A 144,179-nucleotide genomic window follows, 5' to 3' on the forward strand; every position below is an offset into this window, starting at 1 on the left:
TCAAGTGGCAGGGATTGAAATTTTAGGTTGGGAGGCTAAGGAAAGGTTCCCCGGGGAAGTGACTTCAGCATTAACATTGAAAAAAGTGAGCTTATCTCCTACAATCCAGGAGTCATATTCCAAATACATGGTAAAAAATATGACCTGGGTAAGCACAGACCCATCTGATGAATCAAAAATAGAGGCTGTTTTCACCTCATCCTCAATTCACCATCATCCGTTCTCTGACCTTCTCCCACCTCCTCTAAAGCTAGGTACCCTCATTTTGTCAGGTTTCTTTGGTCGCAAGAAAAAGATTCCAATGAAGTTATCACATAATTCACAGAATGAAAGGGAAACCACGTCTACAGAGCAAGGCTCAGAAACAGACCAAGAACCAGAGCACTGGGGACCATTTCACTCTTGTCAAAGCCCTGCCTCTTGTAGAAATAAATTGAATCACTATTTCCCAGTCTGTATGGCATTCATCTTCATATCCACAGTCTACAGAGAGGCAATCTGTCTGGGCACATGGCCCTTTCTTGGCTCTACTGGCACACAACAAGGAAGCTCTAGGCAGGAGGAACAGCTTAAGCTTTTGTAGAGGCAGTACCTCTAGAAATAAAAATCCATCCAGAGTGTACACAACCCAGGCAGCTAATGTTCACTACAGTCCTGATTCCTCCCAGCTCTGTAGACTCTATATCAATATCTACTAGCATCTGGTTTAATTTTCTTAGACCAATTTTCTTTCTATTAGTATGTTTTACATACTTTTCTGTCCTAATGAACTGGTAAATATAATGAGTTATACATCAAATACCTACTCTTACAACGAATCCCACTGAGAGAAACTGACTTAGGTTGGGAAATACATTTTTCTTTTCGGGATTTCTTTAGCTGTGTGGCTGGGCTGGAAGCCTGCAGTTGGCTGAATGCCAGCTCCTCTGATTGACGGAGAGGAAACAGTAGCCATTGAAAGAGGAAGAGTAAGAAAATTGGCACTCGTTGTCTACTTAAAGCTAAAAATTAGAAAAATAAATTAATAAGAACTTTCAAAATGTGTACCTGATTTTTTTATTGACTAGAAAACTTCATTTCTTGAAACTTTGTGCAGTTTGTTTTTCATAGCAGTTTTCTGATCTCACTGACCTCTTCTTTCTCTGCAGTCGACTTTGTGCAAAGCCTTATCCGGTTCCCACAGGAGCTTATGCAGTAGTGGCATTTGCAGTAGGTGGTGACGGTATTTCTAAAAATTTCTGTCTGTGCTGGAAAATAAGACATCAGCATTGACATTTCCAATTTGAGAACAATTGTGCTTCATTAATTCTGTATTATAAATGCCACTTCTGGATTTGGTTTTCTTTGATATTTTTTCTGATCCATTCATTTCAATAATACTCTTTTCTACAGAACCATCTCATCTTTATTTTTGGTTGTTTATGCTGGTATCTTTCCACAGACCCTTTTTTATGATTGTATATTATTTAATTTATATGTAGAAAATATGAGTTGTGGCATTATACATTGTCTCTGCTTCAGGGTCACGGGCATGTGTTTTAGGTTTAAAAATGCTAATTTTTAATCCATTTATTCATAGTATTAGAATATAAAAGTGGTGAATCTAGGCTGAAATATAACTATTCTTGGGAAGTACATACATATTTCAATTTACTGATGTTGTAATCAAATAAGTAGTCTTTTTATTCAAACAAATGATTAGATAGAAATATTAAAATACAAAATATACAATTATAAATTGATTAATTTTGCCTCCCTAACTGGACAGAGTCTTTCTATTTGAAATTGATGTCCATAATCTTTGAGGGGATGGCAGGCATTGGGAATTCTTGAAGTACTAATGTGTTGACTTAGGAGATTCTGGAGGAAACTTTCTGTCCCTAATCATTTTTGTCCTTATTCTCTCCGGTAGCCGAGACTTGTGAGAGATTCTGACTCTTGTCCCTAGCAGTGTGGACTGCAAAATCACTCTCTAGCGATTTGTTAGACACCAAATATCTGAGCCTCACTCAGAATGTGGTGAATCATAATATCTGGGTCTTAGTTTATACATTAAAAAAATCTCAGATGAATCTTACGTTCACTAAAGTGTTGAAACTATTTACAAATAGTCCTCTTTTCCCATAACAATAGTATTTAAATGCCAAATTCAGGTATTTTCTTCCTATCTCTAAAACCTGTCCTGAAAGTAATCTTAAAAATAGCCAACACATTGAATAGTTGATTCAACATCAAGTCAATCTTGTTATTCCCTTCTTGCCCTTCGGTCTCTGCAGACAGTATCCATTATGCCTCATAACCTGCCTAGTAACCTTGTCTCTGGAAAGCTTGGACTCAACCATTCAATTCCTGAGACTGCATCGCTCCTTATGGCCTAGCTGCTAGATATCTTTCTGTCTTTAATTCTTCACCCATGCTCAGGTTAACTTTGTTGGAACAAGATACTTCAAGATTTGGCCAGAGTGCCATATATTATAGGAAGCACTCTTCAATCTCAGGCTGAGCAACTTGCTCCTCCTCTGAGCTCGCACCTGTTCATTCCACCAAATCAATTTTGTTCAGATTCTATTGCTTTGCCGGTTGGTTTTTAGAGTAGGCTTTCTCCCTGGACAATGTATGATCCTAGTGTGGGGATCTGGTATGAATTCTTGCTTTCTTGGAGCGTAGGGACTACCTGGCACCCAGTGAAAACATCACAAAGACTTGTTGCACTAAAAGGAATTGAGGCAACTGATTTCTGTGCCAGAGTCTAGTAATGAAGCAAGATCTGCTTCTTGCTGTGCTATTTTGCCATTTAATTCTAATCTGAGCTCTTTGATCATAACTTAACATATTGAAGAATAAGAGCTTCAGGAACATTTTGTTCTCTGACTAGATAATATTTCCTTTATATTTCAAAGAATTGAGACATCCCATTTTCTTTAGATATAATGAAAGTCCATGATATAAAATAAACTAATTATTGTGTGAAGTCTAATTTTCAATTTGAGTGAAAGAAAATGAGACTTAAAAAAAAATCTTATTCAAGCCTCTGGCATAACAATAGTAATTATTTTCTTTTCACTGATTAAGTTAGAGAGCACTGACATCTTTGGTCTGCAAATGAGCCTCAGGTGAGCACAATAGGTTTGAAAATAGTAATGTGATAATGGCTTTCAAAACAAACAGACATCTGAGTTTTCTTGAACTCTTCTAAGTTCGTTACTCTGGAAATTCTGCATTTGGCTTTAGCCTAAAATGTTATATGTAAATCACAAAAGACAAGTTGAAATTAATGCTGCATATTTTTCTTCTTTAAAACTTATCTATGCTTATATGTGTCATCAAAAACAGATATTGAAAGATAGTCCTATAACTAAACGTTAGCAATGAAAAGAATGTGATTGCAAAACCATGCTAATTACTTCTGTTTTTAAAACTACCAAGTGATTTATTAACTTACTAAGTATATTTTAATAATTAGATCTTCTAAAAATGTAAATTTAAATGTCTAATTTAGGGCAGTCTTTATATAATTCTGGTTGGAGTAAAACTAGTACAAAGTTGCAGAGAAAAATTTGGCAAAATGTTTAAAAAGACAAGTATACACACTCTTTTTTTTTTTTTTTTTTTTTTTGAGACAGAGTCTTGCTCTGTCGCCCAGGCTGGAGTGCAGTGGCGCCATCTCGGCTCACTGCAAGCTCCGCCTCCCGGGTTTACGCCATTCTCCTGCCTCAGCCTCCCGAGTAGCTGGGACTACAGGCGCCAGCCATCTCGCCCGGCTAATTTTTGTGTGTGTGTTTTTAGTAGAGACGGGGTTTCACTGTGTTAGCCAGGATGGTCTCGATCTCCTGACATCGTGATCCACCCGTCTCGGCCTCCCAAAGTGCTGGGATTACAGGCTTGAGCCACCGCGCCTGGCCTACACACTCTTATAAGTTCCTATCTATTGATTTATCCTAAAATTGTTCAATGATGGGAAAAGTTTTTCATAAATACATTTATTGCAGATTTTTAATAATTGTTTCAACAAGAAAAAAAAAAATGAAAAGTTCAACAGTTGAGTAAGATTACCACTCAGTGAAGGGTTTGTGGTTAGTATTAGATTTCTTTTAACATCTTTTCTATCTTTTTGAAAATAGTTATGATGAAACATTTATTTCTTTGGCAATCAAAAACAGGTAAAACAGCTTTACTATTTTATTTGAAAATATAATGAATTAACAGTTTACTGGAAGCAGATTTTAATGAGCAGTTCTACTAAGCACTAAAAATGTCCATAAATCACCATGTTAGGTGCTGTGTCTTGAGCAGTTGATTGATCTTTTAGAGTTAGCAGTTGTAGCAACAGCATAAACCAAATCAATAAAGGTTTACTGGACCTTATACCTAATACCAAGCTCTAGGTATTCATGAATCAGAAAAACCTACTCTTCCAAGAAATTACAACTCTGAGCTACCTCCTATTTGGCTTTGCATTGCACAATAAATCACACACACACATTCTAATTATATATATTCATCAACTCGAAGAATGATGGCTGTCAGTTTCATCCATACTTCTTATGAAAGGGTATGTGTGAGACATAATAGAGAAATATATCTAGTTATCACAACATTCTGTGAAAGGGAATAATTTTCTTTTTCCTGGCAATAACAAATGGATCATGTTCTATCTATGTCTCTCCGTCTCTATGTTTATCTGTGTATCAATCTACCTATCTACTCATAAGAATTCTTGAAAGGACTCTTATTAGAAACTTGTGCAAGTCCTTAGAATCTAGAAACGACATTCAAACAGAATTTCACATGCAATCCTGATGTCCATTTTCTCACTCCCTTCAAAAACAGCATCTTGTAATGTACGGGTTAAGAACATTATTTGTTTTCACTGAACCTATTAATTTGTCTTCTCCTTAGTACCCTTCAACTTGGGTGGTTCTTTCTCTACCCCTGGGGCACTGTTTCAGTGCTACTTACGGGTCACTGTAGTTTATTCAAACGTTAATTCTCCAGAATGATGTGCCCCTGGAAAACCATCCAGTAAGGAGAAGGACTGAGGTGGGACTCCTTCTCTTTTCCTTGCACCAGGTTATGCAGAGAGGTGCATGTTTCTTTATTTCCCTACTAAAGAGGTAAGTTAGTTATCAAGGAGAATGCTAAAGTATATTTAAGGTCAGAAATGTCCTCTAGTGTCCCCTTCCCACCCTCTAGTTTTGGATCTAGCATCCTTGGCTTTTCACTTCAACCTCTCCTCACTAAAATGCCATCTATTTCAAGTTCATCTGTGTCAATCTCTAGCACCTCTCTCCTAACATTGGTTGCCACTGGGAAGTAGCTCTTGGCCCAGACAAGTGATCAAAACTGCAGGCCCGGGAACTCAAATATTTATTTATTTTATTTGGCTGAGTCCATTTTCTAAAAAAAGAAGAAACCAACATTTCACAGTAAGAGAAATTTTAGATAAAAATCCAAGTATCTTGACTCTTGTAGAAAACCTAGAATCTCAGAAAATAATTCACCAGAGTGGAGTAGGAGCTGGATCCTGTTGATAGAGAAGTTGCTTTACTCACTTGTTTGCCCGTTCCCTCCTCCTATCCATCTACATTAAAGTTAGAACCATCCAGTTTGTACTGCTTGTACCATCCAGTTTGAGACCTTTGCCCAGGACTCCTCCTCCTATCCATCTACATTAAAGTTAGAACCATCCAGTTTGTACTGCTTGTACCATCCAGTTTGAGACCTTTGCCCAGGACTCCTCCTCCTATCCATCTACATTAAAGTTAGAACCATCCAGTTTGTACTGCTTGTACCATCCAGTTTGAGACCTTTGCCCAGGACTCCTCCTCCTATCCATCTACATTAAAGTTAGAACCATCCAGTTTGTACTGCTCCCTCTGCCTTCAGACCTGGCAGTCACAGTGAACTTTAGTCTAAGGCACAAGTTAAAGAAAACATTGGAAGGAAAAGCAGGAAGAAAGGAAGGCCAGTTTACCCCTAGTGAGTGAAACTACAAATACATGCATAAGCGCACACACACACACACACACACACACACACAATCTCCTAAGGGCTAAAATTCACATTCAAAAGCCTAAGTAACAAAAAAATTCAGCAAGCCCCATTATTTTCGTTTCTTTTGTTTTTCATTTTGTTGCCTCCTGAAATAATGAAGCTGCCGTATTTCCATTCCAGCCAAGCCTCCCTTAAGTTCTGTAGGTCTCCTCAGTCTCCCTCTCAACCTCAGGACTGGTGCTACAAGAAGATAACCGTTCAGCTACTTCCATTCTTTTATAATACGTGTAAAATATTTTTTTTTTTTTTTTTGAGACGGAGTCTCGCTCTGTCGCCCAGGCTGGAGTGCAGTGGCCGGATCTCAGCTCACTGCAAGCTCTGCCTCCCGGGTTTACGCCATTCTCTCGCCTCAGCCTCCCGAGTAGCTGGGACTACAGGCGCCCGCCATCTCGCCCGGCTAATTTTTTTTTGTATTTTTTTAGTAGAGACGGGGTTTCACCGTGTTAGCCAGGATGGTCTCGATCTCCTGACCTCGTGATCCGCCCGTCTCGGCCTCCCAAAGTGCTGGGATTACAGGCTTGAGCCACCGCGCCCGGCCAATATTTTTAATACCACACAAAATAAAGAATATAAAGTAAGGATAAAAGAACAGATTCGGATGTAAAATCCTATTTCTTCTCATTGTTGAATTGGTAGAAAATGTTATACCTAAGTTTTCCTCTTGTCAGGTCACACAAATGCTTTTTTAAGTGCTCCACCCTGCTCTTTCCTGAGGTTGATCTATGCTGGGATGTTATTAGGTCGGTGCAAAAGTCATTGCGGTTTTTGCCATTATTTTTAATTTAATCACATTACGTTCCACGGCAAAACAGCAATGACTTTTGCGCCAACCTAACAGCTTCTTATGCAAGGTCCTATAGATAACATGTGCTGTGGATGTGTTCTCAGGCTGTGTGTGCATTGTTGACACTTCCCTTTCAGCATCAGCCCTCTGCTATTGTTAGGGAGGTTTGTTTTCTCCCACAGCCTTGACAAAACTGATAGCTTGCAGCGTTCATTACTCATCTGGGAGGGCTCCAGGTCTGTGTTTTGCAAATCTGAGAGTTCAGCCATGTGTGTCCAGCACTTGTTTTTCTCTCTGTGGCCTGCACTGATGGGAAAGCAGGTTCCACAGTCTCTAGTGGAGAAGGGCAATGTCCTGCTGGGTACAATGGAGAGAGAAAAATATCATAGGGACTGTAGCTCCATATAAGGCCTTAATTTAACCTCTTCATTAGCCACCTCATGCTCACTATCAAGTGTGTTGCAAAGGAATGAGTCTTCCTGACCATGCTTTTGAAGTCATTTTTTTTTTAGAAAAACTGTTCCTTGCTAGTATAAGAATTACATTATCTTGATCTAAAATATTTTTTGAACCTGTTCAAAGAAAACTATGCTTTTGAACTGAACGCATTGTCCTTCTGGTTCCCCTTACAAACCTGAGAGACAATTTTCAGAAAGAAATAGAAAATGGGAGGCTAGGAAATAGGGCTGTATTGATATGAGGGCCAGGTAGTCGTAGGCAGGGATTTCAGAGGATCCAATGAGTAAGATGCTCTGTAACAGTGTTAAATGCTTAATCTTCCTGAAAACATTGAGGTCACAGGTACTCGAATCAATAGAAGTAGTGGTAGAGGGCAGCAAATAAGTTTCTTTATTGAAGAGGTGGTGTGGAAGCTCACTGGGTCACAGAGAGTGAAAGGGATGCTGGTGCATGGGAGCCTGAGGAGCAAGTGCTACAAGCTGTTAGCATTGTAATGACCCAGAAGCTAACAGCCCACAAAGAAGAAGCATGCGGAGACCTCAATGTCTTGGGTCCTAGCAAGAGAGTCAGAGATAAACTGTGAAACTGTATGGTAGCAGCAAAGACTGTAATCCTGTTATGAAGAAATCTAGGCCCCTATTCAACCTAGAGTGCAAAAACGTGACAGCCAGAAGACCTACATTTGGGAACACATAAAAGCCCTTTGGAAAAGCCACGGCATGGGCAGTGTTTGGTCCAGGTAGTGCTTTCCATGAGTCTGGTATCACGAGGATGGCCTGGTGTGATACAGAAGACTGACGCAGTTTTGAGGCTTCCTTTGTGCTATATTTTCAAGCTGGTAGAGCTTAGCGAAATGTAGCCTACCATAATAAAATAATAGCATAATTTAGCATCAGTGTAATGGAAAATGACCCCCTGTTTTATGTTTTGTCTAAACAAAAGGTTTACATTGATATTAATCCCTTAATTTTATTAGTTTGGAGTCTCCCTCTGGCTATTTCAGAACTTAATTTCTTTTCTCAGAGTTTTCCTCAATTGTATTTAGGAAAACCTCTTGTGTTTTCTTCTTAGAAACCAAGGACAATAAGGAACTTTCTGGAAATAATTGACTAAAGCCACCATGCTAGTTCCTCCATGAGTAAGCTGTTCAGCCAGGTAGAATGACATTCCTATGACTCCACTGAGCAAAGTATTTCTCTAGAGATAGCTACCTAGATGTTTCAGGCTGGCAAAGTTCTGTGATAAACTATGGTTGGATGGAGGGAATGACCCACTGCTTGACTCTGACTTAAATGTTCTCATCTAGACTCTAGAAAGTTCTAAGTGTGTATGTTTCCATTCCCTTGTCCAACGAATCCTGTAGTTTTATCCAATACCTTTTTTCCTATATGAGATCAGAACATGACTCTAGGGTTAAAAGAAAAACAACACAAAAATAAATCAGTCTGTTCTGCCTTGCAATCTCCTTTCTAGTGTACCTGAGCATAAAACAAGAAGAATAACAATGTCGTCGTCAACAAACACCTCTACTTTCCCTGACAAAAACATATATTAATTAAAGAAGACTAAAACAAAACCAAATACAAAAGAAAAACAGAGACCTTCTCCAGTATAGCATAGCAAAATCTTAAGGTGGAATAGGGTCTTCATTTTCTCAAATTCAAATAGCTTCTGCTTAGGCTCACTGAAGCTCACCTTGCTTACCTAAAGTAGCTCACTTAAACTCTGATTTCCTTCATACTGTTTGTACACTGAATTTATAAACTTAGTCTTCTTAGTCCGGTTTCCTTGATTTTGATTTCTTTTTTCCTGCTTTCCTTATCTCACTGCAACATTCCCCTGCTTGTTTGAAGTTTCTCCTTTATCAATTCCTATGTATTATTTTCCGTAACATATGCACTTGAGAACAACTTTAATACTTGAAGTCTCTTGTGTGCCTACGGATCAGAAAAAAATTCTTAGGTTATGAGTAATGGAAAAAATTCAAGATTTCTTACGGTGAAAAGAGAAAGGCTGGGAAAGACAGGCAAAATATGAAGAGTTCTAGAGTGTTTATTTTTCTCATAATAAAATTCACGTTAATAAAAATGTCTGGATTAACTGGCACTGCTTTTGTGAAACTTGATCTCCAACCAGCTTCTTACTGTTATAAAATATATTCAGGATTCAAAATCTAGAGGGAGAGCCTGAGCTTGCCTAATCCTCATTCAAATGCTTTCTACCTGACAGTGCCAGGGTGTGGAAACATTGGGACAGACTTGCCTTTTTTTTTTTTTCCATTGAGACAGAGTCTTGTTCTGTTGCCCAGGCTGGAGTGCAGTGACACAATCTCGGCTCCCTGCAACCTCTGCCTCCCGGGTTCAAGCCATTCCCCTGCCTCAGCCTCCTGAGTAGCCAGGACTACAGGCACATGCCACCATGCACAGCTAATTTTTTTGTATTTTTAATAGAGACGGGGCTTCACCATGTTAGACAGTTTGGCCTCAATCTCCTGACCTCGTGATCTGCTGCCGTCGAATCTTCCCTTTGAAATGGTCACTAGGCCAGGCATAGTGGCTCATACCTATAATTAAGGCACTTTGGAAAGCAGAAGCTAGAAGATCGCTTGAGGTCAGGAGTTTGAGACCAGCTGGTTAGCACAGTGAGACCCCCATCTCTACAAAATAACTTTTGTTTTGTTTTGTTTTGAGACGACGAATCTCCCTCTGTCGCCCATGCTGGAGTGCAGTGGCGCAGTCTTGGCTCACTGCAGCCTCTGCCTCCCAGGTTCAAGCAATTCTCCTGCCTCAGCCTCCCAAGTAACTGGGACTAGAGGTGCCCACCACCACGCCCAGCTAATTTTTGTAGTTTTAGTAGAGGCGGGGTTTCACCATATTGGCCAGGCTGATCTTGAACTCCTGACCTTGTGATCCATCTGCCTCAGCCTCCCAAAGTGCTGGGGACAGAGGTGTGAGCCACCGTGCCAGGCTTACAAAATAACTTTTTTAAAAAAATTGCTGAGTAAGGTGGCACATGTCTGTAGTCCCAGCTACTAGGGAGGCTGAAGTGGGTGCATTGCTTGAGCCCAGGCGTTTGAGGCTGCAGTGAGCTATAATCACACCACTATACGCCAGCCTGGGTGACAGAGCAAGACCTTGTCTCAAAAAAAAAAAAAAAAAAAAAAAAAAGAAAGAAAGAAAATGTCCATGGCCATTGCTTCCAAAGTCTATACATAAAAGGATTCCTTCAAGAGGAATATTGAGTAACAAGAAAGATTTGGTATTGAATGGCTAAAACCTGATAATTATTCACCAAAAATGTAATTTTAATTGTGCTGTATTGTGGAAAATATGATACAACTATCAAATATATTATTAAACATTTAAAAAATTTGATTCAATGTTCTGTCTTTAGCATCCAATGAAAGAAAGCTTGCATGATTATTATTAAAGGGAAATTTTAGTATAAACACCTATACATCTTAAACATTTCTCAGTTTTTATATAAACTTCATAATAACTATTTTCATAGTTATAATATTTTATCAGATAGATAAGATATAATTTGCTTATAATCCACTGCCTCAGCCCCGGCTCACAGTATCAAACACAGGCTAATATTTATTTATTTTATTGACATAGGTAATAATATAAAAACTATTTTTACTTAGATAGTCCTTTTCTTACTTTTAGATTATAAGATAATCTGCCACAAGAGAAATTACAGTGCTAAATGTCAGAAACATGTTAAACTTTGATCAGTATTGGTACATTACTTTCTAAATACATTCAACATTTCTAAGCTTGTTTTGAATAAGGCTGTGCAAAAATAAGGTAGATAAAATGGCTGAAACTTCAATTAAGGAACTAGATGTACTAAATGTGGCCATAGAGAGAGAGAAGCTGCTTGCCTTAAGTTCTACAGAGGGCACAACAAGCTTATACACACACACACCTATTACATTATAAAGATAAATAATCTGCCTCTGATACATGGTATACTTGTATGATAATCTTGGCAGAAATCCGGCCTTAATGCTCATAAGTAGTAACATGCTAGCACTTCATTACATATTATTGACTTTCGCTCATATTTGATGCAAAAACCTATTCCAAAACCATTTGCAACTGAATAAAGCATTCAATTTGCATGTTGGGAAAACCATAAAAAGTCACTGCATGAAATTAAGGAAACCTCTGAGTTTACGAGGCTGCTTATCACATTTAAAGTTGACAGTATGGTTCTTAGGAGGCAGCAGAATGATTATGGTAAAACACTGTAGGTAGTAAGAGAACTTAAATGCCAAAAATCATTTTACCCAGGAAAAGTGGTAGAGAGGGAGTAATGAAACTAAAGACTAGACCTAACACTTTGGGCTTTATTCTTTCAGAGCAATTTCTTTTTTTTTAAATGTACAGAAAAAGAAGTACTTAAAATAATTAATAGAATATTCTGTAAGTTATTCAATTATGCTAAAATTACTTTGAATGTCTCTTTGCAGTCTCACAGTATTTGGGTAGGTTCACATAGGATGAAGAAGAGAATTCTAAGTCAGAATGTTGAGTTAATTTTTCCTTTAAATACCAGAGCTTGTCTTTATGATTTATGAAGATGGAACAAGACTGTGGGATCTTTGAAAATAGAGTCAATGTCCTATTTATTCAATTCTTTTTTTCTTTTTTTTTTTTGACCCAGCTCTATTTATTTAAAAGACTGTTTCTCTACTGTTCTGCAGTACAGTATTCATTGTGAAGTCAGCATTCATACGTGTTTGTTACATTCTCTATTCTTTTCAACAGGTCAATCTGTCCATCTTTGCATCACTATCACACTATCTTTGATAGCTCTACAGGTCTTAATATCTGGTTAAATAAATTTTCCATACTTGTTTTTCTTTCTCAAAAATTTGTTTAACAGCTTTATTGAGATATAACTCAATACAATACATCTATTTAAATTATACAATTGAATTTATATGACATATAGTTATAGATATGTGCACCTATGACCACTCCTAGTTTTAGATCATCATCACATGAAGAAACCATGTACTTTTTAGTTATCAACCCCTGTATTCCCATCCTTTCTCTAGCCCTAAGCAACTCTAATCTACTTTCTGTCTCTATTCTGGACTTTCATATGAATGTAATTATATACTGGACTTTCACATGAGTGTATATAATTCAGTAATATAATATGATTATGTAATGTGTGATCTTCTGCAATTGGCTTCCTTCACTTTGCCTGGTTTCAAGGTTCATCCATATTGTACCATGTATCAGTACTTCTTTCCTTTTTATGGGAAAATGTATTACATTTATCATAGACTACATATTGATTATCCATTTATTCATTGATGGACATTTGAGATGTTTCCACCTATTGGCTATTAATACTGAATAATACTGTTATAAACATATGGGTACATATTTTCATTTGTAAATATAGGTTTCATTTCTCTTGGGTATATACCAAGGACTGGAATTGCTGGGTCATATGGTAGTTCTGTGTCTAATTGTTCACGGAATTGCCAGATGTTTTTCATCCCCATTTCCCAGCAACAATGTATAAGGGCTCAATTTCTTCATATCCTCACAAACACTTGTTATTATCTACTTTGATTCTAGCCATCCCAGTTCGTATGAAGTATTATCTCACTGTGGTCTTGATTTGCATTTCTTTGATGACTAATGCTGTTAAGCATCTTTTTATGTGCTTATTAGCCAGTTGTGTATATAAGCACATCTGTTTATATAGCACACTTTATAAAGCACACTTTCTGTGGAGAAATATCTATACAGATACTTTGCACTTTTTAAACTGTGTCTTTAATTATTGAGTTGTAGAGTTCTTTATATATTCTGGATATAAGTTTTCTATCATACAAAATTTGCAGATATTTTCTCCTATTATTTGGACTGTCTTTTCACTTTCCTGATAGTGCCTTTTGAAAAACAGAAGTTTTTAATTGTGAAAAAGTCCAATTTTTCTATGTTTTCTTTTGTTGATTATGCTTTCGGTGCCATATCTAAGAAACTTTTGCCAAATGTAAGATCATAAACATTTACCCATGCATCTTTTGTCTTTTTCATTCTTCACACAAATATTATTTCTTACACAATTAAAATATGCTTAATACATGCATATTAGAAATGTAATTACTAGAACTTCAAAGAGGATGAATGTTAAAAGTATGTTAATTGCCACTGTAGATTATTCAGGTTGTTTTCTCTGTTTAACTACTGCTATAGGAAAAAATATAAGGGTTCAGGTATATTGCTAGTATGCTTTGGTCTTCTTTACCAAACCTTCAATTAGATGAAAACAATGTCTATAACCCCCAAGCTAAAAGATTCAAAATAGTATTTTCAAAATGTGAAAGCTTAGTTTTGTTAACTTAATTTTCCTTAAAAGTATCACAATGAATTCATTGATTTTTCTAAAAAAAAAAAACTCATTCCTTAGACTGTTTTAACTTTTAAAATGTTTGCTAAAACCAGCATGTTTAATAAGAGCATGACTTATATAATGTATTTCATCCTTATTAGTGTATTATTCCTGGATTTCTCTTAAAAATAAAAGCAAAATTATTTAAGTTATAAACATGTTATAAACATATGTGTACTTTTTTTGTACATTGTCATTTTTATAATCTTATTTTCAGATTATATTAGGGTTTATTCATTTTGAGGTAAGAAGGCATAAAATATAAGAAAGTAAAAATTATAAAGAAGATGGGTGAACAGGTAATAGCTGACACCATGAAAGAAGGAATAATCAATAAATTATATAGACATATATTCTTAAGTAATTAAACTTATGAGAGTACTTTTTTCCTCTGGCCAATTTCATTTACATTTGGATAAATCTAACTGGAAAGCACAGTTCATGAATTTTACTGTACAGCAATGAGCAATTAGATTGCAAAAGATAGTAAACTCAGCATGTAGCCTATCCCATGTCAGAATCAGATTTAATGTTGAATGCTGCATTGAAAAAATGACAAATTCAAATAAATATTTATAAAGAAGGATTGACAGAATGTAAACATTCTAGAAAGTATTTCATAGAGGAAGAGTTGAAGAAATCAGAGTGTTGATATAACTAATAGATGACTTCAAGGAAACATAATGGCTCTTTTACATTTTTGAAGAATAGCCCAATAGAAGATTGAGTTATGTTCATAACTAGAGAGAATTTAGAGTTAATACATAAAAATGATAAAACGATGGTTTTTCCAACATAAAGATTTTTATGATCTTTTTCAAAGTTGTAGAGTGACTCAAGGAGCAGAAAGAAGACTCTGAACTCTTCCACACAGATAGTCTTACATAATGTGTGATGGTTCTGACCAGGAGGCATTTGTGTTTATTCCAACCGTAGGCCCTAGGATTCCATAACACGTTGTTGTTAGATCCTCTCTTAAAATGTCTGAAGATACTATTAAAATGAATTGCTTCAGTCACTATTTCTCTTAAAGTGAAACTGCATTACTGAAATATTTTTTTTTGGCCTATATGAGGCATAGTCCCATGACCAGCTGTTCGTAGAATGCATCTAACCCAGTCTTTGTCATTTACGGAGTTTGATAATACTTCTGAAGCAATTGAAGAGGTGAACAAAATGTTCTATATTCTCACTGCCATTGAAGCTTAAAATAGTTGGAATTTTATGAAGCACTCAGTTTTCTGACAAGAACCCACTGAAGAGTCTCCTTAATGCATCTTCATACTAGATAGCTGGAGACCTTGAATACCAAGGCTATGTATGAATCCCCTTGGAGAGACCATTTTAGTGTGGCGGGTACACTCCAAATTGAACCTGTACTTTTGTAGAGGGATTGCCAATTCTTCAACAATATTCTCTGTTATATGTAGCTTATAGGTGATTGTTTTTGCCTAAAGTAAAATCAAATGAATACGTGCATAACTTTTTTCTTTTTCTTCTCTTTCTTCTGTTTCCTCATTCTTTCCTTCTTTCTCCTTTTGTTAGTTAGTAATTTTTTTATTACCCTGGTAAGATTAAACCTGAGACCAAGAATTATTTTTACTTCAATAGTTGGGATAAATAAATGCATAAATAAACATAGACACATTTATTTTTGATACAGATGTCTAAAAATGGCAAGGATATAGACCGAAAAGGAGAAAAAAAACCCCAAACTCAAATTTATGGTCAACTCAAACTTTAGAAGACCAAATCTGATTTGTTCCTGAAAAATACCTAGTTAAGAGAGTGTTGAGATTTTATACTTCCAGGATAAGTATCTAGGATAGTTTTTTTATTTGCAAGGCAGTGGAAACAATATGTGAACATATCTATGAAAAATTAAAATTATGTATCTAATAATGAAGCTGGATAGCACTAAAGTTATAATATGTGCTTTTGAGTTAAACTACTGTATTTGATACCATGTTCCAACATTCTTTTATTTGTCTCAGTTTTCTCATCTGTAAACTGTAAGTAATAGTGGTACTCATTACATTGGATATTATGAGGACCAAACAAAATAATCAATTTATCTAAAACGAATAGCTTGTAAAACTCTTAGAAACATGTATGACACACAAAAATTGCTCACTACGTGTTAGTTATTATTTTCTATTATTTTAATGCAAAGAGTTACTAATATATATAATTTGCTTTTTCACTCTGAAAACTGTAAGGATAAAGTTAAATGCATTAATCACTCATCAGACTAATTTATGCTCAGGTTTCTGGAACACTAAGTTATTTCTCAGGCTTCTGAATATAGCTGCATGAGAAGAGACTCTGCAGTAGTTTGCTAGCGCTACCATTACAAAGTACCAGAGACTCAGTGGCTCAAACAACAAAAATTTGTCCAAGATCAAGCTATCAGCAAGTTTGGGTTCTTCTGAGGGCTTCATCCTTGGCTTAAAGATGCCTACCTTCTCCCTGTGTCTTCACATACCTTCCCTCTATATGTGTTTGTGTCTTGATCTCCTCTTCTTAAAGGACATTCATCATATTGGATTAAAATTCACCTGTACAAACTCTTTTTAAACTACCTCCCTCTTTAAACGTCCTGTCCCAAATGCAGCCAGATTCTGAGGTTCTGAAGGTTAGGACTTCAACATATGAACATGGGGGTTAACGGGGAACAATTCAGCCCATAGCAGTCTCCATGGGTGATGAGATGCTAGAGGTAAGTATGTTAGGATTGGAGTAGAATTAACCAAAACAGCATATTCAAGGTGTGGCCCAGGGAGCCCCATGAGAATGTCAGTTTGCTTAATGGCAGGAAGGCAGACTCTAAGGCAGAGCTCACGGGAGTTGTGGGGGCATGTTTAGCAAATTATGTACAGCTCTCATTTGTAGAGGTCTTGAGAAGACTCACCAAGAATAAACATCTAGATTGGCCATGGGCATTAACCCATTCTGCAGGCATTCATGAAGGATATGGGGATGCCAAGGCCTGAAATGAGTTATAAAGTGTAGAAAATTTCTGATTTTTTTAAAGCAATATACTTCAAAATAAATGGTGAGAGTCACAAACTTTGTTAAAGCTAAAGTGGAATACAGAGCCTAACTTAATAATTTGCATCATCACAAAGGGATTTGGATAAAAGTTTGATGAGTCAAATGTAACACTGAAGATATTGCAGGTTCAGTTCTATTCTAGATCACTGCAATAAACCAAATATCACAACAAAACAAATCACTTGAGCTTTTTTATTTTCTCATGCTTATGAAAGGTATGTTTATACTATACTGAAATCTAATAAGTATGTAATGACATTATGTCTAAAAAACAGTGTAGATTTCTTAATTAAAAATAATTTGTTACTAAAAATTCTAAGAATAGTCAGAGTCTTCAGTGAGTCATAACCATTTTTCTGGTGTAGGGTCTTGCTTTGATGTTGATGACTGATGACTGCTCGGGTGGTGTTTGCTGAAGGTTGGGGTGGCTGTGGCAATTTTTTTAAAAAACACAACAATAAGATTTGTAGCAGTGACTGAATCTTCCTTTCATGAAAGATTTCTCTCTAACATGCAGTACTGTTTGACAGAATCTTACCAACAGTAGAACTTCTTTTAAAACTAGAGTCAATCCTCTTAAGCTCTGTCACTGTCTTATCAACTAAATTGATGTAATATTCTCAATTCTTTGTTGTCATTTCAGCAACATTCACAGCATCTTTGCTAGAAGTAGATTGCATTTCCAGAAATCACTTTCTTTGCTCATCCATAAGAAATAACTCCTCATCTGTTAAAGTTTTATAAAGAGATTATAGCAATTCAGTTACGTTTCAGGCTTCACTTCCAATTCTAGTTCTTTCATGTTTTTCGCCACATCTGCAGTTACTTCCTGTACTGAAGTGTTGAACTCTTCCAGGTCATCCCATGAGGGTTGGAATCAGTTCCTTTCAAAATCCTGTTATTGCTGATATTTTGACCTCCTCCATGAAGCATGAATATTTTTGATGACATTTAGAATGATGAATTCTTTTCAGAAGGTTTTCAATTTACTTTGCTGAGATCCATCAGAGAAATTGTTATGGTAGTATGGCCTTACAAAATGTGTTTCTTATGTAATAAGACTTGAAAGTCGTAATTACTTCTGAATCCATGGGCTGAAGAATGGATGTTCTGTTAGCAGGCATAAAAATTAACATTAATCTCCTTGTACATCTCCATCAGAGCTCTTGGGTGATCAAGTACATCATCAATGATCAGTGACACTTTGAAAGGCATCTTTTATTGTGAGCAGTAGGTCTCAACATGCACTTAAAATATTCAGTAAGTCATGCTATAAACAGATACACTGCCATCTAGGCTTCATTGTTCCATTTATAGAGCACAGGCAGAACAGATTTAGCACAATTCTTTAGAGTCTTCAGATTTTCAGACTTGTAAAAGAACATTGGCTTAAAGTCACTGGATGCATTAGCCCCAAACAAGAGAGTCAGCCTGTCCTTTGAAGTATTGAAGCCAAGAATTGATGTATCTCTAGCAACGTCTTGGATGGCATTTTATTCCAACAGGAGCCCTTTTTGTGTACATTGAAACCTATTGTTTAGTGTAGTCCTTCTTCATCAGTTACCTTAGGTAGTTCTAGAAAACTTGCTGCAGCTTCTACGCCAGCACTTGCTGCTTCATCTTGCATTTCTATGTTATGGAGATGGCTTCTCTCCTTAAACCTCATTAACCGACCTTCGCTAGCTTCCAACTTTTTTCTGCAGCTTCCTCAACTTTTTCGGCATTTGTAGAATTTATAAGAGTGAGGCTCTTGCTCTAGATTAGCCTTGTTTAATCTTCCATCCAGATCATTAAAAATTTCTACACATCAGCAGTAAGACGGTTTCCCTTCATTATAATTTGTGTGTTCACTGGAGTATTTAAATTTTCTTCAATAACATTTCTTTTGTATTTACAATTTGGCTGACTGCTACAAGAGGCCTACCTTTTGGTCTGTCTTGGCTTTTGACATCCTCACTAAACTTAATTATTTCTAACTTTTGATTTAAAATGAGACGTGAAACTCTTCCTTTTACCTGAACATGTAGAGGCCATTGAAGGGTTGTTAACTGGCCTATTTTTAATATGATTGTGCCTCCGGGGATAAGGAGGCCCTAGGAGAGGAAGAAAGGAGGAAATGGCTGGTCAGTGGAGCTGTCAGAACACAACATTCATCAATTGAGGCTGTCATCTTATATGGGCATGGTTTGTGGTGCCGCAAAACAATTGCAATGGCATTATCAGTGATCACTGATCACAGCTCACCATAGCAGATATAATAATAATGAAAAAGTCTGAAATATTGTGAGAATTACCTGAATGTGACACAGAGACACAACATGGGCACATGCTGTTGGGAAACCGGCACCTGTCGACTTGCTCATCACAGGGTTGTCACAAACCTTCATTTTTTAAAAAATGCAGTTCTGTGAAACACAATTAAGTGAAGTGCAATGAAGCAATGTGTGCCTGTATTTGGTGTTTTAATCATATTCTCTAATGTTTTTCTTAAAATTCAGATGGTTTGGGAAATGCATCCTGAGGACACCAACATACAGCACACCAAAGCATCTGTTGTACCCCAAACTTAAAAAATAGTGCATCTCTTAGAGTGCCGTACAAGAGGGTAACATAATTTGAGAAAATAGAGTCTATTAAACCCCTCAGATAATTCACAGTGTACATTTTTGAGTTGCTACAGCTTTGTGCATCCCTCTTTCTGTTCCATAAAAAAAGGAACTGCTAGAAACTCGGCTCTTTTCCAAATTGCTATGGGTCCCATTTACTTTTGTTTTATGTGGAGCTACCCTGCAATACAAACACTACTTTTGTTCTGAAATAGAATTATTATGTTTTAGGTCACATTGGAAAACTTGTGCATGTCTGGGATAAGCACTGCCTTCTGATTTTCCCATGAAGGGATCTTTATCTTAAATAAATGGCCTGGCTCTTTCTTAAGCCATCTTAATTTGAAAGCACCAGAGGAATAGTAAGATTCAAAATCTTTATACTGCTGCACCTGTGTGTGTGTATATGTGTGGTTCTTATCAAAATAATATTGTTTATTCTTTTGCTTTGAGCTCTCTGACATTGGGAAGAAATCATCTCACTTCATATATTTCTGTCCAGGTTTCTATGATTAATTTTATGCTTCAAGAGAAAATTCCAAAGACCTGTAGTGTCAAAGATCACATTGAACAGCCTAGCTTTTGATGTTCTTTCTCTTTTTAAGAAATCACATACATGTCTCCGCATAGTCTAGTCAGTTCCAGAATTACGAATGATGATTAGCTCTTGTGACACTATCTTAACAAATTCTTTGATTTCATACTACTCTTTTCAACAAGTACTTATTAGATAACTATGTTATTTTCTGAAATATCCTAGGTAGTGACAGAAGTATGTAAAATAATCAGTCTTTAAATTCCTTACATTTTAAAAAGGTAGCAAGATATGCTAAATTGTAGAAACAAATAGTGTAATCATATGAAATGTACATAAAGAAAGACTAAATTTAATATACATTTAAATATCCAGATCAATGGACAAATAATGAGAAATTTTAGTTTCACTGAAGTTTTCTAAATACACTCCAAAGAATATGTAGGATTTGAGGCAGGTGAAGAATTCTGAAAGAGGAAAAATAAGATCAATGGCTTAGCAACAAGGGTGCCTATGACTCATATGTCTTATGGAGACCAGCTAGTCTGAAGTGAGGCCAAAAGTTGAGAGCTGTGAAGAGTCTAGACTAGGAAAATGGAACTAAAGTGCCCCGTAGAGCTTGGTGCAACACATAAGGGATGGAGGTGCAGACTTGGTCCAATAGGTAATGAAGGTGTTGATAAAGGAAATGGCATGATAAAAACCTACTTTGTGAAATGTAAATTTGCTGAGTGTGCAAGACGACATGACTTTAGGAACACTAAAGTTAAGAGATCTTGTCACTTTCCACATGTGAGTTCATTAGAGCTGGTGCTAGGGTGAAAGCAGAGAAAATGAGAAAAAAGGTCAAACAGGGGAGACATTATTAATACAATGAGTTTGGTGGCAACTTAAATAATAAAAATGAAAGACCCTACAATCCATTGTAGCTTTCCATATTTGGTGCCTGGAGTCTGATGTTTCCAGTAACAGAATTGGAGAAACTAGGGAAAATCTTGCTAAGGGGGAAAGACAAGGAAGTCAGTGCCTGGACTAATAAGATAAACTTGGGGGTCCGTCCTCTGAGGGGGAAATGTCATAAAGGTGATTGCAATTATCAATCAGAATGAAGTTAGGATGGTGATATTGATTTGGAAAAGGGGACATTAAAATGGAAACTGTAAAGTCTAAGTAAGTAGGCTCACTAAGAAAAACAGAGCAGAGAAAGAAAAGTAGAGGACAACTGATAAATGGTTTAGTCATGTTCACCATTAGGAGATGGCGGGAGGATGTGACATCAAAGAGGAGGGAATAGTTGGAGAGGTAGGGAGTTTTCCAAAATAATGACTTGGGGCCGGGCGCGGTGGCTCAAGCCTGTAATCCCAGCACTTTGGGAGGCCGAGACGGGCGGATCACGAGGTCAGGAGATCGAGACCATCCTGGCTAATACGGTGAAACCCCGTCTCTACTAAAAATACAAAAACTAGCCGGGCGAGGTGGCGGGCGCCTGTAGTCCCAGCTACTCGGGAGGCTGAGGTAGGAGAATGGCAGAAACCCGGGAGGCGGAGCTTGCAGTGAGCTGAAATCTGGCCACTGCACTCCAGTCCGGGCGACAGAGCGAGACTCCGCCTCAAAAAAAAAAAAAAATAATAATGACTTGGAAGTCAAAGGAGGATGGAGTGTTTGTTTGAAAATATTGGCTTTTTAAATATAAAGCAGAAAAAGAGAAAGAAAAAAGGAAGAAAGAAAGAAAGAAAGAAAGAAAGAAAGAAAGAAAGAAAGAAAGAAAGAAAGAAAAGAAAAGAAAGGAAGGAAGGGAGAGAGAGAGAGGAAGGAAGGAAGGAAGGGGAGGAAGACAATTCCTTTAAGTGAGACAAGAGAGTTATAACTCAATTTTTAATAGAGCTATTTAGTATAATAGCAGGAACAAAATCATAATTGCACGGTGGAAGGGAAGAAAGGCAAGGTGAGGTAATGTAGGTAGGAGATAAAGCCAACATCATTGAAAGTGCCTATATAAAAGATGTGACAAAACAAGTAATGATCTCAGAAAGCTTACCTTCTTCCACCGTTGTATCTGTGAAGGCAGTGGCCTGCAGAGAGTAAGTGCCTGGTGATTATCCTTTGAATGAATGAATGAATGGTTTTGATGTAGGTTTATGTCTATATAAGGAAGATAAATGAAGAAATTCGGGTTTAAATGCTCTTATGAGGTAAGAGCATCTGTTCAGAATGTGAGTTTGGCCACAGGGAAATGTAAACAAACAGGAAGAAACGTGGAGTTCTGGAGTAGCCTTAATGATCATCAAGAAGAAATAAAATTGTTGAGGAAAGTAAGGAGGCCAGAGTAAAATTGGATGGCAAAGACTGAATAATGATTTCTGCACCTTTCTCTAGAGTGAATTGTGCTACAAAGAAAGAGCTCAGAGCTCAGAAGTTGGTTGATAGAAGCCCAAGGCTGAGAATCAATTCAGTGCTTAGAGTGGCATGCACTAGTATGTGTATGTGTGCCTCTCTTTGTGTTGGAGATGGTGGTACCTGTGAGGTGGTGTACAGCATAGAAATTATGGTGGTTGTGAAGTCAACATATATATAACCAAACCTAAAATTTGAATGAAAAGAGATCCACTCTGCTGTAATAAATTAGATGATATGTGTGAATGGGAGATTTAGAATGGCTACAGGTTCCACTTCACTTCACTAGTGGAAGGAAGATATTGAGAGAAGAGCAGCAGAGCATCAAAAATTTTATCAAATTTAGTATTTACTAATTGATCTCATTGCCTGTAATGACAGAAAATTACTTTTCACAAATACAGGTGTTTCTAGGACCAAGTCAGAATGGGTCATATGGTATGGCAATAAGAAATAGTTGATTCTTCACTGGCAAAACTGTAGTCACTAGGATGATTGGAGTTTCTTTTAAAAAAAAATTGTGAAGTCCCGTTCTATATTTCTTTTCTTGATTTCAATCAGTGTAGCAAACAAACACTGGAAGACTTGTTTCCCCAAGACAACTAATTTATCCATCTAATGCACTTATTTTGGGATGAATCAATCAACTCTCCAAGTATTTATTGATCCCCTATTTTTGGCACAAGATGACGCTAAGTACTGAGAGTAAATAATAGATAAAGAATATAGAGTAAATAAAGAAAAATATAAAGCATGATCTCTGCCCTCTCAATCTGCACTGTGCTTCTATGTCAGTTAATCTACACTGATTTCAATGTCATTTCACTTTTTTATACTAGTAATGGTATTGTGATGGTATTAGTGGTAATGGTATTAGTGGCAAAGACTTTTACTGATAATTTCTTGCTATTTAACTGGTCTTCCATAATTCTTTTTACAGTCATCCATAACTACTGACTCTTTTATGTAATCAACTGTCTTTTCATTTTTTGAAATAAAATGTTAATTTGATAGCATTTTGTAGGCGATAGTAAGCTTCTTGTGAATTTTAACATCAATATTCCCTATGGTATTCTGTAAAGTGTACTGTTTCTTACTTAAGGAAAGATCTGAACTATAGTGTTTTCTGAATTTGCTTCGTGATGTATTATAGCTTTTGTTTTATTAATATTCCAAGTAATAAAACCTCTTTAGTCTAATTAACCTTTTGTTCTTTCTGAAAGCTCATTATCATTATTTATCATTAATTTGTACAATTATTCATTAAATCATTCATTTTTTCTCTTCCTTCTTAAATATAGCCATTCTGCTTATGATTTGTGAATATTTTCCTCCAAATATTACTTAGATTTTCCTATTTATATATAGCTAAGCTTTATTGAATCAGTTTTAATGACTTTTTCTGGAACTTCGTAATTTAAACATGAAAGCTACAGGGCCATGGTTCTTCCTTTCACTTATGAGCTGAGATTTTTGTCTTAATTTAGACTGAGAAGTGCAATTTCCATAACCAATACTGATATTTATGTGGAAATATTTTATTTAAACCGTGAATCAATGTCACAAACCAGAGAAGATAAATGACAGATATATTTGTTGCAAGACACCATCAGGAATCATATAGCCAGTGATGTGGTTAATTCATGAAAGAATGAAAATAAGACAAAGTAAGAACACCTATTATTTCTGCACTGGTAACATCTTGCACTTTTATTCTAACAGATAATGTTCTGCCCATCTTTTCTCATAGTCAAAATATTGTCTGTATGAGTGCCTCCCTTTGGATTAAAGCAGTAGGCACTTCTAGAAATCTTTTGAAACACTAGAAAGACTGGTCTAAAAAGTCAATGCTATATATGGCCTGAAAGGTATTTACAAGTGGGATAGCTACCCATTTGTGCAGAAATGGCTATATGAACCTTCATTAGGGTTAGTGGACTCTGAAAAACCTTCTGGGTTTAAGTTTCTATTATTTGTCTAATATTTTCTTTGACATTTCTAAGAATTCTAACAAAAATTCCTAGATTCAAGCCTTACGTCTTCCCTTTCCATGGACATTCTGCTTTGATGACTAGGTAAAAGAGACAACTCCCTATGGCTGTTGATGAGCAGTGCAGTAGAAAAATGATTTCTGATCCCATTCAAAATTTTGCAAAATGCAAACTGATAAACATATGATCACTCCAGGAGCATTCAAAACGGCCACAATCACAGGTGCATTTTCTGCAGGACCTGCGTCCTTCTACAATCCGAAGCTATGTAGTCATATTCTTGGAAGCATTCCCACCAGTCCCTTTTGAGGCACGGAACGTAGGCTTAATATTTAATATGAGTATCCATAGAGCTATAGTGAAGAATGTGGACATGAAGATAAATAATGGGAACTCATAAAATCTGGGCTATACAGAAGTTTTTATATTGTGCAGTAGTGCATACATACTTACATCTGCTATACTTTGTTACTGTTCCACACTTTACTCTTTTCCTCTTGTGTATAGTACTGAGAGAGTTAATATTCAGTAAGCTACATAATTATAAATGCTAAGCAAGGTTTCTAGATTTATATGCTCTGCGAACAGAACAGCATAACAAATTAAAGATTATAAATCAATTTAACTATCCCAAGTTGGAAACTTTTAAAAATGTGTTTATTTTTGAATCGTTTTTTCTCTCCGAACATTTGAATACTTTGCCTTTGATAAATGTTTTGTTGTTCCGGTTGTTTCCCCAGGAAATGTATGGAGGTATTCACAGGAAGTCAACATTTATTTGGGATCCAATTGTTTTATTATTTTTTTTCTCCTTAGGGCACTGCTTGGAAATTCAGTATAAATGTTTTTTAATGCACACACATTGCTTATCAGCCTGTCAGTCAAGGAATCTTTGAACAGAAGAATAATGCTAATTTAATTATCATTTTTACATATTAAAATTTTGTGTAATTTTACCTTCCAGTAACACAAAGGACAGAATTTAAGAACCCATGTCTAAAATACGAAACTTGAAATCTTAATGTAATTATCTATGATGCAGACTTACAGAAGAATTTCTAATTGTCAAAAGATGTAGAAATCTATTTTTAAAAATAGTTTCTTGCTAATTGCCACAGGACTTAGAAGAAAATATATATATATTCAAAAACATGTATTGCTAATACATATTCTAATTGCCACAGTCCTTAGTAGAAAAAATATATATTGAAATATAATTTTTGAAGTGCCAGGAAGAGCCTTTTAAACACATTTTGGCAAGTTTATGTAAACCTCATAAGTTAGATCACTTTAAATACTTCTCATTTACAGAAATAAATTCTGAACCCCAACCACATAGATCAACTTTCTAATTAGAATTTGTGGTTTGTGGATATGGAGCAAATAATTTCATGTGTCAAAATAGCCGATTTTAGTCTCACACAATAAAGACAGATAATTTGTCCTATATTTAGGTAACATAATTTTGCCATGGATATTAAACTCTTTTTAATGTTTGTTTTTTATTTTTAATTTTTGTGGGTACATAGTAGGTGTATATATTTATGGGGTATGTGATATGTTTTGATACAGGCATGCAATCTGAGATAGGCACATCATGGAGAATGGGGTATCCATCCCCTCAAGCATTTATGCTTTCAGTTACAAACAATTCAATTACACTCTAAGTTATTTTAAAATGTACAATTAAGTTAATATTAACTATAGTCACCCTATTGTGCTATCATACAAAAGGACTTATTCATTTCTCCTATTTTTTTGTACCCATTTATCATCCCTACCTTCCCTCCAGCCTCCCACTACCCTTTTCAGCCTCTGGTTACCATTCTTCTACCCTCTATGTCCAATATTAAACTCTTTTAAAGTTGAAGTTTTCAAATTATTAGCTCTCAAAAAATCAGTTTGTTGGGACACAGATTTAAAATTCAGGTGTGGACTGGAATATTATAGAATAAAATATAGACTACATTGCAAGGAGAAATATTAGTGTGTTTTTTGAAACTTTTAGTTGGACTGTATATGTATGTAGGTTCTATTTGCAATATAATATATATAGGTATAATATATACATATAAGTATACATTTTAAACTGTGAATAAAAGTGAAAAAAGTTTGAATGCAATTATTCTAAAGTTCTATCCTTTTAGTATCAATAGCCAACTATAATAGTTGCATACTATTATTAGTTGTACTAAGTGAACCACTAATTATTGAATAATAACTGTGCACCAAGTAATGTGTGATGCCCACATTTTTATCTATTACTAGCCCTTATAATTCTGTGAGATGATACTTAAAATTTTCCTCATTGAAAATTAAGAAAATAAAACAGGCCAGGCTCGGTGGCTTATGCTTGTAATCCCAGGACTTTGGGAGGCTGAGGCAGGCAGATCATGAGATCAGGAGTTCGAGACCAGCCTCACCAACACAATGAAACTCCGTCTCTATTAAAATTACTAAAATTAGCTGGGTGTGGTTGGGGGCACCTCTAATCCCAGCTACTCAGGAGGCTGAGGCAGGAGAATCGCTTGAATCCAGGAGGTGGAGCTTGCAGTGAGCCGAGATGGTGCCACTGCACTCCAGCCTGGGTGACAGAGCCAGACTCCATCTCAAAAAAAAGAAATAGAAAAGAAAAAGAAAAGAAAACATAAAACACAACTGATTAGAGCTTGGAAGTTTGCAACAAACACATTGACATCAGATTTCTTTATACTTGAGTTTTTCAGGTCTTTAAAATATATTACTTCAAATAACTGAGTTCTGCAATTGAGTTCTGGAAATTTTGAGTTAAACCTAGTGCTTTTTATGCAGTAATTATTTGGGAATTTAATATGCTAATTGGTATGTTGAATCATCAAATAAAAAGAGATGAATACACTATGAATTTCTGAAACTTATTTTACCTTAGAACCATTTAAAAATACTATGTCTTCAGACTCTGTTTATTGGAATACACTCTGAGAAATGCTTAATTTAATCATGTCAATAGATGTAAATCAAAAAAGACAAGGCCTTATAAAGCAAATTTGTATAATGTAATGTTCGATAGTGTTTCCTTGAAATCAGACTAAACTCAAATTTTTCTATTAGCAAGACTTTAAAAATAAAAGTTTTTGATATTTTCAGGCTCAAGATTCAATTTAAATGATATACTTTGGCCCATTTTCCTAGGGAACACACTTCAATACATTTAGAAATAATAAATGCATAATATTTGCTTTCCCTTTAAAAAAATTTCTATGTCAATTTATCATTACTATTTATATTTTTAAATTAGTTGGCAGTGGACAATTACCAGACATTGCCTGCAACCTATGTTTCTTCCAGTCACTTCATGCTGAAGTTACTCCTTCAGTACACAAGTACATCAGCCATTACTATTTATTTTGTTGCATCATTTCAGGAATGGGAGAGCATCTCAAATCTGTTTAAGCTGACGTATGGATTTCCTAAGTGAGCTGAATACAATGGTCCTTTTTCCTACCACTTTACTTCAAACATTATGGCCTCTTTTCCTCCCACTGATGGTTTAAAATACACAGGAAATAATGAGAAAAAAACTAAAAAGAAAAAACAGAAATAAAAAATAAACAAAACCAAATAAAATACACTAGAAAGCACCATCACAAGAGGTTCTGCTTTAATGGTTTGCAGTGTAGGTGTTAAATCTTTTTTTTTTTTTTTTTTTTTTGGGAAGGAGTCTTGATCTGTCACCCAGGCTGGAGTGCGGTGGCGCCATCTCGACTCACTGCAAGCTCCACCTCCTGGGTTCCCGCCATTCTCCTGCCTCAGCCTCCCGAGTAGCTGGGACTACAGGCCCCCACCACCATGCCCAGCTAATTTTTTGTATTTTTAGTAGAGATGGGGTTTCACCATGTTAGCCAGGATGGTCTCGATCTCCTGACCTTGTGATCTGCCCGCCTCAGCCTCCAAAAGTGCTGGGATCACAGGCGTGAGCCACCGCGCCCAGCCTGTTTTTTTTTTTTAAGAAATGTCCCCTGTGTGCCATAAACGGAGGACCACAGAAGGGTTTCTACTTTCTGCTGCGGACTAGCAAGGGTTGACTCACTGACCAGGCTACTGAGATTCATATTGTTTGCTCCTATCTGCTTTTCTAAGTGTTGTGCGTTGGGTCCTTTCTTATCTGCCAAGGTTCCAATGCACCTCCCACGAAGCTTCCATGTGAGCCAGCTTTATCTTCAGTCCCATTTTTGTGTAGAGTTGCCAAAGCTGCCTATATCTGCAGACATATTTTGTCGGATGGCCTTCTGTTTTCCAGTGTTCCTTTCTAATAAATCTCTCTGCCTAAAGAACTGGCATGACTACAGGGGGACATAAGGAGATGACGGTCTCCGATAGTGAACTACTTGTTCTTGCTCTCCTGGTAGGAAAACCCTCTTCTTCAGCCAGAGATCATGAGGCTTCACTATCCCTTCCTTGAAGTGATTTCACTCCTTTGCGGCCCACCCTCCTGACTACGACCTGGGAGACCCAAATGGCTCACCCTTTAGACCCTCCTGGACATGCCTGCTTCTGTAATTTGCACAGAGATTAGTATGCAAAACTGAAATACTAGAAAAATAGTGTCTGTTATTAATGCAACTATTGCTTCTATTCTCTTTACCACTACAGCGACACTTGCAAGCACTTTATGCAATTACTACATTTAAGCCTAAATACATGGTTTTAAAATTGATATGTGCATTCTCCTTTTTTTAATGAGCCAGATGAGTGACAGAGGGGTTAAATCATTTTCTTGGAATAACTCCAGCAAAATTTGAACCTGAAACAATGTGATTCTTGGGCAAGGTTAGCCTTAGTATAGAATGAAGCTCATTTGGTCACTATGAATTGATACTTAGGACAGGGCTCAAACCACATGAGCTAGCCTTATCCGTCTCTTCATTTTACAAGAACAGAGTTTTAATGTCTACTTACCAAGGCTGCAGGGTTTGTCTCTATATATTACACAACAAAAATTAAATAGAACCTTTTTCTGCAATGTCAGATTGTAGACCTGCTCAGAGAACAGAATGCCCTCTTGAGGCTGAGGAGCAGGGCAAGACCGGCCAGCGCAGGTCTAACTGAGTAATAATTCATGTTGAGAGTATCAACAAAGGTGGAGGAAGCTAAACACAGATCTGAGGGAGAAGGAATTATGGGAGGGTTTGGCATTTTGTGGAGGGATTTAATTCTTATATGAGTCACTGAGTAAAACACAGGGAGGGAGAGGCTAACTCAAGAGGAAGGGAAATGAATCAGTTTGGTGGTGCAGAAAAAAGAATTAGAAGATAAACATGGAAAATCAGAAGGAGAAACAATAGATGGAATTAGATAACCTTTTGATAAGGCCTTGGATTTTTTTTTTCTAAAATTCTGGAATTCACTTACATTTACAAATATTTCAAATTAATTAAAATAACTATTCTACAACTGTCAATGACAGAGAGGCAACACATTTACCCAGCATATATTTTCTGGACACTTATTGAACCAGGTGCTAGATCAAACTACACAGGAAAAAAAAGTCAGCTCAGGCTGCTTAAAGTAAGGAAAAGAGAGAACCCATATACAAACAGGTACTCACCATATAACTCTGAGGCAATGAGCAATTTGTCATTGACACTCACTGAACTACTATATAAAAAAAATACCCTGACAGGAACTGACTTGAGAATAACAAACCACATTCTCTGAAAAGGCAGTCTACAAACAACTTAGTTTGGTTGAACAAATTGAAGAAGACTAAAGGTGTAGATGGAATTTGCTCTTTATCTTCAAATGAGAATTATGTTTGAGGCCAATGAATATCATGATTTAACTATAAAAACACACATGGGCTACAATTTTTATTAAATGCAAAGCTATACCATGAAAATACTAATGAAAAAGCTGAAATGATTCTATTAATATCCAGCAAAGTGAACTTAAAGACAAAGTATTACCAGAAATAAGAGGCATTTTATAATGCTAAAATGGTCAGTTCATCAAGAAGACATGACTGTCCTAAATATGTCGGTATCTTTTAACAGAGTATCAACATAAATGAAGCAACAACTAACAGAAATACTTTTGATATAAACAGATCCACAAATAAAGTTAGAGATTTTAGCCCTCTCTTCTCAGTAATTGTTAGGACAATACACTAAAAATTGGCATGGATGTAGATGCAGATATTATCTACCAACTCAACCTGCTTGAATAAGCTTCCTCCTATGTGACAATAAACACAACAAATCCAAAACGCATAACCTTCTGAAGAGCACGTGTGCACATTCACCAAGACACATCACATGGCAGGTGTAAGGTAGCATGGCAAAGTTCTTCATCACCTGTCCTCACCCCTTGTGAATTCACCCTGTGAACGTCTCAGGTTGCAACTGTCCTGCACTGCCAAGCTGTCCACATGTAGAACAATGAGAAGGAGAATGGCATGCAGCGCTGAAGCATGGCACCTTTCCATCCACACTCTCAGTTGCTTTTCTCTATGGAATCCTAAATTTTTTTTCTTTCTTTTTTTTTTTTTGAAACAGAGTCTCTGTTGCCCAGGCTGGAGTGCAGTGGCACGATCTTGGCTCACTGCAACCTCTGCCTCCTGGGTTCAAGCAATTCTCTGGCCTCGGCCTCCCGAGTAGCTGGGACTACGGGCACACACCACTATGCCCAGCTAATTTTTTGTATTTTAGTAGAAACAGGGTTTCACTGTGTTGCCCAGGCTTGTCGCCAACTCCTGAGCTCAGACAATTCACCCGCCTCAGCCTCCCAAAGTGCTGGAATTACAGGCGTGAGCCACCGTACCCAGCCCTGAATCCTGAATTTTACGTACACACTTTATTTGCCAGGTAGTGATTTTCCACCATGGTTTCTTTCTTCCTGAATGTCTACTCTTTCCTTTATGACCAAATTTAAGTTTCAGTTTACTTTCCACAATGTCTACAATCCACTCTTCTCTCTACTTTGAACATTGTAAGCATATACTACATATTATTGTTTAATTCTTTCCTGCATTTATGCTTTATCTCCTCCACTGAATTAAAAGTTTTGTGCGAGCAGATGTCACACTTTGCATTTCTTTGGAAATATTGCCTAACTAATTGCTCAATAATTGCCTGTTAAATTAATATGGCAAGTAAAGGTTGAAAGCTACCTTTTGTAGTTTTACAGCTTCAACTTACTGCGGAGACATATTTTTAAGGTGTCTTATACATGGCCTACATATTTTACAAGGACACATGTGCTACTAAAAGATGAATTGAGTTACTATTTTAGACAGACTTTGTTGCTAAAGTAAACATGCAATGGACAGGCCAGTTGTAGTGGCTCATGCCTATAATCCAAGCACTTTGGGAGGCCGAGGCCAGCAGATTATTTGAGGTCAGGAGTTCAAAACCAGCCTGGCCAACATGGTGAAATCCCGTCTCTACTAAAAATACAAAAATTAACCAGGCATGGTGGTGGTGCCTGCCAGCTACTCAGGAAGCTAAGGCAGGAGAATCGTTTCAGCCTGGGAGGCAGAGGTTGCAGTAAGCAGAGAGTGCCATTGCACTCCAGCCTGGGCAACAGAGCCAGACTCTGTGTCAAACAAAACAAAATGCAGTGGACAAAAGTCAAATGGGAACTGGAATCAGAGAGATAAGAATTTTAAAATACTCCAAGGTAAACAATACTTTGAAATTGAGACTGCAGAGTTCGTTTGACCCCTTCTCAGGACTTGCGACAGGGGTGCAGCTCGCTTACGGTCCCTTCACCACGTTCAAACCCCTTGCAGGAGGGGGAGCACTCAGGCAAGCAGGGGCCAGTCCCGGGCCAGCACTTCTGGGCTCCGGCCCCGATAACGTCTAGGCGTGTGTCACAATTAATGCTGTTTTAGCAGTTGCCATCCGTGGACAGCTAAGTGTTCTTCAGCTTAGTGGAGATTCGAGGTGACAGCCTTTTATACTTTGCCCTCTTGGCACACGGGTTCTTGTCCGGCATCCGGAAAGAATCAAGTCACAGGGACTTAAAGGATGGTGAATGCGGAGATTCTATTAAGCGGTGGAAGAGGTTCTCAGTGGAAGGGAAGCTGATGAGCGGATGGTGCGGGAAGAAGGTGATCTTTTCCTGAAGCCTGGCCATCTGCGCTGGGCTTCTACCCCAAGTCGTGTCATCTGAAGTTAAGCTGCATCTACCTGTAGTCTCCGATGCTCAGTTGCTTCTTCTCTTCTCGACATTCAGCTGCTTGTCTCTTTGCCAGGTGAGGTCTGGGGTTTATATGGGCACAGGATAGGAGGGCAGGATGAGCCAAAAAAAGTAACATGTAGGCGGGAAAACAGGGATAACTGTTCTCATTTAGGACCTTGGGTCCAGGCTTAAGGGTGGAGCCCTCGCCAGGGATGCCGCCCTCCTCTACCCAGTATTTCCCTGCCTCTTGTCTGTATCAAAATGATGCTTCGAGTTTAGTTTTAAAATTGGCATCATCATATCTTAAATTAAAAGTTTTCCGACATGGGTCACTAACACATGGTTTTTAGGATTATGTTTCTATGTGGTTTCCACTCAGTGTCTGCAGGAAAAACAACACAAAACAAAACAAAAAACAAAACCAAAAAACAAAAAACACTTGACTAGGAGTCTTGGTTTTCAGTTTTAATATCAAGTCAGTGAATAAAACATTGTGAGCATTATGTCATCATATTGATCATATGGGTCTGAGATTGTTCTTATTCACCTGTGAAATGAGACATTATATTATATCACTTAAGGTACCTTATAAGTCTGAAGTTCCATCTTAGTTTACATAAGAGCTTCACACTTAAAGTATCAGAGACCAATAGCAATGGTGTCACCTGGGAGCTTCTTCGAAACACAGAATCTCGTGTCAGATCCTAGCTCAGACCTCATCTGTACATTAAAATTAGAAAAGCAGTGTTGTAGAGTGTATAAGTTAAATTGCATCATAAAACCATAAATTGGGTGCATTTTTTCTTTAAAATAAGAGAGTTAGTCATTAAAGTGACCTATTATTATTATTATTTGCCCAGAAAGCTGTATATTAGCAGCCCGTTATTTACTGAGTATATAATTCTCGTCTTGAATTTTCCTTTCTCATCCTATACATGAGAGGTATGGCATTTTGGTCCTCCCATTTTCTATCTGTATTTGTCTGTTTCAGACCTAGGGGTTTTGGGGGAAAATTTACTCTTGATAGGGCAAAAGCAGTACATGGACATTATTATCTTTGATGATTTCGTCCCAGCTAAGACTGTAGTCTCTATCTCTTCTGCACATTCTAAGTGAATAATAGACTAAACTACACTGACATTTCTTTCGAAAATGAGCAAAATATTTGGTTTAATTAGTTTTTCCTGTTGCATTGCTTGACATTAGCTATAATTAATGTGTTAAACTGTACATAACTTTTCAGAGTTTCTTAATAGACAACAATCTTGGAACTCATCATTTTTCTTTTCCTCTAGGACAGATGGCTTTGTTATTTACTTAATGTCATTGGTGATTTTCACTATGTTAATTCTCTCCTTGTATGACATTACTCTGTCTTGCCAATTTCTAAAACATGTGACTATGTGATATTTACAAAGTAAAATATTCAATCAAATATTCTCTGATTTTGCTGTTAAAATCAATTATTTTAAATGAAAGATTCATTTCATTGAGTGAAACAGTAAACTGATTGATGGAATGATTTGACATTATATTAACACAGGCTTGTTAATTTCTCCTTTACCATTCTCACAAACTAAACTGAGAAAAGTATACTTCAACCTGCCTCTATTTCTGTGTTAAAAATCTTCATCCATTTCAAGTAATTGACATTTTCATTATTCTTCCATTTATACCACTTTGTTCCTGTATATCCAAGTGAGTTTATTTTAACACATTTCTTTCCACTGCTAAGATCTTCCTTTATCAACAAGTCCCTACTTCCATCAGTTCACATGCAAGTGAATCTGTAACAAGGCACATTATTGTGTCATAGAAAGCTGTAAACATCTTAGTTTAGAAAGCAGAAATATTGATTTAGAGTGACTGTTCAACATGCCTTCTCATGAAAACCAAAGGGCTACAGAAGGTCCAAAAGCTACTGTCTTCAAATCTTCCACATATATTGCATATTTCTGGATTCAAAATGCTTTTTTTCTCCCTGAAAGTAAGTTGTAGTGTTTCCATTCTATTAGATACAGAAGGCCAAAGGCTCATTTCTTTGTTATTTCAGTAGCTTTTGGGGTACAAGTGGTTTTTAGTCACATGGATAAATTCTAAAGTAGTGGGTGTTAGTCTGTTTTCACATTGCTATAAAGATACTACCTGAGACTGGATAGTTTATAAACAAAAGAGCCTTCATTGACGCACAGTTCCATATGGCTGGCAAGGCCTCTGGAAGCTAACAATCATGGCAGAAGGTGAAGGGGAAGCAGGTACCTTTTTCACAAGGCGGCAGGAGAGACAGAGTGAGAAGGGAGAAGCACCATTTATCAAACAACCATATCTCCTCAGAACTCATTCAGTATCACGAGAACAGCAAAGGGGAAATCTGCCCCCATGATCCACTCACCCTCCATCAAGCCCCTCCCTTGACATGTGGGAATTACAATTCAGGATGAGATTTGGGTGTGGACACAGAGACAAACCGTATAATTCCACCCCCCGGGCCCTTCCCAAATCTCATGTCTTTTCACAATTCAAAACCAATCATGTGTTCTTAACAGTCCCCTCCTTTGGGTCTGTGATGAGAGGGACTGTCACGAAAGAGACCTCTGACCTGAAATGAAGACATTTTCTCCATTCTCTTGGCTATTAACATTTGGTTCCTCTTTATTTATGCAAATGTCTGCAGCCCTCTTCAATTCCTCTCCAGAAAATGGAATTTTTGTTTCCACCACCACGTCAGGCTGCAATTTTTGAAACCTTCATGCTCAGCTTCCCTTTTAAACATAAGCTCTAATTTTAAATCATCTCTTTGTGAACGCATATTACTGAATGCTTTCAGAATAAGACAGGTCACCTCTTGAATGCTTTGCTGCTTAGAAGTTTTTTCTGCCAGATACCCTAAATCATGTCTCTTAAGTTCAAAGTTCCACAGTATTTTAGGGGAAAAATGTCACCAGTCTCTTTGCTAAAGCATAGCATGAGTGACTCTTACTCCAGTTCCCAATAAGTTCCTCATCTCCATCTGAGACCACCTCAATCTGGACTTCATTGTCTATGTCACTATCAGCATTTTGGTCAAAGTCATTTAACAAGTCTCTAGGAAGTTCCAAACTTTCCTACATCATCTTGTCTTCTTCTGAGCCCTCCAAACTGTTCCAACCTCTGCCTGTTCCAAAGTCCCTTCCACATTTTTAGGTTATCTTTATAGCGGTATCCAATTCTTGATATTAATTTTCTGTGTTAGTCGGTTCTCACACTGCTGTAAACATACTACCTGAGACTTGGTAATTTATAAAGAAAAGAGGTTTAACTAACTCACAGTTTTACATGGCCGATGTTTAAGCCTCCGGAAACTTACAAGGATGATGGAAGTAGAGAAAGATATGTCTTACATGGTGGCAGGAGAGAAAGAGCATGCTGAGGAAACTGCCATTTTTAAAACTATCAGATCTTGTGAGAACTCGCTCACTATCAGGAGAACAGCAAGAGGGAAAACTGCCCTTGTGATCCAATCACCTCCTACCAGGTCCCTCCTTGACAATAGGGATTACAATTTGAGATGAGTTTTGGGTGGGGACACAGAGCCAAACCATAACATGGTTTATTCTGAGATTCTAGTGCACCTATCACCTGAGCAATGCACACTGTAGCCAATATGTAGTGTTTTATTCCTCTCCTTGTTGAGCTCCCAAAGTCCACTATATCCCTCTGTATATCTTTGAGTCCTCATATCTTAGCTGTCATGTATAAATGAGAACTTACGGTGTTTGGTTTTCCATTCCTGAGTTATTTCACTTAGAATGATGGCCTCCAGCTTCATCCAAGTTGCTGCAAAATATGTTATTTGTTTCCTTTTATGGCTAGCTAGTATTTCATGGTGTATATATACCACATTTTCTTTATCTACTTATTGGTCAATGGACAGTCAGGTTGAAATTGTGAATTGTGCTGCTATAAACATGTGTGTTCTTGTGTCTTTTTCCTATAATGGCTTTCTTTTCATTTAAGTAGACACCCAATAGTGGGATTGCTAGATCAAATGGTAGATCTACTTTTAGTTCTTTAAATAATCTCCATACTGTTTTTCACAGAGATTACACTAATTTACATTCACATTAGCATGAAAGTGCTCCCTTCTCACCACGTCCATGCCAACATCTATTGTTCTTCAACTTTTTAATTATGGCCATTCTTGTGGGAGTAAGGTAATACTTTATTGTGGTTTCAATTTGCATTTCCTTGATGATTAGTGATGCTGAGCATTTTTTTTCATATGTTTGTTGGCCATTTGTATGTCTTCTTTTGAGAATTGTCTATTTATGTCCTTTGCCCACCAAAACAGCATGGTACTGATATATGAAACAGACAGACAAATGGAACAGAGTAGAGAACCTAGAAATAAAGCCACATACTTACAGCCAACTGTTCTTCAACAAAGCAAACAAAAACATAAATTGGGAAAGGACACTCTATTCAATAAATGGTACTGGGAAAACTGGCAAGCCACATGCAGAAGAATGAAACTGGATCCCCATCATTCACCTTTTATAAAAATCAACTCAGGATTTAAACTGAAGGCCTGAAACCAAAAATTTCTGAAGATAACAGTGGAAAAATTCTTCTGGACATCGGCATGGATAAATAATTCATGACTAAGACTCCAAAATCAAATGCAATAAAAACTATAAAAAATGGGTCCTAATTAAACTAAAAAAAATATGCAGAGCAAAATAAATCATCAACAGAGTAAACAGGCAACCCACAGAATGGGAGAAAATATTTGCAAACTATGTATCTGACAAAGGACTGATATCCAGAATCTACAAAGAACTCAAACAAATCAGCAAGAAGAAAAACAAGTAATCCTATAAAAAGACACATTTTTATTACCTAGTCTGTCATTACATAAATTAAATTGCCATCACTTACTCACAGTGTGTTATTTTCACTTGGACTTTAGAGACAAGATTCCATGTAATGACAAGTAATAAAAATCCAAGCATAGTCTACCCTGAGTGATTACCTATTTCTGCATTCCCAACTGATACCTATAATAAATGAACTTTGTCCCCATGTTATGAGCTGGCTTATACATAATCATGGAAGTAAACCCATCTCAACTTATAAGCCAAGATACAAATTTTACTCTCCAAACTTCTATAAGACAGATGCAGAAAGAGAAATGTCTTTATGTGGGTTAATAGCATCATCTTTATCCTTTGTTAAAAGTTAAAAAGCATAACAGATGGATAATAGAGGTTGGTGATTTCAAATCCTGAGAAGAATCTGCTAGTCAGAGAGGCTCACTCAGCACTCAGAAGTTGATGAATCAAGTAATCATTATAGCAGCAATTGTCTTCAGTTGGACCCATTCGTAGGTATCCTATTTCTACTCTAATTTAGATTCGCTTCCATGGCTGGCTACAGATTTTTCTTCTGAAGTCACTATATATTCCCATGTGACTCCATTCAAATTCAAAACAATCATTATTAATATCAAATATTGGGCTATAGAAATTCTAGAAGTACTCATCTTATGCTTTATTTGAGGAACTAGACATGCCATAGGATAGCATAGGGGAAGAGCTAGTTATTCCAACTGATATTTTTTAAGTATATGCAAATTTAAAAAATATCCTGGGGAAGTGTTGAGCTATTTTTAAAAGTATAGAAAGACTAGAGAAGTACAGAAATGTATAGAAAAAACTTCAGTTGTCTGCATTTTCTAAATCACATGGACACTTTACTGAGATATGCAAATTTGAAGTGTATTATTTTGCATGGTGGCTCACAGGGTTGCTCTCTGGAGCACCTTCTGGGATCAAAGTGACCAACATCAATGTTTATGTTGATGGATCTCCCTATCTACAACTTGTCAAACTCCATACAATTCCTCCATTTCAATAACTTTCACCCAGTTTCATTTTATTGCCCTTTACATGCTGTCATACCTTGGCTCGCACCATCACTTGAACTACTTTCATTCCATATCCTGTACCAGAAAGTTGCTTTATAACAACATCATGTACTTCATTCATTCTCTTCCCCGCATTGAACCAGATCTTCACCATCATTATGACCTTCACTTCTTTTATAAATGTTTTTTCTTATCATTTTTGAGAACTTCCCTGGCTTTATTTCTTCATTTCCTGGTGTTCACCATGATTCATTTCAACAATAATTTTACTAGGGACTTAGAATCCCTTGTCTTCTAACAGTTTGCAGTATTTTACAAATATATGCACAATCTTGAGTAAACATTATCTCCTATACCTCAGCTATCAAACATTGTTGTGAGCAAAAAAGACTAATAAATAAATCATCATTAAATAACTAACAATGTCAATTCTCATAACTTAAAAACCTGGCAGCATCTTCACTTTTTCTTAGCATTCCTGTGACAATTAGCTGAGTTGATGTTTGAAAAGGACAGAATAGGCTGTGTTTTCCTTCATGAACAATCTCAAATTAATTTCTGGCTTAAAATAACAAATGCTACAGATCTCATGCTGGTTCATGTAGGTGGGGGATCGTTTTGCTGACCCAGGGAGATGGACTTTCTGCCCTTTAATAGTGCGTCTGTCACAACAAGCCTTCATGGTTCTCTACCATAAGTAATGGAAGCATAGCGCTGTGAGCTAGAGGGAGAACTGAAAATTTTAGTAATCACTAGAAATAGTTTCTACAATATTCTTACCTTTCTCATCTTTCCAAATCTAAGATCTATTTTCCATTCTTTGCCCTCTCAGTAGATAATGTTGCTCCCAACCTTATTTTGCAAACAGATGCTAAACAACTTATCACCCAATTTCTTTCCACTCCACATTTCCCTGTACATACAATAATTTTTTTTTTTTTCTTGTTTGGCATTCCTATAATCTTAAAGAGTTTAGAATCAGGGGCATGCATGGTTGATGTTGGAAAACAGAGAATGGCTGTTAGGAAAATAGAACTAGTTCATGAATCACAAAAGAATGAAAACTGATATATTGTAATATGATGAGGCACTAACAAACCTGTTTAGGTGAGACGTAAAATCTGTAGTCCAGGGTAGAAGTAAATGTCAGGGACATTAAAGTAATTGAAGGTAGGGATATGGGAAGAGTAACAACCATAATTTCATCTTCACAACAGTAATCAGTGGCCCTGAAATTGTGTTCACAGCTGTTTTGGATTCTCAGATTGGGTCTACCAACACCCATTCCAACCTTTACAGAGTTGAAAAGATAGAAAACCAAATTAACATTTTTATTCCCACTACTTCTAGCTCGAGTTTGGTATCTGATTTTGATTTTACCTTTCAGATGCACTCCCATGATACCTGGATTAGGAACTGAATCATGGAGACAGTCTTGGTGGAAAGTAACCACTTTCTTGGCCAAGACGATGGAGATGTGGCATGATCAACAGCTTTGCATTCATCAGCTCACTGTAGCAGCAGCAGCAGCAGTTTTACCAAACATGGCTGACATAGTGTGGTTTAACAGTCAGCAGGAGGAGCAGCAGCTACCTGATTGCCAGCTTTCTAAAGGGGAGATCACTAACTTCAACAGAAAATGAATAATGGATGAATGGGGATTGTTTCTAGGAACTCAATCTAATGCAGTCTCTAGTCTTTCCAACAACTTTGTAAACTCCTAAGTCCTTGTACCAAGTGTGTATTGGGTTAAATCAGCTAACTTCATTTCTATTGTTAAAAACTGAACAATGACCAACACCTTGATTGATAGAATTAAATGCAATAGACCTTCAGGAAAATGGGAATTTGAGAATGTCTACCTTAACTATTTGGATCTGAAGGCAGTGAGAAGCCAATTAACATTCGAAGATAGGGCAGGTATGAGATGCCAAATAAAGGCAAGTCTTTTATGAACAAAGTAACCACTGAAACAGACCATTATTGGAGTCTCAAGGAATAGAAAGCCTTGGATAGAGAGCTTAACGTTAGAAAGTGAAAAGTCAGCATTTAAAAATTTCTACCTAAGGTGTTATCAGAGAACTTAAAGTTTTGTAAGATCGACTTAAATAATATCTTATATTCTTTAATCTTAAAGCTGATTTGGCAAAAAGTCAACTTCAGAGTCTGATTCTGTTTATTACTCAGTTATAACACAAATTTAATTCATTATGTTAGATAAATTATCTGAGAAGAAGGAGACATTAGAATTAAAATAGTGATTTGGGAATATTTAGAAGACATATTAAATCTTACCAAGCCTGCCAGCAAGGACTGGGACTACATTGCTTAAAGACCTAGTTATACATCATGTGGAATAGCATCTTGCACTGTGAAGCCGTTTCTCTCCATGTTTTACACCTACCAGCTATCACTGCTCCCAGACCTTTAACCAGGTCATCAGGCTCCAGGGATCAATAAAATTCAAGCCTAGAGATAAAAGTTCTTGGCAATAGGAAAACTGCAAATTCTTTGTTTCCTAGTTTATCTCAGAGAAAAACAAAACTAAACTAATAAAAAAAAATGATAGCTGGAATGTGATATAAGATCAGAAGAGACTGTGTTTTCTAACATGTTTTTACATTGATGGGAATGATTCAATGAGGAAGGTAAAAAACTAATGTATAGAAAACAAAGGGACATTTCTTGAACTCCTTCATTAAATGGGCAAGAAGGGATACAATATAGAATCTAAATACAAGGAATCTGAAACAAATAAATAGTTCATTACAACTGCAAAGGAAGGCAAAGTAAGCGGCACATGCAGATGGCAATTGTGAGCTGTAGGGTTTGTGATTCTTTTTCAATATCTTGCATTTTTTTTCAGTGGAGCAAGGCTCTCAGTGGAGAGTGAAGATGGAAAAGGAAATAGTGAAAATTTGAAGGCAAAAAAGATAAGAAAGAGTCATCCAGGAGAGTGAGAGATGAGAAAAATGGACAAGAGAAATGTAAGAGACTTTCTGGCAGCAGCAAGGGTCATGAAAAAGACGACTCAAAGAACTGATGTGTCTCTCTCAACTTTGCACAGGTGCCTGGGTGCAGGTGCAGAGTGGGTGGAGGGTTGGATTTAATTAGGATGGAACTTTTCCAATTCATCACAAAGAAGCAAGTGATCAGCAAGTTATCTGAGAGTGTGTGTCAGAAAGTGATTATAAAGATAGGTTAGGGATAAGCTAGAAAGAGAAACAATGAAAGGAATGAAGTTAGTGAGGACAGGGTGAGCCCAGCTGATTATTTTGGCCCAGCCAAAGGATTTTTTTTTCAATTGGAACATCACAAGGAATGGACGGGAATAATAGAAGAAGGTGACTGGAGTATGGGATTCTTGAAATTTAGAGTTTGGAAAGTGTGCAATTAATGACAATGACAAAGTTTATGCTATGATTAAGAGAGGGAGTGTTAGAGATATAGTAGAAGGCAGGATCATTGGATTGGAGGAGGTTTAAACAACAGAGGAACTATGGTATTATATTTATCATCTATGTAAATGTCAAAATCACAGGAGATTATGACAGCAGTGGAGTTCAAAGAGTGACAGTTAACAAGAAGATACAAATTTTCAAAAAATCAGGTTGAGTGTCTGAGGGGTTTGTAGATGATTCTCACAAGGTGAGGGGACAGGTGGTAGAATCTGAAAACATGAGTTTTAATGTGAGGACTTTAGGAGGGATGAAAGGATAGTGTCTGATTGGCAGTCAGGAGTATGGAGAATCTCTACAGAACCTGCAAAGTGGTGTTTTGAGGGATGTGGGAAAGAAAACAACTTTTACTCCACAGAACCACATTGAAGTCCATGTCTTTCAGGTACAGCCAGGTGTTAGAGCAGAAAGTCAAGGGAAACTTCAAAGAAAATAAGGAAGGTAGACAGATATAAGATCTTGGAGATTTGAGGAGGGAGAGAAATATGTGTAAACAGAGCTTAGTCAAAACAAGGACATGGGTCTTGGGAGGAAGGGATAAATTGGAAATTGTAGGCTTCTGGGCATGTACATCAGACAAGGGTAAAGGAAAACAAGTGACATCTGTCACCTGGCTTCAAGGTCAATTGTGTTTGTGAGACTTGGGGTGATGGAAGAAGGAGGTGAGGGTTCTTACCACGGTAGAGTTTTGGATTTCATCTTGTCAAGTGTCAAGGTTAAGATGAGAGTGGCATTACTTAAAGACCATCTCTTTCTTCTTGTTTAGTTTATATTTATGCATACAACCAATTTAATTAATTTATTTTTATTTTTTATTTTTTAAAGAGACAAGTTCTTACTCTGTTACCTAGGCTGGAGTGCAGTTGTGCAATCATAGCTCACTGCAGCCTTGAACTCTTGGGCTCAAAGGATCCTCCTCTCTTAACCTTCCCAGTAGCTGGAACTACAGGCCTGTACCATCATGTTTGGCTAATTTTTAAAATTTCTTGTAGGAATGGGGTCTCTTTCTGTTTCCTAGGATAGTCTCAAATTCCTGGCCTCAAGCAATCCTTTCTCTCTTGGCCTCCAAAAGTTCTGGGACTACAGGCATGAGTGAGCATTCCTAACTCAATTTTATTTTATGTTTCCTCTTTCTTCAACTATAATACATGAGTTGTACTGGTGCTGAATAGATTCATAATTTAGTTCATAGGTTATGCAAGACCAAGATGGGGTCACTCCCTAAATAAGGATAAATAAATGTCATGAAGATATAGATGTCATGAGTCTCTAGATCATCCATTCATTGTGATGAGAGGGCAAGTGCCTGATTGCATTATATCGGGTGGGAACACATTGTTATTGGCTGCAGTAAAAAGTTCCCATGGGCAAGACTTAAAGAAATTAAGTAGGGAATGTAAAAGCAGAGACCAGATAACTAAGAGCTCACTGTTATTTGACAAGTAGTTTGGACTTTATTTTGATGCTCAGGAAGAATTTGGAATGATTTTTCAGGTGTAACATGATACAGTTATTTTATTTTTCAGAGAAAGATTAATCTGACAATTGCGGATGAAAGATTTAAAATAGAGAAGGCTAGAAGCAATGAAACTAATTGGAGTGGGAATGCGATGGTGCATGTGATAGGTTTGAAAGACCTATCTAAGAGACTGGCAGCAGAACAAGAGTCAGACACAGCTTTGAGACATATTTACAATGAAGGTGTGACGGGGATTATTAACTGATGGAATCAGAGATTACAGAAGAGGAATCCAGGAAGTCCTCAGATGTCTGTCTTATGTGACTCAGTAGATGATGGTGCCTTTTAACAAGTTAGGAGATATATTATGAGAAGCAAAATGAAGGATAAAAACAATTATTTCAGTCATATGCAGGTTGAATTGATAGTGCATAAAGACTGAATTGATAGTGCATGAAGATGTATAGATGGATACAGCTTGTAGGCAGAAATATGAGTCTGAATTTTGGAAAAATAGTCTAGGTGATGAAAGAGACTTGGGAATTATTAGTTTATGGATGCATTTGAAGTAATTGATGTAGACAAAATGCCTGGAGAAAGAAAGTAGAATGCAAAAGAGAGGACAAAATACATTTTTTAAATTAACACGATATTAAGTAGCTGTAGGAGGAAAAGAGGCTAATTGAATCAGACCAAGGAAGAATGGTGAGAAAGTTAAAAAAAAAAAAAAAAAAGAAGAACCAGGAGGCATTTAGAGGTGAATTATTATTTGTGAACATCAAAGGTTGCCAGGTAATCATGCTAAATAAAGACTAACGGTGTTCTTTGGATTTGGTAATCCTACCATCAGTAATTTCATGGGCATAGTGGGGTGGATAGCGTAAATCAATTTGCAATAGGTAGACAAGTGAATGGGAAGCTAAGACAAATACAGAACTAACATAAACTTAGGACAATTTTGGCTATAAAGGAAAGGAACATGTAATGAGAAAAGAGTCAAAAGGTTTTTTTAATGATGAAATTACAGTTGACTACATTTATCTGGTAACAAAAAAGAGAGGGAGAAATTAAAGATCCATAATACAAGGGAAATAATTAATTGGTGGATGAGGTCTAAACAAAATTCAAAGAAAATGAGACTTGGGGTGTATATAAAGAGATTAGCCATGTATAAGAGAAGTGAATCTCTTTATTTGTAAAAGAAGTGAAGAGGAAGGAAGTTGATAACAGTAACAAGAGAAAAACTGAGGACTGAGAGAAGGAAGTACGGCCAGTCTGATAGTCTGAGGATCAAAGGAGAGGCCCAGAAACTGAGCAAGGATAAAACATAAGGGAAGTGAAGACAGCAAGTGACAGAGCTTTTTCACATGCAAATCCCAGGTTTCTTCTCCACCTACGTTCTGACATAATTCTGGCAACGTCAGTGTACTTGTAGTTGACCCATCAGCACCAATCCTTGTCAAATCTTGACTTCTTTATCCCCAGTAACTTTTATACCCTCTCCACCTGAGTAGGCTTGAGCTATGTCTCATGGGTCTTTGTAAACCCAAACTAGCTCAATGTGTGACATGAATAACCCCTCAATATACAGACATAAATAATAAAAGTTATGAATAAGTTAATCTTAGTATCCCATTCTCTGACCTTCACATACCTCTAATCAAGCAATGAAAGAATAGGGGTATGTGAAGAGCAGAGAATAGGATAACGAAGTTCAGCAATGCAAAATGTGGGTGCTTGTAAGAGTTAACTGTGTGCATGTGAGAGTCAGTAGAGGGGATGTGTAACTATTGGAGCAAGGGAGGTCAAAGCAGAGGTCAACAGATAGAACTACTGTGTTAGAGGTGCTACCCATCCAGTGCTGAAGGTTTCTAGCATGATACTGACATGGAAGCAACAGCGACCTAGGTGTCTAAGACTTTGAAAAATAAATAAGAAATCTTGTGAATAGATGGAAGTGATAAAGCATATGACAAATATTATAAGTCTCAAAAACAGGTGAGTTTCCTTGTCTGAAACTTTAAGGTTTGAAAGTAGCCATGGGGCACTGGGAGGAGGCTGACCACGGAGTTCAGGAGAATGACAAGTCACCACCAAATAGGGTATCTGAGGCAGTGATTCCAGAGGGAGCCTGGTTCCTGACAAAGCAAGGAGGGGAATGGAAATCATACTAGGACGCGATTTCAGTGTTTGCGTCAGAGGCATCTGAACCAGAGCAACTCCATCTTGAATAGGGGCTGGGTAAAATAAGGCTGAGACTTAGTGGGCTGCATTCCCAGATGGTTAGGTATTCTAAGTCGCAGGATGAGATAGGAGGCCGGCACAAGACAGGTCATGAAGACCTTGCTGGTAAAATAGGTTGCAGTAAAGAAGCTGGCCAATGGGCATGGTGACTCACGCCTGGTAATCCCGGCACTTTGGGAGGCCGAGGTGAGAAGATCACGAGGTCAAGAGATCAAGACCATCCTGGCCAACATGGTGAAACCCGTCTCTACTAGAAATACAAAAATTAGCTGGGTGTGGTGTCATACACCTGTAGTCCCAGCTACTCAGGAGGCTGAGGCAGGAGAATCACTTGAACCTGGCAGGCAGAGGTTGCAGTGAACTGAGATCTTGCCACTGTGCTGCAGCCTGGGTGACAGAGCAAGACTTAAAAAAAAAAAAAAAAAGAACGAAAAAGAAACTGGCCAAACCCCACCAAAAGCAAGATGGCAACAAGAGTCACCTTTGGTCGCTCTAGTTGCCTCACTGCTATACTCCCACCAGTATCATGACGGTTTACAAATGCCATGGCAACGTCAGGAAGTTACCCTATATGGTTTAAAAAGGGGAGGTGTGAATAATCTGCCCCCACCTCTTATTTAGCATATAATCAAGAAATAACCATAAAAATTGGCAATCAGCAGCCCTCAGGACTGTTCTGCCTGTGGGGTAGCCATTCTTTTATTCTTCTACTTTCTTAATGAACTTGCTTTCACTTTACTCTGTGGACTCGCCTCAAATTCTTTCTTGCACGAGATCTAAGAACTCTCTCTTGGGGTCTGGATTGGGAACCCCTCTGGTAACATTTGAATTCCAGAAAGCATAGTGAAGTGTGTTGAAAGAATAATCCAGAATGGGAAGCATGACAGGTCTACATGGAGATGAGGGTATCAGATAAATAATAATAATGACTGGAGGAACTTCCTGTTTGGTTGGTGACTAAAGATACTGGGGTGAGAGGTATGGCAAGGTTAGCTGGCCTGGAAGTTCTGAATGTTCCTCTTGTAAACCAGAACTAAAATTCTAAGGCCCCTCCAACCATCTGAATGGACTTCCTCCTCAGCCAGGGTTCTTTTAAAATTTAACCTGAGAGTCTGTTTCAGGCCATGTTGGGAAGTGAGGGTCTCATTGTACCTCTCTGGCATTAACATGAACACAGACTTTAATTCTGATAAGAAACATTTTACAACCTATTCTCTCTGAAGCCTACTACCTGAAGGCTTCCACTGCAAATAAGACCTTGGGTCCCCACAATCCTTTATCTTAATGTAGGCATTCCTTTCTGCTGATCCCAGGTCTTCAGACAAACTCAAACAATGGTCAGCCAGAAAATGTTTAAATGTACCTATAGCCTGGAAGCCTCCAATTTGAGTTGTCCTGTTTTTCTGGACCAAACCAATGTATTTCTTAAATGTATTTAATTGATGTTTCATGCCTCCCTAAAATGTGTAAAACCAAGCTGCACCCCGACCACCCTGGACACATCTTCTCAGGACCTCCTGAGGGCTGTTTCATGGACCATGGACACTCATATGTGACTCAGAACAAATCTCTTCAAATATTTTACAGAGTTTGACTCTTTTCATCAACACTCTGATGTATTAATAGAATTGCTTCTGCTGCTCTAGGCAGATTCCACAACGAGCATCAGCAATAGCTGGATCTGGATGGTTCTAGTGACCGGTGTTTTGTCACCAACTAAGGCTGTGACTTAGATTCAAAGTTGAATCTCATCAGGAAGTTATGTTACTTCTTGAAATTTCCTTCTTTGGGTTTTTTGAAGAGGAAGTAAAATGCCAAGACAGCATAAACAGAGATTTCATCAAATACTGTTAAATTATATGAATAAATTCTCTTACACACTATTTTTACAGAGCAGGTTCCAGAATTTGAAAACATTTCTCTACTTAGAGCAACGCTTGTGCCAGCTACTTGCTAATACCTTTCTAAATTAATTTGTATTTTTGGTTAAGGTTTATGCCAGTTGGTTGGACATATGAGATATTTCAATAGTATAATTACCATAAATGACTTTAAAAAAATTTTTCAGTAAGTAAACATTAAACATTTTAATTTTTAACATTTTATGTAGTAAATATTTAATATTTTAAAATTTCATTTATTGAAAAATACCAAAAAGTGGATTTATGATAAAAAAAATTACTCAAATTTCATTGATCAATGATGTTTGGCATTATTTTTAATCTATGTAAATTCAATACTGAAAATCAAAAATAATTAAGTAAAATGTTAGGAAGGTAATAAAAATGTATGAAAAGTAGTTAATTCAAGTGGAAAACTTTCATTACGTTTAAAATGATCACTTCCAGTGTTTTAAGCAGAAGTTAGGTTATTGGTTTATATTATGAATGTATGAGTTTATGAACATATGTAGCATATCTGTAGAGAGTTTGAAGCAGTTGCACACTCATTCCCAACAAATTAAAAGATGATATATTCTCCGTAACATGCACGGTAGTGTGCATAAGAGAAAACCTTTGGCAAAAGGCAGTTGGAGTCACCCAAAGATATTCTGAAACACCTGGGTGGGACAGCTGCTTCTTTTTGGCTTTGGGCCTTCTACAAAAAGTCAATTATCTATTAAGTCATCTGCGTTCATTTCCCAGGTTAATCAGGAAACCATGATTGCCTGAGGGATGGCTTGCATCATACACACCAGGAAGTTTGAATTGTAGCCAACCATGCAATTAAGATGTTCCAGTATAGCTATTATTCTTGGTTCAGGCAAATTCCAGTGGCATGTATTTACTAGGAGGAATATACCAAGTTGAGTTAAAGAGGAAAGAAAAACGAAATACGGCTGGCAGTTAAAGATGGGTTTTCCTTAATTAAAACCTGAGAGGTGTTCCTGGCCTATTTCGGTCAGGAGTGCTTTCTCTGACAGACTAAGAGTATATATTGGGGTTTAAGGGTGAGGGGCCTTATCAGGAGTTTGGAATGTTCCTGTTTGAGGGAGAAGTTTTCTGGCGGGGTTGGAATATCTCTGAGTGGAGGGGAGGTTATCTGGGGGCAGCCATCTTTCCGCCAGAGCAGGGTTATCTCCAGACTGGCATCTTCCTGGCCCGAGGGGGGGCTAGCATATCTCTGATCGGAAAGGAGTTTAGAATCTTTCTGGTTGGAGATGTTATCTGTGGTTTATGATCGTGCGGACCTTAGCCATTAGGCTGATGCCCTTTGGATTTAGGTGTTTTTTATTAAGGTGAACTTTAGAATGAGGGGCTTGTCCAAGATGGCGATGCTCCTGCTCTGTCACTAAATAGTTCATATTTTTACTCATAGTTAATTTTCTATAGTTCATGTTTTAATTTACAGTGTTCTCATCAAATGGTTTATGTTTTAGTTCATGATTTTTCTTAGTGTTGTGAACTTAGAAGATGAGGTGAAGATAAAGGAAAGTTCCTGTTTGTTCTTCACAACTATTATTTTTTATGAAATTTGGGCGCTAAGGGAAACAATTTATCTGTGTGTTTATTACAGTTGTTCCATATTTATCTAGTCTAATTCCCATCATATTTAGGCTATAAAAAAGATTTGCTTACATTGTCACTTCAGTAACCCAATAATGTTTTACTGAGGTAATCTCCAATTTCCACCCTGAAAATCTGCGTGAAAAATAATAAAATCACAATAAAGTTAAAGAATACTTAGAAATAGACTGTGGCAATGAAGAGTATCTCTAACACAATGCTTCATCTGCCTGAATTAAGTAAGAAGTTCTTCCCAGAGGGTGCAGCCACAGAAGGGGCTCCTGGCCAAGGCTCACAGAGGCATTTGTCAGAGCCCCTTCACAGATTTTCTGTGGTGGTGAATGTGATTGGAATTGTTTCTCAATTGAGACAATCTTAACCCTAATCTTAACAGATTAGGGTTGTGCTCCTTAATGACCAAAGCCTTCAGTTAGATTGATTTTGTTATGCCGGTTTAAAATTACACAGGTAACTAAAATTAAAAGAATTATATCTCTCAAAGCAAGTGAAATTTTAAAATGTGCCATATATTTATGGAGAGAAAATAAATATGCAGGTTTATTTCAGCTGTATATACCAAAGCATTTGACTATCACTTTCATAACTACATACAACGAAATATTTAAGTGGGAAAAAATCATGAGAGAGAAAAGGATAAGAGATTACGGTGGACTGAAATTGCTTTTGAGTGCCATGTGTGGTTTATAACTTTTGATTATTTGCTTCCTGTGCGTCAACTCTTGGAAGTATACATGGATCAAGGCAAGTCACCAAAATTTTTTCCCATTTCCTCGGGCATAGTCACTGGTTCAGAGATAGGCAACTTAACCAAAACAGGACAATGTATTCAGATATTTTGAGCTTCAGGTGTTGTGGACCTTCCCTCTGGAACTGAAGTGTTAGCTAGATAAAAATTTGGGACCCTATTGAAAAGATTTGTGTGCAACTAGGAGCAAGCAGAGATGTGCCAAAATGAGAGTAGCATGAAGAGTCCGGGAGCCTGGAGGACCAGCTCAATCTTTGAGGCCCTGGTTCATTGTAGCTCTTCCTTGAGTCCTATCAGCTCTCCAAAGCTTTCCCAGCTATGGAAGCCAAGGAAATAGAGCTAGAACACAAAAAGCAGACGTGGGAGATTTCTTACACATATTCATATATTTGAGTAATATCATCAATGAAATAATGGAAGAGTGGTCTCTAAAACAAAAATTCTCCTGAGGTGTTCGTTGCTAGCCCACTTAATCAATTAAATTAAAATATTGATCATTGATTCAATACAATCAGAGGATCGTAAGGCTGGTGGGACATTCCTTTCACCACTGAAATGTTATCGCAGGCCCTCATAGAAGATGTCCAGTAAAGAGTCAGTGAGCATCTGCTTACTCTGGTTTAGTGGCGTGGAACTCACAATTTCACAAGGCAGAATATTTTAGTGTTTTCAGATACATCACAAATTTTTTTCTTATACTGAGCTGAAACATGCAGCTTTGTAATTTGATGTTAGCACTATTCCTGGAGTAAAAAGAATGAGGAGTCTTTTTCTTCTGGCAGACAAAAACTTTGAAATATTTAGAAGTATTCTCATACTGTCTTCACATAATCACTTGTCCAAGATAAACATTTCCAATTGTTTTAAAGATTTCTTAAATACACAGACTCCAGAACTGGATTTAAACTATCTCCTTTGGGTAAAATCTGCCATAGACAATTGATTTATTCATTTCCAATTCCTAGCTCCAGAGATGTTGAAAAACTTGCACGTTTGAGTGTGTAAAAACTTGATTAAGTGAATGAAAAAAAATCATTTTTTTTTTTTTTAGACAGAGCCTCGCTTTGTTGCCCAGACTGGAGTGCAGTGGTGTGATCATGGCTTACTGCAGTCTCAAACTCCCAAGCTCAAGGGATCCTCCCAGGCTCAAGGATCCCTGCAGTGAGTAGCTGGGACCACAGGTGTGCACCACCATGCCTGGGTAATTTTAAATTTTTTTTGGTGTAGAGACAGGAACTTACCATGTTGCCCAAGCTGGTCTTGAACTCCTGGGCTCGAGTGATCCTCCCATCTCAGCCTCCCAACATGTTAAGATTACAGGCATGAGCCGCTGAACCCAACCAATAGTTATGTTTTCTGATTATATAATTAATATAGACTCATTGGAGAAAGTTTGGAAAATCAAAAGAAGCATCTAAAAAGGACTTGAAATGGACAGTGCTAGTCAAATAAATTTGATTTAGCCACCTTACAACGTATAACACCTTTATAACTTTCACATTATCGAAGGAAACGCTTGAAAGTTATAGCTCAGCCTTCTGCTCTAATGAAGAGTTATAGCTCAGCACAATCCTCCATCATCTCCAAAATCTCTTTATCACAGCTACAGACATATGACTAAAAGGTTTCCTGTAAGCTTCGCCATCAATTTTTTATTTCTTATTTTTCTTTTTTATCATTTAATTGCTACTTTACTTACTTCTTTTGTCCTTTTCAAATATTGTACTATGTATACAAGTCTAGATTATTTTTATGGATGCTGAGTTTCAGATATATAATATACCAACTAAATCAGATTAGGTACTTGTGTTATTTATCTGCAGCAAATTACCCCAAAACTTAGCTAGCTTAAAGCAACAAACATTTATTTCTCATTCAATTTCTGTGGGTCAGGAATCTGGGTGCAGCTTGGCTGAGTGGTTCTGACCCAGTTCTCTTAGGAGGTGCAGCCATGCTGTGTCAGATAGGGCTGCAGTCTTACTGCAAGCCTCCACTGTTGCTAGAGAAAGTCTTTCCAAGCTCCCTGATGTGGCTATTGTCAGACTTCAGTTCCTCAATGATTGTGGGCCCAGGGAGGCTTACTTTCTGGCCACTTGGGCATTTGCTTACAGAATGGCAATTTGTTTCTCCCAAAGTGGCCAAGATGGAAGGCAAGAACTTTTATAATCTACCTGTGAAGTGACATGCCATCACTTTTGTCACCATTGGTCACACAGACCAAGTCTGGAACCATGTGGAAGAGGATTGCTCAAGAGTGTGAAGACCCAGAGGCAGAGACCACTGGTGGCCATCTTGAATGCTGGCTACTCCAATACTAAACAAAACGATGATGTTCTTTTTTTGTATTTTTCTGTTTTTTGTTTTGTTTTGTTTTTGTTTTTTTTCTTTTTGTAGAGACAGGGTCTTGCTACGTTGCCTAGGCTGGTCTCAAACTCCTGGTGTCAAGAGATCCTCCCACCTCAGCCTCCCAAAGTGTGGGGATTACAGTCGTGAACCACCAAACCCAGCTACAATGATGCTTTTAACTATGCTAGAAGACCAAAAACTCATTTAAATGCGTTGTTTGTTTATGAAAGTTAGTTATTAATAAGTATCTCTTCTGTGATTTGAACAATAAAAGTGTCTTCCTCCACACAAAACTGTATTTTCAGAAACATAATTTGAAAACTGACAAATAACATTAGTTAACATTAAAATATTAATTTCAAAAACAAAACACATTAAAATATCACTATAGTTCACCAGAAAGACATGTGTTTCTACTTATTAAATACTTATTAAATGAAATTAAGAACATGATGAATAATAAGATTTTTTATACACAAAACTGATCAAGTCAGAAGCTATGAACTGTCAATCATAACGAACTGGGACAGGGGACAAAAGTCCTGTCTGTGGGTTATAACCGTTTTTATGGTGCTAATGCTCTGAAAATAACATTTTATTTCTTGAATTTGGCAATAATTACAAGTTACCAATGCAAAGGCTGAATCTGCAAAAATGCATCTTTTGAGCCTATATTTTACTTTATTAATCCATAGTAGAAATTAATTTATTTTGATGATCTCTTAAATATGAGGCTAATATTTACTGAGTGCCTAACAAGTACTTGCTCTGTTAGGCAACTCACAATGGGTACATTTTCTTTCATCTCCACCATGCACAATAGAAGCCAGGCCAGTGACCAGAAGGATACAGTGTTAGGACACACTGCTGCATCATCCAAAGGGCAGAGATGACTCAGGCTTACTGTGCTAACCCACAGACAGGACTTTTGTCCCCTGTCCCAGTTCGTTATGATTGACAGTTCATAGCTTCTGACTTGATCAGTTTTGTGTATAAAAAATCTTATTATTCATCATGTTCTTAATTTCATTTAAAATAATTTTGTATCTTTATGGTACAGGTTGTTATTTTGCTGGTTGCATTAATATTCAATATAATATTACTTAGTTACCTATAATAGGATAATGATATTACGTTAAGATCTCCACAGCCTAGTTGGAGAGAAAGAAGCAAATAGCAGCATATGGTCAGTACTATTTGTTAATTCAACTGATATATTTTGAGGCCCTACTATTTGCCAAGCACCATGCTGGGCTCTAGAACCAGAGGATTGAAAATGGTAAAGAGTCCTTGTCTTCAATGATCTTGCATTCCAGAGATCAGCAGGGACGCTTAACGAACAACTAGATCCATCTATATTACAGAGAGTGCAAAGAGGGATATAAACAGTGTATTAGGATACAGAATAATCAGAGAAGGCCATTGTAGAAGGGGTAATCCTTAAAGGCATTTCTGATCAGGTCACAGATGAGGTTAGCTCTAAAGGGTGAATATGAGTCTGACTTGAGTAGAGCTAGAAAAAGACATCCCAGGCAGAGAATCACCACGATAAAGTTGGTGTTTTCAAAAAACAGAAGGGAGGCTAGTAGAGTTACGTGCAATGGACAAAGAGAAGAACTAGGAGAGATGAGATTGGAGAAATAGGTGGAGAATAGATGAGTGAGATAGTACGCATGAGAATGTTAACACAATAAGATTTGCATTTTAAAAAGAAAAAAGAAAAGAATCTCATCTGCTTATGCTATGGGTAGGAGGATCCAGAATGAAAGCTGTGACCAGAACTATTATAAAGTCACATATATTATTCAAGAACACAATGGCATGAAATTCTTAACTCATCACAGATAGTCTGGGGAGTATCAGGGAGGACATGTTTGTGTTGAACACTGAAGGATCAGCCTTGCTGAGAAGAGTGGGGATGGCAGAGAGAGCAGCCAGTACAAAGAACTGAAAGTAGGAAGTATTGAGGCAAATTTCAAGAACTTCAAGTAAGTCATCATGGCTTTAAGTTCAAGGTGTATTTCAGAACACCAAGAAATAACACTGAAAATTTAGATGACGGTGAGCTCATAAAGAGATCTGGATGCTGATCTATGGAATATAAACTTTAAAAAGGATGGAAATCTGGTGTAGGGACATAATCAGAGTTCAGTCTTGAAAAATGATTGTGATTAAAATGAGCATGGTGAATTGCAAGGTATCAAGACTACAGAGAAAAGAAAGAAAAATACTAGAAGGCCAGCTCATTCATCCAGTTAGAAAGAAGATGAAGACCTGGCCACAAAAACGGGAGATGAATTCCAGAGTTATTCAAGAGGAACTGACAGGAGTGTAAGTTCTTTAGAATGTGAGCTTCACAAGAACAAAGACTGTTGACGTTTTATTCACTGCTTTATCTCCATAGCTAGAAAAGTGCCTGGCACTTAAAAGAAGCTTAGCAAAATATTTGTGGAATGAATGTATGAATGGATGAGTTGGTGACAAATTAGGGAGGCTACATTTTTATTCTTTAAATAAATGTATATTAATCATTGACTATGTGCCAAGGAATGTTCCAGGCACTGGTAATACAGTGTTGAAAAGATACACATGTCCACCGATCAGTCTCTATCTATCTATCTATCTATCTATCTATCTATCTATCTATCTATCTACCTATCAATCATCTATCTATCTCTATGCTATCTTCTATCACCCATCCATCCATCCATCCATCCATCCATCATCCATCCATCCATCCATCCATCCATCCATCCATCCATCCATGTATCTATTTATCCATCCACTCTTCTGTTCCCTTTCTACATATCGTTTTATTTATCTATCTTCTGTTAAAACAGTCATTATTTAAAACCCAAATTGTTTCTTACAGACACTGAAGAGAGAGGATAGAAGGAATCTTTGGAAATGCAAATTGAAACCTAGAACTGAAAAATAGAGTCTTAGTTTATATGTGTAACAAAATCCATGGGACATTAGAAGGTATCCTGGACATTGAAAACCCCCCAGATCGCATGAGAAGCAGAGTGAAGGAGAATATAAAAAATTGGATGCAAAAAAGAAAAGCACCTTGTGAGAAATTTCTGTGTTCAGGTGTCTGAAGAGCTTTTACAATCAGGAATAGCTAATATTAGATTTTTAAGGTTAGTTTTCTTTGCATTTTTTGTTACCTAAGCCCTCTTTGAAAACCGCTAGATAGAAGCTGCTATGTAGATTTCTTTGTGAGAGACTGGGCTTGTAATCCACATGTAAATTAGCAGGATACACACACAAGAGAGTCAACCACAAGAAGTGAAATCTGAGATCTAGACTCACAGTGACTAATAAAAAAATTCCGAATTTGCAAAAATCTTGTGGAGAGTGATGGAATTTCCAAACAAACCACAAACAAACCCAGAAATACACCTATGTTAGGGTTTTTATTTTTTCTAACTGTAGTTAATTCTTGCCAGACAAATTCATTTCAACTAATATTTACCTCACATATTTTAGTTTTTCCTCTGCTAAATGACTGTATCTTCTGGAATGTAAGATACTGCATGCATTTATATGTATGTGTAATGGGTATCAGTGATGAGTTCAAGAGATTGACATGATAAAGAGAGGGAGGTTCTCTGTCCAGTAAGTTCTAGTGGCTCTTAATAAAAACATAGACTCATACTGGCTTCCAAAATGCAGATACAACCACAACTCTGCAGCAGGCAAGGCTGCACCAAACCAGCCAAGATTCAAGGATCCAGTCCTGTCCAGACATAATCCAGGGATAATTGCTTTCACGTTTCTTTCCCAAAGTCTTGCACATTTACACCACTCCCTTAAATTAAACTCCTATTGTAAACCATAATAACTCCAGTAGAGCTGATGCAATAGCAGTCTTTATGAGCAGACACCTGCAAACATCCATTTAAAGTTGCTTCTCTGGCTGCCATAAGTACTTGTTGAAGACATTTGAAACTGAAGTTTTGCACTTGAGATGGTGTTGAAAATACAATAGCAAATCTGCCAAAAGCAAGAAGAGGCAATAATAAGGCTGGTTCAAAAGAGCTCCCTGAAACTCAGAGTGGATCATTAGACTAATTGAGTGGATATCAGACTAATGTCTTTGACAACACCTATGAGACCTACTCTGTTTGCTTACAGATAATTACAAAGTGAGAGAGAAAACAGGCGTATCCATCCCATTGCCTTTGGCAAGTCTTCCTCAAACTATAAGGTATACATAAGATTACTCTAGAGTGTGTGTAAGATACAGGATGCTGAGTCCCACCCCAGATGATCTAACTGAATAAATCCAGGATGGGGCACAGAGATGTGCATTTCAACAAGTATTCCAGGTTGTTTCTGATACAGTCGTTAGAGGGAAACAATAGCAGTCAGTGAGATTTAAGAAATGTACAGGGTAAATGTTCCATTTTCCCCCAAAACACTTCTTTTATTAGCCCACAGATGCTTGAAAATTCTTCAAGGTTGGACAGATCCTATCAACCCTTAATTAGAGATGAAGGACCATGTAGTAATTTCCAGATACAATGAGATATAAATAGAGATGAAGGATCATTCAGTAATTTCCAGATCTAATGAGATATGAATGTCTTAGGGGTTGTGAAGAATGTGTGTGCTCTAAAAACAAAGAGGCTGCCTTTGTTAATAACTGGCACTAAAATTCCTGAAACCATAATGACTAGAATACAGGAAGAAAAGGGTTCTCTTCTCTCTACACAATTGCCAACACTTGTTAGCTTTCATCTTTTTGATCATGGCCATTCTAACAGGTGCGAGGTATATCTCATTGTGTTTTTAATTTGCATTTTTCTGATGATTAGTGATGTTGAGCATCTTTTCATGTCTGTGTTGGCCCATTTGTATGTCTTCTTTGGAAAATGTTTATTCGGGTCCTTTGTCATTTTTTGATTTGTTTTCTCTGCTATTGAGTTGTATGAGTTCCTTATATATTTGGCATATTCATTGCTTATCAGATATGGTTTATTTTCTCCTATTCCATTGGTTGCCTTTTCATTGTGTTTTTTGATTGTTGTGTAGAAGTATTTTGGTTTGACATAGTTCTAGCAGTTTTGTTTCAAAATTTCTCACATCTAATCCAGTTCCTTGAATAGTGTGTGCTCATCAAGTACTTTTTAACATATTGATGGCTTTGAAGAGTTTACTAATCAATGATGAAGACCTGATACCCTTTCAAAGATTTAAATGTCAGAGATAAGAAAATGTAATATGGGCATAAAATAATAAAGTTGATTGTAATGCTACAGAACACTTTCTCGCAACTGTAAAAATATGACTGTTGAGCAAATTCCTTGATAGATCACAAAACAAAGATCTCTACACCCTAGTTTTCAGTCCTTCATGTTCTGAACACTTAGCTTTTCCAGACATATCTCAGATTGCTCCCTGTTTGTATGCCTGAGTTCTAATTCACATGTCAATGGACACATCTAGAGATTTCCATATTTATAGCTCTTTGTGTGCTGTCTTTTCGAACCTTCTTTCACTTATTTTTACCCCTGGGAATCCCATTCTTCCTCAAGGTCAGTCTCAGTGTCCCCTCCTGATGCTTTACCTGCTCACACTCCTAATACGTGGATTAGGAGTATCTCTCCTCCCCTTCCCTTCTAAAGTACTCTGATCTCCTGAGGGCAGTTATCAGAATTTGCATTGTATTGCTGTGTTTCTTTGATTTATTTAGTTTACATGTTTTTTTTGCAGTGATGTCTCTGTCGTGTGGGAAGTCTTACAGTTCTCATTATACATAAGCAAGAAATATTTATTATGTAAGTTACTGACATAACAAAAATGAATAATTTCAATTTTGATCTAAATTATTTATGAATTCAAAAAGTTTATATTACTTAATATTCTTGGTGATAGGGTCCTTGTTCTAAAACCAAAGATGGCAACATCTGCTCTGCAGGATTGGTACAAAGATGAACTGAGGCCATTTATGCAAGGCACTGGCATACTCTTAAAATATCAAAAACATCCTTGTAGATGCAAAGAAATACAGAGGATAGAAAACAAAAAATATTATATTGATATGTTATAGAGATAGTAATATTAAGGGATGACTGAAATAAAGTCAATTTGAAAAAGTTTTAAACAACATTTATAATATTTGCTCAGAATTTTATGAGGGAGTAATTTGGCTTGGGGTCAGCTAGGATGGCTTCTCTCTGCTCCAAACGGTTTGACAGGGATCACTCATATGTCAGGGACCTCATGTGAGATTGCTGGAATGACTGACATGGTGTATTAGTCCATTCTCACACTGCTATAAGGACATATCCGAGACTGGGTAATTTATAAAGAAAAAGTTTAATGGACTCAGTTCCACATGGCCGGAGAGGCCTCACAATCATGGCAGAAGGTGAAGGAGGAGCAAAGGTACGTGATACATGGTGGCAGGCAAGAGAGCATGTTCAGGGGAACCACTCTTTGTAAAATCATAAGATTTCATGAGAACTCACTCATTATCACAAGAACAGCATGGAGGTAACTGCCCCCATGATTCAATTACCTCCCACTGGGTCCCTCTTATGACATGTGAGGATCATGGGAACTACAATTCAAGATGAGATTTGGGTGGGGACACAGCCAAATCATATCAGACGGATTAAAAGAATGGGTCTCTCTTAACCTGACCTCTTATCCTCCATCAGCATAGTCTGGATTAATAACGTGGCAGGAGCATTACAAGTTAGAAAGTTTCCTTTGCACTCTGTTGGGGCCAGCCTAGATCTGGAGCGATAGACTCCACCTCCTGATAGAAGAAACTGCAAATGATTAGTAAAGATGTGTAGTCTATCAAAATAGAGGAGATAGGGTGATGGAGGGTGGTTTGGAGAAGGCAGAGCTTAGGAAAGCAATGAAGCCACCAAAACTATGCTTCAGATTTCAGGTAAACATGTGCGAATGATGGGACATGAGACAACTTGAGCACTGCTGTATATATACACAAAGTAGTCATGAATCATTGTAAAGAAGGAATTGAAGAAGAAAAAGAGAGGTAAAAGATAATTGAAAGTATATCAAAAAGCCTGTGAGCTCTAATAAAGGAAGTGAAATGATGATAACCACGGTTGGGGATGAGAATCCATGCTTCTCTATATGAAATGTGGAAGAGAGGGATTCACAAGATGAGAATAGGGGGAAAAGGTCTGTCTCAGTTAGCCAGACAATTAGCCATTGGGTTAAAGTTGTGAGTGTAAATAGAAAAGGAGTAAGTGTTCAGTAATGTTTTAGAGCATAATGAGCAAGAATAGAGAAGATAAGAACCAAAGCAGGAAGCATCTAAAGAGATGTTAGGTGAACACATGATTTATCATCCAAAATTGGATTTTTGAGAGAAAAAGAGAGCACTATTAATTATTACTCCAGGAAAACAGGAGCTAAGCCAGTATCTACATACAGTCCTCTGTGTCTTAGAAGACTAAATGAATTGCGACAGTTACAAAGGTAAAGAAAAACTGATAAAATTTTAAGCTTAGAAAAACATAATGAATATTACTTTTGCTAAAGTTTAAGGCCAAAAGGGCACCCAAGTGAAATGCTCTGTGGATAGAGAAAGCAAGAGAACTATAAAGAGCTTAAAACCTGGATTGCTGGGAGATAATAATAGTAATTATATTTTACATTTACATAATGCCTTGTGATTAAAATACTTTCACAGGCACTGCCTCATTTTATCCTTACAGTAGCCCTTCCAGGTAGAGAGACTGGTTACTATCCTTATATGGGGAGAAAGAGTGCTACACAGAAGACAGCATGCTCTTTCAAGATGCCTCATTACGGCTGGTAGGTGTAGTGACCTTGCTGTGTATCCCCGGAAAAGTTATGTAACCTCTTTGAGCATCAGTATTTTTTTTTTAACCATAAAAGAAGAGTAATAATGAGAAATAATCTCTCTATATATGTGTGTAGTTTATTTATATGAAATTTAACTTATGTATATATATACACACAATATATACGTCTAGTTAACGAGCAAGTATTATATGTTGGAAATGTTTATCCCTTTCCACACTCTGTAGATGAGAAAGCTGAAGTTCAGGTTGGTTGAAAGAGCCACATAATGAACTCACATCTCCCAGTCCAGGGCTCTTTCTGCTAAGCCATTTGCCGATTACTGGCAGTTGAAATAACAGGAATGAGTGAGTTCTCAAGGGAAGCAAATATATATGTGATCTAGGGAAGGAATAAAAAAAAAAAATAAGTCTCCCAACATCCTAAAGAAAAGAATTCTCAATAATAGTTAAAGGAAAAAAATTAAGAAAGGTTTGAAAAACAGTAACAAGTTTATTGAAACAAATGTTGACAATCTTAATGAATCTGACTTTTTTAGAGATGTAAAAACGGAGGGCATTTCAGAGGTGCAGAATGCAATATAAATGGCAGCTCAAAGCTGGAAGGCAATAGGTTTGAGTTCAAGTTGAGGTTGATGGACTAGAGAAGAGGAGTGATTGTTGATGCAAAAGAAGGTGAGTGAAAAGCTGAAAGGCAGGTCTTTCCTGAGATAGGCTGATTTCCGTCTGGATAATGTCTGATGAATGCAGTGAGGCCTAGATTGAGGTGGGGAGGAGTTAGCCGGACAGGCTGAACTGCTCTTGGCCTCAGTTTCCTCCGTGCTCCTTTTCAGTCTCACAATTGTATGATTCTGACCAAGTTGTCAGTTCTAGGGAGGAGGGAATGGAAAGGGGGCTTTATACATGGCAGTGTTGTCTCCAGTGCTTCTGACAATATTCATTACCAGTTAAATACCAGTGCTCAAGAATTATTTTCCTCATGGTGAACCTGAATGTCCTTTTTACCTCCTCTGTATTCACTGAAATCCTCTCTTTCAGTCACTACAGTCTCTCCTCTCTCCCTTTTTTGTTTGTTTGCCCTGTTTTCTGGTTGTACCCTCTATTTATACTTTTAATTTTCCCTTATTACATGCCATCTATTTATTTTCTGAGAATCTGTTGGACAAATTTCTTTCCGGCAAACCCACACCCACAATTAACCTAGTTATTCAGTGTGTATAGGGGTATTTATTCCTTGAGAAAAGCATTCTTTGTCCCTCAAGCAGCCCTACCATGATTAAATGTCTGATACATCTTTATGGTAGTAGGAGTTTTAGCCATTTTGCTATAGTCATGTCCATTTCATAATTTACTTTTTACTTAATATTTTGCTAGTCACTTTTACTAGCCAATTCCAAGCTTTACTAATTGTAATGTGAATTCAGACCTAAAGATATTTTTTGTATCAGATTTTGTCATCAACACTTTCTTAATGGGCAGTATTTGTCCATTAGCTATTTTCTTGGAAATAATCCCGCTAAAAGAATACTAAAAACACAAAACTCCTTAGACCCAGTTAGGAACTGAACTTCCGATTTTCCCTAGATATGGTACTTCATATTATGGTTTGCTTATTACTTTCTTTCTTCATTGATTCATCAATCATTCATTTTCTCAGCAAATGGTTCTCATCTCCTGTGTGTAGTGTTTTGGCATGCAATTACTAAACATTTTTTAAACACTGAACTTAATTTTTGTTTCAAGCCTACATGTCAAATAAACTTGGTCTTACCCTCTGAGGGTGCAAAATTTTCCCAGGGTTGAATCTAAGTTCTGTGGGCCCGTGTCAAACCAAGTCATTGATTTGATATTTAAAATCTTCAGGTGTTCACCTTGGATTCTGCTGAGAAGCCCCCATTTCAGGATGATTTTCAGTTGTATCTGTCAAATAAAACCAGGAAAACCAAAATTATTCTAGATATTAAAATTAGTGGAATTTAATAGAGGGATTTGCTTACATAGGTTACAGTAGAGTTGTGAAACCGAGGAGAGGACCATGGAACCTCCCGCATACCAACAACAGCAGAAAGCTGCGACTTCCCAGATGATGAAGGAAAAGGCAGTATTGCAGACCCAGGAAATGGGGTTCACTTGGCAAAAGGCAGAACCTGGGCTTCAGCTGGGCCCTTCTGATAGAGCTGGAGGGTGGAGTGAGGGAAAGTTTATAGTCCTCTCTGCCTCTGTCCTCCAATCTCTCACCTAGCTGGTGGCAGCTGAACACAGGAGCTTGGGAAAACCAGCCTCAGTAGCGTATCTAGTATACTTGACTCTTGGAGCAAATATACGACTCCTCTTTAAGAGACGTTTTTTCCCAGCAATAAGCTTCAAGTTAACACATTTTTATTATCTATACTTTAATAATCATTTTTATAGACATTACTCTGAAGAAATTCCAGTGAGTTCATACAGGTTAGAATCACTCGAGCTAGCTAGCGTATCACCTATGCTTCCCATTTCGGTAGCACAGAACTTGCAAAGACATGGAAACAGAACAGAACTCTATCATTTTACTGGATGGTTTTATTTGTATTTTAAAAAATCAAAACAGTAAAACAGAATGGCTGGAGAAAAATTGTTTGAAAACCGTGCCTTGCTGAATTGGAATCTGGGAAAAAACCCTTTAACTTTGGCAACAGACCCATGAAGCCAAGTCCACGTGTGTCAGGGTGCATGGTAGTGTAGATGGCATCTTCTGCCTATTCACTTGTATCATAGATGACATCTCTTTATCCATCATCTATCTGCCTATCTAATCCTCTAGTATCTATCAATCACTATCATGATCTCTCATCTATCAATCCATCAACTGTCTCAATATTATCCATATATCATATATCTGTCAACTATTAATTACTTGTCTCTCTATGTACCTACTATCTATCTACCTATCTATCAGTCTATCTTACTTTGCTAGGGCTCCCATATCACAAACTATATGGCTGAAAGCAACAGAAATTTATAGTCTCACCATGCTAGAGGTTAGAATTCTGAGATCAAAGTGTCTGCAGGGTTAGTTTCTCCTGAAGGTTGTGAAGGAAGATGCTGTTCCAAGCCTTTTTCTCTGGCCTACAGATGACTATGTTCTCACTATGTGTCTCCACATCACTTTTCTCTGTACCTGTCTATGTCCAAATTCCCTCATGTTTCCATAATAACACCAGTCATATCTAATATCCTACCTTAATAATTTTATTTTAACCTAATTACCTCTATAAAGACCCTATCTCCAAATACAGTTGCAGTTTCATTTATGCAGGGGTGAGATCTTTAACATATAAATGGGGGAGGAAGGCACACTTAAGTCCGTAATACTACCTACCTCTCCGAAGAGTAATCACAATGATTGTTTGGGAACTTACCTCAAGAAATTACATTTTTCACTTGTTTTGATGGAGTGCTTTATCACTAACATTAATTAGAAAGGTCAGCATGTGAAGATAATAAAGAACAGACCCACTATTTAGTAGGTTTTATTATTGCTTTTCTATTATTTACAGAGAGAGCCGCCTCCTATTGCCTGTACCTAGGGAGGACCACTCTTACCTCAAGCTCTTGCCACACACTGCTCAGCCGTGAGCATCGAGCTCCACAGGATACAGATTAGACAGAGGAGTGAAGGAGCGGATCTGGAGGCACACAGGCATGGATGGGCCAGCCGCTTGTCCATGCGCATGACTGTTGTGTCTCACTTAGTCCCAGTCACTAGACATTTTTGGGTCTGGCATGCTCTGTGCCCCTCTCGGGTGGGTAGGAAATGTTCTCCTGCTCCCATGGTGTTCCAGTTGCGGGGACCTTGGCCAGATTATCTTTTAGGCTGTCAGACTAAGTGCATCACAGAGATGTCCCTCATCCTCCAGCACTGTGAGGTCACAGGGAATACTTTGTCGACATCCTCAGCTCCACCTGAGTCAGGACACAGTTCGTTTCTGCCCTTGGATTCTCGAACCCATCTGAGAGTTTACTATTCCCCTATGCCCCAGTTCCCAGGAACTGGATTAGGGAGTGGCCACCAGGCTCCTCCCGGGGACACACTGATATCTAGACCCTCTAAACTCTGCTCCTTACTATTATACCTTCATCCAAGGAAATCATTTTATACTCTTAATCTTAAAGATAACCATGTTATTCTTGGCCCACGATCTCCTAAGAATCTGCGCTTTTCATACTTAAAACTCAATAACTGCCTTTACGTTTCTGAATTTCATAGTTTCATCTCCTCTCTGGGGGAAGAGGGGATGCATAGTAGTTAAAACCTCAAATCACTGTACTCTATGTATACTGTTTTTTGATCATTCCTCAAATTATTATTAAATAACAACTTAGTCCTGTTGTTGAATTCTTGATTTCTGCATGTTAGCTATGTGACTTTGGCCCAGTCGGATAACCTTGTATGTCTCAGTTATTTTACTGGGCATGTTTTGATAACAATATTTATACTTTCTACAGCACACAGTGGTTACAAAGATCAAACAGTTTAACAAAATGCTTTTAAATATACCAAAATTTTTTACAAATGAAAAATATTATTGGTGTGCATTTAATTAAATGTGTAAACTACACTCTCTTAAAACATCTTCAACCATGTGTGATTAAATAATATTTTGTGACGTTAACTATTTCCCCTGCTTATATTTTCCCCCTTTGCCTGGTCCCCATTCCAGAAGGTGGTCAGCAAAGCATTTCATTGAGTATGTAGAAAAATGGAAGGCAAAAGCAGCCTATGCATTTTGCTTCTGAAAACCTCTATGAAACTGTACAAGGTTTTTGACAGTGGGGAAAAGAAGAAGGGTTACAGAGGTGACATTAAAAACATTTTATTGGGAAGTAGCCATTTTCTCTACCACTGCTTGTGGATAGCTGGTAACCAGGTCAGCAGGTCAGGTTCCTGGATATGACTCTGGAAAATGGTACCATAGATCATCTCAACACCAGCTATACTGGCATTTTTCAAAGTTCCCTAAGCGATTCTAACATACCACCAGGGGTGAAATCTACTGATTCAAGCAGCCCAGAACAAGAATCAAAAAAATTAATGGCCAAGTATGACAGAATCGACAGAGCTAAGAAGCCCACAAAGACTCTGTGGGCAGATAAAATAGACTTCTTCTCAGACACCTGCAGGGACTGATGGTCATGGACTGATCCCAGAAACCACCATGGAACACTGTTTAGCCCTGTATAAGATCCTAACAACTGTATAATATGTGAGGAAGTACTCAAGAAGTGGAACTTCAATTATATTTCAGAAAATAAAGATAAATTTCGTGCACGCTTGGGTTTGTAGTAGAAAATATGCACTCTTAATGCATCTTTAAATTCATGGAAAATTAGTAAAATTTATTTTGGTGTAATTGGAAAAATACTACAGCAGAATGGAGCAGGGACAAATAATCTTTCTAAAGCTACACATTGATTAATGGAAGGGCAAGCAACGAAAAACTTAGTTCCTGAAATGTTGCCACATATTCAATAGCTAATATTATCTTATAATTGCACCAAGTGTTATACCTTTTTACTCTTTGACCTACTGGCTAGCAGAATAACATACTTCCCCATTTAGGCTGAGGAATCCATTCTTGTAAAGCTAATTACTTCTAGGTGAGCAAAAAGGTAAGAAAAATGATTCTATGACAACTTTTAGGTATATATCTTGTTTGTCTAGATGGCTTACTTATTTGACTGTAAAAGAAAAATGACTCTTTTCCAACATACCCAATATTAGGCCTTTCTGAATCAAGTCTGATTAAAAAAAATCAATCTTAGGAAAAATTCATCTTAATCACTGTTTTTCTTATTTTTATTGCTAATCTTTGAAGATATTTATACATGTGTGATCTTATCATTTAATATTACCAGTGTTTTAAATACAGTTTTATATTACCAGGGGCTTCACCTACTGACATCTTGCTGGTGCTTTGTAGAATGGAGTGAAGGTTGGATATGAACATCCAGGCTTGAGTTATCACTGATTTAATGTTTCAGAGTTACTAGGTGATCTTGTGAGGACAGAAATTTATTCTAATTGACCCCACAGCTAAATATATCAACATCATTGTAATCTATTTTATTTCATTATAATAAGGACGAAGATGCAATAAATATTTGGTGAGCAAATTCAGGCTTCTCATTGCAATTATATACTCAAAATTAAATACATTTTTATTACAAAATAAGCACAATATTTGAAGAGTTAAAACTGAACATATAAAAATTGATTGATTCACAAGATGTAAAAGCTATTCAGAAGCAACCCATACAGGTGGTGTTGCCTCATAAACACTCCCCACTCACTCTTACCCCACATGACCCACCACACTTTTAACCCTGATATTGATATGTACACATGGGAAATGAAGTATTGAGAAAATCGTGCGTGTAATTCAAGCAAAACAAAAATACTTTCACCATACCTATTTGTTTAATAGAGAATACAGAAAAGGTATTTATCTTAGCCTGACTACTTGTCTGAATCATAACCTTGATTCTTCGAATTGCTTAGCGTGTTTGTACCTGTGCAATGACTAAAGAATAAAACAAAGAATAGAAACCATTCCTTTCAATGCCCCAGCTGCAATTCTCTAATTGGGACCATATAACCTCTAGATAAGAATTGAGTGTTAATAGCCTTCCACTGATGTGTCTTATCGAGATAGATGCTTCTGTTTGCTTGAAGTACAGATGATAGGCTATGAAAAATATTATTTTTCATTTATAAATTATTTTCCTTTAAACAGTAATTCTAGGCAAGTTTAACTGTATGAATTAGAGACCTTAAAATCTGTCTTCTTAATTGTCCTAAGATAAATCAGAGCTCCCTTTTCACTGAAGTGTCTAATTTTAATTGTGTGAGTTCCTAAAGGAACAAAGCCTTTCATTAGATGGACATTTTCATATTTTGACATTTTCAACTAAAAATTATTGTTTGATATCTACAATTTTCCATGATAATCTTTTCAAAAAGGTCATCATTTAGTTGTTAGGGTGTAGTACAAGAAACAATGTAGAGGAAAAATAATAGCTTACATTTTAGAATAGGTATATGTTTTATTGTTATAGAATATCGATTTCAAATTTTGATTCTTATCAGATAAAATATGATAGTCAAAAACTAGTAGTCCATCATTGTACACTTGATAATGATTATGGGTATACTTGCATTTAGAATATGAACATTGGAACAGCGATTGAGTCCAACAATAGTAAATGCATTTAATACACCTGAAGTCAGAATGTCCAAGTAAGTCATTTTCTTTCCTACCAGTAACAAATTGAAACTTTCATATCAATTAAAATCTAGATATAAAGCAAGTTCTCCTGCCTCACATACTTACAGTTTCTAGCAGGACTTTATAACAAACATTGACCATAGTCCACACTTGGAGCCAAAAGCAGGCATTAGACATAACTGGTGGAGGTATTACTAGGCATTGTCACGTTTCTTCGCTTATCTGTGTGTGGCACACAGTGGCCAGGCACTGGATATCTGTACCTTTGCTTCTTTCTGTTGCAGCAGCAAAATCCACAAAGCAGACCCCCTCCAATGAAGAGGACAGCAGTGCTTGCCCAGCCAAGGAAAAGTGCTACTCCCAGCTCTCGTTTCTGACCTATGTGGACAGCTGGGTTGTAGAAATCTCTGATGATTATATTGGCTGTCCAGCTCACTGGAATCAGAACGAAGATGCCCGTCAGGATGAAGAGGACTCCTGAAGTTCCCAGAAGGTATGCTTTGGCCCTCTCATTAGAGCCTGTGCACTGGACCTGCTTCATGCCACAGATGCCAATAAGTAGGGCGACCAAGGAGAGAGCAACAGCCACACACATAAGTGCCCGGGCTGTTTCCAGGACAGGCGGAAGAGCCAACAATGAACTATAGAACTTGCATTGCAACCGGACCCTGGCTTGTCGGATGCAGTTCATCCAGAGCCCTTCCCAGAGCCTCTCAAAGACAATAATGTTGCTGCCAACAAAAGCTGATACTCTCCACTGAGGCAGAAGCGTTGTGGCAACAGTCCCCACCATGCCAAGGAACCCAAGAACCAGCCCAGCAATTTGCAAGGGATAAAATGCCATTGTCTTTTACTGTGAAGACTAGTCCAATTCGGAGTGGTAGAAGATGCTCAAGATGTAGAACGTGGAAGGCTCTTGAGTCTGGAGAAGTCTTTGATGATGTTCTCCTTGGCTGCTGCCCATATCATTTTAGTCCAAATCAGTGGCTGTGACTGAACTTGGCCTAACTAGAAGTACCTGTTGTAAATGCATGTTGCCTTTTTTCATACACATTCATTTCTCTATGGATTATTTACTAGTCATATATGATTGTCTCCCAGCCAATAAGAAGGTAGCTAGGGGTGTGTCAAGAAATACTGCACTCAGCTTTAGGATTTCTCACATTATTATTGTCTTAGCAATGCTGTAATTAAGTGTCAAAGTTTCCATTGTGAATTGCTAATTACAGAGCTGAAACTTCCTGTGTAAAAAAATCACTCTGATATAAAAGTATAAATATATGTGTTAAGGCACAGCTGAAGACAATGCCAAAACCTTGTCAGTTTATTGGAGAGTAATTAAAAAACATTTTGGACTTTAAACTATTACTTTATTCTAGTGTAAGCCACTTTTCCTTAAGATGGTAATTAATTCTGGCTTTAATAAAAATACCTCGATATGGAGAAATGTTTAGGTATTAGTTTCAAGACACATGAAAACTATTGATATTTAGGAGGAGCCCTAAGCAAGAAATTCACATTTCATAGTTTATTCTTAAGATCCAGAAAAGAAAAAAACAGAGAAGTATTCCTTATAATTAATTTGAATGAACTGTTAATTATTACTTTAACTGTTAAGTAACACCTCTCTCTCTGTTAAGTAATGTTTAGTATGGAAACTTTCATTCAGTGTTTCTTCAATGGCAGCTTGAAATATATCACATCTATTAAGGCCAAACACGTACCTTTCATTTTTATGGAACAATATAAAAGTGGCCCTTGAAATTGGCTATGCAGTCACTTGAAATTTAGACGCTAGAGAACATTTTAGTGCTGGAAGTTATCTTCAAGGCCATCAAACTTAACACCCTTATTTGCCAGATGAACAGAAGGTGTGCAAAGTGTTTGGCTGAGACAAGCCATGTGGCAACTGATCCGGGAGCAAGCCCAGGTCTGTAACTCACTATGCTTACTTTCTCTGCCTAGTCTGATTCAAAAATAGGAAGGAGAGATCCCTTTTTGAATCTTTTCATGTAAGTGGGACTAAACCTAGTGGAAATGTGACACTATCCTTTCTACAGTTTTTCAAATGGTTTTCAAAGGAAGAAAAATTCAGTTGAGATTATTTCAAACTTTGAGTCAAGTTGTAACTTTTGACTGCCACTTTCCTGCCAGTCCCTAGAGGCAGTGGGGGGGCTTCGTGTGGGAAAAGTGGACCTTTTTCCTTTTCCGTTTACATCCCATTGGCAAGGGATCTATTGTAAGGATGAAAATGACTCCAAAGCAAGCATGCCAACCACACTCCAGGTGGGAGACATCACAGTTTGCAAAATGTCCTCCATCTCAATCAGTTACAGGCCAAAGATTTAATGGGTGGTCCAATGACAACCAGATTTAGAGTCCATTCACTGACTTCATGAATGTGAAAACCATTGAGTTTTCAAGATGATTGGTCTGAGAACTCCTTCTCTAAGGAATGTGAATCATTGAGCAAACAGATGACTTCTGTGTTGTTAACAGTTTCCCAACACCAGATTGGATGAAGGGTTTCCTTGGCCCTTTGTTTACGGTTACTGAGACATAGGCTTAACCATTCCCTCCCTGACAGGATTTTCCAGCATTACTCTGACTTGTTACTTCTGGGTCCTCTTCCTCATTCTAGTTCCTCTTCCTCATTCTATCTCAGATGTATTGCTACGCTCATTTTGTCCTGGAAGTTTCCAACATTTTTTTCCAATTATTTGCTTTCTCATCAGCTAGAGCATATTGTCTGTATTATAAGTGAGAACATATGTTTGTTTAAATATAAAAATCTGAGGCTGGGTATAGTGGTTCCCATCTATCATACCAACACTTTGGGAGGCTGAGGCAGGAGGATTTTTTGAGCCCAGGAGTTTGAGGCCAGCCTAGGCAAATAGTGACACTGTGTTTCTACAAAAAAATAAAAATTAGCTGGATGTGGTGGCAAACGCCTGCAGTCTCAGCTACTCGGGAGGCTGAAGTGGGAGGATTACTTGAACCTGGGAGGTCAAAACTGCAGTGAGCTGTGATTGCTTTACTGCCCTCCAGCCTGGGCAACAGAATGAGACCCTATTCCCAACCCCCAAGAAATGAATAACCTGAAAAACATAAATAACGTAGGAGTTCTTGGTCTTTGCCTCTCACAGACAAAGCCGATTGTTAAAAACATTTTAAGCTTCTCTTGTTTGTATTTAGTGGAAGATACTGCTTTGCTCTCCAACCTTTCTATGAATCTCATCCCCTTCTACCTCCTCAGTGGGACTTGCTCTATCGATCATCCCCTCCTTTCATTGTGCTGACACCTTCTCCCTCTCTCTGAGGTGTCCCGTAGAAAATAAACATACTCAATTTTCTTCTATTTTAAAACTCTGTCTTGGAATATATACATCATGGAATACTATGCAGCCATACAAAATAATTATATCCTGTCGTTTACAGCAACATGGATGCAGCTGGAGGCCATTATACTAAGTGAATTAATACAGAAACAGAAAACCAAATCTCGCACGTTCTCACCTATAAGTGAGAGCTAAACATCAGGGACACTTGGAGATAAAGATGGCAGCAACAGACACTGAGGACTACTAGAGAGGGAAGGGAAGAGGGAGATAAGGGTTGAAAAGCCAATGATTGGGTACTATACTCGCTATCTGGGTGATGGGATCATTCACACCCAGATCTCAGCATCAGTAAATGACTTATACATGTGCAACCTCCACCTCCAGGGTTCAAATGATTCTCCTGCTTCAGCCTCTATAGTAACTTTTATTTTATTGTAAAATAAAAGTTGAAATTATAAAAATAAAATAGAAATAAATAAAAATAATAAAATAAAATTCCATCTTGCCAGATCTGTATTCCTTGCCATGTGTCTCTATACATCTTTTGGTCCCTCTCTCACATTTCCCACCGCTATACACATTGAAATCTGCCTTTAGTCATCATGCGACCCACGAAAACCTTCCTAGAAATGTTACAGACTTCTTGGACATCCTAACTACTATCTTTACAAAAACACTTCCATATTTCTGCTTATTGATGTTTCAGTAAAAGTCACAACAAACCACTGTCATCCAATGAGAGAAGGTGAAGGGCGTGTGCTCTGGAGAGAGACTTGGTTCAGTCTAGTCTTGATGCCTTAGCCATCTATCTCAGGCATGTTTTTGAACCCCACCCTCCCAAAAGTGCCTGGTCTATGAAATCAGGATAATCATAACATCAAACTCACAGGGCTGCCTTGAAGATTAAATGGAATGTGTGCAAAGAACCTGGTCCTGAGCAAACACCCAGGAAAGTTTTTGTTAATATTTGTCTCATTAGTATTTGTTGTATTATCGTCCTTACCACTTCTCTGCATATGCATTCTCTCTCTTCTTTCTCTAGGTGCCCTTCGCCATGTTTGTTTTGTTTGTTTTCTTCCAGACTTGCTGATACACCTCAGTACTCTTCTCACTCAGCACACTCTCCCTAAGGCACCTCACCTATGTCTGCACAGCATTACCTACCTCCTGTCAGGCTGTAAGTTCTGAATCTGTTGTCTTTAGCCCAGGCCTGTTTCTGTTTGTCATTCTCAGCTAATTTTTCTCTCTTATTCTTTAATAAATACATGCCTAGAGTGGACACTGTGATGTTCCACCTAGATGTCTCTTTCAGCTGCTTAGAGTGCTGTGGGCAGAACACCCCCAGCTCTCAGCCCCATTCAGGTATTACCTGGAAATAGGCATGTCACTCAAATTATTCCCCATTCATAGATGTAGCCCATATCCAGTGACTCATCAATATGGTCCTGACCGCTAGCCCTGTTAACCCCATGGGGTTAACATTCAGGGGCTCTTCTAGCTCCAGAGCTCACTGGGTGGTCAGCTAAGGCCTTCATTAGCCCGGCATCCCAACTAAACTTCTCTATATGGCCAGTCCTCTTCCTTCCTTTCTTTTCCTAAGGTGTTGATCTCATAATAAACATAATGCACACTAATCTCTGCCTCAGAGTCTCATGCTCAGGGAACCCAACCATTGATTGACACCTTATTCAAATGGATTAAATACGTTTTCTGTTCTATGCTGTGTCTTAGTTCTGCCCTTTGACATGCCTCACCTGTACCATTTCAAGAATGCCTTACCTAATCTCCTTGCCTCTGCCTGTCCTTACTACATTCTGATTCATTTTCTATTGAAGAACCATAAAACCTTGCAGGATCAAACTCTATACATGCCACCACCTTACTTAAAATTTTTCATTATTTCTCTATTGCCTGTAAAATAAGATCCAAATTCCTTAGCATGACGTGAGAGACCAATTTTTGAATGACCCCTGCCCAACTTTAAAACTTAGCCTCTGACCATGACTCCATTAGAGCTTACATTTTAGTGAGCATGATAAATACTAAACATGCAATTGCCAAAATACATATTATTAAAAATTAAGGTATAACTATGGTTAAAAAATATAGGGTATAAACAGAAATGATTTCAACTTGAACTAAGAGTTCTCTAATGAAGGAAGGGCACTCTGATAAAACAACATTTAAACTGCAACCTGAAGCTTGAGTAGGAATTAGCCAGATAATTCAACAAAGAGTGAAAAAAAGAGAATTCTGGGCACAAGAGACCACCTGGGTAAGGGCACTGCAGGCAAAGATAGTTTGGGTCTAATGCAAGTGGAAGACCAAGCCAGAGGAGAGTGAGATAATTGAGATGACGTTGCAAATGTAGACAAGGTCCAGATATGCAAACAATGTGAACCATGTAATAATCTCCTAAGAGCAATGCAAAGCCAGTTAGAGATTTTCAGCATGGGACTCACACAATCAAGACTCAAGTCTGCTTAAAAAACAAGAAAAAAGCTACACACAGTGGCTCATACCTGTAATCCCAGCACTTTGGGAGGCCGAGGTGGGCAGATCATGAGGTCAGGAGTTCGAGACCAGCCTGACCAACATGGTGAAACCCCATCTCTACTAAAAATATGAAAATTAGCTGGGTGTGGTGGCATGTGCTTGTAATCCTAGCTACTTAGGAGGCTGAGGCAGGAGAATCGCTTGAATCCGGGAGGCGATGGTTGCAGTGAGCCGAGATCGCAGCACTGCACTCCAGCCTGAGTGACAGCAAGACTCTGTATCCAAAAAAAAAAAAAAAAAAAAAAAAAAAACCAGAGAAAACACCAACCACCAAAACAATATGGCTATGGCTATTTTGGAGAAATTAATTAGAAAGAACAAAACTGAACACAAAGAAACCATTTAGAAGGTTATTGCGATAGTCCAAGTGAGAGATGATAGAAGCTGGATTAGAGTAGGGGCAATGTAGGAGTGGATGGCTTTACACCGTGTAGAGGAGCTACAATTGGTGAAAGTGGGTGATGGACTGGAGGTAGGGGAAGGTTTCAGAGATGCCTGTTGTATTGTTGACATGAGCATCATTGTACTCGGGGTTGTGTTTACCATGATGTGAGACACTGAAGGTTGAGTGACCTTTTAGAAAAAGATTAAGGGTTCACATTTTAGATGTGAAGTCTGAGCTGCCTGTGAGCCATACCAGAAAATAATTTATAGGAATTAGATGTTTTAGAGCACTTAGGGACAATTGGGGCTGTACACATATGCAAGAATCCATAACCTCCATCCCGTCCACAAATTGTCTCTGATTAGATCACAATCAGTGAGACGAATCTGCTCATAAGGGCTGTTGACTAATTGTATTCTTATGTCCTCCTAAGACTTGTACTGAGGTCTTAGGGAATCTAATTTAGGTTGAGGAGTTTTTTGCTTTCCTTTGTAAAAATGTGTTAGTTTTACTTGCAGCATCAGCTTGAAATGAATAGGAGTAGAGGTATAACATCTGAATGGAAAAATTAGGACTCAAAGCATCCTCCTCTTGCCTTGGCTTCCCTCCAGGGGAAGTACTATTTGGAACCCCCAGGGGTTCCAAATCAGAAAATATTCAAACATTCTCACAACTTACTGTATGTCTATTTTGTTTTTTGTTTTCTGTGGGTTTTTTTGTTTCTTTTTTGGAGACAGAGTCTCATTCTATCACCTAGGCTGGAGTGCAGTGGTGCAATCTGAGCTCAATGCAATCTCCACCTCCCAGGTTCAAGCGATTCTCCTGTTTCAGCCTCCTGAGTAGCTGAAATTCCAGGTGCCCACCACCATGGCCAGCCAATTTTTGTATTTTTAGTTGAGATAGGGTTTTTCTATGTTGGTCAGGCTGGTGTTGAACTCCTGACCTCAGGTGATCTGCCCACCTCAGCCTCCCAAAGTGCTGGGATTGTAGGCGTGAGCCACTGCACCCAGTCTGCGTGTCTATTTTGAAAGAGAATGAATGTCCTGTCTCCCACAATAGCCAGTTCAAATTTTAACAAATACAAATGAGTCAAAAAAGCTTTAATGGGATGCCCATTAGGCTGATTTGAGGTTGCATTTAAGTATATTTATACACACACATACACACACACACACACACACACACACACCCCTACTCTGTTATTGTTCATCGTATTGTTGACTTTCATACATCTGTTCCCTCTACCTAAAGTACTTTCTCAATTCCCTCTTCACGTCAACACATGCACATTGTCCATTTAATACTTATTCATTCTCCTTTGGATCTTGGTCCAAATTTAGTTACAAGAGAAACTTGCCCTGAATTCTCAGATCATATCAGCTTCGACAAAATCTCCATCCCTGCCATTTTTTTAGTCTTTCATAGTGCTATGCATTTTTCTTCACAGCATTTTTTCACAAGTTCTATATAAGTATACATTTCCATTCGTATTTATTTAAGTCATGTCCCATGTGGAGTACAGATTCTATAAGAACAGACTTGTGTCCTTTGTGTGTTCTATTCTATTCTATCCCATTCTATTACCACTCTGTTCCCAATGCAGATCACGAATTTTCAGATCCATAGCTGACGCCCAAGAAATATTGTCTGAATGAATAATGAAGTAAATGATCAATACAATGTTTTATTTAGCTGGGCCATCCTTTAATTTAAGGTTCAGTGTTTAATTATATTTTCCTAAATTACAAATTTTCAGTTTGAGTACTTTCCCACATCAGTAAAGACTGGATTTATATAATTAAATATTATCTTATTTGTTCTTTTTAGAAAAACAACAACAGTTTTGTATTCCAGAAATGCATTCAGGGGTGACCTAGAACCATCTAAATAAAGTTTAATACCACCACCCACTCAATCAAATTTATCCCATTAAATCACATTGTGACCTCAGATTTCAACTACTTTAAATCTACTTGCAAATCAGCATTGCAAATACACTTTTCTGTGAAACCAATCCAGAAAATCCAGAGTCTACTCCAGGCAGAGCAAATGTATGAAATGTCTGCGATTTTACTTCTGTGCACAGATTTGATTGTATACTATGGAAATCTTTGAATTTATCCTTCGCCTTCTCTTCTTCTCCCCCCCCTCCTTTTTTTTGGCATCTCAAATAGCTGCCAAAATAATTTGAGAAGACTAGTAAAAAATAAAAGACAGCTTGTGATTCATGAAAAGAAAATGAGGATTCTGGTGACAGGGTAAAACAAAGGTAGACAATAAAAGATAAAAATGGCATGAGGTTTACTCACAAAATAAATGCCACATTTGCTAAACATTAGCCCTGAATTTGCCTGTAAAGATTTTAGGAGCAATGCAGAGTGTCTGTGAAACAAAAACCCATTTTTTTTTTCAGGAGTTGTATAACTCTTCATGCCTCTGACACTAGAAAGAGATTTCTTTCATTGTGGAATACAATAAGCAATATTTTTATAGTAAATAGAGTTGCCACATTTGCCCAGGTGTTTCTTATTTGACTGGAGCCCAAAGAATGTGGTCCAGGTGTTCAGGTCTTAAACATTTATATCAGTGGTTCTCAACCCTGACTTCATATTGGAATAACGTTTGGGAGATTTGAAACAATAGCAATGCCTGGGCCCTACCCCAGACCTATTAAACCAGAACCTGGAGATGGGGCTCCGGCATCAGCATTTTTATTTTTGTTTTTGCTTTATTATGTTGTAGTTGCATCAGTATTTTCAAAGCACCCCCTGCAATACTAACATGCAGACTGGAATCAGAAGCATTCCTTTGAGTTTCTATTCCGGTGGCTCTCAGTTTTGGTTTTTAATTAGAATTATATAGGGAGACTTTTTTTTTTTTTATTTTTTTTTATTATTTTTTTTTGAGGTGGAGTCTCGCTCTGTCGCCCGGACTGGAGTGCAGTGGCCGGATCTCAGCTCACTGCAAGCTCCGCCTCCCGGGTTCATGCCATTCTCCTGCCTCAGCCTCCCGAGTAGCTGGGACTACAGGCGCCCGCCACCTCGCCCGGCTAGTTTTTGTATTTTTTTAGTAGAGACAGGGTTTCACCGTGTTAGCCAGGATGGTCTCGATCTCCTGACCTCGTGATCCGCCCGTCTCGGCCTCCCAAAGTGCTGGGATTACAGGCTTGAGCCACCGCGCCCGGCCAATTATATAGGGAGACTTAATAAAACTTATCAGGTTCCACATCAAACCAATGAAATCAAAATAGCTAAAGATGGGACCAGGCACCAGGTTTTTTTTAAGTGTCTTAGATGATTCTGGTGGGCAGCTGGGGTTGAGACCACTGACTTACAGTGAATGGATGGATTGTATATCCTTAAGGCAATTTTGCATTATTATGGTTTGTCCCAGTAAAACTTTTAAGGCTTAGGGTAACTTTGAAGTTATATCCCTTGACAAGAACCTAGAGTGTAAAGACTGTACATTTAACCATTAATGGTCAAATTCAGTTTTATGTGAGTAGGCAGTAAAAAGCTTTGAAATAAAAATAATTCTATTGAATTCTATAGAATTCATTACTCTTAGGTTATTTTTTAAAAATAGGGGAGGGCATGACATTTATCAATTATAATTAAAAACACTTTAACTGAGGCATTAGCACAGTGCTTCTCAATTGCGAATGATGTTCAAATAGCTTAGAAAAATAAGTTTTTTAGAAACATATTTACGATATATCACTTCAACTATTTTCAGACAAAAACATGGTATAAACTTACAAAAGCCATAAAACCAAAACGATTATAAATCCTAACAAATGGTACATGCAATAAAATTTAAATTATTAATGTTACTTCTATTTGGTAGATAATCCTGAGTTTTTTAAAATTAAATTCTGGATGTTAGCAATACTAGAAGAAAGATGTCTTTTCATAATTTGTCCTCTACTTCTCATTTTTTATTTATTAGATTTCAAGTGTGGTACACCATTGTTTCAAGCAATCATTTATTACTGTCATTTTTTTTCTTTTTAACAATGAGATTGTCCTTAATGTGATACAATATTCTGATGAGCCAAAACGTTTGAGTCTTGCCTCTAAGTAAAATATAAGCAAATTAAAAAATACTGTTCTTTATTGCATATTTACTTCTATGCTTACTACTAGCAAGCTGCACAAAGGTCAGATCTGCTCTTTATATTTGATCCAAATATGATAAAAGTGCAGCAAGGTATTTTTTTCATTTTGTATTGCCTATTTCTGTATATTGTAAAGACTCAATACCTTACTAACTGACTTTGTGAATAACTCTACATATGTACAGGATCACATGACCATATTTGACCTTTATTTTATTATATAACTTAATAAACTAAAGATTAATTTTAAATATACTTATATTGCAAGTTCTCACTGCAAAAAATCATACTGTGTAAATAACAAAAATAATGTAACCAGTAACCACATTATGCAGACAAAATATACTTATTTTAAAATTTAGACAGGTCAACCCAAAAGAAATCAGATGCATATCAAGAACCTTCAATGTGCAATATTTTTATTTCAGGGAATAACTTGGGTCAATGTGATTATTAACACACTGCTAAATCCAGAACATGGATTCATACAGCAGTAAGAAGTATAGTTGTCATTCAGATAATCCAAAGTAACTAAAAACTCTAATTGAGTAGATGTGTCTCTAAATTTTTTGGAGACTTCCAGGTTCCTATATATATCAGTATAAAAGATGCCAAGTTGTCTTTCCAACCCTCTGTTCCTGCTTTTGCATAAATGATTTAAATGAGATAAATAATATAAGTAAGTTAACTAGGTGAAAACAATAAATATATTTTCCATATACTAATTTTATAGTCAAAATTTGATCAAAATATGTTCGTTTAATAATTGTTTTTATGACATTCCTTTAAGGTAATCTACTCAATTTTATTATACTTTAATATTTTATATAGGCTTTATTTTTAGAACAGCTTTAGTTTTACAAAAATTAAGATAGTACAGAGTATTCTTTTTTTTTTTCTTTTTTTTCTGAGATGGAGTCTTGCTCTGTCACCCAGTCTGGTGTGCAATGGCATGATCTTGGCTCACTGCAACCTCCACCTCCTGGGTTGAAGTGATTCTCCTGCCTCAGCATCCCAAGTAGCTGGGATTACAGGATCGTGCCACCCCACTTAGCTAATTTTTGTATTTTTAGTAGAGACAGGGTTTCACCATGTTGGCTAGACTGGTCTTGAACTGCTGACCTCAGGTGATCCGCCCACCTCGGACTCCCAAGGTGCTGGGATTACAGGCCTGAGCCACCTCGCCCAGCCTAGTACAGAGTGTTCTTATACTCCATACTCACTTTCCCTTATTACTTACTGTAGATTGAAATAGGGCGTTTCTCACAATTAATAAACCAATATTCATACTTTATTATTAGCTAAAGCTCATAATTTATTCAGATTTTTTAGTTTTTAGCTAATGTCCTTTGTTTGTTGCAGGATCTCATCCAGGGTGCCCGATTACCTTTGTCACGTCTCCTTCCTTAGGTTTCTCTTGTCTGTGATAGTTTCTCGGGTTTTCCATTTTTGATGACCTTGACAGTTGAGGAGTACTACCCAGTTATTTTGTAGGGTGACTTTCTATTGGAATCTGTTTGCTGTTTCTCTCATAATTAGACTAAGAGTACAAATTTGGGGAAAGAAGATCACAGAGATAAAGTGCCATTTTCATCACATCATATCGAGTACATACTATCGATATGATTTATGACTGTTGGTGCTGACCTCGTTCATCTGGCTGAGGTAGGGTTTGTCAGACTTCTCCACTGTTAAGTTACTCTCTTCCACTTTCCATACTGTACTCTTCAAAAAGAACTTGCTATCCACAGCACACACTTAAGGAGTGGAGTATTGGTATAAACTGTGTGGAATTTTCTGGGCATATGAGATCTTTTATCCCCCATTTATTAATTTATTCAATCATTTAATTACATCAGAATGGATTCATGACCTATGTTTTATTCTTTGAGTTGTAATCCCAAACTACTTTGTTTTCCTGTTCAAATTGTTCTAGCTTTGGCCACTGGAAGTTCTTTCAGTTGTTTTCTTTTTCCTTTTTGGAGACAGGGTCTCATTTTGTCACCCAGGGTGGAGTGCAGTGGCAGGAACACAGCTCACTGCAGCTTTGACCTCCCAGGCTCAAGCTATCCTCTTGCCTCAGTCCCCATGTAGCTGGGCCTACAGGCGCCTTCCACCATGTCTAATTTTTGTATTTTTTGTAGAGACAGGGTTTTGCCATGTTGCCCAGGCTAGTGGTGAACTCCTGCACTCAATCAATTCTCCTGCCTTAGCCTCCCAAGATGCTGGGATTTTTAGGCATGAGCTATGGCGCCCGGCCTCAGTTATTTTCTAAGTGCCTTTAAAATAGCACTTCGTTTCTTTATAGCACTACAAAATGACTCATGTTCATCTTCAGCATTTCCTGACCCAGTCCCCAAATCAGCCATTTCTCCATTTATTTTAACCCACTCTGCTAACATAGCAAATAAATATATGCATGTCTACTAAGCTGTGCATACACACAAGCACACATACTCAAACACATTTAGACCCCAAATCCTTGCAATTATTGATTTACTGACTTTGTAAACACAATGAGAATAGATGCCTTGAACTTATTATTTGATGTCTTTCTAGCAACAGACAAAATACCAGGCATATAAATTAGTGCAAGATGGCCGTACAGTTTATTGGATAAAGAAATAAAGGAACAGTCTATTTCTGTTAATTATATACTATGACTTTTTAAAAATTTTAAATTTTATTGAATATCTTTCTATGAGATATTTTAGGGTTGAGTATCAGTCTATTATATCACTCTTTATTACTATAAGTATTAAAGATAAAATATATAAAGCACCTGATTCAATGCTGAACTAATAGGATATACACAAGAAAATCCTTTATCCAATCTCCCGTAGTTTGTTTCTAATATTTAAATTACTTAAATTGTCTTTTGAGCCATTCTGATTATTTTCTTGGATTTGTAATTATCAGACCAGACAACACATAATACAAATACTATACAAAATATCGGTACACATTTTTAATTGCTTTCTTCCAGCAGTTGTTTGAAAGTATCTAAATATTCTCTTTCTTCACCATCACTGTTATGATAAAATGAAAAATTTCAATTTAACAAGTGAAATACTGTATTTTCTGATTGTTAGAAATGAAATTTCTTTGCTTACTGGTGAGGCAAAACCACTATTTTTCATGTCTCTTCAATGTATTCATTTTCTTTGATCATTTTTGCTTTTGGTATATATGCTTTAAAATTATTTATAGTAACTCTACATAGTAGAAATAAGAATATGAAATCTAAATCCACATAAATAGCTTTATTTGTTGTCTGCCTTTTAATTTTATTTATGCTTTCTTTTGATATGCAAACTTCATATAGTATTTATATAATACTGATGTATTACAGTGAAATCAGTTAATATTTTCCCTTATGCTTTCTATTTTTCTTGAATTCCTCTATATGTTCTTCTATAACTATTCTTGTTCTCAGGAAGATCTGTCCATATAAATTTTAATTCATGATGTGAGAAGAGGAATTCATTCTCTTTTTTCACATTTTTTAGTTTTTATCTATGCCTTTTATTTATCAACACTTTTTATTTAAAAGCTATTGTCTTACTTTTTTTCAACACATTGTCTTTGTTATATACACTAGTAAGCAGAATAGTGGTTCCCCAAAGATGTTCACATCTTAATTCCTGGAACCTGTGACTATGTTAGTTATGCAACAAAGAAGAATTATGTCTGAAGGTGAACTTCAGTGATTGCAGATGACCTTAAGATAGGGAGATCGTCCTGGATCAGTGGGATAGAGCTGAAGTAATCAAGAGGATCCTTAACGTGGGAAGCGGAAGAGGACAAAACAGAGCGTTAGCAGCATGTGTGGCTTTCAAGATGGAGGACGGAAGCCACGACCTGAGGAACACAGGCAACTTCTAAGAGTTGGAAAGAGCAAAGAAACAGATTCTTCACAGCTTCCAACAAGAACGCAGTCATACCGAACCCTTGATTTTAGTCCAGTGGAACCCGTTTTTGACCTTACCCACAAAACTGTAAGATAATAAATGTGTAATGTTTAAAATGGTAAATTTGTGGTAATTTGTCACAGCAGCAATAGGAAACGATTTCACCTATCATATCGTATCAACTTAGCCTATGCTTGAGGCCCCCAGCACCTTGGCTCTCTATGCGTCTTCGTGTTCATGCACACTCTTGTGTCCTCATTCAACCTGTGGCTTTGAAACCATCCTCGTAGGTGTATCTCTAGTCATTGCTACTTCTTTGGACTCTGGACTCTATCTAATAGCCTGTTGGACATTTCTGCACATTGGAATCCAATAGACACCTCAAACAGAATTTGTTCATAACCAAACTCTTGATTACCCAAATTTCCTCAAATTATTCCTTCCTTCTCTGAGTAGGTACAACTCGATGTCCTGTTTCCTCAGATCAAAAAACTGCAAGGCACCCTTGACTCACTTCTTCATCTCACATCCAGCCTAAAATCCATCAAAAATGCCTAATGTATCTTCAAATCCCAAATCTATTGCTCATCACTCCCCACTGCAAATATTATCATCTCACCTACCAAACTGCTGACACTCTTTTCTAATAAAACTTACTGCTGCTATTTCGTTCTTTACTATTTATTCGATACAGATCATGCCTCATGCTTGCTTCTTCCTGTGGCTTTCCATCATGCTTAGAATAAAATTCAGCATCCTACAATGTTTGGTCACTAGTTACTTCCTTGTGTTATCTCCCACTGTTCTGGCCCCAAAGCCTTTCATGCTCTTCCTTCAGATACTTGTGTGGCACCATCTGCTGTTAGAAGATCTCTGCTCATATGTTACCTATTCAAAGAGGACTTCCCTGTCTCATGGCCATTCTAAATTTGAACGCCTCCATCCCTATCACTTTACTCTGCTTTATATTTTTTGATTATTATCACTATCGCACATTATATAATGAATGCGTATGTTGATTTTTAAATAGTTTTTCTGCTCGCTCTAAATAAACTCTGAGAATAATAACCTGTTCTGTTTTAGGTACTAATACATTCCCAATATTTAGACAAGTGCCAGGAAGATAGTGTGTGTTTAGCAAATGTTTTTGGAATTATCTCACCTATTAAAAACATAATTGGATTTTTTTCGGGATTTTCTAGTCCACTTCATAAACTTATACAATGTAATATGTTAGGAATCTATTCATATTCTTTGTCTGCTTTTACAATTGTGTTGAATTTTTAGTCTATTTTCACATTAATAACATAATATTTTAATTATTATAATATTATTTAAAAGTTCTTGGCCGGGCGCGGTGGCTCAAGCCTGTAATCCCAGCACTTTGGGAGGCCGAGACGGGTGGATCACGAGGTCAGGAGATCGAGACCATCCTGGCTAACACGGTGAAACCCCATCTCTACTAAAAAAATACAAAAAAAAAGCTAGCCGGGCGAGGTGGTGGGTGCCTGTAGTCCCAGACACTCAGGAGGCTGAGGCAGGAGAATGGCGTGAACCCGGAAGGCGGAGCTTGCAGTGAGCTGAGATCCGGCCAATGCACTCCAGCCCGGGCGACAGAGCGAGACTTCGTCTCAAAAAAAAAAAAAAAAAAAAGTTCTTAACAATCTTCTCTTATTCTACTTTTTAAATGTTTTTGGCTTTTTTCCAGCTGAACTTCAAAATTGTTCTGTTAAATTAAAATAGAAAGAAAAAATCACATAGGATTCTGATTAAAAATATGTAAATGATACGATCATGCTGGGGATGATCCAAAGTTTTACAATTTGTATCGTAAAGTTTTCTAATTTATATCCTTTCATAATTATTTAGATAGTCTGGATTTGGGGGTGGGGAGGAGCAGTTATTAGTTTTATTCCTAGGGGTCATATTTTTGTTGTCACTATAAATTAGATTATCTATTGTAATTTTAAACTGTAAAATATGAATATTATTAATTTAATGCTCTCATTTTGCCACTAACTAAGTTCCTGAACTATCAGTGTAGTTCTAATGGTTATCTACTTTTTACTGGTGATGAAATGAGGCAACTAGAGACAGCTGATTCAAGCTCACATTTATCTCAGCTCAAATTCTGTTTTCCAGCTTCTTTTTCCCATTAGACTGTAAGTTCGTATCTTCAGAAACTGTGTCATTTCAGGCCTTCGCTACCCCATCCCCATAGCAACAGCTATTATAACACAAAACAGTGATTCTCAATTGGGAGATATTCCCCACCTAACCCAGGGAAAATCTGAAAATATTTGGAGACACTTTTGGTTGTCACACTGGGAAGGTTCTACTGGTATTGAGTGAGCAGAGCCTATAGATGCTGCTCACATGTCCTACATCACACAGGATGGGCCCCTGAGCAAAGAATCGTGGCTAACACTCAACTAAGAACTTGGATATGCCACGCACACACAGACTATTTTACCCATGTTATCCTTGCATTACTTGTCATCAAGTCTCAAAATAACCTTCTGGGGTTGGCCTTATCTTCATCCTCATCTTTTCAAAGATGATACTGAGCATGGGAAACTAGATTGTAGAGTCACCCAGTTAATAGGTCAAGCCAAGATTCAGCCTTGGGCAGTGTGGCCTCAGAACCACATTTGATAATACTATATACTACTTGAAGTGTTTTTCACTTAGTTACATTCAAGTTAGGGTCTCCTTCAGTTCTAAAAATCTATGAATTTATCTTAGAAGAACAAATTGAAAATCAGTAACAATTGGCATTTATTTATTAGTTTAGTTGCATAAGGATATAAAATTGTCCATCTCCTGGGTCACTTTCTTTCCTAGTTAATTTGGAAGTTAATGTTTCACCATGAAAGATGAGAATATAAAACCAAAGCTCTCTATCATCTGAGTTCAGTGCTTTCTCCTGAAGTTTTTATGGGGATCATAAAAGGTGATCATGGGGACACTTGAAGCTTTATGTAATACTTCCCAAGTATGAAATAAAGTAATGAATATTTTGTATTGTTTAGTGGTTGTAAAAAAAAAAAAGAGACAGACACACCTCCCTCTAATAAAGAAAATTCAGAAAAGGACATGATTTATCAAGACTCTTTATTATGGCTGATGTCATGAGACAGGACAGTATTAATGAAAGAACAGATAATTGTACCATGGCCTGAGAAACAAAGGCTTAATACAGATTATCTAACCTTACAACATTCTCAAGAGAAAGGGTAGGAGCGGGTGTCACATCTGTACTGGGCTGTGGGGAAAAATGAGAATATAGAGTAGCTCATTGACTTGGCCAAAAACATTCTGTAAATCAGTGACTCGAAAAATGTTTGTATTTTTATTTGCTTTGGAGCATTCTTCTTTGAATTAGTAATAATTCTTCAGGAACAAACTGATAGTATTCTTGGCAATTCTAGCACTTACATTTTCAAGTGTTTTTTACAAGACTATTGTGCTTTTCCAATGGCTCAAACTAAATATACTTAACTGACAAATAAATATTTATGAAGTATCAACAGTTTAACTAGCTCTGTGCAAATACCCTGTGTTCAAGAAGTTTGCCCATGTACCTAAAGAAGCAAGATGTGTAGTATTTAAGGGATCAACTGATTGATAATCAGAAAAATAGGTAATATATACTAAGATACCTTTTCCACCTTGCAATTGGCATGAATTTTCTCTTTACAACAATCCAATGATATAGGTACCAATTTTATTCACTCTTTCTACATCGGAAAACTGAAACAGAGAGAGGTTAGGTGAGCTGCCAAATGACACAGGAGCTGTCTGAGAGAGAAACCCAGACAAGGACAGAGTACATGCTCTCAATCACTTTGCTGTATGCACAGACCTTAACATCTGTCAATTAGTGGAGAAATGGGAGAATAATGTCCACAGAAATCACTGGAAAATACTAATCAAGTTTCAAGGTTCAAACTGGCCATTTAAAAACAATTAAGATATACCTTAATCATTGGTCCTGTACTTGGGATATGCCATCTTAGGAACATTTTGAAATTGTGTGTGTGTGTGTGTGTGTTCATGTGTGTGTTTGTGTATGTGTGTGTTTAGAAGAGTGGAATTTCGTTGCCACAATGATTGGGTGACTTTCTGGGCATTCAATAGATGGAGGCCTAATAGTCCTCCTTTATAAACAAGACATAAAATCCTCAGTCCTGCACAAAGATGCCTTATCCTGTATCTTGTGTAACTTTCCAATGATCTTTTGGATAATAACTGGAAAACTTGTTTATGATCATGAACATAGAATTCTACTCATTTTAAGTTAAAACCCAAAGTAAATTTTTTAATGCACAGTGAAGTTCCAGGAATGCAGAAACTAGTAAGTCACAGGAAGGCTGACTTTTTGATTTGTTTTGAACTTATACTAAGAGTTGTTCAACATTTAAAAAAATCATATCACCCATGGCAATAGCAGCCATGGAATTTGAGTCTCAAATCTGATATCATATGGTAGCAAGTGCCTGTAATTCCAGCTACTTGGGAGGCTGAATCAGGACAATCGTTTGAACCTGGGAGGCGGAGGTTGCAGTGAGCCAAGATCACACCGCTGTACTCCACCCTGGGTGATGAGTGAAATTCTGTCTCAAAAAAAAAAAAAAAAAATTGAAAATTCTTGATACAGAAAGACTGTATCAATTGGTCTTTCTAGCTCTCATATTATGAGTGAATTCACATAAAAAACAAGCATCTAATTTTTATATCTTTCAGTGAAGATGTTCTTAGACAACCACATAATAAAATCTTTTAAATGAATTATTTTCCTTTAAAGCTTCCCTTATAAGTAGGGCATGCTGTTGGTATTTCCAAGTGATTATTTTATTTCATCTGTGACTTTCATTCCAGAATAAGCAATAGGACATTATAAAATATTTGATATAAAAGGGTATGACAAAGCTGTGATGCCCTAGTTTAGATGAATGTATACAGAAAGGACATGGGGCATACAGCAGTTGTATTAATTTGCTTTTTCATTATTTCAACATATTTTCTGAGCACCTACTATGTGGCAGCCTACACTACCGTGCAGTGGTCCTAGAAGAGTGAATAATAGTAAATTCCCTATCCTTATAGCCTTTAGTTTGTAATAAAGAAACTAGCACTACTTAGAAATAAGACAAAATAAGGCCTACATGTCCTTTCAATGTCATACTGGAACATTGCCCAACAAACTCAACCAAAGATTATTTAATTCTTTAGGAGACTGTACCTTTGTTTTATTCAGTATTTACTATTGGTTAGGGCTCAAATGTTGTGAAGTTGCATGCTAACTTACAGATTTTCTACTGTCTTTGTGAAAAGTAGAAAGATAAGTTCTGGTTTTATTGGTCTTTGGACACTAAAGAGATTTAACTTAGCAAACTTATTTCAGTATGGCTTTCTTCTAATATTCTGCAATCAGCATTCCTAAACATAAAATGTATAAAACATGTTCATTGTATATTGGCATAAGAGTCATATTTGAAACTTATTGAATATTTTAATTTCACACATTCTAGTAAGAATCACAGTAAAAGGAAGAGGTTGGGATAAACACTGAGAGCCTTAAGAGCTAGGCAAAAGAGATTAGCTTTTAAGACCGAAAATCGAGATCATTATGTTTCTTAACCCGGTTATCTACTTGACAAGAAAGATATTAAGATGAAACACAAAACCTGGGAAATATTTATTATATTTTTGTTAAATTTAAGTCAATGGCTATTTGATTTTAGTTAGGGAATCTTCTTGTGCTATTAAGTGTAAAATATCAATTCAGCACTTCAATTGATATTCACAACTCTCTCTTGATATTGTAAGCTAATATCCTAAAATTACCTCTTATAAAGATTTAACATTCCCTCCTATAAAGTTTTAAAGTTCCTTCATATAAAAATTGAAAATTCTTGGGCTGGGTTCAGTGGCTCACACCTGCAATACTGGCACTTTGGGAGGCTGAGGTGGGTGGATCACCTGAGGTCAGGAGTTCAAGACCAGCCTGGCCAACATGGGGGAAACCCCACCTCTACTAAAAACTACAAAAAAAACTGGGCATGGTGGCAAGTGCCTGTAATTCCAGTTACTTGGGAGGCTGAGGCAGGAGAACCGTTTGAACCTGGGAGGCGGAGGTTGCAGTGAGCCGAGATCACACTGCTGTATTCCACTCTGGGTGGTAAGAATGAAACTCTGTCTCTGTCTCAAAAAAAAAAAAAAAAAGGAAAATTCTTGGAGGAAAAAATATATTGTCTAATGCCTAGGAAGTTTTTAAGAAAATAAGATAACATTTTTTAGAATAAGGATGAAGAAGAAATAAAATTTTGGGGAGACTAGCAGAAGCAGCAGCTACAAATGCCCTCAGGGAACCTTCCCTTCCCTGGTGGGCTAGAGTTGCAGTTGGAGTATTTGGTGCACAGGGATTGGGACATAAACCTGGATTCAGATTAAAGATCTCAGAATAAAGTTAAGACTCTCAAAGAAGAACATCTTAAGGAGAAATACTAAGCTAGAAAAAAATTCCACCATTAAGTCAGACAAAAAAAAAAAATTTTTGTTTATCTCAGCCTAATATTAGGTAGCCTGAGACATTCTGTCCCTATAGAGATTTGGGCCTAGATTAACCCCATATGCATGATTCACAAAATGCAGGCTGGGAATTTTAATCTAAAATGAATTTGGGTTGATAGTGCCCAGAGGTGAGTAACAAAAACAAATGAAACATTTCTCTGAAGGAATCCTCAATGACTTCTCACAGATAGCTCACCACTAGACAGGATTCACATTCACAAATCCCAAAATATACAAGGAAATATCAAGATATGTGTGAACTACATAAGCAAAAAACATAGCAGAATAAGACCTCTAAAAACTTGATATTAAAATTATTGGGTACAGTAAATAAAGTAAAATCTGTACAATGAAATATAGACTCAACTAGCAAGAGTTTATCAAATAAGCAGGAGTATTTGAAACAAAACAAAGCAAGTAGAAATTTAAGAAACATTAAAATAAAAAACTGAAAATGTGTTTTTACAAGAGATAAAAAAGAATTAGTTATTTGGAAAATACATTTAAAGAATTATTCACACATAACAAAGGAAAATAAAGTTGAATGGTAAGAAAAAGTTTGAGTGTTTTGGAGGATAGAGAATGTCTAGCATAAGCCGAAGTGGGGTTATATTTAACTGGAATTAATATATACAATGGGGAAGATCATATTCAACATGATTGATAATTTTTCAGAAAGTCAGATTCTGAAATTAGAATTCCCAAGTTGTCAGAATTAGGAAGCATGTTTAATTCTAAGCAGAGAAAAATATATTCTTTGACAGATGTGTTGTGACAAACTACAGAACATCAATGACAAGACAGAAAAATGTTAATATAAGTTGAGGGAAAGAAAGACAGTTTGCTTACAAAGGAACTACAACTAGAATTATAGCTACCTATTAAACAGCAAAAGTTAAACCAGAAGGCAGTGGAATAGTATCTTTAAAAACAGGGAGAGATTTTTGCCTCTAAGGGAAATGCAGAAATATAGGATTTGGAGGGACGGATACAGAGAGCTTCTCCTCTAGAGCAGAGAAATATTTTCCTAATTTGTCTTGCTAATCTCCACTTCTCCAAACCCCAAATATATGCAACAAATATAAACGTCATGGTTATTACTTACTAAGCAGTGTTACTGAATGAGCTACCTGCTCTGAGTTAACAAGTAAATAAAACATAGCCCTAGCCTTAGAGGATATTCTAGACAGAACAATGTTCTCTCCCCATTCCCAACGATGTCCACATCCGAATCCCCTTAATGGAGAAAAAAAGACTTTGCAGATGTGATTAACTCAAGGACCTTGAGATAGGAATATCATCTTGGATTATCTGAATGGGCCCAATGTAATTACAAGGATTCACATAAGAGGGAGACAAGAAAGTCAACATTAGGAAGGAGGATGACAATAGCAGCAGAGGCTGGAGTGATGCAATTTGAATATGGAGAAAGGGACCGCGAATGAAGGAATGCTGGTATCCTCTGGAAACTGGAAAAAGCAAGGAAGCAGGTTATTCCCTGGAGTGAAGCCCTCAGTAGAAGTGCAGCCCTGCCAACACCACACCTTGATCTTGCCCTGTAAAACTCATTTTGGACTTCCGACCTCCAGAACTGTAAAATAATGTTTATATTGTTTAAAGTTTGTGGTACTTTCTTGAGCACCAATAGGAAACTAATCTACATTAGTTTATATTCTTTCCAAAGGATCATGTGCTATAGAACACTCATGTATGATAAGAAATAAGTATTATAATGTACATGTATGACTCAGAAAATAGCATCGAGAATTCTATGAAGTAGAGAAGAAAGGGACGGAAACATTCTCATAGAGAAGTGAAACTTGAGCCAATTTTGGAAACCTGTGTGCTTTCCAGGCAAACGAGCTCACCAGTAACCTCTCCTAACTTGACATGGCTTCCCTGCTCCCCAAGCCTGAGGTCTAAATGAGGTGTTCCCTCCGTAGCCTTTGAGAGCACATTGAGCATCATCAGAGTCAGGGTCACCTTGTGCTTTTTGTTACTGCTCTCACAATGGCAGAAATCCTGCTGTCCTGGGGTCGGTGTCTGTCTCTTGTAGCGAAGTTGCCTCTTGTAAGGAATGGACATGAGGCATTGTTTGCAGAATGAAGGTGGTGTTCGCCAGGCCACAGAGGTGTGAACCCACTGGCATCTTCAGGGAACCAAGCATGACTCCTTCTTATTGGGGCATAGGATGCAAGTCAAGAGCAACAGAGACTGAGAAGCTAGAGCTTGCCTGTGGCTCGGTGTCAGCATTGGGCAACTCTGATCATGTAATTGCCTCCATCCAAATTTTCCCATGTTACCACTGCGGTTTAGTGAAGTGACTTCACTTGGCATTTATGGCCTTGGACCCATAGTATGTCTTGAAACCACATTTCTGATCTAATTTGCTCTTGTTTCCTTTTTATTTGCTCTCAACCAAATTAAACTCACCTTATCTTTTTCCAGCTCTGTATTTTGGTCAAAGCTCTTCTATCATTCAACGTTACCTGAACGTTTCTAACTCCTCCCCACCCAATTGAATCTCCAACTCTTTACCCTCAAAATTTCATCTAAATTTCCATCTCATACATGAAAAGCTTACTGTGTTTCTCCTGTACTCACCCCCAGATATGATCTATTTTTTCTCTTTTCAGTAAAAACCAGTAGCACTTTGTCTTTCTGTATGACAGTCTGACCCTTCAAGTAACCGTCATGTGCCAGTCTGTGCCACCGTTCTTTCTGTCCCTGGACTCAATCATCTTCAAGGGAGTTTCTCACTCATCCATGTGATGTTGGTTCTTTCCACAAAAACAAATTTCAAATCCTCTGTGACCAATAAGAATATAGGTGCAGCAAACCACTAGGGCACATGTATACCTATGTAACAAATCTACACGTCTACACATTCAGCACATGTATCCCAGAACTTAAAGTAAAATAAAACAAAAAATAAAATAAAAATAAGAATATGTCAGACTAATTTTATTTTGAAACTAACACCAGTACAAAATGTGATGACTGTTTTAATAGAAAGCCAGTAGGTTATTGCTTTATTCCTCTGTTGTTATATCTAAGGCACGTTAAATGATCTTTCTAAAAGGTTATGCCTAAATTTATCAGTCATGCACAATGACATCCATAGTCAAAATATGTTTTGTCATCTTTCAGAGACAGCAGACTCTATTCCTAAGGCATTTCAAGTTTTGTCCTTTCAAAACAACAGGTGGGTGTTGTTCTCCCAGGCGATCCTGTGTTATGCCTAGAATATAGCAGACAGCCACATAAATCAGCTGTACTTTTTCATATAATCATGAGAGAAAGGTAAAAAACTCCATAGAAAAAAGCACCTAAAGCTTAAGAGAATTACTGATTATGAAAGGTTTCACCTTACTTAATATTTTACGTGTGGCTCCCATGATAAATTGAAATAGCTTTGGGTTTGTTGTTGTTGTTTTGCTTAGTGTGTGTGATCCATGTCTAAGGCAATAAAATGCCAAACCTTCACTCACCTGAGTGGCAAAGCCTGCAAAATTCAATCAAGCGGTGATCTCTAGAGTATAGCATTTTCAAAGAATATTCAAAAGCTACCAGCCATGAACATAACACACACAAAAAAACAGAAAAACCAAACCATGCATCTCTTAGCTGGCTGTAAATTTACTAATCGGTGATTTGGGGGGAGAAAGCAGTGTAAACATGGTGGATATATTTTCGATAGTAATCATAATACTCCTCCAGATGATGTGAAGGGTTATAAAATAAACCTGTTAGGTTGCCCAAGCACTTGTGAGTCAAGTGTATGTAAAATGCTTCATTAAAACATCTTAGACTTTACAGTGGATATTTCGCTGGTATTAAGCTTGTGTTTGGAAATAGAAGTGCTAATTATTTAGGCATTCAATTGCTCACACGAATAGCCTATGAGTCAGAGTAGTTTTAGACTTTACTTTTTTCTACAATTAAACATATAGCAATTAAAGACCATTTTTTAAAAAACATGAAAACACAGTATTTCCTGGAGCATATCACACGTGAATTTAGAAGCCAGATTATAACACAATTTTTGCCTGCAAATAAATGAGTTCAACATTAGCAATAATTAGAGACATAAGGTCTGCTGAGCTCTAAAAAGTTACCCCCGAATCTAAATATTATTTAATAAATTTAAGTAATAGTTGCATAATATTGATTTCCCCAAAATCATGGGTAAAAGGTTTTTCTTGAAGCAGTTGTAAGCTGTATCATGGCAAAAAATTAGCCAATATACTTCATCAAGAAAAAAGAAAAATGAATAATACAAATTCTAAAACTTTTTTTTATTGGCTTTGGGAGATTTTTGAGAATTTGCAACCATTCACAGTGACATAGAAGAGATAATCATATGTTTCTTATATTGCGATGCAGCCAGCCACTCCAGACTGGACAAACTGGTGTCTTTTTGGTATTCCCATAGACTGGTTCTCAGGACACATCTCTTCGGCTCTATCTGTGAACTTGACAATGACCCTGACTCACCACAACCAAAAAAAGAAAACTACCTATCGGATACTATGCTGATTATCTGGGTGATTAAATAATCTTTACACCAAATTGCCTCAACACACAATTGATCTATATGGCAAACCCGCACATTTACCCTTGAACCTAAAATAAAAGTGAAAAAAACTAAAACAAAAAAAGATACGACGTAGAGGAAAATAAATCTAGTCAAGACATTGTAGAGATGCTGTTTGGTTAGCTGTTTCTCCCACTATCTAATATTCTATCATGAACATTTTTGAACTTCTTTCTGAAGTACATTATATTTGCTTGCAATTACGATTGGCTTTATGTAATACACACTCGTGCTGCTTACACAAGTAAGATGTTTATTTTTCTCTCAAAAAAAAAAAAAAAAACACTCTAGAGTTTGGCAGTTCAGGGCTGATGCATCTGCTCTGTGAAGTCCTCAAGGACAGAAACGCTGTCTGGAGGCCTGATTCTAGCAACCAAGCATGTGCTATTTGTCCTCAGAGTCTCAGAAAGGCTGTCACCTGCAGGCAAAGGAAAGGCAAGTGCGCCCATGCTCCTGAGACTGTCTCTATCAGAAAATACAAAACTTTCTAGGAAGACTGACCTAGCAGATTCTCACTTAGGTCTCACAGGCCAGACGTGGGCCATGTGGCAACCTCTAAGTTAAGAAAATATTGAGAGGAGAATATTTTTAACAGCGTACGTTTATGCTCTGAAAAACATCAGGGTTCTCTTAGAAAAGAAGAAGGATAAATGGATATTGGGCAGGCAACTATCAGTGTCTGTCACAGAATTATACATATGCATAAGAGTTATATCTTACTCAAGGGTAATTAAGTGCCCAATAATTCTTGGGATGGATCTCTGGGTATGGCAGTGAGTTTTTAAACAAAACTACTGTTACATACAATTTGTAGTTTAGATCCATATATTTGTGAAATATTTGAAATTCCAATTCTATAAACATTTCCCATATGTAATGGTAGAGGTGGGTGGAGAGAAACTCATCTATTTCTTTCTTATACCTTTAATAACACCCAGGCAACACTCTACCCAAGATTCCTTAGAAAAATAATTAATTCCGTTGTCCTTGTGCTAAGAGGGACAAAAGCCTAATCTATGATAATAATGAGAGTTTCCAGAACTGTATCAATAAACAGCTGAGATTTCCTTATTGCTTTTCCTTAAAAACGTCAATTCCAGTTCACATGTTATCTCATTCGTCTTTACAATGTAAGTGTCATCTCCTGTTCCTTCTGGATCATGTGGTCCCTAATCAGTCAAATCACGTCTTCCAGCCTCCGTTATGAATATTTCCATCGCCCCTGTGCTCCGGGGAAAATCTGGCCACCTATACCCTCCCTGAAAATGTATTTTTGCCTGCAGTGATCTAGAGAAAGGGGAAGGCTATTTTACTGCCCTAAATGCTTCAACTAAATTTGATTTCAATCTTGGAAGCAAAGAGGCATTCTCCTCTTATTCAGTGTCATTGCCAACTTCAAATCAATACCTTTCCTGTTGTCCTAAAACCTCCAAATCTAAAGATCTTGCTATCAGATTATATTATATACTTCTATCCCTCTTCTTCACACTTGATATAGCCACTTAAAGACTCCTGGGTCACTTTCTCTCATTCTTTGAAAATTTTAGCTTTTACCTTTCTGTCACTTTCTCTACTGTTATTTTTGTCTTTACTGAAAATGATTTCATGATACATTATGATAATCTGGCTGAGGTCCTGGGCCTCTCTGTTCCCCACCATCATTTCCAATGATCCTACTTTCTACTTCAGCTTAGCCAGTTACTTGAAAGGTACACAAATCTTAACTGAATATTACAATTATATAGGAGAAATTTAAGAAAATATTAACTTCTGGGCTCTATCATCCCAGATGTTGATTTCATTGTTTTGATTTAAATTCACCAGGCGGGGCTTATATGTAGCCCAAGAGAATGACTGCCTAGACATTTTTATTCTCAATAATTTCACCCCTTATTATTCTAAATAATAAGTGAACCCAAAATATCTAAGACAAGTCTCAATCAATTTAGAATGTGTATTTTGCCAAGGTTAAGGACTCACCTGAGACACAGTCTCAGGAGGTCCTGACAACATGTGTCCAAGGTGGTCGGGGTACAGCTTGCTTTAATACATTTGAGGGGGACATGAGAGACATCAATCAATATGTGTAAGATGTGTACTGGTCTGGCCAGTAAAGTGGGACAACTCCAAATGGGATTACTCTAGTCTTATAGAGCATTTTACTGCTTTCCTATTGCTGCTATAACAAATTACAAACATTTAGTGGCATAAAGAGGACCAATTTATTATGTTACTCTTCTTGGAGTCAGAAGTCCAAAATAGATTGGCAGGGCTATATTCCTTCTAGCAGCACTAAGGGAAAGTCCATTTCTTTGTCTTTTTTCAACTAGTGGCTTCCTTCATCCTTGGCTCATGGCTCCTTCTTCCATCTTCACATTCTTCAGCACAGCATTCTCTCTCTCTCTCCTCTCTCTCTCTCTCTCTCTCTGTCTCTCTGGCTCTCTCTCCTCTCTCTCTTTCTTCTGTCACATCTCTTCTAACTCTTCTGCTTTCTTCTTTCCCTTATCAGAACTAGTGATTTCATTGGGCCTATCTAGATAATCCCACATAATCTCTTCAAGATTTTTCATCACATCTTCATTTCAAGATTCTTCATCACAGAATCTCTTCATTTCAAGATTTTTTTAAATCACATAATCTCTTCATTTCAAGATTTTTCATCACATGTAAGGATTTTTGCCATGTAAGATAACATATTCACAGGATCTGGGGATTAAAATGTGGACATCTTACGTGGGCCATGATTTTGCCTATTATTACATAAGCATTCAAACCATGCAATACAGCCAGTCTTTAAAATCGAACAAATGAATACCTTACCTTGAATGACAACCCCTTCCTACTGCTATTTCTCAGCTCTTTTAAAAGTAAAAATCGATCCAATTGCCTCTTCTGTTATCTTTGATATATTTTCTCCCATTCTCTTTTCAATTATTTTCAAGCAGACTTTGTTCTTTATAACTCCCATAAAAAAGCCCTTGATGATTTCCACATTGTTAAATTTTGCTATGAATTCTTAGTTCTCATCTTACTTAACAAATGAGAAGAATGCGGCCCATTGACAACTTTCTTATTTGTTCAGTGTTAAGTGCTAGGGATGTCACTCTTTCTTTTGGTTATTGTCTTACCTCTCAGGTCAGTGTTTCACATTCTCTTTTGTGAGATTTTTCTCATTTTGCCAACCTCTAAACACCACGTGTTCCAGAGTGACAATATAAATGCTTTGATTTCTGTATATGTGCTGACAGCTTCCAAATTTTTATCCCTAGCTTGGAGCACTCCCCTGAAATGCAGAGATACATGCAAATGTCAACTCTGCAATTTTCCTTGACAATCTCCACAGGCATCTCACATCTAGAATCATGAGGACCAAGTTGCCAACTGTTACAAATAATCACCCCAAACTGCTTATCCCATCTCAGTGGCAATTCTCTCCTGCAGAGTTCATTCATCCAAAACCATTGGTGCCACCCTCACAGCATCTCTGTATTTCTCTCTTCAGGTTCCATCGATCAGCATGTCAGTTTTGCCTGCAAACGTGTACAGAATCAAATCACTTCTCACCACCTCCACTACTATCAGCTGATCCAAGCCATCATTTTTTGTCTTCATTCAGCAGTCTTGTCTCCCAGCCCTTGCTCCCCTACAATCTATTTTCAATACAGCAACCAGGGTAGTCCTTTAAAAATGAAGTCAGATCATGTCATTCCTCTGCTTAAGCCTCTCAGAGTAAGAGTCAAACCCCTTACAATGGCTCACTCCCTCACTACCTCTCCAAACTCATCTCTGGCAATTCTTTTTCTTGCCTGTATTGCCCAAGAGAAGCTAAAATCCTGGCAGTTACTCAAACTGCATAAGCAGTCTTCCTCTTCAAGGCTGCACTCTCTTTTCTCCACATAGGAATGCCATTCCTTGGATATTCCCATGGCTCAGTTTCTTGCTTTCTTTAGGTCTTTGCTTGGAAAGTTTTGCCTTTCTCCTACACAAGTATTCCTATTCCTTGACCCTCATCTGTTGTTTTCAATAATACTTCTTTCAACTTGTCCATATTATTTATATGGAAATAAACAAAGATGAACCAAATGAGGAAAGCAAGGCTGTTTATTCAGAACTTGCCATGGCCAGGGAGTCAGCCACCACTGTTTGCATTTTGGCAAAGACTCAAGGGCAGGCAGAGGGCTGGAAAAGCTTCGCCATGCAGAAAAGGGGAGGCCTCAGGCACACCTTAATTGGAAAATAGGGAAGGCCTCCGGTACCCTCTAATTGGAGACTTTAACATGGAGAAGCTGCAGGTGGGGTAATGATACCTTTATATTCTATGTGATTGTTTAGGGGGTGCATTTTTGGCTTTTTCTCGTTGATCCTATATTGAAAGCAGTGACAAAAATGTGAGAAACTGTCAGTTATTAACGGAACTCTGGCCATTTGCGGCTGATTGTTATAGAAATTATTGTTTAGCTTACGGTATCAGTACTAGCAACAGCAGTCTGACTCCCTACAAGTCTGACTTACAGCAGTCTGGTTTTCTGGGATGTTTATTGTAAATAAAAGATGGGTTTTCTGGACAAGTTCCTGTAGGTTGTTGGTCAGAGTTCTATTTTTGTACATGGCTTGACCACTGTCCACTTAAATGTCCAGTTTCTCATATATTTGTTCTTTTAGATTTATAACAGTTCTCTCTTCCTACTCACATGTAAATCTTGGGACAAAGACAGTGTCAGGTGATTTATTATGTTAGGAACCAAGATTCATGTTTGTGAATTTTCTTATTCCCAGTGCCTTGCACATAGTCCATGATCAATAAATATTTGAGTAAAAAGGGGCCATATATGGTCATGTCTAATTTCTTGAGTGGTTACACGAAAGATAAGCCACATCAAATAGGCCAAATTACTTAATCTGAGAAGCCAAGATTCAGTAATTTTGTTGGTGTAGATTTTGTTTATTTGTGCAAGCTCTCTTGCCTGCAAATGACTTGGAAATGACCTTTCAAACTATGGAGTCGCTAGAGAGTTTGAAAAAAATCCATGTGATACAAACTATACTGTGTAATATTGGCTTAATAACTAGAAATAGCTTTGCATTGCTTTCCCTCTATTATGGCTCACTTTTGAAAGCCAAAGTAATAGGGAAAAATAAAGCTATGGTCAATTCTAAATATAATCCACAATGATGAGTTGTTCCAAAGGTCTACGTCTTACCATTTATCATGTTTTGACACATACCTTTCTTCTTCTCAGTTTGCAAGGGTGATCCATGCTTGTTTCTTCTGCACAAAGTAGACTAGAGCACCCCCTGGCGTTTGGGTGACATCACTACTCCCTTCAGTATACTAAGGGGTTTCTATGTTTGCATGAAGTGTTAATATGAGAGGTTTGTTGTAATTTCTGGCACTTCATACTGAATTCCGGATCCATTAGTTGTGTGATAACCATCTTGATTTTAGGGCATCATTGATCTATTAATTCTCATCTCAGCTCGGAATTCCAAATGGTTTTCCCTAAATCTTACCATCTTCACCCAAAATATCTAAACATTTATGCAGAGTCTTTAAGTGATATACAGTTATCCCCTTACATTTCAAGAAGGACATTTTGTAATTCAATACTATTGAGAACACCTACACTGTTCCGAGCTGCTGTGGTAAGTGTTTTGTAGGCATCATTATATTGCATTCTCACAAACTAACTTATGAGGTTCTGTTACTATTTCAAATGATAAATATATTTCAAATTTTATTTCAAATAATAAAACTGACACTCTCAGAGGCTTCAAAACTCCTAGGTTTTCACAACTAGTGGTTTGCAAAGGTGGGATTTGCAGCCTGTTCTATATAACTTTATAAACTAGAGAGCTTACCTAGTCTACTATATAGTCTCATTCTTACATGTTTTATTTCGCGTTGTTCATACTCTTCTCTTTAAAAATAAACCAGTCCTCTCCACCACCACAACATCTGTATGGATCCCTTACTTTCTAAAAATGACCATGTGGTCCTTTTAATTGGAACCAAAGTTCTAATACTAACAGACACTTCTGATCCTAAACAAAATTATGAGACAGATGAAGTATTTAGGTCCCAAGAACCCTGCAATTTCAGTCTAACTCCCTTTTTCACCTATTGTCTTATTTTAGCTTTCCTCATATGCTTCCCGCCAGATGCTTTTTTGAGCATCATAGAATATAGCAAGTAACCCTCTGGAAGTAAAAAAATATAAAATATTTTAAGTGTAAAATTCCTTCAAAGTAATCCAGGACTTCTTAAAAGTCAAGATCTAGAATGTTGTAGACAGTAGGTGTTCATTAGTTATTTTTTGAATGAATGAATTATACATAAATGAAGGATATATGCATATATTCAGAGTACTCTGTAAAACTCAAGAAATTGTGTGTGTGTGTGTGTGTGTGTGTTTGATGAGATTTCATGACTAAAAGCTAAAAAGCCAAAAATCATCTCTATTTGCCTGAGCTCTGGATAACTCAGGTTAGGTTCCTTAATCCATTTCATCCAGCATAGAGATTTTATTATTTACTAGCTTTTTTGACTTTGCAGGTAAGGGTCTAACATTTAAATTTGTGAATTTCCTCATGAAGAGACAACCGAAGAGGTTTTCGCAGAAATGACTTGGGTAGTGATGCTGGAGCTCTCCAGACTGGCCCAGGAAGACTGGGGGATCTCTGGCTCTGAGCTTAGTGCAGACCATCCAGAAATACTTGCTGAATGAAGAACGAGATCTTCTAAATTGCCAAGGTGGGTAATTTTTAGAGAAATGAATTTTTAGGAGATGGATGCTAAGGTTAGGAGAACCTATCAACACCAAGACTTGAGAAATAGTAGAGGATTGGAAGGACCTCTCAGACTGAACTGGATTGTGGATGCTTGAAGAAAAACTTCCACTGCTGTTTAGGGAGTGTGTTCTTCATAATTCTGTCCTCTTATGCTATACTTTTGTTCTCCTTTTAAGCAGAATATGTAGGATTCCTCCCTCAGTTCAAATATAGACAGTCTCTAGAGGTCATCTCTCTGATCCCAACAAACAGAAAAAAAAAAAAAAACCTAATTAAATTACAAAATCACCATTTATTCTTTTTAGACCACAAAAGAAGGGAGAATTACAAAACCATCATTTATCCTTTGTAAACCCCAAAGTAAGAGACACGGGATTTTGCAAAACGCTTTTGCAAAAATATCTTTTTGCTGGCAAATACCCATCTTGGCTTCATATTGTTTACCACTTGTAAATGAAGTCCAATTCTGCTGAAATTCTGAAACACATTAATGCATTGAGTGATACTGTTTACTGGGAATAAGTAATAATTTTTCACATCTCAAGTTAAAACCCCTTAATTTGCCTCCTAAGAAGTGGTCTAGGTTGGAAAACAACAAAAGCATCTTAAAGAAAGCAGAAAACACTGAGAGGTAGAGAATATTTTACTAAATTTTTAAAGAATGTTAGCTTTGCATTTGTTCCTGGAAGTGAATTAGGAAGTGAATATGTTTCTAAATATACACATTCACACAAAATAAATCAGTTTTTTTCTGTTTCTATTATATAACTATTGAATGAATATTTAAAAGATATTAGTTTCATATGACAAAATTATTGACATGCCCAGGATACAAACCAGCCTTGTCTGCTTCCGAAACGGAAGAGACACTGGTGTTTGAGAGGCACAGGGTACGGAAAGGGCTTTAGATTTGGATATATCTGCATTTGTGCACTGCTTCTCCACTTACTGTCATGTAATTTGGGACATGTTCTTTAGTCTTTCTGAACATGATTTTCCTCAGGTAAAAGAGCTTCTTTTCATTGTTTATGTGAGGATTGTAGGTCACTTTTATGAAGTCCAACTACAGGGCATATGCCTTATGAAAAGATTGGCTATCATGATTGATAATACGTTCATATTTTCTTTTCTGATTATTGACTATGTTTGGGAAGAGTGATCATTTCAAGTCAAATACTGACATGTTAATATTGCTTATCTCTTTGAGGTAGGGGTTTTAGATGACTTTTTCTTTTGTATGTAATTTTATTTTTAAGTGAAAAGTATTCCACAAAATTTTGTATATTATACAAACATATATAATTGGAAACAGAGCCAATTAACAAATTAATTTTGATTATGATGCAGTTAAAATAAAGTTGGGCGGATATCAGGCTGTAGATCAAAAACGCCTCAGTGAAAAATTTTGTTCTGGGTTAATCCAAGGCACAGCCCTCCTTTATTAAGCAGTTTGTTATGTCGTGCACTTAAGACCCGGGGTTATCCACATCTGAGTTGATGAACAAGTTTCATTCCCTCAAGGTGCTTCATAGCACTTCAGAGAGAATTCATAGTACTCTGGGTATTTGGGGGGTATTTTGAAGACATGATAGTCACATATTGATGCTTCTGGATAGTTGCTCAGTTCATCAGGTTCTCCAAAGGCTTACTGTTAAAAGACTATTTCTTAATCCCACTACTGGGTATATAACAAAAGGAAAGGATATCTGTAGGTTGAAGAGATAGCTGCCCTCCCATGTCAATTGCAGGACTATACATAATACTAAGATATGGAATCAACGTTAGTCTTCATCAACAGATGAATGGATTTTTAAAATGTGGTGTTTACATACACCATGGAATACGATTCAGCCATAAAAAAGGAACAATATCCTATTATTCGTGGCAACATAGATGAGCCTGGAGGACACTATGTTAAGTGAATTGAACCAAATGCAGCATGTTCTCACTTACGTGGAAGCTAAAGACATTGATCTCATAGAAGTAGAGAGTAGAGTAATGGTTACTAGAAACTGGGGGTAGGGTGGAAGTGGGTAGCCAGAATTTGGGTTTGAGCTTTTTTTCTGCATAAATGTCTTTTGAGAAGTGTCTGTTCATATCCTTAATAGCCTACCAACCAAAAACATCCAGGACCAAACGGATTCACAGCTGAATTCTACCAGAGGTACAACGAGGAGCTCATACCATTCCTTCTGAAACTACTCCAAGCAATAGAAAAAGAGGAAATCCTCCCTAACTCATTTTATGAGGCAGCATCATCCTGATACCAAAACCTGGCAGAGACACAACACAAAAAGAAAATTTGAGGCCAATATCCCTGATGAACATCGATGCAAAAATCCTCAATAAAATACTGGCAAACCGAATCCAGCAGCACATCCAAAAGCTTATCCACCACGATCAAGTCAGCTTCATCTCTGGGATGCAAGGCTGGTTCAACATATGCAAATCAATAAATGTAATTCATCAGATAAACAGAACCAATGATATCTGCCCTCCCATGTCATCAACCATGTGATTATCTCAATAGATGTAGAAAAGGACGTCAACAAAATTCAACAGCACTTTATGCTAAAAACTCTAAATGAACTAGGTATTGATGCAACGTATCTCAAAATAATTAGAGCCATTTACGACAAACCCACAGTAATATCACACTGAACAGGCAAAAGCTGAAAATACTCCCTTTGAAAACTGGCACAAACAAGGATGCCCCCTTTCACCACACTATTCAACATAGTATTGGGAAGCTCTGGCCTGGGGAATCAGGCAAGAGAAAGAAATAAAGGGTATTCAAATTGGAAAAGAGGAAGTCAAATTGTCTCTGTTTGCAGATGACATGATTGTATATTTAGAAAACCCGGTCGTCTCAGCCCAAAATCTCCTTCAGCTGATAAACAACTTCAGCAAAGTCTCAGGATACAAGATCAACGTGCAAAAATCACAAGCATTCCTATACACCAATAACAGACAAACAGGTAGCGAAATCATGAGTGAACTCCCATTCACAATTGCTACAAAGAGAATAAAATACCTAGGAATACAACTGACAAAGGATGTGAAGAACCTCTTCAAGGATAACTACAAACCACTGCTCAATGAAATAAAAGAGGACACAAACAAATGGCAGAACATTCCATGCTCATGGATAGGAAGAATCAATATCGTGAAAATGACCATAGTGCCCAAAGTAATTGACAGATTCAATGCTGTCCCCCGTAAGCTACCATTGACTTTCTTCACAGAATTAGAAAAAAACTACTTTAAATTTCATATGTAACCAAAAAAGAGCCTGTATAGCCAAGACAATCCTAAGCAAAAAGACAAAGCTGGAGGCATCACACTACCTGACTTCAAACTATACTACAAGGCTACAGTAACCAAACACCACATGTTCTCATTCATAAGTGGGAGTTGAACAATGAGAACACATGGACACAGGGAGAGGAACATCACACATAGGGGCCTGTCGGGGGCTGGGAGGCGAGGGGAGGGATAGCATTAGGGGAAATACCTAATGTAGATGACAGGTTGATGGGTGCAGCAAATCATCACGGCACATGTATACCTATGTAACAAGTCTGCACATCCTGCACATGTATCCCAGAACTTAAAGTATAATAAATAAATATATAATTAAAATGAAACAAAAAATAAACACCTTCTGAAGGCAAAAAATTAAAAAATTAAAAAAATAAGAATTTCATTTTATTTTGCCAACAAGTCTAAACCGAAGGACATTAATGTTGTTTTAGAACCAGAAACTTTTTATGCCAATTGTTCTCATGTATGCCTTCCCACAGTGATAATCTGGAGACTTTACAAGTTGACTCTAGATTCCCCAAGGCTAATAGACAGGCCAAACTACATACTTGAGGACACACGTACCTCTGGCAACCAATAATAAACTTTTCTGATTGTTTTTCTTTCTCAAGTACCTAGAGAATATTTTCAAGACTGTGGAGAATATATACATAAGAGTCAAGTTCACAAATAATAGTAGAAATTGCTGGCTTTTGTTCATACAGGTCAAGGAGTGAAGTAGTAAACCCCACAAGCAACAAACAAGTATTTATTGAAAACATATTACATAAGCAATAGTCTTTTTTTTTTTGCTTTTTACTTTTAATTTATGTATCATTGTACATATTTATGGTATACAGTGTTATTATTTTTATTATACTTTAAGTTCTGGGATACTTGTGCAGAACGTGCAGTTTTGTTACATAGGTATACATGTGCCATTGGTGGTTTGCTGCACCCATCAACCCGTCATCTACATTAGGTATTTCTCCTAATGCTGTCCCTCCCCTAGGCTCCCACCCCTGCACAGGCCCCAGTATGTGATGTTCCCCTCCCTGTGTCCATGTGTTCTCATTGTTCAGCTCCCACTTATGAGTGAGAACATGCAGTGTTTGGTTTTCTGTTCATGTGTTAGTTTGCTGAGAATGATGGTTTCCAGCTTCACCCATGTCCCTGCAAAGAACATGAACTCATTCTTTTTTATGGCTGCATAGTATTCCATGGTGTATTTGTGCCACATTTTCTTTATTCAGTCCATCATTAGTAGTGGGCATTTGGGTTGGTTCCAAGTCTTCGCTATTGTGAACAGTGCCATGATAAACATATGTGTGCATGTGTCTTTATAGTAGAATGATTTATAATCCTTTGCATATATACCCAGTAATTGGATTGCTAGGTCAAATGCTATTTCTGGTTCTAGATCCTTGAAAAACTGCCACGCTGTCTTCCACAATGGTTGAACTAATTTATAGTCCTACCAATGGCATAAAAGCGTTCCTATTTCTCCACATCCTCTCCGGCATCTGTTGTTTCCCGACTTTTTAATGATCGCCATTTTAACTGGCATGAGATGATATCTCATTGTGGTTTTGATTTACATTTCTCTAATGACCAGTGATGATGAGTTTTTTTGCATATGTTTGTTGGCTGCATAAATGTCTTCTTTTGAGAAGTGTCTGTTCATATCCATCGCCCACTTTTTGATGGATTTGTTTGTTTTCTTATAAATTTGTTTAAGGTCTTTGTACATTCTGGGTATTAGCCCTTTGTCAGATGGATAGATGGCAACAATTTTCTCCCATTCTGTAGGTTGCTTGTTCACTCTGATGATAGTTTCTTCTGCTGTGCAGACACTCTTTAGTTTAATTAGATCCCATTTGTCAATTTTTGCTTTTGTTGCCATTGCTTTTGGTGTTTTACTCATGAAGTCTCTGCCCATGCCTAGGTCCTCATTGGTATTGCCTAGGTTTTCTTCTAGGGTTTTTATGATTTTAGGTCTTACGTTTAAGTTTTTAATCCATCTTGAGTTAATTTTTTATAAGTTGTAAGGAAGGGGTCCAGTTTCAGTTTTCTGCATATGGCTAGCCAGTTTTCCCAACACCTTTTATTAAATAGGGAATCCTTTCCCCATTTCTTGTTTTTGTCAGGTTTGTCAAAGATTAGATGGTTGTAAATGTGTGGTGTTATTTATGAGGCCTCTGTTCTGTTCCATGGGTCTATATATCTGTTTTGGTATCAGTACCATGCTGTTTTTGTTACTGTAGCCTTGTAGTATAGTTTGAAGTCAGGTAGCATGATTCCTCCAGTTTCGTTCTTTTTGTTTAGGATTGCCTTGGCTATATGGGCTCTTTATTGGTTCCATATGAAATTTAAAGTAGTTTTTTCCAATTCTGTGAAGAAAGTCAACAGTAGCTTGATGGGGATAGTATTGAATCTATCAATTACTTCAGGCAGTATGGCCATTTTCACAATATTGATTCTTCCTATCCATGAGCATGGAATGTTCTTCCATTTATTTGTGTCCTCCCTTATTTCCTTGAGCAGTGGTTTGTAGTTCTCCTTAAAGAGGTCTTTCATATCCCTTGTCAGTTGTATTCCTAGGCATTTTATTCTCTTTGTAGCAATTGTGAGTGGGAGTTCACTCATGATTTGGCTCTCTGTTTGTCTGTTATTGGTGTATAGGAATGCTTGTGATTTTTGCACATTGATCTTGTATCCTGAGACTTTGCTGAAGTTGCTTATCAGCTGAAGGAGATTTGGGGCTGAGATGATGGGATTTTCTAAACATATAATCATGTCATCTGCAAACAGAGACAGTTTGACTTCCTCTTTTCCAATTTGAATACCCTTTATTTCTTTCTCTTGCCTGATTCCCCTGGCCAGAATTTCCAATACTATGTTGAATAGGAGATCCTTATTTTTTACATGTATACCATTCTCGCCCAAAATTCATAATTTTGGGGATACATGGGGTTTTAATGGGCTACCTAGCCCCCTCAAAATTCTGCAATTTAGCAATGGGGAAACTGACTCACGAATTAGTTATATATATTGCTCAAGGTTATGCAGTTAGTCAAGGAAAATTGAAGTACTGGCTTCCTGAGTCAGGTTCTAGTCTTATTCAATCAACACTAGGCTTGACAGATTTGGGAGAAGAGCTTTCTGATTAAATCTTGATTTATAAAAGCATTCTCCAACGGAATAATGCCAGCTGTGTTCTAAATGCCAAAAGACTGCCTTTATGTCACAGCTGATTTTGAAATTTATAAGAATAGATGGGACAGAGATACTACTGGAGTATGCCTGCCACATTTGCTAAAAAAGAAGAAAGAAAAGATTTGATCTGAGCCTCCTCACTATTAATGCAATATTTTCTCCTCAGCTCACATTCTACAGTGAGTTGGGCAAGCACTCTGTGAAATTATTTCCACTACAAAGTCAGTAGAGTGAGAATGTAAAGTATATTCAAGACAGTATCCCAAAACTTGATGAAACCAGTAGCCTTTAGATCAATTAGTGATAATCTACTTTTAAAAAATCCAGAGATCAATGAAGCAGAATAAATAGCCCAGAAACAGACAGTGAGAAGTGTATGCATTTACTACTTGATAAATAATGCATCAGTAAACTACAGTGAATGGATTATTTAACAAATGGAGCTGAAAAATTTACTACTTGGGAAATTAAAAGTTTATATTCACCTTTTACCACATTAAAAAAATAAATTCTCTCTGTGAAATAAGATGGCTTACTGGTTGAAATGTAAAAATCAAAGAGGGAAATGAAACAAGAAACTGAATGCATTGTGTTGTGATTTAAGGATAGAAATCAAAGTGCAACTGATATTTGTTTATATGAACTGTCAAATTTTTTTCCCACTTGGATATTTCCGAAAACCTTTAGTTAAATTTAAAATATGAAGCCTTTATCAAACTAGCTCTCAGTCTTCACTTAGGATGAGTAATTTTTCTTGAAGCATGGTAAACCAGCTGTCTTTCAATCATAAATATTTCTACAGATCTAGAAAATACTGTTGGCTGTGTGCAGGGGCTCATGCCTGTAATCCCAACACTTTGGGAAGCTGAGGTGGCAAGATCACTTGTAGCCAGGAATTTGAGACCAGCCTGGACAACAGAGTGAGGCCTCTTCTCTACAAAAATAAAAATAGAAATAAAAATTAGCTGAATGTGGTGGTGCATGCCTATAGTCCCAGCTACTTGGGAGCCTGAGGCTTCAACTCAGGAGTTGGAGGATATGGTGGCAAGCTATGATCAAGTCACTGCACTCCAGCCTAGGCAACAGAGCAAGACCCCTCAAGACTCTCAAAAAAAAGGAAAAGATACAAAAAATATTTTTTGATTCTTCCTTTTTTCTCTTCCTCACCTGTCATTTTTCATCCCCCTTTATAATTTCTTATCAGTTTCTCATCAGCTTTTCTCATGGTTTGATTCCTTTCCTCATAGTTTAATGGTCTTTCCTCATCCTTTTGTTGATTTCGATTTTATGCCAAGTTAAATATCTACCTTTTTTTGTTGCTGTTGTTGTTTTGTAGAGATAGGATCTTACCATGTGGCCCAGGCTGGTTTTGAATGCGTGGCCTTAAGTGATTCTTCTATCTCTACCTCTCAACTTACCTCAATCTCCCAAAATGCTGGGATTACAGGCATGAGCCACCATGCCCGGCTTGTTTTTCATATATTTATATCCTTAAAATATACTGATTTGGCCAGGCATGGCGATATGCCTCTGTAATCCCAGCTACTCGAGAGGCTGAAATAAGAGGATCACTTGCGCCCAGAAGTCCAGCCTGAGTAACATGAGAAGGCTCATCTCTTAATAACGAAAAATCAAAAATAAAATATACTGTATACATTTATTGATTTTCCTCACTATTAAAATATTCATTCACTAAAAAAGTGAAAGAAAAAAATTCTTAACAAAATAGTAAACACACTTATTTTTACATTTTCATCTTTTTCTCTTCAGCCATTCATTTCATGTATACACATGCAGGGGTATTGTTTGTGTATGTGTGAGAGAGACAGAAGGAGAGAGAGAGAGGAGAGAGGGGGTTTTAATCACGATAATGGTAATTACGCACTTTTGAACTGTTTTCATCCTATTTTTGTAACATTATAGCATAACATTATATACTGACTCCTCAGTAGCAGGGAAATAGGCATTGAATGGATGGATGCACCATTGTGAATTGAACCTTTCTCCCTGGAACACATAGACTGTTTCCAACTTTCCATCATTATAAACAATGCTGAGATTAATAGGCATTTATAAAACATTTGTGAACATCTCTGATTATTACTAAGCATAAATTTCTAGATTTCAAAATTTTTTCTCACATGCCTTTTAAAAAAATTTTGGCTTCCCTTGGGGAAATGTAACTAAAAACAAATCTGCCAACTCTAAACACCTCTCCACAAAGGTCACGGAGAAAGAAAACCATCTTATTTATTTTATTTTTTTAGTTTAATTTTTTTTTTTTTTTTTTTGAAACAGAGTCTCACTCTGTCTTGCCTAGGCTGGAGTGCAATGGTGCAATCTCAGCTCACCGTAACCTCGGCCTCCCCGGCTTATGTGATTCTCCTGCCTCAGCCTCCCGAGTAGCTGGGATTACAGGCGTCCACCACCGCACCCAGCTAATTTTTGTATTTTTAGTACAGACAGAGTATCACCATATTGGACAGACTGATCTTGAACTCCTGACCTCAAGTGATCCGACCACCTTGGCCTCCCAAAGTGCTGGCATTACAGGCATGAGCCTCCGCGCCCGGCCTTATTTTTGAATAAGCATTAAACTAGAAAGTGGTGCACACCATAAGCAATCTGCTCAGAGATGGAAAAGACAGAAACAAACCTTACCTTTTTGCATAGCCATGCAGAAGCAACTGTTACATACATGTTTTCAAGATAAACAATACCTAGTTCTCAAGTAAGAGAACTTGACACCATTTGTCACACAAAGTCCATCCTAAATTCACCTGGTAATTGGAGTGACCATCTGTGTCAGCTAATTAGCTTCATCCAGAGGAGAAACAAATTTTCTATGTCTTTATGACATGAGTTGTTTTGCAACTTGAAGCAGATGTCCACTGAAGCTAGGCTTCTAGCCTTCCCCAAAAACTGGGAGATGGGATAGGGATGCTGTCTCCTTTCACATTTACCTTAGAAAGAGATGGTCCCAGGTCCTGGAGAAAGATATTCCTGGGCCATAAAACTGACAAAAGGCCTGACTTTCTTTTCTTTTCTTTTCCTTTCCTTTCCTTTCCCCTTTCCTTTTTCCTTTCCTTTCTTTTCGATACGGAGTCTCGCTCTGTCACCACGCTGGAGTGCAGTGGTGCGATCTCAGCTCACGGCAACCTCTGCCTCCTCAGTTCAAGTGATTCTCCTCCTTCAACCTCCCGAGTAGCTGGGATTACAGGTGCCCGCCACCACTCCCAGCTAATTTTTGTATGTTTAGTAGAGACGGGGTTTCACCATGTTGGCCAGGCTGGTCTCGAACTCCTGACCTCAGGTGATCCACCTGCCTCGGCCTCCCAAAGTGCTGGGATTACAGGCACGAGCTACCACGCCCGGCCAGGCCTATCTAACTTTTAGAAGGATTTATATACATTTCAATGAGAGTGCAAAGCACTCATAGCTACAGTTAAAATTAATGCTATAAGAAAAAGCAGAAACCTCATATTTTAACAGGGAGAATTAACTCCCTTTTTTTTCTTTGACATGGAGTCTCGCTCTGTCATCCAGGCTGTAGTGCAATGGCAGGATTTTGGCTCACTGCAAACTCTGCTTCCAGGTTCAAGCAATTCTCCTGCCTTAGCCTCCCAAGTAGCTGGGATTACAGGTGTGTACCATCATGCCCAGCTAATTTTTGTTTGTTTGTTTGTATTTTTAGTAGAGATGTGGTTGTGCCATGTTGGCCAGGCTGTCTCAAAAGTCCTGACCTCAGGTGATCCACCCGCCTCGGCAACCCAAAATTCTAGGATTACAGGCGTGAGCCACCGCACCCAGCCTAACTCTCTTAATTTAAATTGTTATTTGTCCTTTCACCTGTAAAGAATACCAAAAACAATTTTTACTCCAAAATATATCTGACATATTTTTAAATGGCTATTTATAGGTCCTGCAGACAGAATAGCTCAGCAAAGTTGCCTTTTATGGAAGGAATTTGGATGCCAAGGATATAAAGTGAAGTAAATAGCAGACGCAAACAGGCTTTCTGTGAAGCCCCCTTGTTTGGGTCTAGGAAAGATTCACTCACCAGAGAGAAGACTGTCTCCGACACCTTTGAAGATCTGACAGAGAAACTGTTACCACAGTTACTGTCTGGTTTTTGCTGAGAGCTGCTGCCTGGGAGACATCTGCAGACCAACACTTCCTTGTCCCATTCTTTCTTCCTCTGTCCCTCCCTAACCTGTCTGGCACCCTCAAGCCCGAATTCTTTCTGTAGGTGCAGCCTGCTGTAAAAGCCTCAACTGCCAGGTGCGGTGGCTCATGCCTATAATCCCAGCACTTAGGAAGGCTGAGGCTGGCAGATCGCCTGGGGTCAGGAGTTCGAGATCAGGCTGGCCAACATGGAGAAGCCCATCTCTATTAAAAATACAAAAAAAAAAAAAAAAAAAAAATTTAGCCGGGCATGGTGGTGGGTGCCTGTAAACCCAACTACTAGAGAGGCTGAGGCAGGAGAATTGCTTGAACCAGGGAGGCAGAGGTTACAGTGAGCCGAGATCGTGCCACTGCACTCCAGTTCAGTCCACAAAGTGAGACACTGTCTCAAAAAAAAGAAAAGAAAAGAAAAAAGCTTTGATCATCTGGCCCTCTCTTGGAGTGTTCATATTTTGTATGACTATGACTCCCATGCACACATATGCACATTATTAATAAACTTGTATACCTTTTTCCCTGTTAATCTATTATCAGTTTGCTTTATAAACTGAAATCACCAAAACTTCAGGGTATCTACTTAAAAGGAAGGGGCTGAGGCACAAATCATGATTTAAAGAGTTTACCTGAGCCAAAGTGAGGAAGGCTGCCTGGGAGACTCAGACCCAAGTAACCTTGGGGATGAGCTCAGTTCAGCCTTTGTTCGAAGCAGGCTTTGAAAGGAAAAAAAAGGGAGGGACAGGGAGTGGGCTGATACAAAGTTGTTTGTTAAAAACTCTCACTGGTTTACAGAAATAACATTGATTAGTAATTGGCTATACATCGTTAAGCTATAGGGTGTGGGTTATAGTTTCTGGTGTGGCATTGTTAGAATAATTTATAGCTATTTGTGGCAATAGTGAGCAGTTTCAAGAGATGAATACATAGCTCAAGGGAGGGAAATAGGACATGACTGAGGTCTCACTTTAATGCATCCCTGAGTCTGCTAATTTAAAAAAGCTCACATTCCTCAGACAAAAGTTATTTTCTTTCCTCAAGGGGAACAATGTTAAGTTCCCTACATTTGCCTTTACTTAATAGAATGCACATGTTCTCTTTTATCTCATTTAAAACACAAAACACATCTTTTTTTTTTTTTTTTTTCTTGAGATGGAGTCTTGCTCTGTCACCAGGCTGGAGTGCAGTAGCGCAATCTCAGCTCACTGCAGCCTCCACCTCCTGGATTCACGCGATTCTCCTGCCTCAGCCTCCTAGTTGCTGGGGCTACAGGTGTGCTCCACCATCCCCAGTTAATTTTTCTATGTTTAGTAGAGACGGGGTTTCACCATGTTGGCTAGGCTGGTCTCGAACTCCTGACCTCAGGTGATCCACCCACCTCGACCTCCCAAAGTGCTGGGATTACAGGTGTGAGCCACCATGCCTGGCCCAAAACACACCTTTTTTATCGTGTCTATGTCTCCAGGAATAAGTCAATGTGAAAGAAAAATTTCCCTTTAAGTTCTTAACAACTCTACTGTGTGACTGGAGTGGACCAAAGATGGTTCCAAAATCGTTGGTGGTCTTTCCATTGAGAAGAAGGGTTTATTTTTCTTCTCCTTGACCTGGGGCTGTCTTTGACCAATTGCATATGGTGAAAGTGACATATTTTTTTCCCCCTTGGATTCTTAAAGCTCTCAGCTATTCTGCTGACATCCTCCCTTGGTGAAAAGACAAGGTGGAGAGGCTGTAAGACTAGGTATACGGGAATCATTGCCAAGGCACCAGGCAGTGAGGAAAATTGTATACACTAGCTACTAGCTGAAGAGGATGCTACAGGCCAGCTGAGCCCTAAATTCCTATCCCATGAAATCGTATCTAAAAATAGTCCTTGTTTTGAGTCACCAAGTTTTGAGATTTTGCGTTATATAGCAAGTAAAGAGTTCAACCATCGTGGGTTCATTTGCTCAATGTACAGCAAGTTAATAATTGCGTAAGATAATAGAGATTGCGGCAGAGTCTAATAATCTTATGAGAAGGGAGGAAACCTCAAAATCCTCCTCTCCAAGGAGTATGGGGCTGGAGGTTTTAAGGAGCTAGGAGTGGGCAGAAATGTGGGATCCGTGACTGGTGACAGGGTGCGGAATGAAGTCTTGGGACAGGGAGAGGAAGAAACTGCATTATCATGTTGATTTCGTTCTTCTCCGGGGCTCTTCAAACTGGTAATGTCAGCCTTCTGCTGGTATACAAGATCTGAAGAACAGCTTGAGCAATTCTTAAACAAAAGCCTTATGATTCTAACTTCGGAAATCCTATCTATGGAAACAGTGGGCACACACATCGTCCGTATCTGGTGCTATGTGGCTTTTGGTTACAAGGAAGTGGGCCAAAGGGCAGACTGATGAATGCTTAGTTATAACTGTATTTCTGTTCAGAACCTGACATGTAGTTCTTGTTAACCCTGTGAAGACAGTTTCATAGTCAGAGCAGGGCCTAATGCTGAGTCGTTTTTTTTTTCTCTTTTTTCTTCCTTTAATAAAAGTAAAAGAGCATTGTATTAAGATTCGGTGCGGGGCTGCAGTTGAACTATGAGGGTAGGTTTCCTTTTCCTCAGAGGGTTTCTCAGCTTTAAAGCTGGAGAGCAGTTTGATTTCTAAAGTATTTTCTTAACTTTAATATCTAATAAAATAGTTTCTTTTTCAAAGAGGATCTCCGTGTAGCCATGAAAAAATATCTACTTTCAAATCAAAAATTAAAAAAGCAACATAAAAAAGTAGCCCAATTCAGAAAAAAAAAAAAAAATAGGGGAAAAGATCCATTTGTGATGCTCACACAAATATATTTCTACCAGGTTGCAGATAAAAACAAAGGAAATTGGGAGGCCGAGGCGGGTGGATCACGAGGTCAGGAGATCGAGACCATCCTGGCTAACACGGTGAAACCCCGTCTCTACTAAATTATCCAGGCGTGGTGGCGGGCGCCTGTAGTCCCAGCTACTTGGGAGGCTGAGGCAGGAGAATGGCGTGAACCCAGGAGGAGGAGCTTGCAGTGAGCCAAGATGGCGCCACTGCACTCCAGCCTGGGCGACAGAGCGAGACTCCATCTCAAAAAAAAAAAAAAAAAGGAAAAAGATCTTAAATCAGTCTCAGGAGGGTTTAAACAATTTAAGTGCAAAATAGAGAATTAGTAAAGAGCGACGCAACCCTAGGCAACCAAGTTAATAACCATAGAGGCTGATGGGGGAAGAGGGGGATAGGTATCAGAAAAACCAAGCAAGAAGGAAAAAGCTGAGTACTGAGACAGATTGGGGTTGTTGTTCAATGCCTGCGTTAATAAACTTTATCTTTGAAAAAAAGTTAAACAAGAAATGCCAATTGTTATTTTATTTTAGCCTTCACTGGTAAGAAAGGTTGTATAAATTCTTCCCTGAATCAGGAAAATGCTCAACTCTGACATTTTTTATTTTTCTAAAAGGTTCTTTTCGTTTTCAACATTTTCATATGCACTTTATTGGCATTTGAAAAAGAATCAAACAGGGGTGCAGTGGCTCATACTGGTAACCCAGCAGATTGGGAGGCTGAGGCAGGAGGATTGCTTGAACTCAGGAGTTCGAGATCAGCCTGGGCAGTATAGGGAGATCTCATCTCTAAAAAAAAATTTTAAAATAGCTGGGCATGGTAACTCCAGCCTGTAGTCCCAGACACTCTGGAGACTGAGGTGGAAGGATTGCTTGAGCCTGAGAGGTTGGGGATGCAGTGAGCTATGATTGCACCAATTGCTCTCCAACCTGGGGAAAAGAAAGAAAAAGGAAGGAGGGAAGGCAGGCAGGCAGGAAAAGGAAAGAAAGAAAGAAAAGAAAAGAAAAGAAAAGAAAGAAAAGAAAGAAGAAAGAAAAGAAAAGAAAGAAGAAGAAAGAAAAGAAAAGAAAGAGAAAGAAGGAAAGAAAGAAAAAAAGAAAAGAAAAGAAAAGAAAGAAAAGAAAAGAAGGAAGGAAGGAAGGAAGGAAGGAAAGAAAGGAAGGGAAAGAGAGAGAAAGGAAGGGAAAGAGAGAGAGAAAGGAAGGAAGGAGGGAGGGAGAGAGGAAGAGAGAGAAAGAGAAAGGAAGGAAGGAGGGAGGGAGAGAGGAAGAGAGAGGAAGAAAGGAAGGCAGGAGAGAAAGAAAAGGAAGGAAGGAAAGAAAGAAAGGAGGGAGGGAGGGAGGAAGAGAGAGAGGAAGGAAGAAAGAAAGGAAAGAAAGAAAAAGAAAGAAAAGGGAAAAGAAAGGGGAAAGAAAGGAGAAAAGAAACAAAGAAAAAGGAACGAAGGAGAGAAAGAGAAAAGAAGAAAGAAAGAGAGAAAAGAGAAAAGAAAGAGAAAGAAAGAAGAAAGAAAAAAAGGAAGGAAGAAAGGAAGAAAGAAAAGAAAGAAAGCAGGCAGTTAGGAAAGGGGCAAGGAGTGGGTTTAGCAATGTGCAACGAGCACCTAATACATTATAGTTGCTTCTTCAAAGAGGATCTCCTATAGCTATGAAGAGATATCTACCCATAGGTGTATATAGGTAGGTGGGGGATATACAACAGATGGTGATTTGAAGGACAGGAAGGGAGCCCAGAGAGCAATAGCATAGAATAAATCTCCTTCCCAGAAGGAGCGTAGGGTAGTTGGCACACTTCTGTCCCACAGTGGGACTGGGCTAACACAGCATGGTGTGGCAGAGGGGAAGATGAGTGGGTGCAGCCAGGAGGAAAGAGGTCAAGCAGAGTCTGGGGTTCAACCACCCCTGACAATAAAGGATGATGAGGGCATTGTTGGTGATCAAATGCCTGAAGGACAGAATTTCTGAATGGCAAAGAGATAACGTGGAGTCTGACCAGACCAGAATATGGGCACCATGGGGCCCATGGCAGAAGACCAGAAGAAGAAAGAAGGCTAGGCCATTTGATGTTTTGTCGTTTTGTTTATCTGGTTTGTTTTCCCATACTTAAGATGTTGAACTTGTCTCTAGGGCTGGGAAAGAATAGTTCTGAATTTGAGGATCAACTTTGCCATATTTGAAGCAGTTTCCTTCACTTTTTTGCTTGTTGGGCCCTATTTGATGTTCCCTTACATAGTTTCAGGATCTTTTCCCCTATGGAAGTCAAGTTGCTACCATCAGCAATAACCGGTCCTGGAGTGGGAGGAATTCTTGCTGTCTGTGGTGATCTAGTGACCTGAAAGTTGCTGTCTGACTACTGGGAACCTGGTAAGCAGCTTCCACACTCCCAGCTCTCCAGTGTCTTCACTGTCTGGTCTTACAGTTTCCAAAGCCCCAGGCTAAGTAGGAACCCAGCCTATGAATAAGTCTCCCAAGGTTTTTCTGGCCCCAAAATCATCCCCCTAAGACAGGTGAACAAAGGCTTCCCTCCTTCCAGGACTACTTGTTAAGCAAGGAGGGCCTGAGTTTCTCTCCCACCCTCTCACTCCTAGAAGAGATTCAGGCCTGGCCTTGAGCCTCTACACCAGGAATCCCTTCCTTCTTCTTAGACTCACCATTGAACACAATGCTTCTCTTTCTTCCAGGAAGGTGGCAGCGCCTGAAACTTCTCAGAACGCTTCCAGCCTCTGACTGCTGGGCCTCAGCAGCAGTTTGGCTTTGTTTCAGCAGTTGCATCACAGTTGAGAGGAGGGGGTTGCAGGGATACTGACAGGGAAGTCTTTCTCAGGACAAGGAAGGAGGCCTGGTGAATGGAAATAGAAGGTCTACAATTGGAATCCAAAAAATAGAATGTTATCCCACAGGAGAAGGTAATAGATGTCAGGCACTAAAAGCAGTAAATCATCTAGAGGTTAAGAGGGGAAGGAGAAGGAAGTTAAAATGTAGCAAAGATGGGTGAGGAGGTCACTTTAGTATTCAGGGAGAAAAAATGCTGGGACCAGTGAGTCACAGGGAAGACTTGAGACATATATTATATACATATTAATCACAGAGAATATATATATATATATATTCTCTCTAATTCTAATTCAAGGTAATTAATGTCAATGAGATAATACAAAATACATGTGTGTATATTTACATATGTATGTTACTTCATTGAGACTCTGTGTTCTCATAATTTAATATCTATTTCACAGAATTGTTAAAGGATCAATGAGGTAAAGAAAGAAAAACAACAAAAACATGGGTGGGCATGCAGTATGGCTACATTCCTCACTCTTGTCTCTTCTTGTTAGTTGTGAATTCCTTGAAAGCAAAACCTGTCTCCTCCATCCCTGGATTCTCTAGCACTTACAGTACTGTAGCTTAATAACTGTTTCCCAATGCATGAGACAGTCATGTTGGATGCAGAATTAGCAGAAGGGGGGTCATAGTGAGAGTAACAAGTGGTACAGTATGAAAAAGAAGAAAGTATTATTACGCTATTTGGTTTGAAAAAGTAGCTAGAATAGGCAAGATTGATATGTAATTCATTATTTGCCCCGTATTGTGCTAAGGACTTTATGTATATCAACTCAGTGAATCGTGACAGCAACCCTGGGACTCAGGCACAATTTTGACTCCCACTTTACAGATGAGGACCACGAGACCTTAGGAGGTTAAGTAATTTGCCTAAGACCACACAGTAAAAAGTGACACAGCTGGGATTTGAACGCAGCTGCCTGCCTTTATTCCTGCGCTCCAAATCACTACAACATACTGTCTCTGGAAGAAAGGGTAGTATGTTTATCCAAGACATAAATGTTTTGGCAAGGTTAAAACATTTTAGAAAATGTAATGGGTACTTAACTAATGTTCCTATGTGAGAGGAAATAATTATCAAAAGCTAATAGCTTAAGTAATCACATTTTAAAATTTTTTAAATGGAGTCTTCTACATACTAATGCATACTGCTATTTTTGAGCAATCAATGAGATAAGTATTTAGAAGTTCTTTAGAACACAACATTTCCAAAACATCTGAAAATTTTGTTTGCTATAAATAGCATTAGTAATTAAAAGGTTGGATTAGAAAAATAAATTGAAAATATTTTAAATGCATATCCTAAAACAGTTATCTGAATCTTACTAGGAAAAAAAGATAAAAGCATATTAATGTTTTTGCTTTCTGTATTAATGGTAAAATTATGAAACTACCTCTATCTTTTTCTAAATTCAGTGAAAGATTCATTTCCCAGGGCTATATAATTAATCATAAAATAACCTGTTGGTAAGATTCACAATCACAATGAATACCTGATGTGGAAAATTATTATTTTAATATTTTATTCTCTATTTTTGCTCATTTTATTGATGTGCATATTTTATATACAACTCCAAGGAATTTTTAAGGAGGAATATTATACAAAGAGAAGTGATCCACTATTTCTTCATTCTAGCATTGGGCTAGTTACTCTATATACTTCTTTCCTACAATAATCTTACCTTCATTATATGAATGAGAAGAGATCGAGACTGAGGGGCTAATGAACTTTTCCAAATTCACTGCTTGGGGGTGTGTATGGGATGGTTCTCTCATTTGACTCTTTCGAAAGTTGGTCCTCTTTTTACTATATATATTGCCTTCCATTGGTGCAACACATTTAATGTTCCAAATTCACTAACACAATGAATATTGCACCGTATTATAATTCTATTGGACCTTATGGCCTATTATTCTATCTGACAATTGGAAAATAATAATTACACTGGGATACATTGGATTCTAAAATTTGCCTCAAGTCATAAAACCAGCTAGCTACAACGTAAATACTTAACATCACCTCCTCTGCCTCCTTGTCCTTTCCATCGTGTGGTTTTTTTTTTTTTTCCATAACAAATACATTATAAAACTTTCTATTGCATGTAATTTACCACCAATTGAATCATTTCGTAGTTGTCAGTATATCTCTTTCAGAATATTAAAGAGGCCTGTGGCATGTTAATTACTCTAAGTTGGGGACATTAACTTTATAATTGTTATTATACTGGTTATACACTGATGTTAAACTGTCTGATAAAATTTGCCTTGAAAATTATAAGATAATTTTTCCTTCCCCTCAGTTAGCATATGCGAAGGCCTTTGGACTTTCCTTAAAGGCAATGGGATGTCCTTACAGAGCTTATGGGAAGGCCACAATGGGACTTGTCTTGCACTTTAGAAACAACTAAGATAAAAGTATGGACGACAGCTGTTGGGAAAAGACTCTGCAGACAATGACACAAGTCTAGAAGTCCTTTCCAATTATGTAGATAAGAGATGAGCTGATAGTAAAGGTGGAAAGTTGTAGAAAGATTTCAGAGATACTCAAAGTGATGCCATAATAAAAACTAGAAGTGTTACTCTGTTTCAGAGAAAAGAGGAGAGAAATAATAAATTGAGTTTGGGACATTTCAAGGGCTTTCTAGGTAAAAGAAAAAATAGTTGATTAGAGACTGGTATTTAGAAGATGGGGCCTATGGATTTCTTCTTCAAGGTGCTCAGTTATTTTTACTGTATGTTTCCTTTTACGAACGTTTTGACCTGAAAAAGCAAGATTGCCTAGGATGAATGAGCTCTTGGGTATAAGATAATCACCAACATGGAAAAAAAGAAAATGACTGGGCGTAGTGGCACACGCCTGTAATCCCAGCTACATAGGAGGCTGAGGGCGGAGAATTGTTTGAATCTGGGAGGCGGAGGTTGCAGTGAGCTGAGATCATACCACTGCACTCTACCCTGGGTGACTGAGTGAGACTCTGTCTCAATTAAAAAATTGTTTTTAGGCCGGGCGCGGTGGCTCAAGCCTGTAATCCCAGCACTTTGGGAGGCCGAGACGGGCGGATCACGAGGTCAGGAGATCGAGACCATCCTGGCTAACACGGTGAAACCCCGTCTCTACTAAAAAAATACAAAAAATTAGCCGGGCGAGATGGCGGGCGCCTGTAGTCCCAGCTACTCGGGAGGCTGAGGCGAGAGAATGGCGTAAACTCGGGAGGCGGAGCTTGCAGTGAGCTGAGATCCGGCCACTGCACTCCAGCCTGGGCGACAGAGCGAGACTCCGTCTCAACAAAAAAAAAAAAAAAAAAATTGTTTTTAAAAGACAACTATAAGTTTTCCCAACTCAAAGTAGTTAAGTGTGTCATTTTAATATATAAAAATTAGTTTCTAAACTAGACATTGCTGAAAAAAATTTCAGTTTCCTTCAGAGAAACAGTATTGAGCTATGAGGCCAGGCAGCCCTTTTTTTAAATCTCCTGATTCTACTGGGTAATCAATGAATTGTTCCGAGATAGCCTCATGTTTGAATTGAACTAATAATATTATCAGTCTCACAAAAGATTTAATAATTCATATAAGTAGTAGAGGTCCTAGCATGTAATACATGCCCCCAGAACATTAGCAACTGTTATTTATTATTTCTCAGGAGTAGAAATATATATTTAGCTACAGTAAATTTTTCAAATGTGGCTGTTAAATATACATAATATTTATAACATATAGATTTGTTTGAATTTATAGTACTATCTTAACTTATAAATATGTTATCTGCATTGAATATTGGTATAGGAATCCAATGATTATAAGGTATATTGTTGTTAAATAACATAGAGTAATTTATATTTTCAAAAATAATGCTCTGTTTAATCTTTACAAGGCAACCTTGACATTCTTTCTCAATTTGGAGAATAAAAAATATCAGGATTTTCAAAACTCTTCTACAAGTTAATAAAACAGAAATAAAAGGAGACTAGTGAATGAATGTCAAATAATTAGAAAAAAGTACAATTTATTAATATAAAAGTATAAAGCAATTAGAACACATTCATTTAAGCTAGACAGACGTCGACACAAACTTTCAAATTGGATTGTCAGTTTCATCAAATTTGGAATAAACAGAAAAATACAGTATTTACAGATTTTAGTAAAACTAAACAGAAACGGTACAAGAAGGAAATTTATTTTTCACAGAACAAAAATGTCAATTTTGACTTAGGTACCCACATAGGAGCAGGTGAAGTTCTCAAAGGACAACTTTATTTTTTTTTGTTGTTTTTTTTGGTAAGTAAATGAAAACCAAGCCATATTTTTCTGCTCTTTTATTTATATTGATGAAACCTCAAAGTCTATACTCAAATACTTATTAAAATGTACCCATACATAAATGATTTCTTGTCAAAATGCATCATTCTTCTTCAAATACAAAAACATAATAAGAAAAAATATTTTCACTTTTCTAAAACCATCACTTTTTCTTAGATCACACTTTTATCTTTCCTCTGAGTGTAGCCCTGGAAAAGCAGTTTGAATGCAAAGCCTCTTGACAAAATATCTGCTTTTAAAAAATGTTAATTTAATATACAAGAAAACAAAAGCCTCTGGGAGAAGAGGATAAAGAAGTTAGGATTTCCAACTCCTAGGCTAAAAAACAGCATATCAGAAAGCCATTCAATTTCCTTTACAATGCTGATTAAATCCTTCATTTTAACCTTCATTATAAATGGAGGACATTAATCCCTAAGCTGTTTTTAAGCAATTAATAGTAACCTTCTTCAATCCTGTCCATGATTTCCCTGAAAAGCAATAGTTGAGTTCTATTTATTCAGTGTAATGGATTGGCATTTCATTTCAAATAAAACCATATAAGCATGTCTCTATGTGAGATAGAAATGTTACACTCATCTATGTACATAATGCTATGTCATGGAGAAATTACAGTGGTAAAATAATGCAGTCTTTAGCAATGTCATTTTGAAGTAAATGATAAAAAGAGTAGACGCTTGAATCATCTTAGAAAACAAATTACTGTACTTTCTAGAACAATAAAAGCATTGGGTTTAATATCTCATTCTGCTGAAATAGCTTATAGAATCATAAATAGCTGATGCACAGTTTCTGTAATTAAGATTAAGCAGTTAAGAACAGTAAATCAAAGTTTCTTTGGGGTCCATTTTGAGAAAATAATAGAGATTTTAATCATTTGCATGGCTTTATAGTAAAGTTATAAAAACATACACAACTACACATACTGAGATCTGGAGTAGACGCTCGGTGACTTCTTTTCCATGTGATAACTTCTTTGGGTTGTGCGATGGGAGGGTATCGAGTATCTGTAGCTACTGCTCTTTTCGTTGCAACAAAAATTACAACAGAACAGGGCTCCTCCAACAATGAGCACGAGTGCAGTGGTCCATCCTATGTAGAGGGCTTCTCCAAGCTCACGTTTTTGGGCGACATTCACTATCGGGTTATAGAAATCTCTGATGATGGCATTGGCAACCCAGCTCACAGGGATGAGCACCACCATGCCCGTGATGATGAAGATGATTCCAGCTGTCAGCAGAATGTGGGCCTTCACCTTCTCATTGTCCCCCGTGCACCTGGTGCATTTCATGCCAAGGATGGCCATCATGAAAGCCAAGAAGGACATTACGGAAGCAGCACACATCAGTCCTCTGGCTGCCTGTAGGTCCGGAGAAAGAGCCAACAGGGAATCATAGATTTTGCACTGCATCCTGATGTTAGCCTGCCTCACGCAATTCATCCACAGTCCTTCCCAGAAGTTTTCAAAAACCACGATGTTGTTTTCAATGAAGGCCGACACTCTCCACTGAGGCATGACGGTGACAGCCACTGTGCCCACCATTCCAACACCACCAAGAAACAGCCCAGCAATTTCTAAGGCATGGGTTGCCATTATCCCCTGGGATGGATTGTAGTCAGCTGGACTCCTGAGCTGCTAGTTCTGCTTTGAAGCAAGGTTCTCTGTGCCACAGAAGAGAACAGTTTTTCCTGTAGTAATGAACTCAGAACCCAGTGGCTTTTCAAATAAGAGCTGCTTTGCTACTTCTGGCCAGATAGTATCCAGTGCTGGCTGGCTGAGATGGCCCTGCTATTGGCTGCAACAGGTAAACTTACAAATCAGGTGTGGCAACTTTCTCAGCCAATAAAAGGTGGACGGTAACCCAGGTGTGTCTAAACCAACACTTGGGTGCTTGTAACGGCTAGACCTGCACATAAACATTCTTTATACTTCTCGGTCTTCCAAGAAGACAGCAGTATGTTTACCTGTAGGCATAGTTATAAGTGGTTGCATAAGCATCAAGAAATGAGCCAATCCCTTGTAATGTGAAAGGTGCACCTTGTACAGGCAATTCTGAAACTTTTAGTAAGAGCTGCTGGGACCAAGGGATAAAATAAAATATCTGCCGAAGAATTTTGCAATGCTGTTGAAATGCCAAAGTGAAACGAGAGTAGGGGATTGAAAGATTGCTTTTACCTGGGAAACCACATTCTTTGGGACACATGTGATCCAAGTGATTGATTTAATTTTTCCACAACTTCAAAGCAAGCTCTACTTTGGTGAAATCAGGGAACAGATCATGCCAGAGGACAAAATAAACTAAAGTAATTAAATACACAAGGCTGTCCTTCTCCTTGGCACTTAAAACATATCGGGGTTCTTTAAGCCAGAAAAATTACTTATTGGCACTTTTCTGATAATCTTCATTTATAACAACAACAAAAAAAATTGCCAAAATAAAAGTCACCAGATAATTTTCTTATGTAGCCAGGACTATAGCATTTAAACAAGCTTACGAGCTTATTTTGTGGTGCTATTCTTGCTGCTTTGTCTTCCTGGGCTGAAGGAACGAGAATTCTGAAGATGTCTCAAGACCCTTGGGTCTATGCAAACGGCCAATATTTCAAAATAAAATATTTACAGGACAAGGGAACTATATTTTCTAAACTGTGTTATATTAGGTATTAACCAAATATGTTTTCCTACCTTTTAATATTATGTCTGCAGTAGGACATAGAAACTCCTAAATGCAAGACAATGTGAACTTTCTTCTCAAAATAATGATGATCTAACAGTGGTGCTATACTAAGCATAAATGTTTATCTGAGAAAATTTCACCAGCAATTTTCTTCTGGAGATCACCTTGAGCTCTCTGTCTGATCTTTCCAAACTTTAAGCTGCACTTTATTTTCTTTTCTTCTTAACATCATAAAAAATGATCTTCTCTTTACAGTTTTACTTTCTCTCTGCTTCATCGGACTACCTTAAATCCAAATATGGGAGAAAATCTTTTCTGCTCACTAATTAAACTTTGTGAGTTTCATGGTTCCAAAAATCTGAGTCATTTATGGATATTATTAAAACAAAAACTATATGGTAGAAAGGGCAAAAGGAGGATAAAGTAGACTGTCTTCTAAAAAAGAAGTAGGATGCATAGTAGTCTGAGTTGTTATAATTTTGTTAAACAGACATTATAAATGTAATAAAAAGTTAAAACTTAATATTTACAGAAATTTTCTCACTTCTTGACCTGCTAGGTGCTAAATTTCAGGGTGTCCCTTAGGCTGATGTAGAAAATATGCGGCATTTTCTTCATCAAGTTTTTATCCATTACAGATTTGTGGTGGAGGGGGACTTAGATTAATCTTGGGAAAATAAGATTTAAGAAGTGAGCAGAAAATATTTTCTCCCATATTTGGATTTAAGGTAGTCCGATGAAGCAGAGAGAAAGTAAAACTTCAAAGAAAAGATCATTTTTATGATGTGAAGAAGAAAAGAAAATGAAGTAAAGCTTGAAGATTTTTCCTTTTGTGCAATCCACAAAAGGAAAAATGACATCTAAACAGAAGACATTTTTAATCTTTACTTGTCAAACTGGGAAAAAGGAGTCATTGACAGAACTGAAAAATGAAAAAGAAATAATACAACTGGTTGAGATAATGACTAAATGAAACCACATTTTAAGGGATGTCAAGGCATATATTGATTCATTGAAATTTCTTTTCGAATTCCTGTGTGGCCTGTTTCTTAGGAGCTCTGTTTAAATATTGCTGACTATCCACATCAACACAGGAACGCATGAGACAGAAGCAGAAAGCTCTGCCTCTGAGTGCCTCAGCCGTCGTGAGAGCTGTGTCCCAGGTACGCATTCATATTTCTTGGCTTTGTGTATTACCAAACCTCTCTTCCCTTAAGGCTTGAACTTTACCAGGAACTTGTTTTACATAACAATATTTTCCGGCCGGGCGCGGTGGCTTAAGCCTGTAATCCCAGCACTTTGGGAGGCCGAGACGGGCAGATCACGAGGTCAGGAGATCGAGACCATCCTGGCTAACACGGTGAAACCCCGTCTCTACTGAAAATACAAAAAAAAAAACTAGCCGGGCGAGGTGGCGGGTGCCTGTAGTCCCAGCTACTTGGGAGGCTGAGGCAGAAGAATGGCGTGAACCCGGAAGGCGGAGCTTGCAGTGAGCTGAGATCCGGCCACAGCACTCCAGCCTGGGCGGCAGAGTGAGACTCCGTCTCAAAAAAACAAAAAAAAAACAAAAAAAACCCACAATATTTTCCTTATTTTGAAAATATTAGATACTTTACTATTGAAATTTTTCTAGCCAAAAGATGAGGATCTGAGTGGGAAATTAACACTAGGTTCACATTAGAATTATTGTAGAGGTAATTCCCTACTAGGAAGTGGCCCAGGGCATCCAAATAGGTTCCTTGTCAGACAATGATACAGTTAACTCCATAATATTTATATATAACCATGTCCTAAAAGACACTGGAATAAAAAGACAGAAAAAAAATGGTAATATTGAGTTTGCTAAAGACAAAAGGGGCCTAAATTCAAAGATGAAAGGAAACTGTTTATCTACTTTTCTGTCCTGCTGCAATGATTAACTTGGCTACAAAATTCAGATAGTGGTAATAGAGATATAATAGATTAATAACATTTTCACTCTAATTTAGAACTACAGAGCAAAATATATCGATTATTCAGTAGTCTGTACTTTCATTTCCATGAAGAACCACAATACCACCAAGAACCCAAGAGAGAAATGAGAGCTCATGTCAACCCCCTCTCCACCCTCCCTCAGGCTTTTCTTTCTGTCAGCATCATCATAAGGCATGATTTAAGTTTAGCAATTAAATTTGCTAAACTGCATTTAGCCTTGATAATAGCATAACACAGACAAATGCTTTTTCTTCCTAAATGATAACATACAAATCACTATCAGATTGTCTTATGCCCAGTAATCCTTAATCCAACTCAACTCCACAGTCTTGGATTATCTATTAATTCTTATCACTGTTTGAAATAATTTTTGCTTCTGCCTATCAAGCAAAGGTCAATTTCTTTTGTTTTCTGGATTTGCTTTGTAGTTTTCTGTTGTGATGACAGTTTTTCAAGTGTGTTTATTTTTAACTATGTTTCACTGTTAATTAACCATACTTGGCCAACCATCTTGTCCTGAGAGAGTAAGTGAACATATCAATAGATCTCTGTGTTGTTTCGAAAATACTGTTGCGCATTGTTGTATGTTCTCTTGAACCACCATCTTGTTTGTTTTCCATGATGACCAGCTATGCTTCCAGTTCTCTATCCTCTTAAGTGTTCTGTATTCATTAGCAGCCCTCTCTTTTTACCACTTCTCTCTCTCTTTTTTTTTTTTGAGACGGAGTCTCACTCTGTCACCCAGGCTGGAGTCCAGTGGCTTGATCTCAGCTCACTGAAACCTCTGCCTTCCAGGTTCAAGCGACTGCCCTGCCTCAGCCTCCCGAGTAGCTGGGATTACAGGTGCACGCCACCACACCTGGCTAATTTTTGTATTTTTAGTAGAGGCATGATTTCACCATGTCGGCCAGGCTGGTCTCGAACTCCTGACCTCAAGTGATCCACCCACCTCAGCCTCCCAAAATGCTGGGATTACATGCGTGAACCATCGTGCCTGACTGCTCTTTTCACCACCTCTGTGTGATCTATTTTCAATTGCTCTGCTTAAAAATGAACTCTTTCCTGTATGGAAATTGTCTAGTATTTTAGCCAATTCAAGCTGCTTTAACAGAATACCACAGACCGAGTGGCTTGAACAACAGAAATTTATTTCTTATTCTTCTGAAGTCCCAGATCAGGGTGCCAGTGTCACTGTAAGGACCCGTTTCCCATTTTACAGAAGGCTGTCTTTATGAGGTGACTTCACATAGCAGGGAGAAAGTGTGAGCGCTAGTCCCATTCCCTTCTTATAAAGACACTAATACCATCATGAAGATTTCACTTTGATGACCTCATCTACCACTCCCAAAGGTTCGCTCTCAAACACCTCACTTCCAAATCCCATCACACTGGGGCTTAACATTTCAACATATGAATTTAGTGGGGACACAAATATATAGTCCATAACATCTAGCTCCTAACAAATTCAAGCAGTCAAATTTGCGTAATTCTGAAGGTCTATTTGTGCTTAAGAACTTCACCCATATTATATCACCCATAACAACATTTCATTTTTCCAAGATGAAAAAAGACTGAACATGAATTAAAAAAATCAATGATAGAAATAGTGTTATGGATATGTTTTTACCTTTCTTCTGCTTTACACTGCATTTTAAAAAATTAAAACCAGAGTGTAGGATGAATTCTGATATATTTTGAAAGATAGATCTGTGTACTTCATGTGATATATTTGATGTCTCTACTAAAGTACTGGAAATCCAGGGAGAAAACTGAAAAAAAACAAAAATGTATACTGTGGAAATTTTCCTATAAATTAATGAGTAATTTATATGTGGAGAATTGATGTTAAATACCCTAATTCTAATGATTTCAAGAAAAATTTCAAAAAAGGTAGAAATTGCTAGTAATAGCAGCTACTGAGTATTAAATGTTCTCTATACAATAGGTTCTTTATATCACTCTACCTTATATTTAAAACATTTTTAGAAAGCAGGGGTCATTACTCTCCTTTTATAATTGAATAAATTAAAATTCAAGAGAGACTGCCTTTTTTAAGTCCACACAGACTTTGCTGGTTGAATCTACGGAAATAGAATTCAGAGGCGGACCCAAAGCCCACGTTCTTTTCTGTATTGCCTACCGTCTCCTTAAAGAGAACTAGAGAAACAGAATTTCTTATATTGGCATATATGGTCAGAGTTAATTAAGATATAAAATATGTTCAAAACATTTTTCTTCTTTGCTTAGCACATTGTTGAAAACATTTTGCATGGCCAACCTTTGCAGTTTTTAAAACATACCTGCTTCACTGAAATGTGAAACCTACTTCTTTAGATACTCTATTCAAAGGAGTTTCTGCTGGGGAAATACTGGCAATTTCAATAAAATTATTCCTTATTTAGAATTTAAGAGAGTTCCCGTGCTGAAGTTACCACTGGCACCCCTTTCTCCTCCACCTCCCATGATTGTCCACATCTTCATGGTTCCTTCATTACAGACTAGGTCGTGATACTGAATGACCTAACCAACACTGAACAAGTATTTGGCTAAAGTAAGCATTAAACAATTTCAATGCAATGACGTGAACAGTTTCATGTGCCTGTGCCCTCAGCTAATTATAATACAGAGAAATTTTCCTTTGTATTTTATAGAGACTTCTTAGTGACCAGCAGAGGGATAATTCTATGGTTACCTTCATTAGTCCATTAAAATTGCTTTTCCAGGTGACTCACTAACAACTTTTCTTTTTACCGTTTCCAAAGGCAAAAAAAAAAAAAAAAAAAAAATTTAAAGGTTGTATAAAACTGTTTACCACATGGTTATTTTTGGAATTGCTTGAAAAACAAATGTTTTAAAAAATCTCTCAATCTCCCATAATAATCCTTTCTACTGAAATGTAAAACATAATATGCAGCCTTGAAAAAGGAGAACAAAGGGTCCATAACAAAAGTTTCTGGCCAGGCAGAGACTGTAATTAGTACTAAAAATGATAACATCAGATAATGAATAGGACCAAAACACAGCACTTTTCATAATTTTATTTTGAATCCACAGCAATTCATAACAAGTTTAAGTCATGTTAATGATAAAAAGAAAGAAAAGAGGCACCTAGGATAATAGATAATATATTTAATATGACTATGCTTAAAATAATATATTTTAATAAACAATATTTAATACTAGTCATAAGAACTACTTAATAATTACCAAGTTATATGAACAATTAAGATTATTAAGTGATATCATGATTAATTAGCTATATGATTTGAACCTCCCAAACACCTTATTAGAAAGGCCCTATTATTATGTCACTTTTACTAGGAAACTGGAATTTACAAAGTTTAAATAACTGACCCAAATCCTCACAACAAACTAGTAGAAAGGCCAATATGGGAACTCTATTCTGTCCGACACCTTAGGCTACACTCTTGACCCATTATGGGCCACACATCATTATAGACCTACCTGTAAACCTAACTGAAAGCTTGCATTACTGTGTAGTTTTATCTCTTATAAAGCATGTAAGTTTTGGTACAGCAGAAGTGGTTCTCTGAAACAACGTCCTTCACATTGTAAGTTTTCAACAGGATTTTGAGCAGTATAAAGAGAAAGGAAGAGTTTCCATTTTCTGCAGCAAAATGCATTGTTTAATATGAGAAATCATAAGATATGAGGGAAATCATAAGATATAAGGGAAAAGTCTACACAAATGGAAAACACATACAAGTGCACACACATAGACAGACACACACACACACGCACGCGCGCGCACGCAGTGTCCTTATAAGCAAACAATGAATATAGGAGCACAAGAAATGTTTTCCCTTGTAAAGTGGAAGTTAACAGGACAGGGAAAAGTAATTAACCGTGCAAATAGAGCTAAGCCACATTACTGATTATTTTACAAAACAACTAACTTTCCACTTAAAATTTAAATTAAGATTCTGTCTGCCTTAGGCAACCAGTGTTTGCAAATTTTAATAGGGCTAGACATTAAGTGCCTTACTTAAAACCAACTTTACATGGCACTGGGTGAGAATGTTATTGCAACAAGCAGTGCATGGCATTCTTGGGTTTCAGTTTTTTTTTAAGAGAAAATATCACAATATATAATAATATGCCGGATACACTAATATTTTTTCAATGAGAATATAAGTAAAACTAAAGTTGTTCAAATCCTCATCTCAAATATTTATAGAGATTTTGTACTTTCTGTAAAATTTTCAAGATGATGTCTCAAAAACATCTTCTGAACACTTATTTTCCAACCGTTCAACAAGTATAGTATGTACCAGGCCCTGTGACAGACTCTGGAAACCAAGAAATACGAGACATAGTTTCTTTTCTTTGTAATTTTACATCCACAAAACTGAGGGGCTAGTGGAAGAACTAGAAGTGCTGAGTCAATTAACTTTGTCATTGGTTAAACTTGTTAACCAACTATTCTTTTCACCTTGAAAAAGCACACAAGTAACCACACAGAAAGGTGAGAACAGCCACCCTTCATATTGAAAAAAAGCAGCTTCCAGGGTTTTGATGCTTTTTAAACAAGATCAAACAATCGATGAAAAGCACTGCCAGGAGTCTAGAAACATTCAGCCGAGGTAAGCTGGCTGTCTCACGTTTTCACACAACCTCCTGGTTCATGCAGTTGCTATTTCTTGTTCTTATCTTCCTTTTTCTCTGACTTATGCTCCAGTTATCTTTAGAACTGCTGCTATGGTGAGCTGTATGTGATTATCTGACTGGCTTCTGGGCATCTCTCTCATAGTTTCAACTGGACTTTTGTTGTCTCACACTGGACAACAACATTCTATCTCATTCCTATATCACCAAACTGGTTGATCCCACCCCACAAGGCCTCCTTCCGGGTCACGGGCTTGGAAGAGGGAAGCACATGTTACTTTTGTACATGGCAACAGGAGGGAATATTAGACCCAGAACAGATCTAAAAGAACATCTGATGTACCCTTCATTCTGTACACGAGGGGCTCAAAAGGTCCAGGAAAGCAGGAACCATCTCTGTTCTATTCATCTTCTTGTCAAAGTACTTGTGTGGTGCCTGGCACATAGAGAGTGCTCAGTATTTATCTAATACCACACAAATCATGCTGAAATCTCTGTGCCCAGTTCTTGATATTTCCTTGGTAACTCTGGGAAACTATGACACCATAGACAGGTAAACTGCCTATTGCTTATTTATGTATTTGTCTTTTTAAAACTCTCCTAAAATAGAATATAAATGTCATGGGCCACATGATTTTGTCTTGTTCATAAATGTATCTCCAACTACTAAAACATCACCTGGTTCACAGTAAGAGCTCAGGAAATATTTGATAAATAAAATAAGAATGTAATTTAAGAAAAATAACCTAAGCACCCAGTATTGTAAAAAAAAAAAAAAAAAAAAAAAAAACTCTCCTATTCCGGCCACTGCATTCCAGCCTGGGTGACAGAGTGAGACTCCGTCTCAAAAAAAAAAAAAAATTCTCTCCTATATCTAAGTTATATAATACTTTCAGTTTATTTTTTCATGTCGATACCTAAGCAGAGAAGAACCTAAAATAATACTCACCCCTTTGGCTGTATCAGCCAATCACTAAGCCTTTGAATACGACTTCTTAAAAAAGGATGAGTTCATGTCCTTTGTAGGGACATAGATGAAGCCGGAAACCATCATTCTCATCAAACTATCGCAAGGACAAAAAACCAAACATCACATGTTTTCACTCGAAGGTGGGAACTGAACAATGGGAACACTTGGACACAGGAAGGGGAACATCACACACCGGGGCCTGTTGTGGGGTGGAGGGACAGGGGAGGGATAGCATTAGGAGATATACCTAATGTAAATGACAAGTTAATGGGTGCAGCACACCAACATGGCACATGTATACATATGTAACAAACCTGCACGTTGTGCACATGTACCCTAGAACTTAAAGTATAATAATAAAAAGAGAGGTAAACTTATGTCCCAGTGGGTTCATGAATTTTACTTCAGCTTTCTATAAGTTTCCTAAGTATACCCTGTAAACTGACCTTCATTTTCTCATTTATTCTATCTCATTTCTCTCTTCTCAGTATGCAAATCCCATTTTTCCACTGCTTACTATTATTAATCCAATATCCTTCCAATTACCATGGCAGATATTGATGGTCTAAGAGCCTAGGCTACCATTTTTGTTTAATAGATAATTTTCTATACCAAGGGATCATTAATTATAATTATTTTTCTTTAAGTATATTAACACAAATACAGAAAAATACAATTTAGAATAATACATAATTTTTTTTTTTTTTTTGAGACAGAGTCTTGCTCTGTCGCCTGGGCTGGAGTGCAGTGGCCGGATCTCAGCTCACTGCAAGCTCCGTCTCCCGGGTTCACGCCATTCTCCTGCCTCAGCCTCCAGAGTAGCTGGGACTACAGGCGCCCGCCACTTCGCCCGTTTTTTGTATTTTTAATAGAGACGGGGTTTCACCGTGTTAGCCAGGATGGTCTCGATCTCCTGACCTCGTGATCCGCCCGTCTCGGCCTCCCAAAGTGCTGGGATTACAGGCTTGAGCCACCGTGCCCGGCCTAGAATAATACATAATTAATAAAAATTATTTTTAAATTTTAGAAAGAACAATGGGTACATTTTATGCAAATAACTTACATGTATGTTTTATGTACTTTCTTACTGAAGTAAGACTTATTTTGCTGTTACTTTTTAGGAGATGTTTGATGTCTTAGGGAATTTTAGTGTTTTTTTGACCATCGCTAAATTAGAATTCTTATTAGTTAATGATGTTGCTAGGAATGGGATTTCATTTGGAAGAAGCATTAAGCTACTTAAATAGCAATCTCAACTGTATCAGCCTACCTTTCTCAATATGCCTTGTGATTTAACGTAAACTCGGAAAAGGAGAGAATTTTGACTGCACGTAAGTGAACGGTAAGTTCATCAGCTAGCCACTACTGGTGGCTTCTTTGGCTTCCAAAGAAGAAGCTAACTTAAGTATAAAACTTGAATCTGTGACTTTATGTGGAAATACTTAGAAATTTGCATGGATTACCATTTGTTTTTGTGTTTCCCTTACTTTTCAATCAAATATTGTTTCAAATTTCAAGCTAGCTTGAACAACTATTATTATAATAAGCAAAACAGAAAAAGCTTACTTAAATACATGATTATTATATCAAATTTTTGATAATAGCCATCCCCTGGATAGTAACCCAGATGTGTCTATGTGTATGTGAAAAGAGGCCTGCTGGGTATGATGTCATGAAAAATTGCTTTCGGATTTTGCTGCGTATTCTGCTATGTTGGTAGAATTCAGTACATGAGACTATGTTCACATAGTACAAAAATAAATAACATATAGTATAATTTTGCATATAACATCTGTCTAAATTCAAATATAGTTCTTATCATTCATTTGAGATCCAGATTCCATTTAAACAATATTTATTAATTTTCTATCACATGCAAGAACTGTTACATATATTACTGTAATTAAATTAGGTTACTCCTCAACTTGGGGATGGAAAAGTCGCCTTTGGCGTAGACTCTGCCATTAAAAAAGAAGTTGGTGCAAGTTTTACAAAAGAAGGGAAATTTTCCTTGGGGCCATTCATAGTTGACACTCAGAAATTATAGTGGAGGAACACCTAGAATAGAATAGATTAGAAGAACAAGCAGCTGTATTTTCATATCTCCAAGCTCTGTTCTCACAGTCTATAATCTAACTACATTGAACTTCACTCATCTACATGTTTGTTTTTTTCTATGGCCACACTTTACCATCTTGACTCTAGTGTTGAAATCCCAACTACTATGAGCCTTTTCTGTCAGACACTGGTCATTTTAGAAAATGTAAAATCAATTAGCCAAGTTCAATTCTGAAAACCTCTTGAGTCCATTTTCCATGTAGAGAGAGAGTTCACTGGTATAAACAGTTTCAGTAATTAACAGCTTGACTCAAATGTCATTTTGAAGGATTCATTAATTCATCTCTTCTTTAATTCATCAGATGTTGATTACTTAGTAACTACAAGACAGACACTGTTCAAAGCACTGGAGACCAGGGCCGGGCACTGGCTCATACCTGTAGTCCAGCACTTTAGGAAGCTGAGGTGGGCGGATCACTGAGGTCAGGAATTTGAGTTGAGACCAGTCTGACCAACATGGTGAAACCCCTGTCTCTACTAAAAATACAAAAATTAGCCGGGTGTGGTGGTGTGTGCCTGTAGTCCCAGCTACTCAGGATGCTGAGGCAGGATAATCACTTGAACCTGGGAGACGGAGGTTGCAGTGAGTCCAGATCGCACCATTGCACTCCAGCCTGGGCTACAGAGTGAAACTCTGCCCCCCTCCCCTGCCAAAAAAAAAAAAAAAAAAATCACTGGAGACCAAACCATGAAGAAGGCACAGTACCTCCCTTGAGGAGCTTGCAGGCTAATCAGGGGAGAACTGTGGCTGCAGGCCTGACTGCCATTTAGAGCCAGCCTTTCAGTTGATTTTTAAATCACAAGATTTGTGACAAGCTGTTGCAAACACAAATGCCTGCAGGGACTAGGGAGGAAAGAAAAAAGCGTAAAGCAGGACAAGTAAAAATTGTGTTTGTTCCTCTAATGAAGCAAAAGCTAAACAAATGCTGTTGATTTTGGCCTCATGGGAGTGACTCTAGTGCTACTGGATCTTTCCATTCTTAACAAGTCAGATATCTGGATTAAAAAAAAAAAAAAAACTTCTATGTTTAATGTTGCCACTAGTATGGGGTTTGAACAAAACATATGGGACAAATTTGGCTAAGATTGGCCGGTTTCCACTCGTCAAAAACCAGTGACCTCTAGATATCAATTGCCATCAGGAAAGCTCCTTATTTGAATGGGCACTGAACCCATCCATGTTTCAGATCCTCAGTCAACAGCAGGAGAGCAGAACCTGCTGCTTCCATGGAATGTTATAAGAATTAATGGCCCTGTGAAGGACTTAGATCTCCTTGGATAAAGGAACTGTGCAAGTAAACATTGTAATCAGTAATGTTATGTTGCACTAGTTGACCCAAACCATGGCAGGTCAGTTCTGCATGTTACATACACTGGTGGAGAAATCAGAGCTATTCACTATCAGCTTCTAGAACTTTCCTAACACATCTGTAATTTATCTGTAAATTACCTAGAAGAGTTTGTAAGTCTCTTAAAAAAATGCAAATCTGATTTCTAAAACAGTCTTAATTTTAAAAAGGTAATCTTAATTATTTACCAACTGCTCATAAAATTTTTGTGGGGACTTGAAGTGCAGTTAAGTATGAGAAAAGGAGATTAGCTGATAACATGCACAAGTTCTCTAACAGAACACAGCATGTCTGGTGGAGAGATGACAGTGAATGAGTCCCCCCATCCTGATTTTCCCACTGCTTAATAATCCCCCAAAACAAAGAAGTGGACATAGCAAAATTGGTCTCTGTGGACTCACTTTTCCCATAACACAGATTCTATTTTAATAAGGTTGTTTGCCAGACAAAACCCCTATTGACCTGTGGCAGCACATTGCATGCTTTCTCGTTTCCCCGGTTTTACCAGTGCTTAGGAAGCAAGCCAGTATCAAGTGTGGGTCAGGCTAGTAGCTGGAGATATGCCCTGTTACTCATCTTTATCTTCAGTGTGCTTCTCTGAATATTGCACAACTGCCCGTGACAGAGACGTATTTTAAACATATCGAGACTACTCAGGCTTGAACAGAAAAGAAAACCTAGCATATGTTGAATGAATAATACAATCCAAACCAGTGATTTTTTTAAAGTGTTCTCTCAAATATTATGTATAAGGGATGTAAATTAATCAAGACTGCCTTTCCCCCAGTAAAGGTCTATGAACAAGTTGGGGATAAATGTGAATAACTACATATGTAGTTACGATGGATTTCTGGGAACTCTGCCCTGATTGGAAACAGTTTTGTCTGTGTCCCAAGTTATAATATAAATGTAAATAGAAGGTGTTGGCCCTTGAACCAAACACAGGATTCTTGAGCATTTCAATTACGAGCACTTTGCAGCATTGCTCCTTTGTATATAACAACCTGAGAAACAATGGCTCTGCCCTAAGTTTAAAAAATATCAAGCCCCGGGAAGAAACTGGTCCTATAAGAACATATATATGGCTACTTTCACCTTATGATAACAGGATGGTGTCAATCACCTATTAAAAATAAGCAAGTAGGGTGGACGCAATGGCTCCCACCCATAATCCCAGCCCTTTGGGAGACCAACGCAGGAGAACTGCTTAGGCCCAAGAGTCTGAGACCAGCCTGGGCAACATGGTACAACCCTATCTCTGCAAAAGATAGCAAACTTAGCAGGGTATGGGGTTGTGCACCTATGGTACCAGCTACTCAGGAGGCTGAAGTGGGAGGATCACTTGAGCCTGGGAAGTTGATACTACAGTAAGCTGTGGTTGCACCACTGCACTCCAGCCTGGATGACAAAGAAAGACCCTGTCTCTAAAAAAATAAAAAAGTAAATAAACTCGGCTAGATACCAAAAAACCAACCAACCAACCAACCAACCAAACAAACAAAAACACCCAAACCTCATAAGCTCTTTTGCCAGAATTTTTCCTGTAGCTTGAGATAAAAAGTATCCAGTCTTGGAAAAGATTTAAGAACTATGCTTAAGCTTGCCATCAATGTACGAACATTAAGGTAATTCAAAATTCACATGGCAAATTTGAAACAAAACTAATAAAAAGAAATCTCTGCTATTTTCTCCTACAATTACATTTTAAAATATGATAAGATTGCTATGCATAATACTCTGGCTTAGTATCTGGTCTATTCCAAATAGAATTATTCTAACAATAGCAATGTATTTTACAGTGGTCATACGGTCATGATGATCATCAAAGGGAAAATAAGAATACATGGATAAAAACAGGACAATGGGATTAAACAGGTTGTATTTCATAGATACATTTCTGACTTTCTTACTAGTAATGGAAAAGTAATGCACACTCACTTCATTTCCAAAACAGAGGCTTAGCATGTTTGAGTTCTTTGGTTACAAGTTCATTAAAACACCAGATTTATTATCATGATTAATACATATATATATTTGTATATATATAGTATATATGTATACATAATTATATATAATATGTATCAAATATGTAATTATATATACATATGTATACACAGGATGATTATTAAAGTGATTGACAATTAATATTTGAATTATGTCTCTATGTAAAACTGAAGTTTGAATAACACCTTGATTTGTATCCAGTAATTTGAGTTGTAGAATTTATTCATCTAAGCTCTAGAGAAAAGGCTGCCACCTACTGAAAAATTAGGGTGTCTTGTTGGAGTCCAAGGATAGTCCTGAGAAAAGTCTACTACCATTGTGGCCATTACTGTTTCTAAAAGCTACAAAATGAAAAGCGAGGTGCCATGATTATTCCCCTGGCATTTAAACAAATAAGGAGAGGGATGTACGTGAGATGGCGGGGCAAAATGTGTTTTGTGTATGGAGGGTTCACTGTAAAGTGTGGTGGGGTTTGGGGGAATCAGTCAATAACAGTACTTAGAATGACTGAGACCTATAATCTGGGAAAAAATTGGTTGGTGGACTAAAATATAAACAAGATAGAAACATTGAGATAAATGGGGGGAAATTAACAGCTCTGATAATAGAAACCACAGAAATATAGATGGGAGAGAGAAAGTGAGATAGAGATAGAGGCTAAAAATAGGGAGGCATTAGTAGTTCTGAAGAATGAAGGTATAGAGTTTATCTGACACCTTCCAGCCCTGTCTAGCATGTCTTTCTGTACTGCAGAGGCTCGTGAGTGACATATTTCACACGCTGCCTTTCAGGTTATTCTGGATACTATTTTGAATTCAACTATTAGTTAAACTTGCAAGAAATTTGTTTTGACCCTGAGTTACATAGAAAGAGGATGGTTTCAGCACGTTCATTTCATTGGCCTGGATGGTGACAGAGGAGCCATGTTCCTGGAGCCAGCAGCTTTGTTAATGGTTCTCTGACATGGAAAGAAGCTTCTAGATACTTCAATATTTACATCATAAATATTACATCATAAAGAAGCAGTATCTTCTGGGTTGACCAGTTTTGCTTGTGGTTTTGGGGATTATTCCTGAAGGCTGAGGCTAGTCTGTTCACTTTCCCCAATAATTCTATGAACTGTATACTTGTTTGGAAATACTTTTCTGCGGACACTAACTAGAATGGATTCATAGATCTCAGTAAAAAAAAGTTGACTAGTACAGAATGAAATACACTATGAACTGTACATTTGTTTGGAAATACTTTTCTGTGGACACTAACTAGAGTGGATTCACAGGTCTCAGTAAAAACGTTGACTAGTATAGAAGGAAATTGTTGAGTTGGTTGGGATAAAAAGAGGAGAGATCTTTCCATTTTTAATATAGTATTATTGAATAGGGCTGTGAGCTTGTTTCTCACTCAGTTGTGGAACGTTAACTGATTAATCTCACAGGGATTCTTTAACCTTAAATTCTTATTAGTGGGTTTACTTTGAACATAAAAATACTCATATACTATTAGCAGACACATTCGTTAGGATTCATCAAGATCCAAAACCTAGTTACACAGGAAACTTGATGAGGTCAAGCCAGCGGGACAAAACTTCCTGATTCCTGGTGGACCCTTAACATTGATAACAGCTTTTGCTTTTTTTGTTTCTAAAGATAATTTCAAAAGCAATTTATGGTTTTTACTGGGACTAGAGTTTCATAAAAGAACATGGCTGATAATGGGTCACCAATTTGAATGCACAATCAGCTAAAGTAGTAGGGAAAAGCTAAGTGCAGTCAGAAGCAGAAACAATGATTTAGAGCTATACTGGTCACATGAGGTGGAGGAGGTAAGAAGAATGACTTTTCACAAAATGACAAGGAATGCAAATATGCAAAAGGAAACAGATTCACTAATAGACTATTAAATAAAATGAATGCAGCATGTGCTATAAAATTTAAGGTAAACAATAATTATAGGTCTATTGAAAGAAAAATAAACAGAATGCTGAGAAATGCATTGAGCTGGAGGACTGAGCACAGCCAGTCCCAGCAGAGCCAATAAGTCCAGCAGAGCCAGTAAGATACAAAAGACCAGGCATGATGGCTCATGCCTGTCATTCCAGCACTTTGGGAGGCAGAGGTGGGTGGATCACCAGAGGTCAGGACTTCGAGATCCACCTGACCAACGTGGTGAAACCTTGTCACTACTGAAAATACAAAAATTAGCTGGGCACAGTGGTAGGTGCCTGTAGTCCCAGCTACTCAAGAGCCTGAGGCAGGAAAATTGCTTGAACTCAGGAAGCAGAGGTTACAATGAGCCAAGAGTGCACCACTGCACTCCAGCCTGGGTGACAGAGTGAGACTCCATCTCCAAAAAAAAAAAAAAAGTACAAAAGGATTCTAAGCAAATGTCCATAAAACACACAAGTGCTTTAAGTTGAAATCAGTATATTGTTTTCTAAGGCACTGTGCTTTTAGGAAAAAGAAATGAAAAAAAGATATATCCTTGTTAAAATCCACAAGTTTCTTAGAAGTGGCAATTTCATGGAGGCATCACAGTACTCCACTTCAAACCATACTGTAAGGCTACAGTAACCAAAACAGCATGGTACTGGTACAAAAACAGACACACAGACCAATAAAACAGAATGGAGAACCCAGAAATAAATTCACACACCTACCACAATTTGATCTTTGACAATGTTGACACAAATAAGCAACACAGAAAGAACTTTCTATTCAATAAATGGTGCTGAGATAACTGGCTTCGACATATGCAGAAGAATGAAAGTAGACCCCTACCTTTTACCATATACAATCATGAACTCAAGATGGATTAAAGATTTAAATGTAAGACCTCAAACTGTAAGAATCCTAGAAGCAAACCTAGGAAACACCAGTCTAGACATCAGCCTTGAGAAAGAATTTATGACTAAGTACCTAAAAGCAATTGCAATAAAACAAAAATCAACAAGTAGTACTTAACCAAAATAGAGAGATTCTGCACAGCAAAAGAAACTGTCAACAGAGTAAACAAACATTCTACAGAATAGGAGAAAAATATTCACAAACTATGCATCTGACAAAAGTTTAACATTCAGAATCTATAAGAGACTTAATTCATCAAGCAAAAAACAAATAACGCCATTAAAAAGTAGGCGAAAGACATGAACAGACACTTCTTAAAAGAAGACACACAAGCAGGCAATAAACATATGAAAAAGTGTTCAACATCTCTAATCATCAGATGAATGCAAAGTAAAACCACAATGCGATACTATCTCACAAAAATTAGAATGGCTATTATTAAAAAGTCAGACGACAACAGATGCTGGTGAGGCTGTGTAGAAAAGGGAACAGTGATACACTGTTGGTGGGAATGTATATTAGTTCAGTCACTGTGGAGAGCAGTTCACTGAAGCACTGTCAACAGTAACAAAGACATGGAATCAGCCTAGGTGCCCATTAATGGTGGACTGGATAAATAAAATGCGGTACATATACACCATAGAATATGATGCAGCCATTAAAAAAAATGAAACCATGTTCTTTGCAGCAACATGGATGCAGCTAGAGACCATTATCCTCAGCAGGAACAGAAAACTAAATGCTGCATGTTCTCACTTATAAAAGGGGGCTAAACACTGTGTACTCATGGACATAAAGATGGCAATAACAGATACTGAGGACTATTAGAGGAGAGAGGGAGGGGTGCAAGGATTGAAAAACCATTGGGTACTATGCTCACTACCTAGATGGCAGGATCAATCGTACCCTAAACCTCAGCATCAAACAATATACTCATGTAACAAATCTGCACAGGTACCCCCTGAATCTAAAATATAAGTTAAAATTACAAAGAAAAAAAGAAGTAGTATCAGGTTCTCAGTCACTGCCTGGAAGAGAAAATAGATCTCACATGGGGAAATCCAGATCTTGCTGAAGCCACCCAAGTCCCTTTATGTTCTATAATTTCAATAACAGCTTCTGATGTGGGAGCTCTTTTACCTCTGGGAACATTAACCCTTAAAAAATAGAGCAAAAGTGAGACTACAATCCTTGACCTGACACAGAAACTTCTGGTAAAAGTCAGTAGGCCTTGAAAGAAGGTTAATATGCCACAGAATTTGGTTTTATGGCTTTGATGGTGTGTGAATACATTTGAATGAAAAGAGAGACTGTCAGTGGTGGAGAAGCTGAGGAATAGGAAAAGGGCACCATGTTGCCACGTTAGTATGTGAGATCGTTTTTTCCACTGCTATTTTCTTAGACACAATATTAAATTGTAATGTTACTTTTATTTAAGCCAATCAGTATTACAAATGTTATGATTTAATGCTGTAATTCAACTCACCTTTCCCAAGAATATAGTTATTAATGTAATGTTTAAATTGTTATCACTCTGTGTACAAATAAAAAGATGATGTTATTCTTACTTTCTAACAGCAGGAAGACTTTTTCCAGCCAAGGTACTTTAGTCATTTCAACCCCTTTCTCCTTAATGGGAAGCAGATGGATATTGATTGATTCCTGCAGAGAATGTTGAAACATTAGATCCAGTAGAGAATGCCAGAGAGCTATAGCAATTCATGAGTAAAAGGAGAATTTTTGGCCGGGCGCGGTGGCTCAAGCCTGTAATCCCAGCACTTTGGGAGGCCGAGACGGGCGGATCACGAGGTCAGGAGATCGAGACCATCCTGGCTAACATGATGAAACCCCGTCTCTACTAAAAATACAAAAAACTAGCCGGGCGAGGTGGCGGGCGCCTGTAGTCCCAGCTACTTGGGAGGCTGAGGCAGGAGAATGGCGTGAACCCGGGAGGCGGAGCTTGCAGTGAGCCGAGATTGCGCCACTGCACTCCAGCCTGGGCGACAGAGCGAGACTCCGCCTCAAAAAAAAAAAAAAAAAAAAAAAAAGGAGAATTTTTCAGAGATAATACAGGGACGTGTTATTTTTTACCTTCCATCTCTCAATTAATAAAGATTTGAGCAAATACATAAGCCACGACCAAAATTTAGCAAGGAGGAGCCCGAGGATAGCAGCAGAAACTCCAAAGTGATTAAGTGAAACGAGAACAGCATGAGATTCAGCATGGAGAAAGTTTGCTTAATTCTACCAGGTTTAAATTCCTGCCAGTTCCTCAAGAAGGAGGAAATGAAGAAGGATTCAGTGTTCCTCTAGGTATACTTTACAGGGCTGTATTCGATATAAACATGTTTTATTGCAGGCAATAGAGGAAATTACCATTTGATTAGGGTGGAGAGCAGATTCTATGCCATCAGTGCCTTGAACTTTGTTCAGTGCCTTGAACACTGTTACAAGTACAGTCTTCATGTGTTGAGTTACATCTACTTGCTTTGTAGAAACAAAATTTCCTCTAACATACCATAGATGTAGGTTGAAAGTGTACAGTTATATAGCCCCATCACTCTGAACTCTATGTTTCTATATCTCATTCAATACGATGGCTCAATTATCTCCCTGGGTCCCTGCTCTTGTTATGAGATTATGAGAATAGTATGTAATTACCTTTAGGAGAAACATAATGTTTTAATTCACTCTACAAAAAGGATTCTCTGTTAATAAAAACATAGATGCATTTTACTATTACTACTATTACCACGAGTTAATGTCAATGGCTACTGTTTATTAAGAACTTACTTTGTGACAGTCATTATAATCCATTAGTGTACATTATCATAATTGGTTAACACACCTCCACATGGTAAGTAAGTTTATTATTAGCTCCACTTACATATGAGGAAACTGAAGCTTAGTGAATTTAAGAAACTTGCTCGAGGCTATACAGCTTGTCAGTGGTGCACATGATTTGAACCCAGTGAATCATTCCTTTCATTGACTATTTTGTTCTTCCAGAGGAAGCAGTAATGTAGAAGTAATTCAAAATATTATTGCTTAATCAATGACTAATCTCCTGAACCAACTTTCACGTATTAAACACAGATAGATATATAGATGTCATTTCATATAGCTATGTTTTAATCTTGGAAAGAAATATAAATATCCCATTTCATCCTCATAATAGCTATTGAGGAGGATATGACAGGTTTTATCATCTAAAATTTATAATGGGATAATTGAAGCTAAAAGATATATGATCTGTCTGAAATCACACAGCTAATATTTGGCAAAGCTTGAGTCTTCTAAATTTAGACTTTTTTTTCCCCAATCCATAAGGTTTACCCAAGATAGTCTTCCAGTAAAACTATGCTCACCTCTCTCAATCCCTGATTGCTGACCTCCTGAGATATTTTTAAATCATGAAACACTTTCAAACTGATTAGCTAGTATTTATAAACTAGTGAGCACTAACCACCTCAGAAAGGAATTTGAGACTTGTCTTAAATAAGGAAATGATCAGGTCATTGCCATCAGTGTGGTCCCTATGACGACAGCAGTATTTAGAAAAGTATATTTCAAATGTTTATTAAAGTCATAGAGAAGAATGATGTACTTTACATTCCATCTCATTTGTCAAGAGTGATTATGATCTGAGCTTTGCAAATCAAGGTCATTGATGAAATGGAGGAAGTAATCGATGTGAAAAATATTCTGCATGTTTATGTGATCAAACACCAGAAGTTCATGGTTTTACTTTTCAAAATGAGCTTCTGCATATGGCCAGAAGTGTACAGTACAGTGGTGTGTTGATGGTAAGGATGAGGGGAGGTGCCAGGGACATATCAGGGACATATGTGTCTGGGGAGTGAAAGGAAATACCTTTCTGAATTACCAACTTTCTCAAAAATTGAGGAGAAATAAAACTAAAAGACTGAACTGGTGCTATAAGATACTCATTAGAGTATTGAAACAAACACATGACGTTAGAATGAAAAAATATTGCATCAATTACAGCAAAATAAGACATGGGATTTCTAGGAGATTTCATGACTGAACTGAAGGTCTGGCTAAGGATTCACCTGCCATCTTTCAGGGACATGCCTTTCTTTGCTTTTGGGAGCTATCACTCTAGAAGCTGAGAACTAATTTAGGGAAAATATGGAAAATATTTTAGTACAGGATGAAGCTTCAGTTTTCTTTCAATAAAGTCAGTGAACCAGCACATGAAAATTGCTGCGAAGATTTAATGTGTCAATCTAAAGGAAAAACTGAGGCCAAATTAATATAAGTAGAGAGTTTATTTGGGCCACACTTGAGGACTGCAACCTGAGAGGACAGATGCAAATTGCCTGGAATATAGACACTGATTAGAAGCAGTCAGAAGTGAGTTTTAAAAATTTTCATATTTCTGTGTTTTTTTGAGACAGAGTCTTGCTCTGTCACTGAGGCTGAGGCGCAGTGCTGCAATCTTGGCTCACTGCAACCTCCCAGGTTCAAGCGATTCTCATGCCTCAACCACGTGAGTAGCTGGGATTACAGACAGGCACCACCTCACTTGGCTAATTTTTGTATTTTAGTAGAGATGGACTTTCACCATGCTGGCCCGGCATGTCTTAAACTCCTGGCCTCAACGGATCCACTAACCTTGGCCACCCAAAGTGTAGGGATTATAGGCATGAGTCACCGCACGTGGCCCAAGTACATTTTTAAAATAAAAGAAGAGGCAATTCCTACATTCCTATATGTATATATATTTTTTTGACAGTCTTGCTCTGTCGCCAGGTTGAAGTGCAGTGGTGGAATCTCGGCTCACTGCAACCTCTGCCTCCCAGGATCAAACAATTCTCCTCCCCCAGCCTCCCAAGTAGCTGGGACTACAGGTGCGTGCCACCACACCCGGTTAAATTTTGTATTTTTAGTAGAGATGGGGTTTTACCATGTTGGCCAGGATGGTCTCAATCTCCTGACCTAGTGATATGCCCTACTTGGCCTCCCAAAGTGCTGGGATTATAGGCATGAGCCACCATGCCCATCCCCTAAATTGTTTACCAAGAATTTACATTAAAATAACATAAGTGATTGATTGACTATATATTGTTCTTTGTCTCACAAATTCCAGGAACATGACAATAACAGAGAGGACAGTCAGTCAGGAACAAAACGACTTTAAACAATTGTCCCTGAGCATGGGTGACGAGGGAGAAAAACCTGACTGAGGTCCCATCCTCATGTCTCTCTGGGTCTAATAAATTTCACATACCTCACATAAGCCAGACTACTCTCAGCGGTTTTGCTTTTCTTGTAAGCACCTCTCTCAGATCAGGGACTTTTTGATGTTATGGTGTTCTCTGAGACTCCCAACGACTCCAAAGTATTTAACCTTTCCAGCAAATATTAGAAGAATCTGAAGACACAGCATTAAAAACTCAA

At 37.6% G+C, this 144,179-nt stretch overlaps 2 protein-coding genes across 4 annotated transcripts; both read right to left on the minus strand.

Moving 5' to 3' along the window:
- Positions 1–1,052: 1,052 nt before the first annotated feature.
- Positions 1,053–68,270, minus strand: CLDN17 (claudin 17). Of its 3 annotated transcripts, none has more exons than XR_004442130.1 (3): positions 67,332–68,270; positions 61,733–61,881; positions 1,053–1,247 (listed from the first exon to the last, which is right to left on the minus strand). XR_004442130.1 is itself a non-coding variant. In XM_033232265.1 (1 exon), the coding sequence occupies exon 1, from the start codon at positions 68,068–68,070 to the stop codon at positions 67,396–67,398; it is 675 nt and encodes a 224-aa protein (XP_033088156.1). In that variant the 5' UTR covers positions 68,071–68,270; the 3' UTR covers positions 66,137–67,395. The 3 variants fall into 3 exon arrangements, 1 of the variants encoding a protein (XP_033088156.1); XR_004442129.1 differs by lacking the exon at positions 1,053–1,247 and adding an exon at positions 60,456–60,830; XM_033232265.1 differs by lacking the exons at positions 1,053–1,247; positions 61,733–61,881 and having other exon boundaries at positions 66,137–68,270.
- A 51,578-nt stretch (positions 68,271–119,848) lies between these two features.
- On the minus strand, positions 119,849–122,008 carry CLDN8 (claudin 8). The gene has a single exon (XM_033232266.1). It carries the CDS (start codon positions 121,785–121,787, stop codon positions 121,110–121,112), a length of 678 nt encoding a protein of 225 aa, XP_033088157.1. The 5' UTR covers positions 121,788–122,008; the 3' UTR covers positions 119,849–121,109.
- Between the last annotated feature and the right edge of the window lie 22,171 nt (positions 122,009–144,179).

This window comes from Trachypithecus francoisi, unplaced genomic scaffold (assembly GCF_009764315.1).
Source record: "Trachypithecus francoisi isolate TF-2019V2 unplaced genomic scaffold, Tfra_2.0 Lachesis_group14, whole genome shotgun sequence".
NCBI classification, from domain to species: Eukaryota; Metazoa; Chordata; class Mammalia; order Primates; family Cercopithecidae; genus Trachypithecus; species Trachypithecus francoisi.

Excerpts from the sequence above, each read along its gene's own strand:
- CLDN17 (XM_033232265.1), bottom strand. The coding sequence starts at position 68,070 with ATGGCATTTTATCCCTTGCAAATTGCTGGGCTGGTTCTTGGGTTCCTT.
- CLDN8 (XM_033232266.1), bottom strand. The coding sequence starts at position 121,787 with ATGGCAACCCATGCCTTAGAAATTGCTGGGCTGTTTCTTGGTGGTGTT.